We start from the raw sequence: 144,179 nt of genomic DNA on the forward strand, positions 1-144,179 counted from the left end.
TTCCCTGCTCCTCCGCATGCAGCTGCTGGGTGACCTTGAGCTAGTCACACTTCTCTGAAGTCTCTCAGCTGCATTCACCTCACAGAGTGTTTGTTGTGGGGGAGGAAGGGAAAGGAGAATGTTAGCCGCTTTGAGACTCCTTCGGGTAGTGATAAAGCAGGATATCAAATCTAAACTCTTCTTCTTCTTCTTCTTCTTCTTCTTCTTCTTCTTCTTCTTCTTCTTCTTCTTCTTCTTCCTTGCCTATGGTGTGGCCATGACTCACTACTGCATCTACTTAATAGACAGGAAGTCTCAGTTTTCATCCCAAGCATCTGCAGTTTAGGCTGAGAGAGACATCCTATGTGAAACCTTGGAAGCCACTGCCAATCAGTGTAGACATTATTGAGTTAGATGAACCAATGGGCTGACTCTGTAGAAGGCAGCTTCCTATGTTCATGGTGATGTGTCTGCCAGGATAAAAAGGAGTTAGATCATGACTCGGCAAAACATTATGCACTGTGGGAGCGGCGACAATAGAATGTGATAATTTTGTCACTATACATATTTATTACTTTGGATGAGAGTGAATAATGAATAAATGTTTCATCCAACGTGCTTAATTAGAGACAGAGCTCACAAAATCATGACAATATCTAGCTTGAAAGAAATGACAAAATGATCCATTTCACTTTTCTGGGAATTTAAATAATTATCTTTTTTAAAAACAACCCCCTGCACGCACACAGAGAGATAGCATCTTCTAAATACTCAATCTCAGTTCTTTTGAGTGAGCTCATTTGCATATTTCAGGTACTAATTGGAACAGTGGATTAACACACACATTCTTGATATTTTTGAGATCTCCTTGGCTAGCTGACTCTCTCTCACTGGAAGATGTGCAGCCTCTCAGCTCCAAGGCTAGGAGATTAGTTAAGGTGGCTTCACAAAAGGCTCAATGGTTGAGAGATCAGGTGGCTAGGAGATGAGAGGACGGAAGTGACTAGAGGGAAGTGGGCGGAATCTTAATTGGGAGCACCTGCACTCTGAGAACGGTCGCTTGTTCTTTTGCTGCATTCATTAAACATTTCTGTTACTGGTAAGAGACTGCTTTCTCTTTGTACTGCTTATCTATGGCCAAGGGGGGAGGAAGCTGAGCCCCTGAAGCTTGATAGGCTGCCCTGTCAGTCTCAGTTGTTGGTTTTCCCCATGCTGCTAAAGCATATTATCCTTCCTGCACTTCTTTGTGAACACTGAAGCATAGATAGCATCTCATTGCCAGTTTCTCTCCTCCTGCATTTAGCAGTGGGTCCCAGGGATCTCTAACCTTTATTTAGGGTCTTCTGAACCACCTCCTCAAAGTAATGGAGTCCAAGAGATTTGGGTGAAATGTAGGAAGTTGTCGTATATCAGTTCAGACTATTGGTTCATCAAGCTCAGTATCGTCTATGCCAGGCATAGGCAAACTCAGCCCTCCAGATGTTTTGGGACCACAACTCCAACCACCCCTGACCACTGGTCCTGTTAGCTAGGGATGATGGGAGTTCCAAAACATCTGGAGGGCCAAGTTTGCCTGTGCCTGGTCTACACTGACTGCCAGGAGTTTCAAGTAGGGGCCTCTCCCAGACCCACCTGGAGATGCCACATTTAACCTCAGACCTTCTGCCTGTAAAACAGGTGTTTTACCACTGAGCTAAAGCCCTCCCTCACACAAAATGAAGCACAATTTAAAAGAAAGTGCTTCCTCAGCTCCTATACATTTCAGTGAGGTTTGAGCACAGTTTCTCATGAATTGTGACCTTTGGTGTTCTGCTTAAAAAAAAAAAAAGCTGTCAGAGAATGTGAAAACCCTATTAAGCAAAAGATAGTGACAATACTTCAGAGTATGATACGGTCTGTTATGTAAAGTATTTCAAAATGATTGAATTCCACAGATTAATTTTCAATTGTGCCATCAGACTTAGACTTCAAAGAACCTTGTCACAGTCAAAATTATGATAAATGATATTTCTGGCAACTGAACCCTTTCAGGATGTTTCCTGCCTGCGCCCAATTTTGGGTCTGCTTGACAGCATCACACAACCAGTGCTTGTCAAATTAAATATTTTTTCAATCCAAAGGAGGTGGTCAAATATATAAAACACCTCTAATGTTTAGAACTAGCTTAGTTTCCTGTGCAAATAGTGCATACTTTCTTTTGCGGCAAGCAGTTAATATGCCTCAATCTGAGAAAACTATTCATGTTTTCTGTGAAATATGAGCAGCAAGTTAATGTCCAAGATCTTGTGCAATTGTCAGAAACTGAAAAAGGGGCCTCTTCTCATATCCTGTTCCAGAAGATGCAAATAATTTGCCATAAACACTTTCATTAGCAGAGATTCATCTCAGAATATATTTATTCTGTCAGTGCCAAAGTAACTTGAAATGACGGGTGGGTATTTCCCTTTTGACCTTCTATGTTCAATGAAATTAATGGCCCATTACTCTCGTTGCCTGTTCAGTGGTGACCGACAATTTGACTAAAATGCTTTTATTGACAGCCCTGTTAATGTTGTAAGTTATGTTTGCAGACTTACTAATAGCACAGGATCAGCACACGAAGAAGACACAGTGAGAAGAAATGTTTCAGTCTTGAGGCATGCACACTGTTCTGCAAGGATTGTCCATGAATGGATGATATTAGGACCTGACTATGGAGATCCTGATACCTGGAATCTGTCCACCTGCTGAGTTGTGGTTTCTTCAACTTTAAATTAGAAGTGGGGGAGAAATTCATTCTAATTCACAATTCCCCAAACAATACACAAACAGAAACACAGTTATCTTTCAAAATCTTCATTCTGTGGTCTTCATGGCCAAATAGAATGGCCTAGAGGGACACACATTCCCCTCAAGCCAGAGATTCCCCAGGGCTGATGTTCAAGGAAAGACACTGACATGGAAGCTACTGATGTGATTTTCTCCTCCCAGGTGAGTTTCTCATGTCAAATGTTTATGAGTTACAGTGGTACCTCGGGTTAAGTACTTATTTCGTTCCGGAGGTCTGTTCTTAACCTGAAACTGTTCTTAACCTGAAGCACCACTTTAGCTAATGGGGGCCTCCTGCTGCCACCGTGCCACTGGAGCACAATTTCTGTTCTCATCCTGAAGCAAAGTTCTTCACCTGAAGCACTATTTCTGGGTTAGCGCTGTCTGTAACCTGAAGCGTATGTAACCTGAAGTGTATGTAACCCGAGGTACCACTGTATTTACTTTCCTGGACTTCCACTGCATGAAAAGACAGGCTCTGGTGGATTGAGCAGACAAGACCAATTGTGGGTCCAAGGGTCAATAAGGTAGTTTCTGAATGTGCTGTAGAGGGAAGTGATGGGAAGATGAGGCTCATCAACCTGGGAAGATAGCCCATCTAGGAGAAGGAATACTCTGGTTTTAAACTGCTGCTTTGCAGGATATCTTTGGGAGAAGAAAAGGCTAAGGAGCAAACCCTACACAAATCTAGAGTGGAGACCTCTAGAGGGTAGGGTAGGGTTGCCATATTTCAAAAAGTGAAAATCTGGACAGAAAATTCGCTGAGCTTTTGATAGCCAAAGTTGTTGGGCTTTGAGGTTTTTTAAGTTTTTGTCCAAAGTGGACGTTTTCAAGCTATTTTGGAGGAAAATGCTTTCAACTACAGTATTCTGGGTCTGTCTGGGAAATTCCAGACATATAACAACCCTACCCAAGGGCAGTTGGATGGCATCTTGTCTGCCTCCTTCTGGCAACTTCTGCACCGAAGCAGAAGTTGTGGGAGTTGCTTCTCCATCTTGTGTATGTGGGAGTTGAATACTGCAGCAAGATGCAATTTATAATTATTAAATTAATTGCCATCTGAAAAAAATCAAATAACCTAAAAGCAAAATGAAGTACACTATACCACTGAGGAACACTTGTGTTCAAAGAAATCGTTTTGTGAATGAAGGACACAAAAGATGTGAAAGTTATTATATTTAAAAATGCATGTTTCCTTTGCTGAACGTTTCTGGAAAACATCAGAAATGGAAATGAGCAGGAAATTCACCTAGATTTTCTTTTTATTTTTTCCACTGTTTTTCCATTCCACACCATACCTAGAGATGTGGGGCACATTGTGATATTGACCATCATACAAGAAAAAGGACGTTTTAATTTGAAATACATCAAGAACTGTACACATAACACAGAATGTGATCCTAGACTTAAACTTAGATGCTAGAACGGGGTCCTCAAACTTTTTCAGCAGGGGGCCAGTCCACTGTCCCTCAGACCTTGTGGGGGGCCAGACTATAATTTTTTTGGGGGGGGGGAATGAACAAAATCCTACGTCCCACAAAAAACCCAGAGATGCATTTTTAATAAAAGCACACATTCTACTCATGTAACAACACGCTGATTCCTGGACCATTCATGGGCCGGATTTAGAAGGCAATTGGGCTGCATCCAGCCCCCGGGCCTTACTTTGCCTACCCATGTACTAGACAATGGGAAGGAAAATTTATCCGAAACACAAATTCTGAAAAATCCAGAAATGGACAGAAGAATACAAATCTGTTTGTCCTCATATATTACCTGTTAATGAGACACTGGCAGGGCACAGTGTAAAATAAATGAACCCTACTCTCCCTTCCTCCCTCCCTACTCCATAACTCAGTGCTGTAGGGAATGGCAGCCGGTGGTGCTGCATTGCTTTCCTGTCTTCCCAATGTCATACATCACTGCCAGTTACCCAGAGGGAGTAGGAAGGGACAAGGCAGCCAGAAGCTCAATGTGGTGTGGGTACAATTTTGGGAGCATTTTCACCACTACTCTGCCCACACAGCGCCAAACTCTCAGCCAGGGGCGTAGGAAGGTGGAACGGTGGGGGCGGACCACCCCGGGTGCCTTCACTGAGGGGGGTGACATTCACCATACCCAGAGCCGTTGGGGTAAGGGGGGAGCTGCGCCACTTTGCCGGCGGCATTCCCCCCTTCCCCTTCATTTTGACTGCTTGGGAGAGGCTTGCTCCGCCCCCGGCTGCAGGGCACGCGCACCACTCCGGGCAACCCAAGTGGTTATCCCGTGCCTGGGAGGGCACCCTCTGTGCCATGCCCCCCTTGGAAGCGTGCCTGCCCTGGGCAGCATGGGCATATGCTCCACCACTGCTCTCAGCTGCCTAGCCCCTCTCAGTGACCAGCAGCACAACACTGCATTGGGAAGATGGGAGATCAGCACAGCCTAACTCAAGAAGCCAAACCAGCCATCACTAACCTCAGTGTGTTGGTCTGTTGGTGGCAAGTGAAGTTTGCCTTGCTGTTTTAGCTATGCTTTTAGCTGCTTCTATTCATTCAGCGTTTCCCAAACTGGGTTCTCCATATGTTGTTGGACTATGATACCCATCATCCCTGGCCACTGGTCCTGCTAGGTAGGGATGATGGGAGTTGTAGTCCAAAAACAGCTAGAAATCCGAATTTGGGAAATACTCTATGAGTTCAGTAAGATGTTGTTGTTTTTTCAGTAAGATGTTGTTTTTTTAAAAAAAATGTTTTATTTTTGTGCTCACGTGATTTTATGCATTCTGTACTTTGTACCCTGTCTTGAGATCTACTGAGATGCATTGGTGTGTGTGGGGGGGGGGGAAGCATAAATAAATATTATGCAGACCTCTTGAGCTATAGGCATACATATGGACCCTCATTTATTGGCACATGTGTACATGGAAAGATGTGGGCACCCTCGGTTCATTATCTTGCCAGATCTCTTCCCATCTCATTAAGAAGCTATTTCTGAGATTAATTCACTCTGAAGCACCTGACACCAGGCTAAGCTATCTGACCTGATCACCTGATAATGATCTTTGCTTCCGACACCTGTTAGCAATGGAAGGGCAGCTCTCTTATCTCTAGAATGACCCAGAAAGGCTGCAAAAATTAAATTAGACTCAATGAACCTTGGCTGAAGGAAACTCCAGAGAGATCCAGCTGTTAGGCTTGCAATAAAATGCTTGTGTCTCCGTGTAGCTGCATTTCAGCTTACGACTTACAGTAAATGAAATGCAGTGCTAAATCCTATGTTTATTTAAAATGCTGTGAGTGTGCCAGAGCAAGTTTCAGCTCCCATCCTGGGAAAGGTATAGCTACTTGCAAATCCGTCCTTAATTGATTCTTTAAGACCAGCATAGTGGAAATACTTGTGGGCCTTTGTGTAACAAAAGAGCCTTGAAAAGCACAGCGCAATTAGTTCAGATTCACTAAAAGTGTAAAAATGATTACACAACAATCCCGGAAGATCCAATTTTAATTCTAAATGGCTTCATGCTGTAGGTGTGTTGTATTTTAGTCTCGGCACATCATATGCATCTTGATTTTTGTGTGTGTGGAGCTCTGCACATGATAATCTGCCTGCTAACTCCTTTAGGGAGAAACAGCAGCTCTGGGGAAGGAGTGGTTTTCATTGGGACAGGAATGGGGGAGCACAGCATTACTCTGCCCCCAATATCTATCTGTTGCCTGATCATATGCAATGACATTCGGCTTACAGTGGGGCCTCGCAAGACGAAATTAATCCATTCCACGAGTCTCTTCGTCTTACGGTTTTTTCGTCTTGCGAAGCACGGCTATTAGCGGCTTAGCGGCTATTAACGGCTTAGCGGCTTAGCAGCTATTAACGGCTTAGCGGCTTTAAGAAAAAGGAAACAAACTCACAAGAACTCGCAAGACGTTTTGTCTTGCAAAGCAAGCCCATAGGGAAATTCGTCTTGTGAAACGACTCAAAAAACGGAAAACTATTTCGTCTTGCACGTTTTTCGTCTTGCGAGGTATTCGTCTTGCGGGGTACCACTGTATTTCTCTTACTATGTATACAATTCTCTCTCTCCCTCCCCCCCTCTCTCTCTCTCTCTCTCTCTCACACACACACACACACACACACACACACAACACTAAATTCATGGGCACCCAGGGAAGCTGAATGTTGGAAGATTTGGGACAGATAAAAGAAAGTACTTATTTGCACAATTAAATTTTGGAACTCGCTTCCACGGGTGGCAATGCAGGTCACTATCCTGTGAATCCACTGGATGACATTGCAGAAGAACGTTGCCTCAGGAGAGTGAGGAAAATTCTCAGGGATGATTCACAGTCTGGCTGGCACTTTCTTGATCTCCTGCCCTCTGGCAGAAGATAAAAGGTAAAGGTACCCCTGCCCGTACGGGCAGTCTTGCCAGACTCTAGGGTTGTGGCGCTCATCTCACTCTATAGGCCGGGAGCCAGCGCTGTCCACAGACACTTCCAGGTCATGTGGCCAGCGTGACAAGCTGCATCTGGCAAGCCAGTGCAGCACATGGAACGCCGTTTACCTTTCCGCTGGTAAGCGGTCCCTATTTATCTCCTTGCACCCGGGGGTGCTTTCAAACTGCTAGGTTGGCAGGCGCTGGGGCCGAACGACGGGAGCACACCCCACTGCGGGGATTCGAACCGCCGACCATGTGATCGGCAGGTCCTAGGCGCTGAGGTTTTACCCACCGCGCCACCCGCGTCCCTAGCCTGGCAGAAGATATAGAAGCATGATTAGTTGCACCAACAGGGTAAAGAACAGCTTCTATCTGTGGGCTGTTAGGCTGCTGAATGAAAAGATAACAACATGGCAAGTGTCTTTCGGGTTTGGTGGGTGTGCGTCAGTAAACGAGGGGCATTAAGACCAAGAGAGCTGAGTGGGGGGTGCTTGTGTAATCTCACTGTATACAAGTTGTACAAGTGACAATAAAGTATTTCATTTCATCTACTTGGGAGGCTTTAAAAGAGGATTAGACAAATTCATTGATAAGGCTATCAGTGGCAACGAGCCCTAATGTCTATACCAGTGTTTCCCAACCGGTGTTCCGCGGCACACTAGTGTGCCGTGGAACTTTGCCTTGTGTTCCGTGGAGGCGGGCGAGTCGGGCGGTGAGAGGCGGGGCAGCGGCGGCGAGCACACGCGGGGCGGCGAGCGAGCGAGCTCCCACATCCCATCGCCGCTCGCTACTGGGCCTGCGCATCCGCTCGCTACTGGGCCTGCCCCAGGAGGTGGGGTTGCGGGCATCACGCCCTTCCCCACGTGAGCGGGGAATCCCATCCGCCCCCACGTGAGCGGGGAATCCCATCTCAGCCCCCGCGAGAGCAGGGGAATCCCATCCGGCCACGCCTCCTGGCCAGCCAATCGGCTGGCTGGAGGGGGCGTGGCTTGCCCTTTTTAGGGCCGGAGCGGAGGGGGCTCGCCCTCTCTTCTCCGGCTAGCCCCATCGCCGCTCGCTACATCCTATCGCCGCTCGCTACTGGGCCTGCGCATGCTCGGCGAGCACACGCGGGGCGGCGAGCGAGCGAGCTCCCACATCCGACGGCACCAAGCAGGGGCCCTTGGCCGTGCCGGTGCCCACCGTGCTCGCCTCCGCCCAGGAGGGCGGCAAGCAGCCACCGCCACCACCACCCCCGCCGCTGCCCGGCAACCGCGCCGTCGCCCCCGGCTCCCCGCGGCGGGTGATCGTGCAGGCTTTGACGGGCGAGCTGCGAGCTCGGCGAGCAGCGCCTCCGTCCGCAGCGCCCGCCTCGCGGCTCTCATTCCCTGCCCCTGCCAAAGCTCACTCAGCCAAGCCGCGCTCTCCTTCCTGCCTCGCTTTGCTGCCTCCTCCCCCCCCACCCCCAAAGCTTGGAGGTTCCCTGGCAAGGGGGAGGGAAAAAAATTGAAAACTTTCACTTTCGTGCGTCCCTCCCGGCGTGACGCTGCGCGCTGACATCACGGGGCTGTAATGGTGGTGTGCCGCGAGATTTTTTTCATCAAACAAGTGTGCCTTTGCCCAAAAAAGGTTGGGAAACACTGGTCTATACTCCACTTCGACTATCAAGGTCACTATACCTCTCAATACCAATTGTGGGGAACTGTATTTTGGCAGAGTGCTGTTGCGCTCACGTCCTGCTCGTGGGCTTCTCACAGGAATCTGGTTGGCAGCTGTGAGAAGAAGAAGAAGAAGAGTTTGGATTTGATATCCCACTTTATCACTACCCGAAGGAGTCTCAAAGCGGCTAACATTCTCCTTTCCCTTCCTCCCCCACAACAAACACTCTGTGAGGTGAGTGGGGCTGAGAGACTTCAGAGAAGTGGGACTGGCCCAAGGTCACCCAGCAGCTGCATGTGGAGGAGCGGGGAAGCGAACCCGGTTCCCCAGATTACGAGACTACCACTCTTAACCACTACACCACACTGGCTCTGAGAAAAGGATGCTGGAATAGTTGGGCCATTGGCCTGATGCAGGAGTCTCTTCATTATAATCGTGTGTGTGTGTGTGTGTGTGTGTGTTTTCGAAAGACAAAATATATTTCAGAGAGGGGGAGAGAGGAAAGAATGTTCAGGAGAGAAAGAAGCAAATGAAATGTGTAAGCTCATAGTTATTGTATGGTAAAATTACAATTCTACTGTGATTCATTACACTGCCTCCTAATTAATCTTCCTAAGGAGACAGCAACAAAATCCTGTGAGAAATCTCTTCAAATATGATAATGTAAAAATCTGTCAAGCTGGAAATCTGTCATGCCCAAGGAAGACAGCACCAATTTGGAATGAGGTCACATTCAAAGTAAAGTAAAACAAAAACACAAAACTAAACACTTTTAGTGATGTAAATAGATTCGGACAATATTTGAACGAAATGTTTTTAAAATGATATACACAGTGTGTCTGCAAACATTGAATTATTATTATAATTATAATAATTATAATATAAATTAAAATTATTTTCAAATGTGGGGACAAAGTGGGAGTAGTGTCTTGTTTGCATTTAAAAAACCCAAAAAAAACCTTGTGACAGCTATGTTTGAATGAATTGTTACAGCCTGGACTGGACTATGAAGAGAACTCATTTTGGTGTGGCCAAGGAGAGGTTAGTCTTGCCCCCCATGCTACTCCTGTTCTCCTGGTATGGATGGTTCCTTCCACAGAATTTGGTTTTATTGGCTTAAGTGACCCACAGTGCCTTCTGAAGTGTGGCTTGACTCAGCCTCCAATCCACATGTCTCAGATTTGTCCTGTTAAAATGGAAACATTAGCTGTGTAGTATATGGCCCCATCTGTTCTACACAATTAAAATGGTATCATATCATTTTAAAGAGTGATGACTTTCCCACAAAGAATCTTGGGAACTGCGGTTTGCTAAGGGTGCTGAAAGTTTGCAGTGCATTTCCCTCACAGTGCTACAGTTTTCAAAGTTGCCTTGGAAGAGGGACTGACTGTTCAACCACTCTAGGAGTCAAGAGTGTTTAAAGTGGCATGATACTGCTTTAAATATATAGTGCAGATTGGGCCTATCTCTTCAGCATGCTTGGGAGAAGCATACATATGTTTTACATCAGAACACCTCTCTTTGGAATGTACATTATTATACCCTCCAACATTTCTGTGATGAAAATAGGGAGTCTTATTCCATAATGATAATTTTATTATTTATACCCCACACATCTTATTGGGTTGCTCATTTACAAAGCTATTGTACTACCAAACTAACTGTATGCTTGGAAACCATGGACCACTTTATAAACACCATCTCCAACTTCCTGAAAGAGTCCATCAACTGTGTCTCCGAAAAATTTTACACATCACTTGGGAAGAGAGGCAAACTAATATCAGTGTACTGGAAGAAGCAAAGATCACCAATGTTGAAGCAATGATTCTTCAACATCAACTTCGTTGGACTAGTCATGTTGTGTGGATACCTGATAATCGTCTTCCAAAGCAGCTACTCGATTCTGAACTTAAAAATGGAAAGCGTAATGCTGGTGGTCAACAAAAGAGGTTTAAAGACTGTCTCAAGACAATTTTTTAAAAATGTAGTATAGTAAAGGTAAAGGGACCCCTGACCATTAGGTCCAGTCGTGACGGACTCTGGGGTTGTGGCGCTCATCTCGCTTTCTTGGCCGAGGCAGCCGGTGTACAGCTTCTGGGTCATGTGGCGAAGCTTCCGGGTCATGTGGCGTACAGCTTCCGGGTCATGACTAAGCTGCTTCTGGCAAACCAGAGCAGCACACAGAAATGCCGTTTAACTTCCCGCCGGAGCAGTACCTATTTATCTACTTGCACTTTGACGCGCTTTCAAACTGCTAGGTTGGCAGGAGCAGGGACCAAGCAATGGGAGCTCACCCCATCATGGGGATTCGAACCACCAACCTTCTGATCAGCAAGTCCTAGGCTCTGTGGTTTGACCCACAGCGTCACCTGCGTCCCTCAAAATGTAGTATAAACACCAACAATTGGGAAACACTTGCCTGTGAGTGCTCCAATTGGAAAACAGCCTTTACCAAAGGTGTCATGGGCTTTGAAGACACTCAAACTTAGGACACAAGGGAGAAACGTGCTAAGAGGAAGGCACGCTTGGCAAATCCACACCATGATTAACTCCCACCCGGAAACCTTTGTCCCCTCTGTGGAAGGACGTGTGGATCCAGAATTGGCCTCAACAGTCACTTACGGACTCATTGTTAAAACCGTATTTATGGAAGACAATCTTACTCAACTACATGTGATCGCAGAAGAAGAAGAAGAAGAAGAAGAAGAAGAAGAAGAAGAAGAAGAAAGAAGAAGAAGAAGAAGAAGAATGAGTTGCTCCAGCACTCTGGGTGGCTTACAACGTATATAAAAACATAATAAAACATTAAAAAAAAACCTTCTGAGGTTCAGACAGCTCGGGGGGTAGATAACTCCACACCCTCCAGCATTTCTCCAATGAAAATAGGGACGTGCAAAGGAAAAGTGGGACATTCCAGGATCAAGTCAGAAACCAGGACAGCTTCTGTAAATCAGGGACATCACTGGAAAATAGTGACACTTGGAAGGTCTGCATTTTCCACCCACCGCAAAAACACAAGAAGAGAAAAGGAGTTAAGATTAGGTATGCATTCATAGACCAGTAATGTAAAAGGAAGATCAGAGCAGTTCTGGCATCATCACTGGAGAGACTTTAATTTTGATTTATATCTGAAGTGTTTGGTCCCTTTTGCCCTGACATGACTGCCTGCTCGGCTTCCTGGTAAACAACAGTCTGAGTCCATCAATCTCTGAAAAGTGGATGATTTTTACAAGCTTGTGATGGATTCTTACAAGCTGACAAATTGGTCTGCGGTTGCTTTCCGTTGAAAGTGCACTTTAGTAAGCTAAGCAATTAGCCAATAAAAGAGTTATCAGGAGCTCTGCATGCTGAAATATGCCACCTTGGAAAGACTAAATAACCACAGAGGAAGAGAGAGACGTATAAACTTAAACTCACTAAAAATGCTCTGCGCATCCCAAGCTATTTTTTCTGGCTTTATTGAAAATTTACTAGCTTTCTTTGCTTCCCTTAAAATCCATTGGCTGTCTTTCCCAGAAATACAAATGAACCTCAAAATGCCATTTTGTGTGGAATCAGGCACCAACTCCGGTCCTAAATCTTTCAGATTTCCCCCCACTGATGGGGGGGGGTTCATTTGGTCCACATTTTTAATCAAATTGACTTAATCTGCACCTGCAGGACTAATATATGGATCAGAGTGTAATCCAGGTGTGAGGAACATTTGGTTCTCCAAATGCTGCTGAACTACAAATCCCATTGTGGCAATTTTGTTCTGTTGGGAGGGAAAATCAAAGTCAGTTTGTAGGCCCTGGTGCATTGAAGCTGTGGGTGGGTGGGTGGAGCAGGCAGTGAATATTGACAGAGTTTGAAGTATCCAACACCCTTCCATTCACCCATCCCGGAAGCTTAGGCTGCAATCCTTAACACACTTACTAGGGAGGCTGGCTGGGAAATTCTGGGTCTCCAGAATTCACAAGGCAAGACAGTCACAAGCATTTTTACCAGCCACCTTGATCAGCACAGATATTAGCAGGACAGAATCCTTATCTCCATGCTGTTTCCTGCTTGGCAGGGGGTTGGACTTGATGGCCCTTGTGGTCTCTTCCAACTCTATGATTCTATGCTGATGATCAAGCTGTTATCAAAGGGGAGGGTGGCTACTTGTGGTCAATTGGCCACTGTGTCAGTGGGTTACATTCTAACACAGCCAGAAAGAGCTGAACACATCAATTTCCCAAATCCCTTTTCCCTTCCTTGGTTTCTTTTTTCCTTTCCCTTTTAAATCTATAGCTGTTTCTCTTTTCTCACTTGCTCCATGCATGGCACCATTAAGACAGGACTCCCACCGGAAAAATGTGCAGCTTTTCACACTTCTGTAAGAGCTCTGTGCCAAACAGAAAGCTCCGCAATCCAGACGCCTGGAGATGTGTTACTGTTGAGTGGAGAGATGAAAGCACTTTGAAAGGTAGGGGTTACTTATGGAATCAAGAGGTGGCTTATTAGTCCAGATATACAATAGCTAGATTTGAAGAAGAAGAAAAGTGTCAAATACTTAGAAAGTGTTTTTTGGATTTGACTTTCAAAAAAGTTAGCTGAGAGAATATACAGCAGAGGTCAGGGGCTTTTGAGTGTTTAGAAGAAAACTGGTGTGAAAATCTCTTTCTCTGGTTACTAAGGTGGATTCAGTTTCAATAAGTCAGTTTAGTAGTATTAGGAGTACTTTAAAAGCCACTGTTCCAGTTCCGACTCATTATCTGGGGCCAAATTAGATTTGCTGAAAACAAAGCTCCTTCTCCCAGTCCCCTCACTATAATTGGGAATTTAAGAAGGACTATAATGTTTTATTTTTATTTTTCACTGAGATGGATGAAATTTGAAGATGCAACAGGCCCTCCAGAGTGGATTAAGCATGCCCAGTTGTAGACCTAAATGGTGAGATGTGAGTTTTGACTTTTTTTAATTACCGGTAGCTAGTTAATGTAGGATAATTGCATTGTGAGTTGTTGGTATCTGGTAATGGCTACACCACAAGATCTGGTGATGGCTACTAATGCAGGTGATTTTTAAAAGGAATTGGACCAATTTTCAGATGACAGGGACTGGGGCAGCCCATCCTGTTTTGCCACCTGAGGTGAAACAGGAATGTGCCACGCCCTGCCCCTGCCGTACTGCACCCACTTCCACTGGCAACAGAACACCACCCTCTGTTCCTGGAGGAAGAACTGTGAGGGGAGAAACATCGTCAAGCAAGGCCTCCTTCCATCAGCCTTGCTCCACCCTCTAGTCTCTGCGTCTCAATTTGTATTGTATCATTTTACGTACTGTGGCTTGCCATTGTTTTATTGATTATACATTTAGAAATTATTTATTGTAACTGTTAAGAGTGAATTTCTGTTTAACTTTTATATGCTGATATTATTTTATACTATTCTAATGACTGCTGAATGTTACTTTTTTGATGTAGGTTGCTTATTTTAAAGTTATGTTTTATTATCACATTTTTGTATTGCATTAGATTGTTACAAGATGTGCATTTTTTTCTTTCTTCAGCTTGTAAACCGCCTTGAGTATTGTAAGATAGAAAAACGGTACACAAATTGAAAATGATGATGAGGATGATAACACACAACCCCCTTGCTGAATTTGGTGAGGGCAAGTCATTCCCATTCATCTTCTCCATTCCAGGGGTGGGGAAGATGTGTGGCAACACCTCATGCTAGAACCCCTCCCTCTCGCTAGCAAGAGGGGGCATTGCAGTGGCCGTGGCAGTGGTGGGGTGGATGGGGCGACGCATCTTGTGATTCCTGTGCCTGAGGCAAGTGCTTCACCCTGCCTTATGGGTGGGCTGGCTCTGATAAGGACAGTGAACGGCTGTGAGGCCTGACAAGTGGGACCTGCGGTGAACTGTGGTAGCGTGGAGTGTCCTTGTTCATGATGTTGCACTCCTAGCTGGTTTTCCAGTCCCTGCCGCAACAGCAAAATGCTGTTGCCACACAGCATGTGCTGACCAAATTAGGCTGTTTTCTGGGGTGGGGATACCCTATGGGGGATTCCCTTCCCCAAAGATGTCTAGATTTTCTGCAAACCTTGGGGTTCCACTAGGGCAGGGGTCAGCAAACCTTTTCAGCAGGGGGCCAGTCCACTGTCCCTCAGATCTTGGTGGGGAGCCGGACTATATTTTGAAAAAAAATACAGAGGTATCTCAGGTTAAGTACTTAATTTGTTCCGGAGGTCCATTCTTAACCTGAAACTGTTCTTAACCTGAAGCACCACTGTAGCTAATGGGGCCTCCTGCTGCCACCGTGCTGCCGGAACACGATTTCTGTTCTCATCCTGAAGCAAAGTTCTTAACCTGAAGCACTATTTCTGGGTTAGTGGAGTCTGTAACCTGAAGCGTATGTAACCTGAAGCATATGTAACCCGAGGTACCACTATAATAATTAACAAATTCCTATGCCCTACAAATAACCCAGAGATGCATTTTAAATAAAAGCACACATTCTACTCATGTAAAAACGCGCTGATTCCCAGACAGTTGGTGGGCTGGATTTAGAAGGCGACTGGGCCGGATCCGACCGCCGGGTCTTAGTTTTCCTGCCCATGCCCTAGGACAGCCTTTCTCAACCTTGGGTCCCCAGAAGCATATGTAACCAGAAGTTTTTGGCCTACAACTCCTATGATCCCTAGCTCACAGGACCAGTGGTCAGGGATGATGGGAGTTGCTGGCCAAAAACATCTGGGACCCAAGGTTGAGAAAGGCTGCCCTAAGGGCTAGGCCTTCTGATACCTCCCTACTGCATGGGGTTGCTGCTGTTTTGATCACATAAGCAGCAGCACATGTGTCAGGGACTAGATGGATGAGGAAGAGTGGTGGATGCCACCTGCCTTAGAGCTCCGCAGGGAAGAAACAGAAGACGGTAACTTAGATCCCGTATTGTGGTGGTGGGACACTGGAGAGCAGTCTGGTGAAGGGACAGGCTGGGAGGTGCTCGAAGCAGGTGGCTTCCACAATCATGGGGGGTCAGAAGAAGGAGGTCCTTCCAGGACAGCTGGAAGCTGAGCATCACAGTGTGAGCACAGATTCAGACAGAGAGGAGTCAGACATCACCCCTGCTACACAGCAGCTGGACCAGCCCCAGCCTTGCTGGCTCTCCTCCCCTTCTGACAGGTTGATTGAGGAGAGTCCTGCACGTTGCTGAGCAATGGGCCAGGAAGGGATTAGTGGAGGAGCCCATCCCTTTGTCGCAGTCTCCATTTGCTCAGGAGGGATGCAGAGTGAGAGGCTAGAGAGGATAGTGGGAACCGGTGGTCAGTTTCAGTAACGTCTCAAGTTGAATGAGTCAAGCCAGAGTGACTCTACTGTGTTGTTACTTTCTGCAAATAAAAGCTAACCACATTTCATGTCTCACATTCTTTCTTGCCCTGCGGATGCCCTGTGCTCACCTGACAGCACCTTGACAACATGGAACACCAATATCAATACCTATGAAAGCTAAATGGAATCTCAATGCTAAGAGGATGTGTACCTCTGGGAGATGAATAATAGGGAGGTGTTTGTGAGATGCTTAGAATCATTTGGTTGGTCACTGCTGAAAACAGAATGCTGGGCTAGGTGCCCTTTCCATTTGATTCAATAAAATGCTTTTGGGGATCCTATGTAACCTTTTGCAGAGAGGTGGGGAAATGGTGAGCTCCAGATGTTGGACTCCCACCAGTCCCAGCCAGCATGGCCAATGGTCAAGTGTGATAGGGGATGCAGTCTGGCAACATCTGGAGAGCCACAAATTCCACTTATCCCTGCTGTAGAAAAGCACTCCCTCCCTTATCTAAGTGGGCGCACTGCATACACAGCTTCCCCTGTTTTTAATGAGTGAACAAATAGGTTTTGATGGAGAACAAATGTGCAAAACAGGCTTATGCACACAGTATTCAACTCACATTTCCTTATATTTATCATGTGTTGGGAAAGGGTAGAGAACATAGATTCTTAACAGGTGTGTGTGTATGTGCATATTAGACCAAAGTCTATTTTTAAACTCTAAAACAAGAAAGGGCACCATGCCAGAATGAATTTGCAGAGGAAGGAAGGAAGGAAGGAAGGAAGGAAGGAAGGAAGGAAGGAAGGAAGGAAGGAAGGAAGGAAGGAAGGAAGACCTAATTTATAATGACCCATGCTCAGGCTGTGCTACTCTCCACCAACACAGAATGTTAAATTCACCGGGAAAATATGACAACAGTTTGCCCATGTCTAGGAGGGCATGGATGGGAATATTTGTATTCAGGACATGAAACAGTTGCTACTGTGATGAAGCTCTGCTCTGCACTAGAAATGTCAAATTCAATATATCCAGGTGCATCACCTCTCACTGGAGGCGAAGACTGTTTATAGGCATGCTCCTGTTAGTGATCCATGTCACGAAGGCACTCCCCATATATTTTGATAATGATGGCATGGCAGTAGAGGACAGTGAGAGGCAGGCTTCATTTGGAAAGGAGCACCTGTGTGATGGATCCATCAGGGGAAAAAACAGAAACAGAAATAGCGGTGAAGGAATCTTAGAATGGTAGAGTTGGAAGGGACCCAGAGCCATCTAGTCTAACCCCTGCAATTCAGGAATCTCAACCAAAGCATTCATGGCAGGTGGGTGTCCAACCTCTGCTTAGAAACCTCCAAGTCAACATGACAGTAATGAGGGACTGAGGATTGGCGTGATCGTTCGGCAGTACGTCCGACACGGCTTCCGCTTGAGTGCAGGAAGCTCTTGCAACCAATCGGAAGCCGTGCCTCAGTTGTCAAACATTGCGGAAGCTGAACGGGCTCCGGAACAGATTACGTTCAACAACCAAGATTTGATTGTAATAAGAAAGAAAGAGAGAGACAGAGGGAGGGAGGGAGGGAGGGAGGGAGGGAGGAAGGAAGGAAGGAAGGAAGGAAGGAAGGAAGGAAGGAAGGAAGATCCAATGAAGAAGAGTTCACAACTTCTCGAGGGAAGGTGGGCAGAACCAAAAACAACTGAAAGTAAGACAGCTTTCAGCCAGTTGTCTACTAGACTGTTTTGGGACATAATCTTTACAGTAATTCAAAATGAAGGAGGTGTATAGTCAGGAAAACTAGCAAGAAAACCCTTCATCAACTGTGGCTACTTCCATGAAGAATTGAACATGGCATTTTGCACCTAGTACAGATGTTCAGTCCTTGAGGCTTCTCTTCTGTTTAATTTAATACATTTTCCTCCCTAACACTTCTATTTACATCAGGCCTTAAATTAATGCTGCTGCTTCTTTCTCTTTTTTTGCAACACTTAACTGTGAACAATTAAAATGTGTTATAGCATAACTGTGGCAGCCAAGACAAGAATAAAAGGTTTAAGGATGAGAAGGCCTATTCTGGGTGTAAAGCAAATACCAAAAACAAAACAAAACATTAACTTTAGAAGAAAACCTTCCAAAGGGAATGCCATCATCTGAATAAAAAAATGTAATGACACAAGGGATGGAAGTGAAACTTTGCAGGATAAAATTGCACCTGCAGTCACAATGATGTGATGGGTTCTGATCAAAAGATGTAAAAAAGAGAGGCTAGTCTTGAAAGGCGAGGAGCAAATCACAAAGCATGTGATCTGTATTCAGGAGGCAGACTAAGGTCAAGGTTTACTGGAAAGTATATTTTGCTTTGCTATTAATCTGAAATCTAACAGCAGTGGAAAGGAGAGCTGCTTCTACTTGCTTGTAAAAGAGGCCTTGTTCGTATGTCACAGTTTTAGAGATGTTGTCGAAACATCCTGCAAACTGGTTTTTGTGTGTGAGTTAAACTGAAATCCAGGTTAGGAATGCTTCCAAAACTTTTCTCATCTGCATTTCTTCCCCCAAATTTTTGGAGTTCTGATTTATCTGGCCTTGTTTTTTGTAGCCAGGAATCCTCCATTGTGGTTCTCTTCTTTTTGATTCTAAATTTTGTATGAAATCGAGCTTATTTATGGCTTGTTGCCCACCCATATATTACTGATTAAATGTACACATGGACAAAGCACTGTAGAACATAACTGTGATGTGGCTGCACATGTGGGGATGTGTCAAAATCATTGGGTCTTTTACACTAGATTTCCCTCATGTGATGCTTATAGAAACACTAAGGGTGGTATTAAACTGAATGTTATTCATGGAACGCCCTTTAAAAGTAATGGACCAAGCTCAGTAATTTTCATTAATTGCAATGGGTCTGTTCTGGGTAAAATGCAGTTGAATGCCAGCCTAAGCTGTTGCATGCAAAAGACATGCCCATATTCTGCTCTTTAATTATCAGTAGAAAAAGTGGGTCTCACAACAAAATGATGGAGTGTTTTAATTCAGTACTGTGTCTGTATTCAGTGCTGACCTTTAAAGCCCTAAAGGGCCTTGGCCCAGTATGCCTGAAGGAGCGTCTCTCCCCCCCCCACCCCATCGCTCAGCCCAGACACTGAGGTCCAGCACTAAGGGCCTTCTGGCCATTCCTTCACTGTGAGAAGTGAGGTTACAGAGAACCAGGCATAGGGCCTTCTCGGTGGTGGCGCCCACCCTGTGGAATGCCCTCCCATCAGATGTCAAGGAAATAAACAACTATCTGACTTTTAGAAGACATCTGAAGGCAGCCCTGTTTAGGGAAGTTTTTAATGTCTGTTGTTTTATTCTGTTTTTGGTCCTCTGTTGGGAGCTGCCCAGAGTGGCTGGGGAAACCCAGCCAGATGGGTGGGGTATAAATAATAAATTTTTATTATTATTATCATCATCATTATTGTCTTCCAGGACATCCAATTCCCCTCTCAGACTTGCTTTTCTGCCCTTCCTCAGTTAGTCAGCAGTCTATGGCCACTGAGTGCTAATTCAGTGCTATTTGGACATGAGTGGTGCTCTTCTGAATACATAAGCACCTAAATGAGTTAATCTGAGCTTTCTGCCTCTGCACTTTCTGTTCTACTACTCTCAATGCTCACCTAGTCCTGGGAGAGAGGGGCTCAGGAATGCTTTCCAAAGACACTGAATCTGTCAGCTGTCCCTCCCCTGGTGTGTCTTCCTCCTGCTGTTCCTCTCCCAATATTTCCCAGCTTTCCCCCTCTGCAGCCTCTCAACTATGGCCTTCTGCAAACCACTGTTCTAAATCTATACTGTCCTCCTGTTCTTGGGAAGGTTCAAGAGCAGGGAGGGCACCATTCCTCCTCAGTCCAGCCCCTGGACATAGGAACCTCCCTTATAATCAGTCAGACCACTGGTCCATCCAACCCAATAATACTTGCACTGATTGGCACCAGCATTCTAAGGTTTCAGGTAGGGAACATCCCCAATCCTAGTACCTGGGGACTGAACCTATGATCATATGCATGCAAAGCAGGTACTCTGCGACTGAGTTATGGCTCTTCCCCCAATGATGGCTGCCCTGCTCAGGGGCGTTAGGACAAGTGGCAGCTGGCACTCCATAGGAACTGCTTGAGGGAGGTGGGCACTGATGTCAATCCCAGCTCTAGTCCTGGTTGTTTCTGACAGCGATGGACTCTGCCTGCATTAGGTTGTCTGCACATGACCAACTGGCTATGGAAACTTGGTGGCCACTGACATTTTCAGCTGTCACCACAAAGCACCCAACTTGTGCAAATTGCCACCTCCTAAGCCCCATCAAGTATACAGCTTCATTTACAGTTAAAACAGTTTCCTCCACTTGCTTAATTAGCAGTCAGCGCCGGGCTTCAAATTAATCTAAACTCTGAAATTTATTGTGCTACAGCAGTTAATTCGAAGTAACACATGGGTACCTTATCTCCAGAGTCCAAGCAACATCTTGTCATTTCACAAGCTTGCTAAAAAGAAGTCACTCTTTGTTGCCAATCCAATTAACTATTTCCATTTTATTGCGTATAGTGAAGTTAGAAGCGAGCTTTCTTTTCTTTTCCTTAGAGAGGCGAAGTGAAAGAATATTCATGGGTTAGGGAAGAAGACAGATTGAGAGAGTTAATTTGAGGTGCTTTTTACATTTAGTGGTTTCCTAAAATGCTCCATAATGACAGATTGACTAACTTGAAGCATCAGTTTTGTGCAGACGCTGGTTGGAGATGTATTACTTGTGTGGCATCATGAATACAATTAGTTTATTATTTATAGCTTGTTTTTTTTATTACAAAAATAAATCAAAGCAGCATATATTACTTTTTTTAAAAAAATACAATGCAATGTGTGCAGCCTGAAATGACAATTGGGGAAGCAATTCTGGATTCAATATAATACTGCCCCCTCCTTCAAAAAAGCCCCATACAGGAATAAGACTGTCAAAGCTATCAATGAAATATAGTTGTACCTCGGAAGTCGAAGGGAATCCATTCCGGAAGTCCATTCGACTTCCAAAATGTTTTTATTGGCTGCAGGAAGCTCCTGCAGCCAATCAGAAGATGCAGAAGCCCTGTTGGACATTCGGGTTCCAAAAGATCATTCACAAACCAGGACAATCACTTCTGGGTTTGTGGCATTCAGGAGCCAAAACGTCTGAGTTCCAAGGCATTTGGGGTCCAAGGTAGGATTTAGTCTCTTAGAAATGCTCACATGAACCCAATCTGGCATAAACAGACATGGATACATTAAAACACACAAGTGCGCGTGCACACACACACACACTTTTAAAAGTTACATTTACAAATGACAATAAATATTTATAAGGTATTATTGTATGTACTTGATGCAAGGATACAGTGGTGTTTGGATTATGTGAATGAACCTAGATTTATCCCCTCCCTTTTCCTTCTCCCAAATGGTCCCAAGAAGGAGTTTAGAAACTCTGGTTTTTGCTTTTAGTTAACCAATGAACTGTGGCTAAGATTAATTGTGGTTCATTTAAAACCAGCCAACTTTAAACCATGGTTTCTAAAGCCAGATTGCTTTAAATGAACTAAGAAGCTGTAGTGAAATAAAAGTGAACAGCTTCAAAATCTTCCTCCTGGCCATAAGGGAGGAGGAAATGGGAATTGTGCAAAGTGGGAGGTGGGTGGGGCGGTTGTCACACATTGTGAAAAGAATTGTACAAAAGAGACAGTATTCTTGTACCTACTTACCTCAAGCAAGGCCAATTAGACTAAAAAAGAATAACTTCTGAGCAAACACATATAGCACTGTGCTGTCTGTCAATTTTATTTTGGTCAGTAGCATTAGCTTTCAATGTGGCAGAAGTTTCAACACTGCAGCAGCCCTGCAAAGTAGCACATTAGCAGTGCTTTATGCAGAACAGTGTTGGAGAAACAGACTGACACACAACCTTGCAAAGAACTCTAGAGGCACAAGTGTTTTTGCCTGAAAATTCTCCAAATCGAAATCACACCCCTTTGCCTTTAAATAAATAAGGATAACATGTTCTGATGCTGAGATGTGAACTAATTTAAGAACTCAGGAGATCTGACCCTTGCGAAAATGGCATATCAGCTTTCGCAGATAAATGCCCTGAATATGTGAGGTCACTATTTGCCGGCATAGAAAAAGCTGCAAAAATGAAGTGGGAAGTTTTGTATATCCTTGTGGCTTGGTTTTAATGAATTCTAAAGTGCACTGCAAAGCATGATGTCTCAAAGCAACCTCATATTGTGTGTGTGTTGCTCTTCTTGTGTGATGTGCATTGTTTTGCACTTGGATCTACAAAACCACAGGAAATGGCAATACAATTTCTAGTACTGAAAGGATCACTCATGTTATTGCATTATACAGTTTTTTCCTTCCCCTGGGGCCAAGGAGATAATGGGGACCTGTTTTCTATAGGGCAGGCACTGCAATGCATTGCTTGGCAGAGGCCAATAGCAGTCTGCCTCAAGCCAATGGTCAAGGCTACCAACTACCCGGTATATAGGGAGGTGCAAGAGAGAGAGAAAAGAAGCCTGCTTTGGCCTTTGTGACAGTCCCCAGAATTTTGCATGGGTGAAAAAGCTTGCATCCTCATTCTTGCTGCCCATTGGCCATGCTGCCTAAGGCTGGTGAGAGTTGCAGTCCAAATCATCTGGAGAGTACCAACAAGGCAACAACAAGAATCCATCAACAGCATACGAATCAATATGGCTAACCTGATTCAAAAACACCTACCCACCCCACTCACACCTGACGAAGTTCACCACGGCCAATCACAAACAAGCAACCCCATCCTAGGCCAACCCCAATTTCTCTCACCACCAAAGGAACACAAGCAAATAGCAAAGAGAACATGAACAAACGAAGCTGACACAAAACACCACACATACATTAAGCAAAATAGAAACATTGCCTCCCGACCCCAACTCACCTTTCCCCCCTCCACCTCCCCCCCTTTTCTTCCTAATGTAACCCTAATGTCTCAACAAATGAAACTGATCTATGGAAAATGTAACTCGAAAAAAGAGAAACTGCGCGTACCTTTGTAAACCAAGAAAACTTTAATAAAAAAGGAGGGGAATGCACCCCATCTTTTAAGGACATGGACCCTTGGGCAAATCAGATGGTGATGATTTGAATTTTCCACCTACCCACCATCATAAAGTTTCAGGGCAGTTTACATCTATCTCCCTATAGATCCATACATCTGACTGCCAAAGGCAAGGGTCAAAGATGCATCTTCAGCATACTGCAGAAGCGATGAAATGATAATGTTAGATGCAGCTCTGTGAGGAGGGAATTCCACTATCTAGGGACTGCCTTGGAGAAAGCTTTATCCTCAACCACCATTCCCCACATTTCTTTGTGCGGCTTAATCTGCAGATTTGTGTTCTGATCTGCACATGGGACCAAATGGGAAGAATGCATAGGTCCGCTCCAAAACACAGGGTGGAACAGAACCTTCCCCCATCTTGACTGCCAGCCTGCAGGCCATCCCTAGGGCATGGCATGCTGCCTGTGGGGGCGGGGCACCCAGTGCGGTGGGGGGGGGGTGTCCAGGGCAGCCGCCACGATGGTACTCCCCTCTCCGATGGTGCCGGGGGCAGTGCCCTCTCCCCGCCCCCCTTTCCTCCGCCAGTGCCAGCCTGTAAGCTGTCTCCTCTCTGACTTCACCCAGAAACTAGAATCTGTGGAATCTAAAGTGGGTACTCTTCTACATAACATCAGTAGAAGGGCTGGGTGATCTGTCAAACACTCCGTTTCTCTCTTTTTTCCAATCTAAAGTTCAGCTCGCCACCTTTTTCACATCAGTCTGCATTAATAAAAAGCTCCTGTGAAAATTCATTCGCATTTGGATTTCTCAGATCTAAGTGTTTGCATGCAATTTTGCCTAATATGCATGATTTCCAATGGGATTTCCCATAATTCCATGCATTTTTGCACATTTCCCCCCACAAATATATGCACTGTGGTGCACACTTTGCCCTAGAAGATGCATTTCTGGTACACATTACTTGGCTGGAGAATTGCATTGCAAAATTCAGAGAAAGGTAAATTTTAAAGGATGGCTGTTTTTTGACCCTTGTATTTTTTGGAAAGCTCCAATTAGGCAGGTTCATTTTAAATGCAATCTGAATCAAATTTCTCAGACAACTGGAAGCAGATATTTTAATAATTCATTTATAAGGAGACAGGCATCAGTTTTTCCCCACTCAATTCTTTTGTCAGCTCTAATGTGTGTCATTTACTTAAAAATAATAATCACACTGAAGGATTATACATATATCTTAAATGGGAATCCAATATGCCATTCTTTTTAAACAGACTGCTTCTCTAACACTTTCCACAATGAAGTAAGAGAGGGAGGAGGAAATAAGATAACTAATCCCAGGCATTTCTCTAAAATGCTCCAGCAATATATTTTACTAGAATAAGGCCGTGGGTTTAGTGTTCTCCATTAAATCAATAATCTCATTTACAGTAGCAAAATGAAATTCAGGGCACGCTGCTCAATTCCAGGTGTGTGTGTGTGTGTGTGTGTGTGTGTGTGTGTGTGTAGTGGGTTTGAAATGGAAGAGAAAGAGCCGATCTCTTGAAAATGTGCAAGCTCTTGAGAATACAAAAATGTAGAACCAAGCCTCCTTTCAAACAAGTATCTGCTGAACAAATGAATAAATCGGAAGAGGGTGTGTTGATAATGTTTGGCTGGGATAAGGAGTACGCTTTCCTTCTTTTAAAATTTGCAGAGAGCCTCACCTCTTCAAGAGCTGAGCTAATGGAATTCGCCTCTCTCTATGGCAAGCTTCTCACCCCACAGTGAGTGAGACCATAGCTAAGCAATGTAGGCTGGTCCATTTAGGCAAATGGGACATAGCCTTTCCTGTTTCAGTCTGCTCTTAGCCAGTCCTTTTATTTCTACCTGTGCTTGCACAATGGGACATTTCTCCTCTCCTCCCCCGCCCCCATGCCTGCACTGTCACCTAATCTTCTCTGAGAGGTTGTGGAAAACCCCAATAAAAGATTTAAGGGGTGCACAGAAGGAGAATGGGGAGGCATCTGTTTAGGGAAGTTTTTAATGACTGAGGTTCTAATGGATTTTTAATCTTTTGTTGGAAGCCACCCAGAGTGGCTGGGGTAGAAATAATAATAATAATAATAATAATAATAATAATAATAATAATTATACCACCAGGCACAATCCCCTACCTATACTGTACAGTGTAATATCTGAAGGGTCCTGTACATGCCAGTGCAAGGCTAACTCTGCCTATGTTCAAGCTGCTACCTGAGATTATGAAACTTTTGAGTCAGAGGGACTTGCCTTCATACGTGCAAGTTTGCCATTCCATTCTGCTAGCTCTGTTTGCTCCACAACAAGGATCACTAAGAAACAGCAATCCATTGTGGGCTAAGAGTGCAGCAGTGGCAGGGGTCTGCATGAAACTCATTCTCCCAACATCCCGGAAGGTACTGGTTCCGCATCAAACCTTTCCACAATAAGATGGGACTTTGGAAGAGGGGTTCCAAGAATATTCTGCTGAACATGCTCACAATTCTCACCACTGTCAGGAATCCTGCCCCCTTCCCCACTTATTGTAAACAAAGAGTGTTATGTCTATTGAAGCCTTATTGCGCCTTGGGTCCCCAGATGTTGGACTGCAGCATTCCCATCAACCCTCAACCATTGGCTAACCTGGCTGGGAATGATGGGAGCCACAACTGGGGACCCAAGGATGAAAAATTCTGGTTTATTGGATCTCACATTTCTATGGAGAAACACAGTGATCTATGAATGACCTGAAAGTGGTTGAGATCTGGCTGAAGTGGTCAGGAGCTGGTTGTTTGGGCATGTCAGGAAGAAAAGCAATAGGTCTTTGAGGAAACAAAGCTCCCAATTGCTTTTCTGTTGAAACAAAAGATGAAGGATTGATAGCACTTCTTTTTGCACTTAGGAAATATGAAATGGGATGGGGGGGAGATAAAAGACTGTGTTGGAGGTGTGTGTGTGTGTGTGTGTGTGTGTGTGAGAGAGAGAGAGAGAGAGAGAGAGAGAGATTAGAATAACAGGACACAAAAAACAGTTACTCACAAGAAGAGCTTGCTGCTGTGTGTGATGGATAAGAAAACCATAAGTTCAACACTTTAAACCAGATTTAGAGTGATACCACCCAGTAATTTCAATCAACTGGGCTTTCTGCTAGGTGAAAATGGGCTTTTACTGCATTGAATTCACAGTTCCATGGTAATACTAGGCTAAAGATAGAAACTGCTCTGCATTCCTGCAATCCCGTGAGAACTCTAATATTTTTATTTCCTTGCTTCTGGGAAGAAGGAAGGGTGATGGGCTGGAGAAACGCATCATCATTTTAGTTTATCTTGCCAGCTTGATGATAGGTTTACACCACTAAAATACGCATATAAACAACCACAACAAAATCCATAATGCCATGACATCCTTGGGAAGATTTAGCAGGGCTAAGAAGAACTGATATTTTTTACACATGTGGCTTGTGAAATAAAGCCATTAACTCAGCTTAAGTCAACTAATTTTTTTATTGGCAACAGCTCATAAGTATTGCTATCACCACTGAGACAAAATAGGTAAATGAGGATGCCATCTTTAGGATGCCTTCAAGGCAATTGAAAAGCCTCCTGAAAGCTCTCATTGTGGTGCTTGCACAAACCTGATCTAGAGACAAGAGCATGTGCTTTCCCAGTGACATGTAATGTATGGTGGAGATAAGCATGTTGCTGAAGGTATAACCATCTCTTGTGAACAGCCACAGTTACGATCTGCAGCTTTCGATATGAAGAGTGCACAAAAATAAATGCACACATGAAATAAATTCCAGAGATGTAAATGCAGTTGTGTGGTTGCAACAGATACAGGGAAGAGATCCACAAATGGGTCAATTCTAGCAGGTCAGAGCTGCAGAACCTACAGCAGGGGTCAGCAAACTTTTTCAGCAGGGGCCCGGTCCACTGTCCCTCAGACCTTGTGGGGGGCCGGACTATATTTTGGGGGGAAAGTGAACAAATTCCTATGCCCCACAAATAACCCAGAGATGCATTTTAAATAAAAGGGCATATTCTACTCATGTAAAAACACTCTGGTTCCCAGACCATGAGTAGGCCGGATTTAGAAGGCGATTGGGCCAGATCTGGCCCCCGGGCCTTAGTTTGCCTACCCATGACCTACAGCCTTCAACGTGTGACTGAGCTATAACTTCAACCAGGCTTGCCCATAGGCCATGCCACCTGGGAGATGTGTCAGGGAGGGCCACAGGAGATATACAGTACATATCCACTTTTTAATATTCACTTTGAGATCATAATATTCTGGCATGAATTATTAGATCCACAGTATCTTTGCCCAAGTTCCTTTGCGTTTGTTCAATAGATTTAGTGACCAATTATATAGTAATGGTTTGGGGAGGAACAACTGACACATACAAAAACCTGCCAGCTCACCGATTAGAGCTTTGTACTCATTGCAGAGATGCTGTGTAGAAATTCTCCCTGATGTAAGAGAAGTTGCCATGGTAGAAGTAAACATAGATTTTCACTGCCCTTCAGGGCTCCAAGAACTCGGGACTTCCCCCCATTTTTGTTTTACCACGGTTTCCTTCATGCTTTTTTATATTCTAATTTAAAGTATATTACACCTTCTGGATAGCCAGCGAGTAGTGGGATAGAGTGAAGTGGTTAGGTCAATTTCTTTTTTCAATCTTTTCCTATACTAGCTCCAGACTAGGACAGCTGAAGGGCCTAGATTATGCCCCTTTATGGGATGGGCAAATATGTCTTTTTCAGTTTCTCTCTTTTTTTTCACTTTTAAGTTCAGTTTTCCACATTTCCAAATCAGTTTGTGATTTCTTTATTTTTTAATGTCCTTATGCCAATTCACCAGCATTTTAGTGTGAATTTCTCCTAATACACCAGTTTTTTGTTTGGAATTTTGCCCAATATAATGTGTTTCCCCCTGATGTAATGCAATTTTGCAAGACATTTTCACTGATATATGCATTCTTGTGCATACTTTGCTCTTGGATTTTGTAGACATTCCAAGTTGCAAGCTCCTGGTCACGAGCTCCCAGAGATTGCAAGCAGCTAGGAGGAACTGATGCTGGCTGCTAACTCCTCCCCCAACATTGCGTGGCTGCCAAACTGTATTGCAAAATTCAAAGAAGTGTGAATTTCAAAGGATGGCTATAAATCCATTTTCATATTCCTTTGGAAAGTGTAGATTAAGTGGGTTTCTCCCCAATTCCTAGGCCATGTTCCCCAATTATGCAAGAGATCGAGGAAGAGGTTTACGGCACAAATTATGTAAGCATCTTGCATCCCGGTTTTTTTGTTTTTGTTTGTTTCTTTGCTCACTTATACATTATGCTCAAGTCAGCTGCTGACAGACCTCCCTGAACAGCAGCACATGCAAACATCTGCTCACCTATCCCATAGCACATCAGACATAATAAAACTCATTACTTATTGGCCTTTTGGCTAAGATCAAGTGTAGGCACAACACACTTCCCATGAAGCATATGCTGCAAATCAAAAGAGATTATCTGTAACTATGGAAAATAGTTATTTTCCCAAGTGTAAAATGTGCCATGTCAAAGGATGTTCTACTCAGTTTTGTTTTGAGAATTCTCAAGGACACCAAGCTTACAAGGCTCACACTATTACCTGGGCTGTCTCTATAAACAAATCGATGACAACCACAAGCCATCTTCCCAGACAATTTTAATTAGAGCACTTAGTGTGTTTTGCCAGACCAGATTGTCACTGGAATAATTTGCAAATAAACAAGTGACACCAATAATTGGATTGATTTGCCACTGACTACCAAGGCACTAGCAGCCAACCACTATGCACGGCATTAAGACAGGATGTAAAAAGAGGATGAAGAATGCATCCTGTTCATGGAACATGATGGCTGACAGTGAAATGACTGCAATGAATTAGAATTACTGTTATCATTTTCATTTGACTATCTCTCCCTACGTGTCAGCTAGCCTTCAAAGCCATCAGAGCAATCCAAACTATAGGAAGCCAGAGTAATTTGCAGCATGGTAAGTACGGTATGTAATGCTGGTGTAACATTTAATTATAAAATGAGCTTGTATGTTGCAAATAAGTGGTTCCATTTAAACTACCAAGAAAGAGGGGCCCTGCCAAATAAATGGAAGGCTACAAGAATACCACAACACCCACGTAACTGGCTGTAAAGTTGTTGGGATTCTAGCCTGCCTCCAGGAGAAACTGGCCACTCTCCAGGCACCCGGCTTGAATCTCCAGTTGACCTCCCTGTCTGCATTCCCCGGCAGGACACAGGCTAGGTCGCGATCAGCGATCCTCCTCAGCGTGAGAAGAACACACCACTCTTTCCTGCCCCCAGGCAGGGGAAAAAGAGATAGACAGAAACTTGAGAGTCCCATGGACTGCAAGAAGATCAAACCTATCCATTCTTAAGGAAATCAGCCCTGAGTGCTCACTGGAAGGACAGATCCTGAAGCTGAGGCTCCAATACTTTGGCCACCTCATGAGAAGAGAAGACTCCCTGGAAAAGACCCTGATGTTGGGAAAGATGGAGGGCACAAGGAGAAGGGGACAACAGAGGATGAGATGGTTGGACAGTGTTCTCAAAGCTATCAGCATGAGTTTGACCAAACTGTGGGGAAAGTGGAACTCAGGAGTGCCTGGCGTGCTCTGGTCCATGGGGTCACAAAGAGTCGGACACGACTAAATGACTAAACAACAACAACAATACCAAGAATTTACAAAGCACTGCTCCTGATGGCAATAACATATCACATTACTATTAACCTTCTATATGTTTTTATTGTCATAAAGTCCAAGGATAGTAAAGTCCAAAGATTGTCAAGTCCAACGATTACAACATACAGTTCCTGTTGGCAATGGCATTTCATGCTGATATCTTCCTTATGCATAGTCCTATGTCTTGAGAGTGTAACAAGCACTTAGTAATAATGAGGCAGCTGATGATAGACCAGTTCTCAGGATACACCCTTGTTTCGCCCATAGGGCTTCTTCAGTGACCAGGTTTCCAGGAGATTTTCCAGTAGGTTTTTTCAGTTGAAACAGTCCACAGGAAGGCAGAAGCTGCTAGAGATCACTCTGCTTGGTGATCTCCCTCATCCTCTGGCTTCCTATATTGCTCATGTGTCTCAAACACACTTGAAAGTTTCATTGTCATTTGGCAGAGCAAGGAAAGTCTGGCACTCTGGCAGATGGCATCATTGCTTTTGTTAACCAGACAATGGCTTTTCCACCTGTCTTGCCCCACCCTCCGGCCCTGGGAGCCTTTCCCAGACCATAACTTTGAGAATAGCAGAAGCAGCTGGGAAGAGAGAAGAGGAGTTCAAGGATATATATTTTTTCAGTTGTGTGTCCTTGTTTCTCAATTTGATCCTTTTACAGTGGAACCTCCATTTTTGAGCATCTCGGAATCCGAACGGTTCGGAAACCGAACGCCAAAAACCCAGAAGTAATTGCTTCCATTTTCGAACGTGCTTCAGAAGTCGAACGGCTTCCACTGCATGTTTTTCATTTTTTTCAATGGATTTTGCTAACCACCCACTGCTTTTTGGTTTTCAAACGTTTCTTATTATCAACAACAACAACAACAACAACAACAACAGCTGTTCTGAAAAAATGCTACTGACTAGTATGCCTCCACTTCACCACTGATGATTGCTGGGGCTACTCATGTGACCAATCAAGTAAAAAAGAAATAAGCAGCAATCAGTAAAACAACAGCAACCGCAGCAAAACATTTCCCAAGCAGCAGGTAAGGGGTGTAACTCGTGGAAAAAAATAAAGATTTTCCTAATTAAGCATGCTGACCTGAACCTCCTGCTTTAATTGTGGTTTTAATCATTCTGTTTCAACGGGCTTTTTTATTGCACATTTGAATTGTAGATGCTTATCTTCATGTTTCAATGGAATAGTTTTACTGTGTAATTACGTACCTTCATATTATTTCTGATGGGTTTTTTACTTGTAAAGCACTTGGAAGTCACTTTGGCAATTAAGTGGCAAACAAACAAACAAACAAACAAACAAAAACACCTTTCTTTCTTTCTTTCTTTCTTTCTTTCTTTCTTTCTTTCTTTCTTTCTTTCTTTCTTTCCAGGGAATATTTCTACTTTGCTTACTGTTTTAATTCTGAAAACTGAAATAAGAAAATTTGAGTATTTAGCACAGCTACTAAATTCACCACACCTCTTGGTAATTAATTTCACAGGTTAATTATACATCGTGTAAAACTTGCCTTTGGGTCAGCCAAGACCTACTGCCAAATTACTTGTAAGTGCTCAACATTCTTCCACTGTGAGAGTGAAAAATCATCGTATCTTTCGTCTCTCTTTCCACACCAATCATGGTTTTATAGACCTCTGTCTGATCCCTGTTAAGTCATTATATGTCCTGGAGGCCAAATCAACTTATCCCACATGGTGCAGAGACCTAAGTATCCACTGTAATTCTCTTTGAAGTATGCCACTTTGACAGCTGCCACATTCTATATATTTTTTAAAAATGTATATAGGAAGCAAAACTACAACATAACACTGAAAAGCATTGCAGGGTTCTCTAAAATGTAGCATTTCTGCAATAACACTGGAGTGATCTGAAGGTTTTCTAAGAACTGCAGACATCAAACTTACCCATAGCTTATACATTAAAGCTCAGGGACCAAATGCACTCCTCCATGTCTCTCTGTTTGGCCTTCAAGACTCTCTTTCCAGTCCTGTTCTGTGCCCATCCTTGAGTGCTTTTGCCTGGCTAGAATGTGTCTTTTCACTGTGATACTAGTACAGTGGAACCTTGGAAGCCGAACACCTTTAAATTTGAACGTTTTGGCTTCCAAACGATCAAAAACCGGAAGTTTTTTAACTTTCAACGATTGGCTGCAGGAAGCTCCTGCACCTTGGTTCTTGAACTGTTTCAAGAGTCAAACGAACTCCCAGAATGGATTAAATTCGAAAACCAAGGTACGACTTTAATAATAATGATAAATATTCATCAAAATTTTATGTCACACTTCATTTGAAGGTAACAGGGCAGTTTACAACATGAAAACACACAAATACACACTCCCCACCACCAGTTTTAAAGGCCATAGGTTGTTTAATTATCCAAAGGCCTGGGAGAAGAGGAATGTTTTTGCCTGGCATCTAAGTATATGTAATGAACACACGAGGCAAGTTTACCTGGGGAGAGCATTCCACAAGCAGGGAGCGAGCCACCACAGAAAAGGTCCACTCTTATGTTGCTGCCCTCTGGACCTCCAGATGGTGATCTCAGGGTCTGGGTAGGTTCATATGGAGAGAGGCATTGTGGTATTGTGGTCCTGAATGGTGTAAGACTTTATAGGTCAAACCAGCACTTTGGAACTGGGCCCATAAACAACAACTTCTTCTTCGTCCTCCTCCTCCTCCTCCTCCTCTTCTTCTTCTTCTTTGTACCCCACCCTCCCCAGCCGAAGCCAGGCTCAGAGCGGCTAACATCATACAAATAACACAGTACACATAAAAATTAGAAGCCAGCGCAGGTGTTGTATGTTCAACACATAGCAATTCCCCAGTGCATTACTGGAAAATAAATTTAAAACGTGACTACTAGGTTGAAGAACTATGCATTTGTGCCCATTCACACTGGCAATCCAGCCCACCCAAAATATGTAAACAGCTCCCTCCAGCAGCTTCCAAATGGAGCTTCCAAATGGGGAATGGAAGGGAACGATGCAAATCAATTAGAGGGCCTAAAAGCCGCCGCAAGAACTCTAATGCTCCAAAAATGGAAAACACAAGATATACCAACCATCTATGAGTGGCAGGTGAAGATGACAGATTTTGCGGAACTTGCCAAATTGACGGGGAGGATCCGGGACCAAGAGGACCAGAGAGACAAGAACAATTGGAGTAAATTCATTGGAGAATTGTAAAAACTTAAAGAAAAGACCCTAGCAGGACTGGAATGATACCTTCAATGTAAAATAGTAGAGATATAAGAATAATATACGCAATAAGAAAGTGATGAGTATACCAACTGCAGGGAGGGAAGTCAAGAGTCAAAGGGAATATATTGTGATAATAATGGATTGATGGGGAAATAATACTTTAAGAAAATAATAAAAAATTACTTGAAAAAATAATAATAAAGGGCCTGAAAGCTACTTCAAAGGGCACATGGTCTGGAATTAATTTTGGAAATTCTATTAGCATATCTGGGATGCTGGATAAATGCAAGCCAGAGAAACAGTAAAGGAATGGAATGGAGGACACAACACCATTCTTCAGTGTGTGGATGTGGAATCTGAAACAAACGATTGCAGTGTGGTGTGAATTGTTCCTTTTCAGAATTCCAGCCAGACTCGAGATCAGCATTTGTAACATAAGACAATTCTGAAGATACATTTTTTTTGTCATTCAGCCGCTAGCCTTCCAGTCTCCAGTGGTCAATTTGAAGAGAGAAACGAGTTCACTCGAAATGAATGAGATTTAATTCTTTACTTGAGAAGAGCTTGCAGGATCAGGTCAATCTAGTCCAGAGTCCTGTTCTCATAGTTGCCAACCAGATGCCTGTGGGAAGACCTGAGCGCAAGAGTACTCTCCCCTCCAGTGTGGTGTAGTGGTTAAGAGCGGTAGTCTCATAATCTGGGGAACCGGGTTCGCGTCTCCGCTCCTCCACATGCAGCTGCTGGGACCTTGGGCCAGTCACACTTCTTTGAAGTCTCTCAGCCCCACTCACCTCACAGAGTGTTTGTTGTGGGGGAGGAAGGGAAAGGAGAATGTTAGCCGCTTTGAGACTCCTGAAGGGGAGTGAAAGGCGGGATATCAAATCCAAACTCCTCCTCTTCTTCTTCTTCTTCTTCTTCTTCTTCTTCTTCTTCTTCTTCTTCCTGCGGAGAAGGAGACTGTCTCTGTCATCGGAGCATGGCCATCATGGCTTGTAGCCACTGACAACCTTTTCCTGAATGAATTCGTCTAATCCTCTTTTAAAACAATCCAAGCTGTTGGCCATCGCTGCCTCTTGGGGCAAGGAGCTCCATCGTTTAACTGTGTACTGCATGAAGAAACATTTTCTTTTATCTGTCCTGAATTTTAGAACACTCAGCTTCACTGGAAGTCCACAAGTTATGAGAGAGGGATCAAACTTATGTTCTAAGAGAAAATTACAGTGGTACCTCAGGTTACATATGCTTTAGGTTACATACGCTTCAGGTTACAGACTCCGCTAACCCAGAAATATTACCTCAGGTTAAGTACTTTGCTTCAGGATGAGAACAGAAATTGTGCTCCGGCGGCGCGGCAGCAGCAGGAGGCCCCATTAGCTAAAGTGGTGCTTCAGGTTAAGAACAGTTTCAGGTTAAGTACGGACCTCTGGAACCAATTAAGTACTTAACCTGAGGTACCACTGTATATGAAAATGATATATTGATGGTATCTAACACCGAGTCAGTTAGCAAAAAAGTATAAATCAAAATCAAATAAGTGTTGGAAAGGTAAAGAGAAAGAAGGTTCTGTTTATCATATGTGGTGGTCTTCTAGTAAGGTTAAAGCTTACTGGGAAATGAGATATAATGAATTGAAATGGATGTTTAAAATAACATTTGTAAAACAACATCAACCAGAAGCTTTTCTTTTGGGAATTATAGTGGCAGAACTTCCTAAAATGCATAGAAACTACAGCAACAAGAATGTTACCGGTACTTGCTCCAAAATTGGAAAGAAGCAGAAGTCCCAGCAAAGGAAGAATGGATACAAAATCTTATGGAATATGCAGAAATGGCAAAACATACCGGAAGAATAATAAATCAAGATAACAATATTTTTAGTAAAAGAATGGAAATGGTTTATTGAATATTTACAGATAAATTATGAACAGAAAAAAAAAAAACATTGGCAGTATTAGAGAGGGATCAAACATTTCTCTCTTTGCTTTCCCCATGCCCTGCATAATTTTATAAACCCTATACCATGTCTCCTTTTCTCTAAACAAAAAAGTTCCCCAAAGTAGATTTACCCCACAATATGAACTGAAATCACTGAGAGCATCCCCCCTCTATCCCACTGCTGAACAATTATGGACTTAAATAGAACTTATCTGGACTTATAGGCAGATCTGTTTTTCTAGTCTAATGCCTAGTTCTGTACTGTTTTATGTCCATGTTGCCTATAATGTTTTGGCAGATGGGAGGGTGTGAAATGAGCAAACAAAAGAAATGTTTGACATCTTTTCAATTTCATTCCTATTAAATCTCTAATTTATCCCAGAGCCAACTTTTTCTACATGTATTTCTCAGGCAATTTTATGGATGACAGCTAACTGCAGAAAGGCGTGTTTTGGTTTCTGACTTGAATGGGCTAAAATGCTGGCACAATCTGCTCTCTCATAAAAATAAAAAAATAAAAAAGATAGAGCAACACAGGATGCAATTAAAGATCTTTGAGAGCAGTCGAAACTCTGGGCCCAGATGGTATCTCAACAGACTACTCAAAAGAAAGAAAGTTCTGTTTTCCCACAAAAAAAGAATTTTCAGATAAAGTAAAATTGTTCTTTCCTGTAATGCTGGCCAAAGCAAATATTCAAACTATATTAAGAACTTGCTACTCAGCCAAGACATTCCAAGAACTTTGAAGGAAGGATAGAGAGCTTTGATAAGACAAAGGATTTATCCAGCAAGGAATTCACTCATCTCATGTTGTTTGCGCTGTTGTCTTGCATTTCTGATCAATGCCTGATGCTGGTTCACTTCTCATCATGAATAATATCATTGTTAGGGTGAAAAATTTCAGCACTTCTATCACCGGGCTTCTCTATGTGAACCAGGAAGTGACCTTTCCAGACAATGGAATGACTCTTCTCTTCTTATCTCTGTAGTTGCAATTTCCTGGGTGATGCAGACACCGTTCGGCATTTTAATGTGCATGCCTACTCCATTTATTTCCCTCCCTCTCACCACCACCCTCCATGTGCCCTGGGCACTGGCAATCCATGCTACACCACTGGTGGCCATTGCTAGTATATTTTGCTGTGTGCTAAGCTAAGAGGAATGAGTGGTGAAGGAAAGGTGGGACAAATGAAGGAGTAGAGACTCCATGCCTGGGGATCCTTTGGCAATCCCAGCTATGTTGTCCAAAAGAAACATGCTACAAAGGGATTATAACTGAAAGGTAGCCAAGGCCAGCCTCATTATTTTAAATGATTTTTTAAATGCCCATTCTAGCCCCCCCCCCCCGGTGAATAATTCAGATCTCCCGTTGCAATACTGGAGATAGTCCTCTCCATAAACATCATGAAACCTATTGAGGTTCCTGGTTGTAACCCACAGGGTTAATTTTTAGGGGTATAGCCCAAGTTTTAGCTTTCGGCCCCAGAATCACACCAGGCTGTTTGGACCAATCACATGAGGCAGCATGATTCCCAGGGTCTATAAAGGCAGTAGCGCGATGTAATTTGAGGCACTTGCTTCGAGCTGCCGGACACCCGCACTCCCTCCCTAATGTTAGGCGTTGCTGCTTTGGCTTTGCTTTGGATCGGGTCACCTGTTTTGGAACAGGGGCTGGGTAGGAATCTTTTCCCATTTGGCAGATTGGCTATAGCCACTTGGTTTCCGCCTACCCCCTCAGCAATCGTCACAACTTGTAAGGTTTGGTGGTTAGGCATTGGCTTATTGAAATGTGGGGGAGGGGAGGTGTGGCCATCACCTGCCTCTCCAGGAATAGGGTATCTGGGGTAAAGGAATCTGGGGGTCCTGGATCTCGTCCAAGGGCCATGCCAGGACCACAGGAACCCCAGGGTGAACTTTGGTTGGTCTTCATCGATGTTGTTCCCTCGTTTGGTCTTTACCCTTTCAGGCTACCAGCCAGAGAGGCAGGAGTCAGTTATAGTCTGTTGCCAATGCCTAAGCCAATACTGCTGACTTTGCTGTAATCAATAAAGCTGTGACCTAAAATTTGCCCAATAATTAAACTAAAATTTGTGTCCATGTGAAGTTATTTACAGGGGAGGGTCTTGGGGGCCTCAAAGCGCAATCATTTTCCCACTGATGCAGATTCCTAAGCTTGTCTCATGAATGGTTTGGTCTTAGAGGGGGGATGGGGAACTTGCTGCCTACAGCTCCCATCACCCTTGATCATTGGCCATGCTTGCTGGGACTGATGTCATCTGGATTACAACAACATATGGAGGGCCACAGGTTCCCCATGCCTGCCATAGCAGGAGAAATTTATTCCATTTGCTTTGGCTACTGTCACTACATTGCAGCATTCCACAGTGTCTGCCATCATTTTCTATACATTTTGAAAACAATCTGGTGGTCCACCATATAGTTTTCCTTCATCTTCAAGTCTTTCAAGCTTTCTGAATCTTTCCTATGGTAAGGAAAGTGTTGCTTCCCCCGCTCCCAACACATTACACAAAATGGTAATAGGGGGAAAGAATCTATTCCTATTATATCTCACAAACTCAAGATCAACGGTATAAAAGTTCCACAGTTGCATTGTTTGCACTAATAATTTTGAATAGAAGGAACGAGAAATGATGCCAGCTTCCCTTGTGTGTCATGCATTTCAATGCTTGCTTATTTTAAAATATGCATGCTGTTGAAAGGCTCTGTTGGCAGCTGCCCCAGAATCTGGAGTTTTCAAAAGCTCCCCTAAATTGATCTAGTCCATATTCTGACTTCTTCTTTTTTTTACCGTCTTGAAAGAAAGTCTGAAAGAGCCATGGGAAACATAGAAAAAGAAAATCTGCTATTTTCATTATGTGCTCTCAAAAGCATGCCCACCATATCCTATTACTCTACTCCTCAAGGACTTGATATCTGAATTCTCATTTACTTAGTTTGGATGTGAAATGGCTGTCATTTGCATGGAAGAGCTCAATAGATCCCTATGGTGGCTGGCTCCATGTGGCAGTCACGATGCAAGTAAGAGCTTGTCTCTTGTATGAGTCATGGATAGCCATACATGATCAGAAGGTCGGCAGTTTGAATCCCTGCCATGGGGTGAGCTCCTGTTCCTCAGTCTCTGCTCCTGCCAACTTAGCAGTTCGAAAGCACGCCAAAGTGCAAGTAGATAAATAGGTACTGCTCCGGCAGGAAGGTAAACGGCATTTCCGTGCACTGCTCTGGTTTGCCAGAAGTGGCTTAGTCAAGCTGGCCACATGGCCTGTAAGCTGTATTCCGGCTCCCTCGGGCAATAAAGCGAGATGAGCGCCGCAACCCCAGAATCGGCCACGACTGGGCCTAATGGTCAGGGGTCCCTTTACATTTACCTTTTATGTTCCTATGTACTCCCATGGTCTGGGCTGTCATCAAATCTCAGAACTGGATTTCTGAGTAAACATACATAGAATTGCACTGCACATATTGGAAAACTTCATGTTTTCTTCTTTCTAAGCAATTCTTTTTTCTTTACAAAAGAGCTTTGCAAAAGGCTCTGTTTCACTCAATTGCTATTGTCAATTGGAGTTCAGGAGACCCCTTTGAGATCTTCTTTTCTTCTGAGTCCGTTGTCTATAACTGCACCCCCTTTACCCCCCTTCTTTCCTTAGAAGTTAAATATGTTGTGATTCGGTAAAGAATTGGTGTTATGTATTTTTTTTGGGGGGGGGGGGTTGCCCCAGGGCCATGGTATATTGTGATGCAGATCTTTCTCTTTTTTTAGAATGGTCCTCACACATAATCTCTGATATATTCCTTGGTTGGGGGATTACCAGTTTCCACATTTTGCCCTTCTTGGTCACTGTACTGTGGACAGCAAATAATCTCTTTTTAATTTTGTGTCTGGAAATCAATAGGCAAGTGACTCTGCAATCCATTTCACAGCCAGGCGCTTTATGTTCAACAGCTGTATATCTTTCTTTACAGGAAACACTTTGCAATAAATTACAATAAGCCATAACCTGCATACCTGTATATTTAATACAACCTGAGGCTATTTTGCAGACCTGCTCACCTGGAAATGCCTGCAGCCATTCAACTGAATTGTTCGTCCTCCTGACAAAGTTTTGCATCAGCAGTAAACAACAAAGCAATTGCCCAGCACCCCATTGCTTCAACCACTCCTGTATTTCATAAGGTCTCACAATAGCTAATGAGGACCATAGAGTTGCTTTAAGTGAAAACTCTGAAGAAATTTTTGAGGCATGAAAACAGTTTGATCAAACTGAAGTTGTCTCTCCAAGGCTTTACATTGACACCAATATTCTCCAAAGTTAACAGTTGAGGGGAAAGTATAGGTTCCAGCTCTAGTGATGCAACTGTGGGATTTGGGGGGGGGGGGGAGCAAGGTTTCATCTCTAATTAAATTGATACATCCATAGACTTATTCAGGAACAGAGAGGAGAGATGTGATAAGTGCAGTCAGCCCTTTGGGTGAAATGCTAGTCTTCTACTTACAGTTACTGTTTAGTTTGTTTGTTTTTCAAATTGTGGACATTTTCATTGAAAACATAAAATATTGTTGTAAGCAGCCTCTAGTCCAGTGGTTGGGAATCTTTTGGGGCCAGTGAGCACATTTGGAATTTGAGTGCTGTGGGTGGCAGTTATGATGTTGCCAGCATATGATACAACATGGCACAATACAAAATGGTCGCCATGGGGGTTTGTAGGAGAGGCCATACAACTGCATAAGGAATTGATCAGGAAGTATAAGCAATCTTTCAAGCACTGTGGATTTTTGATGGGTGATTTATTGAGATCTTTCAAGGGTACCATAGGAGTTACTATACTCTAGTTGCTAGAGAGGCAGACCAATAATGCTGGGATGAAGTATCTGGCCACACAATTTTCATAAGTTTCAGTCAAGGATGTGTGGAAGTGCCCTCAGTATTAAATTAAACTTTCAGACAGGTGTAACCAATGTGGTGCCTCGAGATGTTTTAGACCTGACTCCAAATTCCTACCTGACTCCAAATACATCGTCCAAAAATCTTCCATAGCAGAGTCCTCCTTGCAGGGGAGGGTGGGAAATCTGAAGAGAACTGAGACTGGAGCTCAGACAACAGTGGGGATTTATCGCCAGGGAGAAGACCAGAGAGCAGAGGTTTCCTCTCTGGTCCACTTCCAAGCCACGCCACCCAACTCACCCGTGATTAACTGAAACCCTGCAGGTGCGTACAAATAGCCAGAGTCACTGGCAGAAGAGGAAGTGGCTCCCACTGCCATGCTGGAGCCAAAGGAGGATTCCCATCCCACCACAGCCATGTCAAGCTGTAACCACTGCTCCCCACTGCCCCATGAAGAAGGTAAGTGGTCCTTGACGGGCTGCCCCAGTGATTAATACAGGTATGTGCAGACTGGGGGGGGGGGGAGAGATGAGGGCTTACAGCTCTTCCCAAAACACGCAACCTATTTCTTTCCTTTCTGCAAAGCTGTCTGAATTGCTATGACAGTTTCATTTGGAACAAGTGATTCATTAGTGCTTGATATGCCTTTCCTGGGAAGGAGGGGCTTTTGCTGACTGATGGAGCTTTACATGTAGGAAGTTCCAAGCTCGATCACTGACATCGCCAGATAAAGTTATTCAATAACAGCTAACAGAACTTCCCATAACAGAACTTCTGCCTGCTTCCCTGGTGATTTGCTGAACCAGTACTCTGACCTAATGCAAGGCAGCTTCCTAAATTATTTCATAGAGTTTCCTACAAATTGCATTAATCTTTGCATCTATCTATCTATATCTATCTATCTATCAATACAGTCATTCCTCATGTTGCATCTGCTTCAGGTTGCGTTTTTTTGGGTTGCGGACTGCCAAATCCCGGAAGTACCAGAATGGGTTACTTCTGGGTTTTGGCACTCGCCCATGTGCAGAAGTGCTAAATTGCCGAATCGCAACCCACGTGTGTGCAGACATGGATTGTGAACATGTATCCTGCAGGGATCATGTTCACAACCCGAGTGTCCACTGTGTGTGTGTGTGTGTGTGTGTGTGTGTGTGTGTTGTTGTTTAGTCATTTAGTCGTACCCAACTCTTCGTGACCCCATGGACCAGAGCACACCAGGCACTCCCGTCTTTCACTGCCTCCTGCAGCTTGGTCAAACTCATGTTAGTAGCTTCTAGAACACTGTCCAACCATCTCATCCTCTGTCGTCCCCTTCTCCTTGTGCCCTCAATCTTACATATATTGCCCAGGGCACTTTTCTACAGAGAAGCAACTCATAATAGCTAACTAACTCTCATCTTGTCACATTTGGCGCAACATCTCACTGATCCCGCTCGTTTTGTCCTACCCTCCTGCTAAGATTTTGAATTGCTTTTGAATGTTTATTTCATCCTTCACAGAATCATATATTCCCATCTCTGCTAATCAAAGCGCTGCCACACAAGAAGTCTAATAAGCAACTTGTTTAACAGTCTTCTTGAATCAACAACGGCTTGCTCTTAGAAAGAAAAAGAAAAAAACCCATCCATTTGAATCCCCTGACAAAATGAGCCTTAATGAAAGTTTCCCTGCCTTTTTCATTTAATATTGCAGCCTGGCTAAACCCGAGCAGCAGTAGGAGGTGAGGAAAGAATCTTGACATAGTAAATAATCTCCCAGCAGTCATTTTCAAAATAAATATTTCCTTTTTTATTTTTAACTAAAACCTTCCCCATCTGTTCTGCTCCCTCATTACAAATGCATGAAGAGCATAATTCACAGATACATCATAAAGAGAGGCATGATTTAGATCTTTGACTGTGTATTCCTTAATCCTGCTGCAACTCAGCAGATATCTGCTTTATCCTTACCTGGAGTTTCTGTACGGAACGAAAAGTTGCCATAATCTCCGCTTTGCAATTCTACAAACTCCCAAATTCGCCTGACACCAGATTTTAGAGCTCATCCCCGAACTGTCTCAGCAGACAAATGCTGGGCAAAACCCAATTCATCAATTTTGTGAAACTCTTATTGTGCCCCCAGTAAAAGAGGCAATTATTTTTCTGCCACTTTCAGAAGGCAGGAGTCCTTCTGTTACAGTGGTACCTCAGGTTAAGTACTTAATTCGTTCCGGAGGTCTGTACTTAACCTGAAACTGTTCTTAACCTGAAGCACCACTTTAGCTAATGGGGCCTCCTGCTGCCGCCATGCCACCAGAGCACGATTTCTGTTCTCATCCTGAAGCAAAGTTCTTAACCTGAAGCACTATTTCTGGGTTAGCGGAGTCTGTAACCTGAAGCGTATGTAACCTGAAGCGTATGTAACCTGAGGTACCACTGTATTTATCTTTTTTGGGGGTGGGTGGGAGTGTACTTAACACAACAATATTACAAGTTAATATTAGGGTAATAGGTTAAGATCTGGTGAAGTACAATAACAACCTTGTAAAGTATACAGCTTTGGGTTCCCCCCTCCCCTTTATTTTCCCTTCTACACGGGTTCTGTTTCTTGATTTTTCTTCCTCTCTCTTTTATTTACGTCTCACCATGTTTACTGCACATATAATTATGTACTTTTTAAACTTTCAATAAAAATAAAATACAAGGTGGCCAGAAAGGCTTCCTATTTTTAACGGGCTAAGGAGACTGCCAGAGGAGGTGTGGTAATGCTTTGTTTTTAAATTTTATTTATTTATTATTTCCATTTATGGACTGCTTTAGTCATAGGCGCCGACTCCATGGGGCCTGAGGGGGCCCGAGCCCCCTCAAAAATTCGTTTGGGGGGCTCTGCCCCCCAATAATCTCGGGCGCCCCTCCAGCAGAGCGCCATCGCCGCCCCTCCCCCAGCCCAAAATGCACAGGGTCGGGCTGCATGCCTCCTGCCCTCCCTCCCGCCCGAGCAAAAGCTCCACCCAATTTCCTTCGGAGCTGATTAATAGGCGCAGCACGCTCTCCCCTATTCGCTCATGAGGAGGCGGCGCCACTTTATCTGCATATTCATGAGCTTATTTATTATTCATGAGCTTTCCCGGGGCCCCCCAATATTTTTTATAAGTCCGCGCCCCTGGCTTTAGTTCCCAAAGGATCCTGAAGCAATTTACATACATGGGAGGCACAATAAAACCCATATTTAATTATTTACATAACAAAAATACATTGAAATATCCATAGTCATAAACATATGAGCCCTGAGTATGTGAAGCCAAGATGCCCACCTCAGTCTGGCTGGCCAGTGTTCACCAAAATGTGCGTGTCAGGCCTAAAGGACAACCTCCAAGGACCCACCAGGCCAAAGACAATGGAAGACTGCCTTAACCCAATAATACCCCAGGACTGGAAAAAGGTTTCCCACTCCTGTCTTAGAAGGGCTATGCTGAAGGTCTACCTCTGTGTAAGGTGAGCAATGAAAACTGCACTTGGTCCAGTAGCTGTTTCCCCTGAAGCAGGGTGAAAATAATTCACTTCTCTGCATTTTTCATACTAGCTTGTTTATCTGAGAAATTGGTAGGAGCGTTTCTGCATATTTCTCTCTCTCTCCAAAAAAATAAAATAAAAATTCCATCATTATACACACAGTAAAGAAATGGATTCATTATTTGCTGGGATGATTCCTATCGGGAAACTAAATCTTGACAATGAGGCTGTTTCCTGTCTGTATTACTAGCCAGCCATGAGCGTGTGTGTGTGTGTGTGTATTACCCCTTAGTATCCTCAGGGTTGAGACTGTTGTTCTCAATATTCAGCTGCTGTGGTGGAAATGCTTATTAAAAGAGATGGAGGCTATCCCGGAGCAGGTCTGTCCTCCATGCTTTGTCATTATACAGCATGTTACAAGTCAACAACTGGAAAAGAGTCTAATGATGCCAGGAAAAATAAAATCTCAGCCTTTCGAGTCGTGCCCAAGACAGCACTTTTAACAGCTGGCACTCGCTTTCCCATATAGCACGAAGATGCTTCTGGCAACACAAATACAGAATTTATTCTGTACAGGCACACAGAGGAGGATTGGATTTGGCCTTATAACTGAGGTTCCACATGCATGATTTTGAGGGTATAGGAGACTTTGACACCAGCCTGGCATTTCCCCCCAATAGATACATCTCTCTTTTAAGTTGCAGTTTCACTCTGAGTATGAATTTAGGATTGAAAACATGCTTTGTCCTGCTTTTATGTAACGCGTTTTGATTCAGGGACCCCTTTCTCCATCCTAAGTTTTTCTGATCTCTATTTTTAGGGAACAAAGGTTTGGTTTTCCTTTTCATCCTCTAATCTGATAATGCTAGTGACTTCAATTGTGCTTCTCTCTGAGTCGAAACTGGCCATCCAGTATCCATGAAAGAAATGTTAAACAGCTTCTGCAATGGAGGGGGAAAATGAAACTCTTGAAATTATTTCCCCCTTTTTCTCCTGGTGTTGCGGGTGACAATGTTGACAGCATTCAATATTTATGCATCCTTTCTGTGGGTGCACAATAGAGTTCAAATACGTGAAACAGGAGAGGGAGGGGAAGCTTACAAGTGAGAAACTCTAAATCCTATTCAAAGCCACAACCTTCTTCAATCCATCAGAAGCCCGAAGTTTTCTTTCAAGCACTACTGCTTCTGTTTTATGGTATTGTGTTCATGGCTGGCTGAGAATTACTGCTTCTATAACCCTTCTTCTGCTCCTCCTGTAGTCAAAGAGAATCCTGCTACTTGCATGTGTCCTCCTCATTCAATGCCCCCAGCCCCTGGTATAAGCAGAAATACAGCTGTGGCATAATGATTTGGATGACATCTTTTCCTGGGTTTGTGCTGCAACTGAAATTGCTCTCTTGGAAGAGAAGTTTATTAAAGGAAGACCTGACCTTTTGCAGCTTGACCAGAAAGGCTGTTGTATGCTGCATGGAGACAGGAATAATCACACGACTCAGATTCGTTGGAGATGTTTGCCATCAAGAAGCTTGTATTTTGTGTTTTTCTATTGTGATTTTATGTTGTAACCACCCTGACCTGCAACAACAACAATAATGAAATCCTGGTAAATTTTGGGTCCCAGTTACTCTTTCGCCTAATTAGATGATAGCCATGGCCTACACGTATTACATGGGTTCACCTACCCAGGTACTGAAATCGACATAAACTAAAATATGGAAAATTCTATTCTAGTCATTGATCAATATGAAATGTGTCCAGAGAATCATTTACTCTTCCTTTCCTTCTTTCCTTGCTGCTGCCTATTCAATTCTTCTTCATGAGCTCCCTTCTAGCTCTGGCAGAGAAACTATTACCTTTCTTCTAAAACGCTAGGAAATTAGACACAAGATTTGCCCACACTGGAAGAGTGGCAGACGCAATTAATGGACTACATGGAACTGGCTGAAATGACTGGCAGAATCCGGGATTTGGGAGAAGAAACAGTGGAAGAGGACTGGAAGAAATTTAAGGACTACCTACAAAAACAATATAAGTTGTATGAATGTCAAGAAATTACACGATTCGGAAACTTTAGCTCCAGCAACTAGATTTTGTGAAACAGGAAACTAAGCTATAAGTAAGAAATGGTCGAAATTTAAAGTAATAATATATTCAATTTAAGGTATAAGTATTTGATAAAAAGTACTTTAAATCCAGAAGTAATACATTTGAAAAGTACAAATTAAGGCATGAAACAAGGTAATAATTTGCTGATATTTTTATTATAAAGAACGCAGGGTAAGGGAGATGTGAGGAAGTCCAGTTAGTTATACAAAAAGTGTTATGAACAGTTGGGTTTTTTTTTCCTTCTTTTTTTCTTTTTTATTTCTTTTTTATACTTCTTTTTCTTCTGTATACATTTCTAACTTTGTATTTGAAAATTTAATAAAATATTAAAAAAAAAAGCTAGGAAATTAAAATATTCTATGGAATAGACATTCCGTTTAACAACTAGATGGCCTGGAGGAAGCTCAGAGGCCAAATCTTCAATCTGGATAGCAAGTAACAAACTCTGATGGATGCCTTTCTCAATGCCATTTCAATGATCATCTCAGGCCATTCCTCATCCATATTATTTTAAGTAGTATTTTGCTGCCTTGCATTGCTTCGTGTTGCTATGTTTTGCTTCAAAGTTGAGAATTTAATCATCTCCCATAGGGAGATAATAATGTTTTTAAATGAAGCATTTTATATCAATCAACTCAATCGTTCGTTTTCGTTAACAATCCTGAAGCGGTTGTTGTTATCAATGTTTATCATTTACTCCAGGGATGAGGAACCTTAGGCTCAGTGGCTTAATGTGGCCCCCAAGGCCTTTGTCTCTGGCCCCTGGAACATTCCCTAAGCCACAGCCCTCACTGACCCTGCTTCACATCCCAACTGTATTTGCCTGGAATATAAGCTTGAACTCTGCTAGTGCTTTACTGGATGGAGGACAAAGAGGGCTATGTGTGAATGTACATGCACTGCTCCACTCACATTTCTCTATTTCCCCACACATCTCTGGTATGTGACCCATAGAATGTTGCCCAGAAAGGAATGAAGTTCTCAAGCCCTTCTTTACTTCTTGACCCAGCAGGCAGCAAATGTACAAATCCGAAGCATTACTGGGCCACCAAACTAACAGTAGCTGCAAGGTTTTTAAGTTAAGAAGTTGGGAGAGGAGTGGCAAGAATCCAGTACCATGCTTTACTAACCTTTTTTTACAGCTGTACTCCGTGTTAAAGGAAAGCTACACTGTAGTCCAGTTACAAGCCGTCACTCACATTCTAACTTTCTGCAAGGTGAGATTTGTTATGAGAAGACATCACGTTCTTATCTGAGAGATATTGTTTTCAGATGATGCAGCCTTGACAGTGCACTCCAGCACAAGGAAGCTCTACAGAGACACTTGAACTGTTTTGCCCAAGCCTGCATGGAGGTCAGCCTCACCACCAGCCTGAGGAAGACCAACATCCCGGGTCAAGATGTCACCAGCATGCCATGCATCATCACTGGTGACCACACAGACTTGAGGCGGTAGATGATTTTGCCTACCATAATCAGCAAACTTTCCATCGAAGCTAAGCTGGACAAGCGTCTTGGCAAGGCAGCTATGGCAATGGCTTGCCTCTCTGAAAGGGAGTATGTGATGCTAACAATCAATACCAAGATGTAGGTCTACTAAGCTTGTGTGTTGAGCATGCTGCTTTATGGAAGTGAGCCATGGGCAACTTACATCCACAAGAACCATGCTCTACAGGTCCCAGGGCCATTGGCAGACCAACTCTATATTACAAAGATGCCTGCAACCATGGCATGAAGACAGGAAACATCAGCCATGCCACGTGGGAATCCCTTGCAGATGACCAGAGGGCCTGGAGACAGACATTCAGGTGGTGTGTCCACTGAAGTGACCACAAGCAGAATGACTCCTGGGAGGAGCGCAGAGAGAAAAAATGCCATGGTGCATCTGTAGCAGCAAAAACCAGATGCCTTCATCTGCCGCACCAGCAATAAAATATGTCTCCCATATTGGTCTCTACAGCAGGCCCTCCTACTCTCCAATGGCTTGACTTTACCCCTGAAGGTACAATCTTCCATTGTCTCCTGAGACAAAAGAATGCCAACAACATCTTTTTAGAATGCTGCTGCTTTCCAAAAGAATACCTCATTGGTTCAGATTTCAAAAATTAAGGCAAAGGAAGCTGCTTTGCTTTGCCGTGACCTTCTTTCTTTCTGTCTTTTCACTCTACACTCACAAATCCATGGATGGCAAATAACCTTTTCCCACCTCTGCGATGAGTCACCCTTTTAAATGACTGATGAAGCTGTTGCTATGATACTGCTTTAGGAGTGCTTTCAGCATTTAGCTAAAGTGTTTCTTTTAAATAAGTGATGCTCAAACAAATAAAAGCTCAGGAATTCAAATGATTACTTGAAAGTCATAGCTGTTGGATCCAGCTTTTCAAAGTTGCTGCTTACTGTGAGAATGTTGGTGCATTAAGTATGAAGATCTGTTTGTTGACTTTCAACAATTAACACAGCCTAGAATATGTGTTGTATTTGGCTATAATACAAAGTACCATGCAACACAACTCTATTCATGTTTACTCAGATGTAATTCTCATTGAATTAATAGAGGTTATTGGCAAGTGTGCATAGGATTTTGACCTCAGAATCACCTTCTTTTGTGTGCCTTTAAGAAGACCTGATTCACAGAAAATAAGGGTGTAGCACTTTTTTGACATGGAGATGAGTGGGGGGAAGCTCTGCAAGGGCAAGACTATATGTTACGTATAAATGGAGATGGCACCTTTGTCTATTCATTTATTCATTCATTCTCTCCTATAAAGGATCAATAATGAATTGACCCTCCTGGCTGTTAAGGATAGTGATTTAATTAACGGAAATTGTAAATGCTTGTATGCATTGTTGTTGTTTAGTCGTTTAGTCGTGTCCGACTCTTCGTGACCCCATGGACCAGAGCACGCCAGGCACTTCTGTCTTCCACTGCCTCCCGCAGTTTGGTCAGACTCATGTTTGTAGCTTCGAGAACACTGTCCAACCATCTCGTCCTCTGTTGTCCCCTTCTCCTTGTGCCCTCCATCTTTCCCAACATCAGGGTCTTTTCCAGGGAGTCTTCTCTTCTCATGAGGTGGCCAAAGTACTGGAGTCTCAGCTTCAGGATCTGTCCTCCCAGTGAGCACTCAGGGCTGATTTCCTTAAGAATGGATAGGTTTTATCTTCTTGCAGTCCATGGGACTCTCAAGAGTCTCCTCCAGCACCATAATTCAAAAGCATCAATTCTTCCGCGATCAGCCTTCTTTATGGTCCAGCTCTCACTTCCATACATCACTACTGGGAAAACCATAGCTTTAACTACACGGACCTTTGTTGGTAAGGTGATGTCTCTGCTTTTAATGATCCTGTCTAGGTTTGCCATTGCCTTTTTCCCAAGGAGCAGGCGTCTTTTAATTTTGTGGCTGCTGTCACCATCTGCAGTGATCATGGAGCCCAAGAAAGTAAAATCTCTCACTGCCCTCATTTCTTCCCCTTCTATTTTCCAGGAGGTGATGGGACCAGTGGCCATGATCTTCCTTTTTTTGATGATGAGCTTCAGACCATATTTTGCGCTCTCCTCTTTCACCCTCGTTAAAAGGTTCTTTAATTCCTCCTCACTTTCTGCCATCAAAGTTGTGTCATCTGCATATCTGAGGTTGTTGATATTTCTTCCGGCGATCTTAATTCCAGCTTGGGATTCATCCAGCCCAGCCTTTCGCATGATGAATTCTGCATATAAGTTAAATAAGCAGGGGGACAATATACAGCCTTGCCGTACTCCTTTCCCAATTTTGAACCAATCAGTTGTTCTATATCCAGTTCTAACTGTAGCTTCTTGTCCCACATAGAGATTTCTCAGGAGACAGATGAGGTGATCAGGCACTCCCATTTCTTTAAGAACTTGCCATAGTTTGCTGTGGTCGACACAGTCAAAGGCTTTTGCATAGTCAGTGAAGCAGAAGTAGATGTCTTTCTGGAACTCTCTAGCTTTCTCCATAATCCAGCACATGTTTGCAATTTGGTCTCTGGTTCCTCTGCCTCTTCTAAATCCAGCTTGCACTTCTGGGAGTTCTCGGTCCACATACTGCTTAAGCCTGCCTTGTAGAATTTTAAGCATAATCTTGCTAGCGTGTGAAATGAGTGCAATTGTGCGGTAGTTGGAGCATTCTTTGGCACTTCCCTTCTTTGGGATTGGGATGTAGACTGATCTTCTCCAATCCTCTGGCCACTGCTGAGTTTTCCAAATTTGCTGGCATATTGAGTGTAGCACCTTAACAGTGTCATCTTTTAAAATTTTAAATAGTTCTGCTGGAATACCATCACTTCCACTGGCCTTGTTATTAGCAGTGCTTTCTAAGGCCCATTTGACTTCACTCTCCAGGATGTCTGGCTCAAGGTCAGCAACCACACTACCTGGGGTATACGATACATCCATTTCTTTCTGGTATAGTTCCTCTGTGTATTCTTGTCACCTCTTCTTGATGTCTTCTGCTTCTGTTAGGTCCTTTCCACCTTTGTCTTTTATTATGGAAATCTTTGTACAAAATGTTCCTTTCATATCTCCAATTTTCTTGAACAGATCTCTGGTTTTTCCCATTCTATTGTTTTCCTCTATTTCTTTGCATTGCTCGTTTAAGAAGGCCTTCTTGTCTCTCCTTGCTATTTTTTGGAAATCTGCATTCAATTTCCTGTATCTTTCACTATCTCCCTCGCATTTTGCTTGCCTTCTCTCCCCCGCTATTTGTAAGGCCTCGTTGGACAGCCATGCTTGTATGCATTACTATATGGTTATATTGGATTGGTTGGTAACTGAATTCTAGAGCGTTCTCTAGTAGTTCTCATGTGATTGGCTAACCTTGGTCCCATGGGTGGTATCTAGTGAAAGAGAGACTTCATTTTATGAGAAACAAGATGACTGTGTTTTAGAATCCACTGTGAACACTGCTAAGTTGAATAGAGTGTTGGAGTGCTTCTTCTCTGCTTGAAACAAAGAGAGCAAAGCTACAGGAGAAGGTAAAAGTGGAAATCTCTCATAGGAGCTGCAAGGAATGGCCTAATTGAGATACAGCTCTGGAAAGAGAGGAAAATACAGATGTTTGGAAGCTAGAAGAAGAGACTGCAAACCCATGCTTGGATAAGCATGTGACTGTAAATATTATGTTTTAATTCATCTATAACTATAAGGTTCTGCAAGTAAAGTTTTTGAATAAAATCTGGACATTGGTTTAATTTTCAAAGAAGAGTGTCAGTAATATATATGATTTGAGCTTCTTGGCTGCATTTCGCTACTCTTACGTCAACAATGCTCATGACGATTCCAAGGGGTTAGCAGGTCCATGGATGAGCTGCAGTTGCTTTAAATTAGCTCTCAACTAAGGAAATTAGTGTAGAACATCCACCTTCCCATCCAATTCAGCAAGCCTTATGATAAATGTGGGAGGGTACCACCAAGCATGCTAGCAGATGGATGGAGGCTCCAGAGCGAAAAGAGGCCTTTTGCTTGACAGCATGACAACTCTGATTAGGCTAAGCCTCTAGGAAATTAATGTATTCAGGCATGTATCCCAGTTCCTGGCTTCAGGCATGTACTCCATTCCATTACTGCATCCCTTTGAACGTCATGTAAATATTCAGATGGCATTTGCTAAGCCTCAGGGAAGTAAGTGATCATGGACAAGAATAGCTCAATTTACTTTGCCTTGTGGCACTACAGAAGTTAAAGTGTTGAATCAGAAATAATAATAATAAAATATTAGTGGGAGTTGGGAGTAAAATCAGGCTTTCCAGGATATCAATATCCCCTGTGTTTAGATAGGGATGTGTGAACTTCCTCTGATCTCAACTGGAATCATCTATCCACCAGCATTCAGAAAAGACCCTCACAGAAAGGTGATATATAATATTTGGCTAATGATCAGTCTATTTGGTTAATGGGTGTTTAGCCTGACACAGAGGAAACGATGTAAGAGTAAGATATTGGGGAACACAATGGAACTTCCTCTTCTACACAGCAAACTTGATTAACATTTACGTAAGTGTTTGGCTAGCCATAATAAAAAAAAAGGTAAAGTCCAGTCAAAGGCAATTATGGGGTTGCGGCACTCATTTCACTTTCAGGCCAAAGGAGCCTGTGTTTGTTCACAGACAGCTTTCTAGGTTATGTGGCCAACATGACTAAGGTGCTTCTGGAGCAATGAAACATCATGACGAAAGCCAGCGTGCATGGAAACACCGTTTACCTTCCCGCCACAGCGGTACCTATTTATCTACTTCCACCGGCGTGCTTTCGAGCTGCTAGGTTGGCAGGAGCTGGGACAGAGCAATGGGAGCTCACCCCATTGTGGGGATTCGAACCGCTGACCTTCTGATTGGCAATCCCAAGAGGCTCAAGGGTTTAGACCACAGCACCACCCACGTCACTAGCCATAATAATACATCACTGAGCAGTAGTGTGGTACATCAGAATCAGGAACTGAGAACTCTGTGGCTCTCCAATTGTTGTTGACCTCTCAGCAACACCAGTCAAAAGAGTGGATTCATGGCAGAGGCAAATGTTTAAACCATGGACTTCCAGTTCAGTCTCTTTGGCTGTAATCCTATACCAATTTACCTAGGAATAAGCACCACTGAACACAATGAATCTGAGTAGGATTTTCACCGTTAGCTACTTGGTAATACTGGCATAGCTCGGTAGAAGCATGTATATAATCAGCCTCACTGACCTTCCTATATTCCAGCTTAGCAAACTGGAACATAGGATGGTCACTGCTCCTGTGCAAGTAGTCCGCTTGCATGCAAGAGAAACAAGCTACTCATGAAGGAGCAGCAACCAGCACTGCACAGGATTCACAAAGGGAAGATCTCCTGCATGGTGCCAATGAATCCCTTGACCTTTTTGAATGCCAGTTTTAAATGCATGTTAAAATGGGGCTTAAACCCCCTTGAAAAACTCTTAATCCTGCTCCCCAAATTGTTTGTTTGGGGGATGAGTTTGGAGTAGACTTGCTGGCTCTTAGGATGGCACAATCTGATCCAGGGGCCGCAAACCAGGGCCTTAGGACAGATCAAGGAGTCCAGGTGCAGCTCTTTTAGAAACATCCAGCCAAAGAAAGTCCACAAGTTGTTCTGCTCCACTGTAGAACAACTTGTACCAGCTGGAAGCGTTTCCAGATGCTTGGGCCAAGTTTGTTAATTGTACAGCTAAGAAGAATATGTTAGTACAGTGAATAAATATCAATGCATTTTTGCAGTTCAGAACCAGCTTCTTCACACTGTACTAATTAGCCTTTAAATTAATCATATCTAACAATGCTAATGACATAATTATGCCAAATTGGCAGATTAATAAGAGAAAGATTATGTCCTTACTGCAGCAATGCAATTATTCCCTCTGCATCTTTAATATTTATTTATTTTCACAAATCTGTTTAAGTTTCTTGTGTTGCTAATAAAAGAGGCTAATCCCAAGACAGGTTGTGTGTTGTTTCCATTGCCCTCCCTCTGGACAGACATATCTGTGATTTTTATAATAAGTGTATTGCAGAGGGAATAATAAATGCATTTAAGTCACTTACAATCCCCATAAAGCTTGAATCCACATAAAGCTTACTGAGCGCACTGATTGAAGCAATTCACACAGGGATGTAGCGGGAAATGTCTAATTATTTAGAGCCCATTAAGTAACAAAATAATAACCACAAATGCACTTAATCGCTGAAGAAAGCAAAGCAGGCTTAAAACAACCACAACGTGTTGTAGGTATATTTCATGAGGTCTATTCCAAAACTTATTTTATAAGGAAGTATGATTGCCAAGCTTTTAATGGCCCTGATATTGTGTCATGAGTCAAAGATGGTGTTGTCATTCCCAATCACATGGAGCATCTGTGCCCCTATGCTTACGTGTATCCTTTCAGACCTTTGGCTCTGTGAATGAAGACCAGGTGGAGTGCCCAGATGTGTGCTGCCAACAGAAAATAACATACAAAGAACATTTGTGCCACCAAAAAGAATGATGCAATGTTGCATATGACCATCTATATGGATAGTTGCAGCTTTAGAAATTGTTATTACTATAATTTGGATATATATGCAATACATCTCGGCACAGTGAGGAAGCCACTGGGTGACTTCTATGCCTGCTCAGTTTGCTGACCAAGGGCTGCTACTGTGCTGCCCCCTCTTCTCCCTTTTTATGCCTTCTTGTCTTTAAACCTTGGACTGGACAGCCCTCAAATAGAGGACAGCTGCAAACAAGGGATTGTCATCTAACAGTCCTATTATGAAGTAAGGAAAAGTGAACTATCTCTCTCTCATGCTATCTATTCTAATGTTATCTATTACATGTGTACAACCTTACACATATTTACTCAGAAGTAAGTCCTGCTGTGGTTAATAGCACTTAGTCCCAGATAAAGATTAAAAAAGGTAAAGGACCCCTGGACGGTTAAGTCCAGTCAAAGGAGACTATGGGGTTGCGGCGCTCATCTTGCTTTCAGGCCGAGGAAGCCGGCGTTTGTCCACAGAGAACTTTCTGAATCATGTGGTCAGCAGGACTAAACCGCTTCTGGAGCAACAGAACACCGTGATGGAAACCAGAGCGCATGGAAACGCTGTTTACCTTCCCACCACAGCGGCACCTATTGATCTACTTGCACTGGCGTCCTTTCAACCTGCTAGGTTGGCAGGAGCTGGGACAGAGCAATGGGAGCTCACCCCATTGTGGGGATTTGAACTGCCAACCTTCTGATCAGCAAGCCCAAGAGGCTAAGTGGTTTAGACCACAGTGTCACTTGCTCCCCTAGTCCCAGATAAACCCCACTAAGAGTCCATAGGATTACTGGCTTAATGGTATTTCAGTTATTGCAAAGAGAGCCGGAGTGGAAAAAATATGAACCTTATTTATCTTCATTTTATCCTGATATGACAAGTTGCAGCAATTTAGCACCTGCCGCAGCACTTCTCTGAACTCCATGGTGTTCACCAGGCTGTTCTGTCTTTAAGGTGGGTGATACTATTTTGCTCCCTCATGCATACATTAATTTGTAATGTTACACCTGCCGGTTCAAATTGCACCTGTTAGAGTATTTGACGCTAATACCTCTTCATTACCATACTGCTGACTAGAACATCCTAAGGACCATCTGGTGGGATGTTTCCTCAGACAACCAAGCAAGAAATTCTCTTTGTAACAGGAAACAGGATTCAGGTTACAGAGTTGTAAATCAAAATTGATCCTTTCTCTCCCCCCCCCCTCCACCAAAAGGCAGCTTCTTGAGCTGGTAGTCCTGTGAGTTTTGTCCTTTTAAAAGGGTATGTTCTGGGGAGGGACCATAGCTCAGTGGTAGAACATCTGCTTTGCATGCAAAAAGTCCCACATTCATGTTGCAGATATTAATATTGTGCAGTTTAAAGTGACTGGGTGCATAGAAACTGATTCCTTTTGGAAATGAAGGATTGCCCATTGACCCATGAAAATATTATTTAAATTTTACTAGCAGAACTCTTCAAAATAGAGCAGAAGACATCAAATGATACATCCACAATACCCATAAATTGTCCTGCGCTGTCTAGCACAGGCTTGCCATCTTAGAAATAAAATATGACTCCAAAAATCCAAACTGTGTCTTTCTCCTCCATTCCAGCCTGCCCTAGCCTGCCCAAAGCTATGCAGCTCTTTGGGGAGCCATTACCACATGCTTTGTTCTCACTGTAGCATTCAGGGAAACTAAGGAGGCAACTCCCCTCAAAATGCTGAATTTGCAACTCAATACGTTTGTTACATGATCTAAAGTTACAACACTCACATGTTAGCTACGAGAGAACAACAACCAGTTAGTTAATCACTAACTCAGCAGGAGCGCAGAGTGTTCTCCTTTGCTTTAATATTGTTGCTGTTGTTTAGTCGTTTAGTCATGTCTGACTCTTCGTGACCCCATTGACCAGAGCACGCCAGGCACTCCTGTCATCCACTGCCTCCCGCAGTTTGATCAAACTCATGCTGATAGCTTCGAGAACACTATCCAACCATCTCGTCCTCTGTCGTCCCCTTCTCCTTGTGCTCTTCATCTTTCCCAACATCAGGGTCTTTTCCAGGGAGTCTTCTCTTCTCATGAGGTGGCCAAAGTATTGGAGTCTCAACTTCAGGACCTGTCCTTCCAGTGAGCACTCACTGGAAAAACCTCTTCACCAATACACATTTAGGACTTCCCATTTTAAACCTTCATTAATGCACATACATTCTTCATTTCTGTGTGAATTAAATCACTTATACTTAACAGTTGCGTAGAGCTGGGAATGTCTTTAGTCTCAAACACTGGAAAGCCTTTGCCAATGAATATAGGCAACACCGAGCAGATGGACCAATGTTTTGACTTTGTGTAAGGCAGCTTCCTATATTCCATGTCTTCAATCATGATGTAAGTTTTCATCATCCAGCAGAAGTAAGTTATGACTACTAAATCAGAATATTGCTGTGACCTAGTGGGAATTGGAGCCAACATGCAAACCAGGGATAAAACAGACCACAAGTTTATTCAGTATTTATTCTATTTATTTGTTTGTTTGAATTTTTTAGTACCTTTTGAAAGTTTGATTTCAGTGTGCTTTACAACCACATATAAACCCAGCCAAAAAGGAAATGCATACACTCAGAACAATAAAACAGCCAGATACATAGTTTAGCTACAATCAATCAAAAACTTCCATTATCACCAAAGAGGATCAAATTTAATAATGTGCTGTCTCTCAAAAACTGAAATGAAATTATCCAGGAGTAAACCTAACTTATATGTGTTAGTGGAAGGGATTTGCTTCTTCCCCATAGCCAGTATACAATTTTGGATGATTTTTCCTCTGGCTGACTTAATGTTGGCTGCGATTCAGAGTATTAGACAACTTTAGACAATTAGCTCTGCATGCCCAAATGGACTCTGGTCTCACTTTCCTTCAGTTTCATAGCAAACTGCTTTTGAAACTGGAGGGCTTTCAAAAGAAATCTGAGTTGTGGCACTGAGGACATTGGGTTGGACTAAAAGAAAAATCCCTTTAGACATGCTCAAACCCTTAGGTGTGCATAAAATCATGACCCTTGTTACTTTTAATTACCTGTTTCATTAATCATGGCTTCATACCATTGCTGTTTCACCTTCTTTATTTTGATAAATTGCATTTTGCTTTGGACACAACCTTTTTTTGTAGAAAGGTGACTAAGCAAATTTACCGATCAGCTACCTGGGGCTCTTCAGATGTCTTGGACCACAACTCCCAACAGCCCCAGCCTGAGCAGCCAATAGTCAGAGATGATAGCCAATGGTCCGAGATGATGGGAGTTGTCATTCAAAACATCTGCTGGGCATCAGCTTGGGTGAAAGGCTTTTTATAGATAATCATATAATGGATTCCACAACCTCTTCATGGGCTTAGAGCTATCATAATTGTGAGCTTTCATGGGATGAAGAAATGAGAAGAACCACACTTTTTTCTAACCTAAGGAGTCTGCAGTGAGATAAATATCAACAACAAGCTTAACTTCACATGAAGATTAAATATCCTCTACTATTTAAGGTGAGAGCTTGGGAGAGGATGATGCAATATATGAGCAGCATCTCCCTGGCTCCAGGTATTGAATCAGTCCATTAACTGATCCATGAAAAAAATTCTGGTCTCTTGCCCTCTATCATGCCTAGGAAATAGGGCACACCATTCAAATACCCCAAAGTATGGTAATTGATTCAACTCTATATGGCCAGAATATATTAAACCCTGTCTGGCAGGAGGGTGTCAAAATCCATCAGATTGCCACTTGCCAGACCTTAATATGTGGCAGCCAGCTCCCCCACCCCCCCAGCTCCTGGCCATCAGCTGAAACTCAGGTAGGAGTTTCTACCATGCCAGGCAGGTTTTACCCTCAGTACATGTCCCTTTTTACATTACAGGATAGCTAATGTATATTGTTTTAAGATACCAAGCATTATTATTTATTATTATTTATTGAATTTATATACCCCCCCCCTTAGACCATTTCAGTGCAGAGGAAGTAGAATGCAAATGGAGGGCGGGGCATAATCATTTATGGACTGAAAGCAACAATAGCGAATACGACTTGTTTTTGCTGGATTGCTTTCCGTTCCAGAGAAGGGCCGAATAAGCAAACACCAGAGATTTCTGCTCCTTATTTCAATGGAGTTCTCCAATATCTCTAGCAGGGATGTCGAAGAATTCTGATGAAATCAAAAAGAGGAGCAGAAATGGCCAATCTATCCTTATTGGCCCCATGTCCTGAATGGAAATCAATCCAGGGAATACAATGGGTATTTGCTTCTGATGTTGTTGTTCTCGATCCACAGACAATACGGGATTGACTACATCTTTCTCCCCAACCAATTTGTATTGTGTTTCTTACGCCTTGAAATGAATGGTACGTAATAACATAATGACCGTGTAACTGGTGGAAGTTATGCAATTTCCCAGGTGCCTGCACTTCCAGAAACCCCCATAGTTTATTATTGTTGCATTTATAGCTCATTTTTCATCCAAGGAGCTCAAAATCTTGTCTTTTTATGCATTCCAGACTCTGATATGATCCTATGGTTACAAAATTCATATACGCACACAAGAAGCTACCTTATGCTGAGTCACAGGGTTTTCTCTCAGCCGCAGGGGCGGAGGAAAGGGGGGTGGTCTGCCCTGGGTGTCACCACTGAGGAGGGTGACAAAATGGCGGGTGTCATTCACCATGGGGTCTGCAGCGCGCCCGAGCCACACACCTAGCAGGCTCTCTGCTGCCCCAAATGGTCTGCCCACTGCTCCCCCTCGGAGGCCCCACACAGCATCCTGCCCCAGCTCACCCCACCTCGTGGGTGGCTAATCCCGCCCCACAGGCAGCTGTCCCTGCTCCCACGGTCGGCTGGCCCCACCCCTGGGCGCAGGGCACACACGCTGCCCCAGGCGCCCGATCGGCTCGCTCCGCGGCTGCTCAGCCGTAACTGGGAATTTCACAAATCGAACCTGAGACCCTTCTGTATGGAAACAAAATGTTCTGCCTACACTTCCCCCAAATGAAATTTTAGTATGGTAATTCATCTTACCAGCTCTGGTGATGGAAAACCTGTGTAAGGCCTTCTGCTTGTGCAATGTGGCTCCCCCCAATCCTTTGTGTGTATCTCACGGTTCCTGAAATTGGCTCAAATGGGGCAATCAGGAGAACCCCTGGAACATTGCAGAGGGAGAAGAATGGGACCGTGCCATATGGGAAGCTAAAATGCTTGTGCAGACGGAATGATTGGAAGTTGAGTTCCACCCAAGGCTTCATTCAGCTGCCAATGCAGTCCTCGTTGACGAATATTTCAGCATGATCTGAAAGCTGGCTTAGTGCATTCATTGCACTAACGGCCTCACCCTGGGAGCTACAGCTGCTCTAAAAGCTCCTAGAGAACAAAAAAAGTGTTCAATTTTAGAATAACTTTCCCTCTTATACTGTTCTGATGAGGAAGCTGGTTGTATTTACCAAACAGAACAGAAAAAGGAGGGGGGGGGAGGAAACCTGTGGATTCTTACAGCTCCCCGAGGCAAATGATTTAGTCAGTAAAAAAGCTCATAAATTAGCTTAAAGGTTAGTGCTTTGAGTAAGGCTACATGCCAAAGCATTGAGATTATTAAATCTTCTGCATTTAATTTATGCTGGTATAACTGAACGAATGTGTGACTCTTGGGAATCATAAAACAACGTTGACATTTTTTTCATTTACCACTACAGGATTTAGTTAACACAGGACACAATCCACCAACTTCTTATTCTGGAGTGGGCATCAGAATAAATAAATGTGAGTGTGGAGAGAGGGAGAGAGAGAGAGAGAGAGAGAGAGAGAGAGAGAGAGAGAGAGAGAGAATGTATATTTGTTCTCCAAAAGAAATATTTGTGCCCCAAAACTACTGCCCTGGTTGTGTGGAATGTATTTTTTGATCACATAAATAGTCATGACATTCCCCAAACACCTGGATTTAATAATAATAATAATAATAATAATAATAATAATAATAATAATAATAATAATAATAATAGCACATATACCAGAAGATTGTCAAAATTGTCAGCAGCAGTCCCTGTGACAGGAGGAACTTCCCTTATTCTGATTCAGATGATTGGTCCATCTGGCTCAGTATTGTATGTGGAGGGTGGAAATGAAAGAGAATAGGTTTAACTAGGGTCACTTTGTTAAATATAATGAGTCAGATCTACATTGGGATAACTTGGCTGTGTGGGAATCTAGTTCAGAATATGCTGAGGTAAAGTTTACATAGATTTCTCTGCACATTTTTGCCTCAGGCCCTGCCCATTACATGGCCCTCAGAAAGTTATCAAGAAGAGAATGCAGTCCTCAGGCTGAAAAAGGTTCTTCATCCTTCCTTATATACTGTATTTACTGATACCAATTCACACCCAAATTTTAACCCTTTCTCAGCTGCCCAGTCCCCCATACCGGCCCCTTTCACCTTGCCTGTGCTTTTCCTTCCCTGTCTTGCTCTCTTTCTGGACCTCACTTCTGGCTGCCTCTTTCAGCCTGCAGCTCAGAGGAGCTTTTCTGGTTCTCTGTTAACGCGTTTTGTGTACAGATTGTGCCGAATGCATCTCCTCAGGCAAGCATTCTTTAGCTTCCCCTGTTGACCACTATTTGGAAGATTGATTCGGCTGGCTGAAATAGAACACCAAACAGTTTATAGCAGCATTTGCTTTGGCGGGGATTTTTTTTTAACACCACCATAAATGGTGTTCACTTCTTCCTCCCCCAGGAGCACTTCCCCCCCTTTTTTTAAAAGAAAAGCTCTTGCCGCACTTTGCCTCCTGCTGTAGCCTGACCAGATTTGGTTCATGCACAGAACCGTTCAATTAGCATGAATAAAGAGAGGCTTTCTAGGGATAAAGCAAACACTTTGAACTCCCGTCAGATTCGGATATGCCATTTCTGTGCCCTGGCTTCTTGATTGGCAGCCAAAAGCATCTAGGTTCTAGGACATTCAAGTGATAATTAAGGCTGGGTTTAGGGGGAATGGAATTGGCAGAAGGCCGGAGCATAACAATGGGTTTTGCTTTCATGTAAAAAAATTTGATTGCGTGTCCAGGACCTCTAGACACCCTCAAATATAAACACAGTTCACACAGAATTTTGTTTTTGGCATAATTTTGGCCACAACTTTATTGATTACAGCATGTGAGTGGTTTCTTAGGCATTGGTTAGCGACTATCTGTTCCTACTTAGAGGCAGGAACATAACTGACATCTGCAAGCCTGCGAAAGTCAGCAAGGGAAAACATTTTTGGGGAGAGCATAGAGCTGGGCGCCAGGCTCTCACCTCTCCCCGAATGCTCCCAGGGGCTCTTGCGTGACCCTAGCCCCTGGCCAGGGGTTTGGACAAAAGCATGGCGAGCCCCTGGATTCCTTTAATGCAATACCTTTGCAGCGGCATCATTGGAGGGGCCAGCACAGCCAACCATACCCACTCCAGAGCCAGTGTGGTGTAGTGGTTAAGAGCGGTGGACTCGTAATCTGGTGAACTGGATTTGCATCCCCGCTCCTCCACATGCAGCTGGTGGGTGGCCCTGGGCTAGTCACACTTCTTGGAAGTCTCTCAGACCCACTCACATCACAGAGTGTTTGTTGTGGGGGAGGAAGGGAAAGGAGAATGTTAGCCGCTTTGAGACTCCTTTGGGTAGTGATAAAGCGAGATATCAAATCAAAACTACTACTCCTCCTCTTCTTCTTCTTCTTCTTCTTCTTCTTCTTCTTCTTCTTCTTCTTCTTCTTCTTCTCCACCAACCAAAATTAACCAATGCCTAACCGCAACCTTACAAGTTGTGAGGATTTGCTACGCAGTAGGCAAAAACCAAATGGCACAAGCCAATCAGCCAAATGGTAAAAATTCCTACCAGGCCCCTGCCCCAAAGCAGATGACCCCGTGACAGGCATAGCAAGGTCAACGCAAACAACCCTAAATATAGGGAGGGTGGGCGGGTGATCTGATGTGTGCAGCGAAAAGAGGAAGCTCAATGCTTCGCGCAGAGAATAAATAGCAACCCAACAGTCATTCAACTTTGCAACATCAAATTCTCCCCAGCAACAATTGAAGGTGCCCTATCAGATTTGTGGCCATCCAAACTAACCCACCCAGCAACAGAGGGATGTCTTGGTTGTCCCCACCGCAACACGTGCTCTCCCTGAAGGAGAACCCGCTTTCCTGAAAAGCAAGGAATTGCAAAAACCTTCCATGAAGCCCAGTCCTCTTGTCTACCTAGAAGTGAGTCCTATTGAATTCAGTGGGACTCACTCCTTAAGATTGTGGTTTTAGGACTGCAGTCAGCAGGACTACAATACTAACACTGCTTACTAAATAATTAAGCCCCATTGAATTCAACAGGCCTTTCTTGTGATTAGGATTGCTCTGTTAGTTGCTAGCTTCGATTCTCCCTTCAGAGCACACTGCACTTTGCATACTCACCTTGACCACACACTTATGCTCTCTTGAACTTGCAGAGCGAAAAGAGTGTTTCTCGGCATCAGTGCCTCATTATCCAGGGGAGTTGCTTAGGGCTCCACCAAAGACATACCGTGGTACCTTGGTTCTCAAATGCCTTGGTTCTCAAACTCTGAAAACCCGGAAGTAAGTGTTCCAGTTTTCGAACATTTTTTCAGAAGCCAAAGATCCGATGTGGCTGTTGGCTATTGTTTCCGGGGCACCTTCACCAAACAGAAGCTGTGCCTTGGTTTTTGAACATTTCGGAAGTCAAATAGACTTCCGGAACTGATTAAGTTTGGTGATTTTGTTTTTGCTATTTATTTTGCGTTTTTGCTTTTGAGGCTTTTTCGATTAATTTGATGGATTGATTGTGTGACTGCAGAAATGGATAAAAGCCCCATATCCAAACAATGACAATCATCGGTGCAGGTAAGAGTGGTTTATTTTATAGTACAGTACATTGATTATTGCTTTCCTTTTATGGATCAATGGTCTCGTCAGATAGTAAAATTCATGTTAAACTGCTATTTTGGGGGTTATTTTTAAAAGTCTGGAACGGATTGATTCATTTTGTATTACAAGGAAAGCCTTGGTTTTGGAATGGACTTCCAGAATGAATTAAATTTGAGAACCAAGGTAACATTGTACTAGATTATTTATTTCTTTATAGTTTTGTACAAAAGCTCAACTCCTCTAAGAAGGTGTTTGAAGCATATTTGAGCTTCCTCTGCAACTACTTTTGAGACTCTGTGGCGCCTCAAGCTCCCAGGGAGCCAGCATCATGCTGTGCTTTACTGACATTGAGGAGTTATAAAGACCCAGGTGGCAGACAAAGAGCCAAATGTCCTGTTACAATGTCCACAGACTGAATCCTTGGGAACGATCGTGCCTGGGATTCCTGATTGACTTGTGAGGAGTAAAGAAATCTCCTAAACTTTGTTTTCTGTGTTCTGTGGCTTGCTCACCACAGATACGAGGGGAAACGTTGTACTCTCATAAACTCTTCTCCAATTTGGATTTTATCTGAACCAGAGAAAGATAGGAGAAAGCTGTCTGCATATCATTATGAGGTTGGGGTGGCGGTCAATCTGGGTGAACCCCCATGTCCATTTCAGACTGTCAGTCTTATATCTGTGGGGGTATAATTTATTTATTTTTAAATGCTTTTTATTAAATTTTCAAAAAATGCATACAAACAAAATAAATACTCAAATATTCCACAATCATATGTCTACTTATTTTCTAAATGATCTATCGCACATGGACTTCCCTCCCTCCCTTCAACAGGTTTTCGTATTATTCTCTTTTCCCACAGATTCTTAATTACATTCTATCCACGTCACAAAATTTATTTTAGTCCTACTACAGTCTTTAAACTTCTACAGTTACTACTTATATATTCAACAAATTTACTCCACTCCTTTTTGAACTTTGTTTCCTCTTGGTTCTGAATCCTATGTGTTAGTTTCGCTAATTCTACATATTCAATCATTTTTGTCTGCTATGCCAGTAATGTTGGTATTTACTGAGTTTTCCATTTTGGGGCTGCTAAGATTCTGGTGGCAGTCGTAGCGTACATAAGTAACCCTCTGGTCTGTTTTTCTTATTTCATCTCCTATCAATCCCAGAGAAAAGGTTTCCGGTTTTTTTGGGGAAGTATATTTAAACAATTTTTTCAGTTCGTTATAAATCATATCCCATTCCCCCCCCCCCCATTTTTTCACATGTCCACTACATGTGAAAAAACTCTCTGTCCTTCGTTTTGCATTTCCAACATGCTTTACTTCTGTGAGGGTATAATTTATAAGAGAAAGCCTGCCAAACCAGTTCCATGTATTTTTGCCTGGTTGGAACATGTTCCTGAATTCTGATAGTGCCTCCTGCTTATCTGGAATGAGGAGGGTGTGTAGTGATGTAGAAAATTTGGGATTTGGCTTTTTCTGCCCAACTATCCAAGGGTCTCTGAGTCCCCTAAGTCGATGATCAGTCAGAGAAGAATGAGTGAAGGCAGGATCCAGTGGAAAACAAGACAGGTCTTTATTTTTCTGTTGTGACTGAGTCCCCCACCCTCCTTGCAAGGTAGTGAGAGACCCAGAACAAAGAGAGACCCCTCCTTTCGAAGGTTAGCATTTTTGGCATGGAGAAGGAGAACACCCCCTTTACAAATGTCAGAAATACACCACACATAAGGTAGGATTACAGTGGCTCAGGCAGGTCAAGGCGTGACATTCCTCAGGATTAGCAAGCTTTGCATAGTTCCAGGTAGAGTTTACTCAAAGCATCAACACTGATGAGACAATCAGGATGCCCAGCAGGTGATTCCTCTATGCAGAGAGTCTGGGCAAACAATTACAGATAGGTAGCTGTATTGGTCTGCCATAGTCAAAATAAAAAAAATTCCTTCCAGTAGCACCTTAAAGACCAACTAAGTTAGTTCTTGGTATGAGCTTTCGTGTGCATGCACACTTCTTGTGTGCATGCACACGAAAGCTCATACCAAGAACTAACTTAGTTGGTCTTTAAGGTGCTACTGGAAGGAATTTTTTTATTTGGGCAAACAATGGCAATTAACATGAAGGAGGTTCACAGATTTGGGAGAAATCCCTTCAGGCGCTTCCCCTGGTGGTTATCTGCCTACTGTGGTCTCAGGCAAGGGGAATTATGGAGGATTCCCACAATGCAAAGAGGCACACGAGACCAACCAGTTCCAAAAAATAAGAATTATACATTTTTTCTATATTTGAGACCTTAGAATTTTTTCAATGGTAGGAACTAGCTTACTGTGCAGAATTAAAATTCACATCTGTTGCTCCACCCACTTTTGAGCCCTCCCATCAGTGACATATGACCTTCAGAAGGTTGTTCAGAAAGATCCCTCACTACTGACATAGAGAAAGGGCATGAATCTGGGGCGAGCCTAAACAGCCATGCCAAATCCACTCTCCCATTCACTGGTGGTGATCTGGAGGAGGATATGGGGGGGGGGGCAGCCATCCTTACCTGCCAGGAAGGAAGAACATGCATGATGTCCAGAGGTCTTCTGCTTCTGCTACACAGCCCAAGCTGGTGACAAAGCTAGCAGCTCAAAAAGGAAAAAAGTTTGTAAGAAAGGAAAAGAAGGAAGTCATAAGAAAACCTTCCTTGATGTAATTCTAATCCCTCCCCTGCCAAACCATTTCATCATTTCCTTTTGCTTTGCAGTATTTACCTTAAAATGACCCCATCAAATCCATCAATCTCTTAAAATAGCCCTAATATGAATGCATTTTTTTTTCTTGTTGTGTTTCTGCACTCCTAAGACTGCCTTATGCCAAGGACCTGTGTGCATGTTCACAATCACCGTGAAGCTCTCTTTCGTTCCACTGATTGCAACTGGAGAAATTTAAGGACTGGCTTAACTTCCCTAGCTGTGTCCATGTATTTTAAAATTGCTTAACTCCGAACTAGGCTCATTGTTTAACTTAAACATGCATATTCCACTTTTCTAGACCAAACTGCCCAAGGTGATAAACAACTCAGGAATTGTGGCTACCAAGCACCTGAGATGAATGTAGTCACTGCTTTTGTTTTTAAGGGAAGTCATTCCTTAATTATTATTTTTAAAAAACACTTTTTGCACTGATTTCTTTAAAAGTGAAAATAATTTGATTGATTGATTGGATTGGTTTGGCTTGGATTAGATTGGAGCATAGCAGCCAGCCTCCCTGCTCAGGAAATATAGAAGTGTAGAAGTGTAGAAAATATAGAAGTGTAGAAACATAAGGAGCTTCCTTATACCGAGTCAGTCCATTGGTTCACCAAACTCAGAATTTTCTACAGTGACTGACAGCAACTACTCTCCAAGGTTTCAGCCAGGGCTTTCTCCCAGCCAAGGGAGTCAGCAGATTGCTAGAGAAATGGCTTGCAGAAGGCAAGAAAGAATACTCACAGCTCACAGGTCAAAAGTAAGGTGAGCACAACAAAAGCCGAGTGCCCCACTGATGAGAATTTCACTGAATTTTCTCTCTTCTTTGATGTTTTTCAAATGCAATTTCATTTCTCATTAATTTTCAAAGAATGATAAAAAAATGCATTTTTGGAACAGCGCTAAAAAATAATTGAACCATATTGCACGTTATAAAATATGACAGCGGAGGAATTAAGTATGTGCTGCTTTTTGAGGCTCACACAATTAAAATGCGCCGCTGCAAACGGCAGTACAAAAAGGTCTTGTGTCTCGAAATGCTTCAGCAGCTCCTTTTTTATCTCTTGTCTCGAAAAAAGACCAGCACTGAATTTATCTGTAGGTAGAAGAAGGGAGCGTCTCCCAAATGCAATAATACCGAGGTGTCTGATTACATCAGGGCATCCCAAACTCTGTCTGCCAGTGTATCAATATTTGGCACAGTGGCTTGTTAGAGCCATTTTGTCCCTGAGGTTGTTAGACATGCGTAATCTTTGTCCAAAAACATGTGGCTGATGAGCCACATTTGCCCCCAGGGACATGGGAGCCATTTCTCTGTGATGCAATCTCAGCCTCTTTGAGGTATCTGTGTTTCAAGGAACCATGTTGACTGGAGCAACAGCAGACTGTTGTTTTTATTTAACTGTTTATTTGTGTGGTAGTTTATTATTCCATTTATTTGCATGCACTGGCCCATCATTAAAACATTGAGATTTGGGTGAGCAGAATTCCCCTACCTCTCCTCCCCCTGCCTGCCACCCACTCTACCCACAAATCAGTTTTGGAGGTTGGAGGAACTCCCAGTGAAGATTTAGGGGGTATGCAGGGGACATGCCTTGAGAATGTTTAGGGAGGCAGGAGAGGATATATTGTTTATTCATATCCTTCCTAACTTGCGCTAGCAAGTTCTATAACTTAGCAGAGTTTTAACATTCCCCTTTTAAACACACAGCGGATAGCTTGCTGCAAGCTTGTTTAAGCTTCTCAATATAGATTTCTAGTAAGATCCCTTATTTCCCTCTTAAAAGAATAAACACACCACAATCTTATTTAAGATATATAAAAGTAGTTTACTCACATCATCAGTTCACAGTTGGATCCCTGAAGGCAGACTTAGTTACAGATATATACATGTGGATCTAACCCATATGGGGGGTTAATCCCAGTGACTGCAGACTGGCAGTCATTGCAGTTCACACGACAAAATGAAGATGGAGAAGAAGGGGAAAGAGAGAGGTGGCTGCATGCCTTGTGCTTTTGTTACCTGCACAGGTAAGGTCACGCCCACCTCTAGTCACATGCAAGAGGAAGTATGTCCCAGCCCAGGAGGAAACAGGAAGTTTTCGACTTGTTGGTCCAAACATCCCCTTGCATGTCCACTCTAGGAAAACAAGGAATGTTGTACTTGACTGCTACTTATGTATCACATCCCACACATGCAGTAGGAAGAGAGGAAGGGGAAATTCTGTTGCATGAGCTCCTACAACCTTAATGTATCAATCCACTTCTAATAGTCTTGACTCTTGGTACAATATTACTGCCCATTTTAAGAGAGCATTTACCTGATTATATCAGAAAGCTATGTTTTGTATATTGTATAATAAGGATAATTGCCCAAGGGGTGCTTTACAAACTATCGGGGAGAGCTAAGCACTGCCTGGGATTTTTTAGAAACCCAAAAATGCTGTGGGTTTTTATAATATAGATTAGATAGATAGATAGATAGATAGATAGATAGATAGATACATAGATACATAGATAGATAGAGTAATTTCTTTGAACCCATCACACATACCCATACCCCCCCCACACTAACCAAAATGAAAAAAAACTTGGGTGATGTCACACCAAAGTTCACCATATTGATTTAAAATGGTACCTGCTGTCCAAATGTCAACAGAGACTCCCACCTTGAGAAATGTGGCGACAATATTTTGAGAGGCATCTGAAGGTATAGAGAACACACAATCGGGCAGATGGGCAAACCACTTTCAAAACTATTTAGTAGATAAATACTCTCACTCACAAAGAAAGACACAGAGTTAGTCCACTTTGTTACACAGAAGCCAAAAATCCCACATCCACGTTCTATCTTTGAAAAACATCTGCAGCTGCTCGAAGACGAATGGGGAGCTGCTGTATTAATGCCCTGAAGAAAGCCCCTATTAGGAAATGAGTGGGTTTACCGCAGGCCTCCGCTTAGCAAACAGATAACATTTTAATCTTGGCTCCTTTAGGATACTGGCTGCTTTATAATATCTTGGTCCTGATAAAACAGTATCTGAACTATAGCCTGTGCTCTGGTTTGCTGGCAGAGAGAGGCTTTAGCAGCATTTGTCAGGGGGCGGAGGAGTATCAAATGAGTTTAGATTTGGTGGCAACTTCAGTCCTGTCAGTCGGCTTAACAATACCTCCCACATAAGAGGAGACATATCTCATCTACCAAATGACAGCGCATGATGGGTTTGGGTTTGACAATTCATTCTTCCGGGCACAGCACGGATAATCTTTTTATCCCCTTTCTTTTTTTAGTAGAGTAGAGGGCTGTTTATCTGTCTTTCCCCCCCTCTCTCAGCCACCTCGACACTCATATGCTAGTCAGTTTGTTTTGAGTTCACAAACCATCCCTTTGCTCTCCTCTGCACTGAGAATGAACCACTGCTGATCTGAAAGGAGTGCATGTGCAATCCAACCTGAACTGAATTGTTTTGGCTGCCTTGGGGTGATAGGTGGTAAGTTTTATTCTATTTGATTTATATCCCGCCTTTTCCCCTGACAGGCACTACAGATTAAAAATAAGAACAGCTAACAACATGGAAAAAAACAATTAAACATTGAATTAACTTAATTAAATTGAATGAAAACATGCAATACCACTTATTAAAAAAAGGTCCATGAAACTGGGATTAGCTACCATTACATTCTTCCAGACAAGTTTTCTGCATAAAGGCTTATACAGTGGTACCTTGGTAGTCGAACGGCATGGCTCCCGAACAAATCAGCTCCCAGACAAACAAAACCCGGAAGTGAGTGTTCCAGTTTTTGAACGTTCTTTTGGAAGCTGAATGTCCAACGTGGCTTCCGTGGCTTCCGATTGAGTGCAGGAAGCTCCTGCAGCCAATCGGAAGCCGTGACTTGGTTTTCACAGCGTTTCAGGAGTCAAACAGACTCCCGGAATGGATTAAGTTTGAGAACCAAGGTACCATTGTCCATACTCTTTTACCATATGAAGGTTTCCAGCATTCATTCATTTATGGTAGGTTATAATAAAACTACACACAGGACTAAAGGGCTGGTGTGAATCAGGAGCAGCTGAAATGTGGCTAGGAGGGTGTGTGTCCTGGGGGGAGTCATCAGGACCACAAAGGCATCCATGGACTGTTCTGGAGATGCAATGCGGTCAAGGGTACATTTTTTCATATGTGGTGGACCTGCAAAAGGATAAAAGAGTATTGGGAAATAATTTATAATGAATTGGGGGGGGGGAATGTTTAAAAGTACTTTCCCCCCAAAAAACCAGAGTCCTTTTTGTTGGGGATAATTCAAATGGAAATTCCCAGGCGTCAAAAAAGGTTATTTATGTATGCCACTACTGCGGCCCATGTTTCGTTAGTCCCCTAATGGAAAATGAGTGAGGTCCCAACTAAAGAAGAATGGCAACTTAAACTGATGGAGTATGTGACGCTTGCGGACCTACCACACAGAATAAGAGAACAAGAAGAACATACGTTTAAAGAAGATTGGAAAAATGTTTATTGAATATATGGGGGGAAATTATGTACACTTAAAAATGTTGGCAACTTTAAGACAAATTCAACAGTGTAAGTAAGTTTTGATGGATGTAATAATGGAATACTGAATGGTTTAGTTTATATGAAATATGTAGGGATTTATGTTATGCAAAATGAACCATGGAAAGAGGCAAAGGGAAGTTTTTGATATTTTAAGATTGTTTAAATGAATATTCTAAATTGTAAAACAGAAAATTTAATAAAATATATATTTTTTAAAAAGACCAAAAAAGAAAAAAGAAAAGAAATCTGTGGACCTAAGGTTACCCAACTGAAAAGATTGGAATTGAAAGTAAAAAGTGATTTGCCTTCCTGTCCAGAAGGGAATCTTTTGTTTGGGAGTATTGAAAAATGGCCATTTTTATACTATTCCATATAATGAGAAAGGAGCTGTTTTGTGCTCATTATTTGGGACTGCAGATAACTAAAGCTAAGCAGATTTATTTGTTTCTAATTCAAGAAACTAAATCACCACCACCTATCCACACATTTATCTCAGAGACAAAGAAGAAAAGGGAAAGGATACTATTGATTGTTCAAGTGGCTGTTTGAAAGGATGGCATAATCCTGCATTAATGGCTGAACATTTGATTGCATCACTATTATGCAAATGGGGTATGCGAGAGATTTGATAGCACAAGGTTTAAAACATCTCTTAAAAAACCTCATTTCTACAACTGCTGAAAAAAGGAAAACAATTACAGAATTCCAAACAAAAGACTCAATGCGTTATTTAAGTCAGACATTTTCTCTCTCCATTCAGATTTTGGTGGCAGCCAGGAAAACACACAGGGTGGTATATTCAACACCTCCCTTTCCACTGACAGAAACCAGAAGAGGAAGCACAGAGGTAGGGGAGGGGAGGAAAGTTTAAGAAATTATTCCTCTTCACTGTGGCCCAACAAAACCTGCTCTATAAGGTTCGGGCACCCTCCAGATCATATTTTGGGGATTTGCAGGGAAACCTCTGGGGGAAGAAAGAAACTTACCTCCTCCCATTCTATTGAAGGATGTTTTCTTTCAATGGAGAAGTCCTGGATACCACGCACAGGAATACACACACACACACTTCCCCTCTCCTTCCATTGTTCTGGGAGTTTTCTTGACCCATCAAATAGATTTGGGGAGCATAAAGAGTGCAGTGGGAAGACAGGGGCAAAGTCTCAATGTGCCAATTGGATTCATTACACTGGCTTCTGCTAATACAACAACTTAGTTGGATCCTGTCCTCCGAGTCCCCATACTGCAGCCTCTAAACCTCCTGTACAATCAATCAATCAATCAATCAATCAAATAATTTGTATCCTGCCCTCCCCGGCCCAAGTCGGGCTCAGAGCGGCTAACATCATATAAATAAGACGATATGCACAATACAAGCGATTAATCAATTAAGATACCTCCAACAATTAATTCAAACAATTAAGATTAAAATTAAAACTGGACAAGTGGCAATCTTCAGGTTAAAACTGTAAGCGGTTAATAATCACCAAGACCAACTGTTTCCACTGATATTATAAGGACCTGTGAGCGGGTTGGGAACCTCCTTCATGCTTGTTCTTACACAAAGAGAAAATGAAACAGTTATTCCCAAAGTGGAGAGAGAGAGTGAGGTTTTTTGTTTTGTCTTTTTGGCAGTGGGAAGCATTTTCTTTTGCTCAAAGTCCAGCTATTGCATTTTCTCAGGAGGCCATATTAAGTGTAATTTGCATTGTGAGTCATCACAACCGAGACACCAGAACTAGATTCTTACGTGGAATGAAATGCTTTTCAACTGTATCTGAAGAAGTGTGCATGCACACGAAAGCTCATACCAAGAACTAACTTAGTTGGTCTTTAAGGTGCTACTGGAAGGAATTTTTTTTATTTTTGACTATGGCAGACCAACACGGCTACCTATCTGTAACTTTTCAACTGAGTTAGTTCGCTTGAGAGTCACTGTGCCGAGTGATAAAGCAACGGGACGTCAAGTGACAGACAAGCGATAGAAAAAGGTTGTCACTTGAAGCCAGTGCAGAAGCAAGCTTTTTTGGTGGTGCCCCCTGCCCCCCGGTCCTTTGAAATGCCCTCTCCTGAGCTTTTAACATCTCATAGCAACATACAGTGGACGCCCGGGTTGCAAACATGATCCGTGCAGGAGGCACGTTCGCAACCCGCAGCTTTCGCAACCCGCAGCACCATGTCTGTGCATGTCACAATTCAGCACTTCTGTGCATGTGCGAGCGCTGAAACCTGGAAGTAAACCGTTCCAGTACTTCCAGGTTCGGAGCGGTGCACAACCCGAAAACACGCAACATGAAGCGTCTGTAACCCAAGGTGTGACTGTACATGTTTGTTAAACTATCTATGCCATATACAGTGGTACCTCGGGTTAAGAACTTAATTCGTTCTGGAGGTCCGTCCTTAACCTAAAACTGTTCTTAACCTGAGACACCACTTTAGCTAATGGGGCCTCCCGCTGCCGCCATACCACCGCCACACAATTTCTGTTCTCATCCTGAGGTAAAGTTCTTAACCTGAGGTACTATTTCTGGGTTAGCAGAGTCTGTAACCCGAAGCGTCTGTAACCCGAGGTATCACTGTAGTTTTGCACTAGTTTCATCAAGCTTTTAAAGAGTTTTATTTGATTGTTGCATTTTAAATGAATTTAATATTGATTTTAAACTTTTACAATAGTTTACATAAACCACTTAAGAAATTTCTTTTTCTATAAAGCAATGATAGTACTGACTGGGGGTAGCCTTCCACCATTCCACCATTCCACCATCCCATCTATTCCTGGCTAGAATAAATAAAAGGAACCCCATGTCTGACAGCTTAAACTCTTCGGAAGAAGTGTGAGATATAAACAGGACAACTAGTTTGCTCAGCAACTTGTAGACTGCCTTCTTGCCGTATATTTCGCTGCACCAACATGAGTTGCCAGCACCAAAACACTAGCTAAAATGTAACATTGAATAAAACAACTGTGTGAAGATGGTTCTGAAAGGACTTTAGAGCCACACAGCACAGCCAGAACTCTTTGATTGGCTGTCAGAAAGATCTTCCCGTTGTGTTTAGTACCCAAAGTTAATGCGCGGGTCCAACTGTGTTCCTTATTTATGCATTGATTCCCATTTCATAACAGCAGCCAGGCCCCCCCCAGGGTTATGAATATCTGGATTATTTTTATTGCCCGTCTTGGGTGGTGAATTTATGGCCTTCAGCCTCGCATGCCTGCGTACCCCCCGAGGCTCGAGATAATCACCCAGGAGCGCATTGCCTGCCAAGCAGCATTGTTTAATTACTGTTAATTTGTTCATACTTGGTAAATACGTCACATGTATTCTCCCAGAGTAATAATATTTTTTGGTTCATTTCCTTCATTCTGCTCTATATAGACTGTGTTTGTTTGTTTGTTTGTTTGTTTGTTTCCTTACTTACTTATTAACTGTCTGTGCTTGTGCCAAAAAACAGAAAGATCAGGCCTGAGGGAATTCAAAATTAAAGGAGCAAACTTAAAATGTCAGCATCAAACGCCAATAAAATCACCAAATTAGCAGGCCATTTGCTTAGTAGTTTCCCAGAACTGCAAAAAGCTATACGTTGACTTGGATTTTATTGTTCGGTTTTTGGAGACAAAATAGAAAATTCATCTCAAAGATTCTTTCAGCCCAGACACTGAGATCTAGCTCCGAAGGCCTTCTGGCTGTTCCCTCACTGCAAGAAGTGAGGTTACAGGAGACCAGGCAGTGGAAAGGTAAGATAGTAATGTAATAATGAGCTGAAATTATTCACATCCCCCAAATATATATAGAATAACAATTCTATGAATTTTTATTTCTAACTCTGCTTTCTCCCCTGCTCTTTGAAAAAATATATTATTGATTTAAATCATTTTTTATCCTGTCATCCTCCCATTCAAAGGGACTTACAAAATCCTAAAAAAGAATTTAGCTATAGGCAAACAATATATTTTTAAGGCATTTAATGGAGCCATCGTTGCTTGTGATGTACATACTCATTTGTTTTATTGCAAGTCAAAGATGGCTCCAGGCTTATGCTTTTGCCTTTCCATTCCATCATGAGGCCCATAGGAGACTTGTAAATAGCTACCTAGTTCCCTGTGGTAGGTATGAATCTCACCCAGATGAGCAGGCAGCGAACCATTGCAAAAGCTGGTGTGTGAAGCAAGCACACTAGTAAGTATTTTTATGGGATTGTAGTTTTGTAGGCATTTCCCCTTCTAGCTGGCTTATGGGGTGTACTAAAAGATAATGGAGACCCTCACCTTGCATCTATAGCCTAACAGAGCCATAGAAGGACCTTTGGGTGGTATCCAAAAAAGTTTTTACTCAGATTAGACCCACTGAAATTAATGAACAGGACAAAGTTAGGCCCATTAATTCCAATAGGCCTACTCTGGAGTAAAACTGTGTTGAACACCACCCTTTATGCTGTGCACTTACAGTCCAGCAGAGTTCCTGTGTCACTTCAATACACCCAGGACCAGCCCAGGAGACTTTTTCAGGGAGTGGAATGGGCTGCAATGTCTAAGCAACAGATAAGGTGAATGCATTAAGTTGGAGTGGCAAGCAGTGAGGTCAGTTTTTCAACAAGGAATACGTAAGAAGAGGCAATGACAGGGTTGAGGAATCAGGGCAAACACCTGCATATATTGCTGACTAAGGGAATGTGGAAAGAGGTGGGGAGAATGCTGTTGCCCTCAGGTCCTGCTTTGGGACTTTTTATTGGCCACCGTGAGAACAGGATGCTGGACAAGATGGGACATTGTGTTGAGATTTCTATTCCACCTTAAGGAGAAGACGAGTGGAACTGTTGCGTGTCACATGTCTGTTTACATTCCAGCACAGCTTGCTGGGAACTTCCGTTGTGTATAGCTTTCCCTTTTCCTTTTCTCTCTGAGATGACGAGAGAGACAACATGCTTCTTTGTCCTGATTTATGATTAATAAATCTGTAGTTACAGTATGCTTCCACAAGCCTCACGCCTATTCTGTGTGCGCAGTTCGATCTGCTGATAGTGTGCCCTGGCGTTGAAGCCCAGGTCACTGATTTACATCGGAGCAGAGGCGATGGTCTTCACAGCAGGACGGCTGGAAGGAGACAGCTCAGCTGGGGATAGCCAGCTGGCCTCCCAGCCCTCTGCATGTCGACACATTGGTCTACTCCAGCAGGGTTCATATTTTGTTCTTATCCTAGGGCAAAGCAGAGAACCGGCTGCACATGTGAGGTGGTTTGTTGCTCAAAGTCTGTTAACAGGAAGAGGAGGTTATAGAGGAGGTTAAGAACAGCAAGAGGGAATGGAGAAAGGGAAAAAAAGCATGGTATGTTGAACTTGGGTGGTATTATGGTTTTCCAAAGAGCTACATGACATGAGTTCCACCCCTAGCTCTCTGAAAGTCTGTAGTTTGAGTCCATTTCTTGTTGGTGACAATGTCCTGTGCACTCGCAGCCAATGAAGACAAAGGGCCAAAAGTTATTTCATTATTGATAAGAGCATGCAATTTCAGCAGTTCCTAAGGTGCATCAGATACACATGCACACATGCTTCTAGCTAGCGTCTACGTAGCTGGTTCGTGCCTGGAAGAGCAGCTGAAGCAACAGTGGGACCACATCTCCTGGGCTTATGTACACTTCTCCTGCATGGAAGTCTACGCTGTGATTCCTTCTTCAAGCCCCTCCGAGTTATATGAGACAGTAGGGCAGGGGACAGTGGAGATTCCACCGCCCTATGTCCTGTGTCCCCTACTCCATCTCTGACTGCTCCGACTTCCTCCCACCCTGGCTTCTGCCTCATGGGTGACACCAAATCCCATAAATTGCTGACTCCCCTCCTGGGTCAGCTTCTGGCCACTGCCTCCATCACACACTCACCAGAGCCCTGCCAGCCCCTTTCAGACAACTGCACTCTAAGTTTCAGTGGTTGCTTCACCACAACAACTTCACCAAGACATACTCATCCCTGTGGTAGGAAATTGAATTGGTTCCATTCATGATAACCCCATTGGTGATACACACACACACACCCTGCCAAAGCTGCTGCCTGGAATGTTCTCTTTCAGTCTGCCTAATTGTGGAGTTCACTTGTGTAAGGTAAAAAAAGTAAAGGACGAATGGATAAAGGTGATTATTGGGTTGTGGCGCTCATCTCGCTTTCAGGCCAAGGGAGCCGGCGTTTGTCCACAGCCAGCTTTCTGGGTCATGTGGCCAGCAGGACTAAACTCAAAGTGAATACTTCTGGCCTGCCCTTACTGCATGCATTAATAACCTTAATGGGACCTAAACAAACATAGCCGTGGACACGGTCTTGACAGCACATGATATAGCCCTTTGCTAAAGCTAAGCAGGTGTAGGTCTGGATATTGCCAGAATGGGTGACCTACTGGGACCCCCATTCTGACTTGGGTTCCATGAAGGAAAGAATCAGGATATAAATGCATTTTAATAAATATTTGATGTTTGATTATGTTTTTATGTGTGTTAGCCACCCAGAGTGGCTGGGGCAACCCAGACGTGGGTGGTGGTGGTGGTGGTGGTAGTTGTTGTGTGTTGAATGTGCATGTAAATTAGAGTCATGCATGTATCTGGAGCTTTCCTTGCTTTTAATTTTTTCACTGCAGCACTCATCACTGCCAGCTTTCTTCTTTAGTGCTGCAGTAGGAGCAGTAAGGAGTGGGAGCGATAAGAAAGATAAAACTCTAATGATCTGCGAAGTTGTGTCTTACAAATGCTCAATCTCACTCTCAATCCCAGCCGTACAGCTGATAATAAACCAACATGATTTGGTTACAGGACACAATGACAACTTCAGAAAATCTGTAATGAAATCAGCAGCCATATTTGCATAACCACACAAAGCATAGTGGTATCCAATCCTCCTTTCCATACACATATCCATTAAGTATATCCAATTATAAGGGATGATGAGGTTTGCATTTCAAAACATCTGGAAGGCACCAGTTTGGGGAAAATTGGTTTAGGGCATGATTCATTGATTTTAAAAAAAGAGATTTAAGTGCATGCATTTCTGCACCATCTTTCACCATAATGAATGGAATGGAAAAGTCAAGTGCTTAGCTCTGGCTAGGTTGTGTCCATAGTAATATGACACTTTTATATTAAAAGGTCTGTGGTTGGAGAGAAAGAGCTCTTGCAAATTAATTTATGCTACAAAAAGTATGGGAATTGAATTTTGAGGCTCCTGCATTTACTACTGAGCAAGACAAGCAATAAGATATTATATAATCTCAATAATATCATAAAGAAGTCCCTCATTTATGTTCAGAACAGTAGTCCATGAAGGCAGACCAAGAGTCCCACCAACCTCAGCCTGCCTTCAGCCAGCTCCCAGCCGCCTGCCTCACCTACAACATGTCCAAGGTGTGGCCCTGACTGTCAACTTCCTCCCTGCCCCATGATGCCTTCATAGTATTCGGTAGGGAGAAGACTGATGGCAAAACTGCTTCTCACTGCCTCTGGCTGCACTTAGTGTTCCTGCCTTTCGCCCTACCAGTCTCAATGGGTGCTAACCTGTTCCAGCCAGCCCCAAATACAATCTTAGCAATATGATAGGAGGACACTCATTCATCCACTTACTGGACAAGTGACATCTGAATAACTCAGTCGGTGGAGCATGAGACTCTTAATCTCAGGGTTATGGGTTCAAGCCCTATGCTGAGTGAAAGACTCCTGCATTGCAGGCCACTGGACTTTCCAACCACACAATTATATAAAAGGGAACTTTTATTTTAACCTGTAAACTTTTCCACCCTTGGAAACAATTAGACCAATATAATGCTGTGTACCCATCAAATTCCTGGAGAATCACAAGCCAAGGACTTAACGCTTAGCAGTCACATACTGTTGAGTAATGCCGCTGCCTGGCAGCATTAAATTCACACCCCTGTTGCCTAGCGTATTAGCTCAGACTTGGATCTGGCAAAGGCTGATTTGTTTTTCTTGGGCAGAACCCAGAACTTAGCAAAAACTGACTCGGCAGGATTTGAAGACGTCGAAATACCTTGGATCCAAAAGAGTGTTGGGATGAGCTCAATTTACAGCTGTCGGAAGGAAACACCAGCAGCGAGGGCACCATTTCCTCTGGGTTCTGTGGAACTAATTTGCAGCTGGAAAGATTCCACAGAGGTCACTGGAGAGAAAATGGCCTTGCGTCACAAGAAGGCAACGGAAGCTGAAAGTGCTGCACTGTCCCCCTGCACGGAAAAGAAACTCACAAAGGTCACACCATTTTCTTTGAAAGCTTGCCTCGTGGGTTTTTTTAACAGCACACTGGCAAATTCTGGTCCTGAACACAGTGGCGTAGCTGGGTGCCCGGGGCAGTGCCAGGGGGCATAGTGAGTAGCCCATGGGGGCGGAGTGAACCAGGGCAGGGCACACTGCATTGAGCCTCTCTGCCACCTCCCCCTCACCTGTAGAGCGGCTGAGGGAGAGGCCGTGGGCAGACACAAGTCCCACACTGCCATTTCAAGCAGCATGGAGCCTGCAGGCACCCAGTGCCACCACGTCACGCCCAGGAGAGACGCATGGCTCAGGCATGCTGCAGGCCCCGCGGTAAGTGTCAGCCCCTGTGGTGTGGCGCCCAGTGCCAGCCACGTTTCATTGTGTTTGTTGACTGAACTAAAAAGTTTCATGAGGCCAAGTTTTTTATTTTAAAAATTCACATTTTTGCCATTTTGTCACCCCCTGAGTGATGACACCCAGGATGCATCACACCCACTGCACTCCCCTTCCTACACCATTGCCTGAACATAATACCAGCCCAGAATGCTTTGCTGCCTGAATGAGAGCAACAGGTGTCCCTCCTGCCCCCATATTGGAGTCAACAAGTCTTGTTGCACCAGCTCCTACCATCACCTGTTCCTCTAAATTAGGTGTGGGCAGCCTTTTGAGAGCCACATGCCAGTGGTGGGTGGTGTCAGAGAAAAAAGTGGGCACAGCAATGAATGCAGAATTTACCTTTCTACAGCAAGCTAGCTTCTACACACACACTGAGCTCTATCCTCCTGTGTCTGGGTGTGAAAATCAAGGCTGTTGAGGGCTGTTGCCTGGGGAGATGCTGTGTGACCTGGGGAGAGTTCTGCCTGCACTCATTCTTTTGAAATTTCGACCTCACAGCTCAGGAAAGAGGAAGAAAACATTAGGATTCATTCTAACACTCCCAACCAAAACATACTCATCATGACCCCAGGCTTCACAGTTTGCACACTGAGACCAATACTTTCAACTGGGGATGCCAGTTCCAAATTAAATTCATATTTTGCTAAAAGGAGACAAAGAGAGGGGTTTTTTTGGTGGGGTGGACTGGGCAAGATTTGCAAAATGACAAAGATTTGTTCTGAGATATATACAAGTTTGATGTTGTTTGTTTATTATTTATTTATTATTTATTATTTACATTGCATAGGAGGCTTTTCTGGTAAAAAAAATCAATTTAGAAATATATGCTAAATAAATCATTAACCTATGAAGATTGCATGCAAGTCGCTTCACTTAAATCTCTGCGACAACGTTGTAATTAATGTATGTTGGCATCAGTGTGTTAAGACTGCCTGACATGCATCTGTTCATGACTATTCTTCATGGATCCTTATTCTTCTACTTCTTCATAGTGTTCTTATCTTGCCCTCTACACTTACCCATTCTCAATTTTGATTCCTAGACCATTTCATACTTTTGAAGCATCAGCTCACTTAGAAACTTAGGTGGCCTGCCTGAAGCGAAAGAATATGAAGGGAAGGAAAAGTTTAAAATAAGAGTGGCCCCAGGCTCTTTGAGATGGACACTTCCCAGGTTGCCCAAGGCTAGAAAGACCTTACAGCTATTGCTGTTCTCTCTTGGCACAGGATTCACCCTATAGCTTCAGAGCAAAGCAAGGCCAGCATAATCCAGGCATAGCGCTCTATTAATTCCCCATTTCTTGGTGTTCAGAAGATCAACTTTGAAAGCAAAACGTTTCCCCCCTCTGAAATCCATCTGTCACCACGAGCAAAGAGAAGACTTGTCTGTAGTACCTGGCTGGCTTACGGGTGACCTTGTGAAGAATTTAACAGAGTGTGAGGTGCATGTCTTTTCCAAACCAAGTTGTTTATTTGGCTGCTCTGCATGGAATTTCTGTTCATGAGTTGGGGGTGGGATTGGATTGGACAAAGTTACCCCTTCACCAAGACCTGCTGGGCTTTACCAGCCTCCACCTCCACAGTGACCCTAGTCTTGATCCAGCTCCCGCATTCAATCTGCCAAACATATGGGAGGGCAAAGTGTCTCCAGCACATCTTGCTAAATCTCAAGCCTGCTCACAGGGCAGCATCAGCCCCAGTCCAGGTCTGATAGCTGTGCTGGGTCCAGACAGGCACAACAATTTGCCTCACCCACCCCATCTTCCACCCTAACTGGCAGGGTGTGGCAGGATTGCAGTCAAGGATAGGTATGTGTCCTTAGTTCATTATGTGTTCAGATCATTGACAAGACCGCCATTGGTACCATAACTTGCACACAATGGATGGGCACACCAGTAATTTTCTGTGTGCATGGGAAGCTCACTCATCATATGGGAAGCTCACTCATCATGACAAATTCATGGAAGAGAGGACTATCAGTGACTACTAGACATGATGGCTATGCTTTCCTTCCATTAAACCTAAGCTACTACTTTCAAAGTATAAAGGGCCTCTAACTGCAAGCAACCTGTGGTATTGCATGTTGCCTATTCTGTTCTAAAAGAAGTAACTTCAACCTTTTACAAAGAAAGCCAGCGTGGTGTAGAGGTTAAGAGCGGTGGACTCGTAATCTGGTGAACCGGGTTTGATTCCCTGCTCCTCCACATACAGCTGCTGGGTGACCTTGGGCTAGTCACACTTCTCTGAAGTCTCTCAGCCCCACTCACCTCACAGAGTGTTTGTTGTGGGGGTGGAGGTAGGGAAAGGAGATTGTTAGCCGCTTTGAGACTAATTTGATAAAGCGGGATATCAAATCCAAACTCTTCTTCTTCATACCTTCTTGTCATGGGCAAATCCAGGCATTTCTAGGTAGGTGTAGAAAAGACTCCTGTCTGCAACCATTACCAATCTGTGTAAGATAAAAGGTAATAATAATAATAATAATAATAATAATAATAATAATAATAATAATAATAATAATAATTTATTATTTATACCCCGCCCATCTGGCTGAGTTTCCCCAGCCACTCTGGGCGGCTCCCAATCAGTGTTAAAAACAGTACAGCGTTACATATTAAAAACTTCCCTGAACAGGGCTGCCTTAAGATGTCTTCTGAATGTCCCCTGGATAGTCAAAGGTGACTATGGGGTTGCAACACTCATTTCGCTTCAGGCTGAGGGAGCCAATGTTTGTCCACAAGCAGATTTCTGAGTCAAGCGGCCAGCATGACTAAACCACTTCTGGCACAACAGAACACTGTTACGGGAACTAGAGCACACGGAAATGCCATTTACCTTCCTGCTGCAGCGGTACCTATTTATCTACTTGCACTGGCCTTCTTTCGAACTGCTAGGTTGCGGGTATTCGAACCACTGACCTTCTGATTGGCAAGCCCAAGAGGCTCAGTGGTTTAGACCACAGCTCCGCCCACATCCCACCAATCTGTGTAGGTAGTACTCAGCTAGATTTTGCAGATAATTTACATCTTCCCTTTGGAGTGATGCCTTTCCTCACAGCTCCCACACCTCACAGGTATTCAGAGTCAGGGCACAGAATCTATTCTTTTCCATTTTTTCATCCCCAGCCTGAATGCTTGTTTGCATTAGTATGTTTTTAAATTTGATTGGTTGGTAACTGAATTCCAGTAGTTCTCATGTGATTGGGAGGTATCCAGTGAAGGAGAGACTCCCTTTTATGTGAAGCAATATGTGTTTTAGAAGCCACTGTGAACACTGCTAAGTTGAATAAAGTGTTGGAGTGCTGCTGGAGAGCAAAGCTGCGGGAGAAGGTAATAGTGGAAATAGAGATACAGAAGGCTGCGTGCTGAGCTCTAGAAAGAGAGGAAACTGCAGTTGTTTGGAAGTTAGAAGAATAGACTGTAAGCTCATGCTTGGGAAAGGATGTGGCTGTAAATATTCTGTTTTAATTCATTTATAACTATACGTTTCTGCAAATAAAGCTTTTTAATGTTAAAGTTAGAAGACACTGGTTTAATTTCCAAAGAAGAGTGCCAGTCATATATATGATTTGGGATTCTTAGCTGTGTTTTTGCTACCCTTACTCAGCAATTTCCACATCGGTCTAGATTTTTCTTTAAGTCCTCACAAATATGACCTCTGTCATAGCACCATCAACCCCTGGAGCGGGTAGGGGACAATGGCTGTCTCCAGCTTTGGATTCTCACACAGCCTGATCTACAGCAAGCTGTGATAGACTTGGCAAGTCACTGAGCATGGCACAGTGAGAATTTTAAGGTTCAGTTCCACTGTGCTCACAAATACGCTCATAATTCACCCCCCCCCCCCGAAATTAAAATCTCAAGGGCTTTCTTTAGCATTCAGATAAATGGTTCATAGAGAAAAGGTTGTGATGATATGATACTTGCCTCTCACCCCTCACTCATAGCATTGCCACTAAATGAGCAAAATAAACTATTTCAAGTTGCAAGTGTTTTTATTTTGATATAAAATATAATGGAAAGGCACATATTCCAATGAAAGAAAACACACACACTGCTCCCTAAAGAAAAATTCATCATGGGAACATTCTTATGCTTGCCAAGTGAGTAATTTGGAAAGAGGAACATAAAATATATATATCTTTGCCAGAACTTTGCAATGATAACTGGTAGCTGTTCAAGCTGACAGTTTCCTGTTATAGAGTAGAAAATGTCTGTCCCTTTTCATATTAATTTGACAAGGTGCAATATAATAATGGAAGTAGGGGTGATATCCAAGTATGTTAGCAAGGGAAATGACTTGTCCAACACCCATGCTTATTTTTGAGAAAAAAATTCTTATTTTTGACACAGTGAACATTCAAACTACAGGATATATATGTCTGATATCAATCTGATTTTTTTCAGCCCACAAATATTTGCATTAACAGACACTGGTGCAGTGCCAAGTTGTTCAATTGACTAACTCATTCTATGGAAAATTTTGCCCTTCCCCCATGTTAATATTTAAAATAGTTTCTTATATGAGTATATTGTATATGTGAAAGCTTTGCGAATGTGGCATTTCCAATGTTTCAGTATTAATAAACCTGGCAAGCAGTTTTGTGAGGTTTAACCTCAGAGTTTGTCAAATCCAAAATAAGACATTCAAACATGTTCATTTAATATTGACTCCGGGATCTCTGAACTCCTATGCAATGTGGGAGCTGTGGGGACAATTGTGGATTTCAAAGGTACTAAATGGATGGAACATAAACAGTTGTCTTATAATTATTGATTCAGATCATCTAGTTCAGGATTGTCTACACCAGGAATCGGAGATCTGTGTCCTTCCTCATGTTAATGGACTACAACTCCCATCGTCCCTGACAAGTGGGCCATAAGAGTACTTAAAATGGAACCTGTGGGTCGCACACTTCCTCGTTGTGTGTGTGTGTGTGTGGCAGGGCCATATTTAGGTTTGATGAGGCCCTAAGCTGCTGAAGGTAATGGGGCCCTTTATATGTCCAGCTGTCCTTTGTCAACAACAAACTGTCACTGTTTTTTGTGTTGAATATATGCTATATGGTAATTTATGGACCTAATAGGTATCTAAAACCATTTGCACATAACAAAATATGTATTTTATCAAAGTAATTGTTGAACTTATCTTATATTTTGGAAATGTACATCCAGTTGTTTTTCCCTTTAAATTTTTTTGGCGGCCCCAAGAAAGTGGGGCCCTAAGCTATAGCTTGTTTAGCTTATACGTAAATCTGGCATTGGTGGTGGTGGGGGGGAGAGCGAGGCCAAAATCTGACACACACCCCCCAGCCCTTGCACTGCCTTCCCAAAATAACTCAGTGATGCACTGGACTTTGGGAAGGAGGGGCGAAGCTCTGGAAAGATCCTAGAGCCCTCACACCTCCTTTCCAAAGCCGGGAAAGTGCTAACTTGGCTTTCGGAATGAGGTGGGTGTCAGGAGTTCAGCCTACACTCGAGTAGGACCCTGGCAGAGACACATGCCCGACTGGCATGTTCTCTCCCTCCTGGTCTTTCATTCGGGAGCTTCATAAGCTTTCTTCCCACTCTGTGGAGTCAAAACATATACCATCATGTGAAAGACAACAGTCCTATGACTGCAATCATGGAGCAGGAATTCTAACATTGGGATGACTCTAGGACCCTGTCCGAGCCCTCAGACATCTTTCCCAAATCCCAGTGCCTCACCCTGCAGGCAGGGAAGCCCCCAAATGTTGCCAAAGGCTGCCAAAATACGCCTCAAGGCCCGCATGCGTGCATTGAAACACTCTGTCATAAACTATACTAGGCCAATGGTCTGGTTCAATATACGATAGCTTTCTATGAGTTCTGTTCTTATGAGTCTTTCCCACCCCTGCCTGGAGATGCCAGACTGTATCTCAGTTTGTAATAACTTGAAAGTATTATTTGTTCTTACAAATCAAACTGTGGGAAACATTTTAACAGTTTGTGGTAGGGCCACCAAGAGTCAGAAAATGGTTTTCGTGGACTATTTCCAGCCTGTGAGCCACCAGTTCACCATTCCTGGGGGAAATCAATAGCCTGGAGTGATCTCTGCACACATAACAGCATTCTTGGCAGACACAATCAAGTTCCAGTATTCACATTTGAATGCTAAAACAGTTCATTTTTCTTGACAAGCCTTTCCCCCAAAAAACAATTGGAAGTCATTCAGAATCTCTGAACTGATTAATGAGGCTATATTCACAGCCTTTGATAGGGCCAGTCATCTTCAACCGCTGTTACAAACAGCAATCATCTTGTTTCATCATGGAGTATCATAAAACTATAATACAAGTCATCAAATAAAAAAATCAGACAGGCTGATTATGAAAAAGCAAGCTGAGTGTGGTCTGTGTTTCTGAAGAAATAAGCAATACTGAGGTAGCAACTACTGATCTGACAAATGAGGGGGGGGAGACACAGCACGAGGGTTAAGTCCTGCAGGAAAGTCGGCTCAGAAGAGCATCTTTTCTTTGACAGAGAATGAGACCTATGACATTGAGTAGATGAGAAAATTGACAAGAAGATGCCGATGCCTCTGGCATATGAAAACATGAGATGGTATGTTTGGGTGATGGAATAGCAATTAGGCACTTGAACGTCAGGTTTGGCTTTCAAACATCCTTCTAGCACCAATTTCATCTCCGTTTGTCTCTGGGTGCTCAATTTAAACAGTGTTCAAGGCTTCTAAGGTTATGAAACACAACTTCAGTGGAGAAGGCAAAGGCTGGAAGTAGTTCAGTTTGATCCTATGCGTTTTTTCACAGATGGAATGAGTTTGATGCAGTGCCAGCCAGCGGCAGAGGAAGCTGTTTGGGCACCTGGGGGGCGCGCCCAGGGGTGGGGCGAGCCGCCATAGGGGCAGAGCAAGGGTGGGGTGCACTGTGGGGCCCCATTTACATGCCTTTGACTGCTGTCCAGCTCATCTGTATCTGTAGATAAGCCTCTTTTGTTTACCATACTTCCATTTTCCTTTACTGGTGCAAGGAAGTGCTGCTTCAACAAATGTAACAACTTGTCTGCCTTAAGGTTGGCCTTCAGTCCTGCGCTCTTGGCCAGGCCCCTCAGCTCGCTGTACTTGAGCACCTCCAGCTGCTGCACGGAAGGAACCTCCATGCTCACCTCCTCCAACCAACTGTTCCAACCACAGCACTTCAAACTCTTCTGTGGATAAGCGGTACTATTAGGCATTACAGTAAACACATACAAAACACCATCACAACTCTGTATATTTTTTCTTCTTTGTTCCCCTTCCCATTCATGATGCCTCTTCTATTGACAGTATTCTAAACTATTTTGTCTGTTGCACAACAGATTCTGTTTCATATATTGCTTCTGGCTGTGACTGTAAACTGAATAGTGGTAATAAGTGGATGTTTTCCCCTCATGCTGGCACCAATTTTTTTATTGTTGAGCCATCGGATTGGTTTGCTCCATTATTTTCCCATGTCGCCAACTCTACAGCTCTTGCCTGGAGTCTTACATGTTGAAAGGGTGTCCTGCAGTTCTTAAATAAACAGTCTGCTGGACCATGAAAACCCCAAAGAAGCAGGAGCCCTGGCTGCTGACCCTGAAATCCCACATGCATCCATGTACTCGGCAACTGCCGTATGAAATTCATACCAGTGCTATGGAAGTGAAATGCAAGTCAATGGGCATAATGTTAGTTTTTTATGTTTTTACATAGCTTAGGAAGCCAGAAGTCATTGCAAAAATTTCAGTTTAACATTGTAATCCTTATCTTTCCACGTACAAATAACGAAAAAACAAAAGGTATACGTCAGGCATGTCCAGCTCCCTAGAGGCTGTGATCTACTCCCAGCATAAAACAACAACTGGTAGTGATCTACCCATTGTCATTGGGGGGGGGGAGCAAAGTTGCTGAGCTTTTTTTTTGGGGGGGGAGGACATAAAATGCACAAAAATAACTGTGACGCAAAGAACAGGAGGAAGTGAAAAAGACTAGCTTCTTATCAGTAATGACCACCCATTTCGTGGACAGAATGAGGACAGCTGGGGGCGGAAACTTCCAACACATTTTTTTCTCCAGCCGGCAATCGAAAGAGAGCCCGCGATTGACCTGTTGTCCATCGCTGGTATACGTCAACGAAAGGTTCTGGTGGTGGGAAATGATTTAATGTGGTTGCTTGAACATTATCAACATGAAAAAACAGACTCAAGCAGCCTATTTATTATTATTTTTACTACTGCTACTACTACTACTACTACTACTACTACTACTACAACTATTACCTATCTGTCAGAGGCTGACACAGTTGAACCTCATTACCATGGAACCTCACATATGTTTGGTAAGCAACTTCCATCCTAGGCATACTATAAAGAGGGAGATAAGTTGGGGGGGGGAGGAGGAGCCAGAGGAACAGCATCAATTAGTAATGGAAGGTCCTATGAAATTTAAGAATTGCCTCAGCAGGGGAGGCACAACAGAAAACAACCAGCAGCTCATTTGGGGCTAAACCCCAGTAGCCAGCCAGGAACACCATCCAAGAACAGCATTGAGGAAAGCAGGGAGGAAATTTACCCAATTACTCCAGGAGGAGCTCAATGTTGGGAAGAGACTTGACTTTTATATACTGAGAGCCTAGGTCTTGCCAAGATCTTTCTTCAAGAACAGCAAGATTTCAGGGCTCTGAGAGCACTCATAAGTGGGCTGCGGTGATACAGGAGAAGATTGCAAAACCCTGCCCTTTGCCAAAAGGTTCCAGGCAGTGCTTTTTTTCACCATACCACTCAAAGGGGTGCCCTTCTTGCTTCCAAAAGAAATGCTCCCAGTAGCCAGCTGAGATGAAGTTCTGTAAGCACACCAAACAGCAGCCGCAGTGTCTCCATTGCGACAAGGCTACACTAGGAGATAGGTGGCGAGGCAGGACGAGGAGGGGGGAAACTTTCCCTTTGTGGTGGGATGAGGCACCAAGAGTACCTTCCATCTGTGGCTTCTTGCTCTCACCCCCCTCCTTTCCATTCTCAAAGCTCATTGGCTGCTGGCACCTCCCGCCTTTGCATATCATGCCTACAATACTTGCAGAGTTGCTGGTCTCTGCTTCCAACCTGCTCACCAACCAACCAACCAACCAACCAACCAACCAACCAAGAAATCAGTCGTCAGTCACCTTTCATATAACAATACGTTCCATAGGTGTGGCTTCTGCAGCTTTGAAATAAAGCCTACCTCTTTATTTAGACAAAGCCCAAAGGTGGTAAATTTTATCCTTTATGACTCAACACATGACATGCACTAGTTAATCTGCTATGGATTTTTCCTGCTTATTGCAAATTATTGAAATTATTGAAAATACTAGATTTCAAACAGGTAGCCTAGCTTACCCTTTTGTCACATTTAAAAACTCAATTCTTTCTCCCTCTCAAAAGCAAGAGAGCATGCAAAAGAGCAAAAGTACAACAAAGGAGTGAAGTGGCTCCATCTTTTATTTTTCTTTATGGATCATTCTTCCAATAGATCACATAGTTTAATTAAACTGATGGATTGGGAATTTTAGAATTTACATTTTAAACTGTAAAATATGGGGATATATTGGAAGTTGATTGCATGCTAATTAAGCAATAAGTACTTCTAATTAAATTACTGGATTTAATTCTAGAACTGCAGTTAAAATGAAATTGGTTACTCCTCAAATTTCCATTTGAAAGGATTGAAACATGGGAGAAAATGAAACTATCTAGGGGAAATTGTGATAACTATAGTTCTGATGTATCAGTTATCACACAGATGCAATAAATAATGAGACAAGAGAGACATAAAAGGGCTGAACCAGATTTATTTATTTATATTTACACAACCTTATCTACAGAGGTGACCATCATTTGGGAGCTTCCTGCAGCCAATCAGAAGCCGTGATTTGGTTTTCAAACATTTTGGAAGTTGCATGGTCTTCCGGAACGGATTCCATTTGACTTCCAAGGTACGACTGTACAGGAGTTCTCAAACTCCCCACAACCAAGGACCACTTGAAAATGACTGAAGGCATTGGAAGACCCATGTAATGATTTTTCTGTCGGATGTAGCAATTGTAATGCCCTGTGCTAGATATTGTATGGGTTTTTACTCTAATGTTATTGCTTCTTTTATTTCTTATACATTGTATGCAATTGCGCTGCCATTTGAATTCTATAGAATTCACATTGCGATTCCACAAAATACAATATAAGAAATGAAAGGAGCAATAAAAACCACAATAAAAAACCAATTGGACTATTAAATGTGAAGGATATGTCTTCAGCCACAATTCCACAGACTTGCTGCAGACCTGGATGAAGCTAGCGGGCTACTGGTGGCCCACAAACCACAGTTTGGAACCCTTGACCTAAATGACACCTTTTCAGATGAGTATCACAACTCTGAGTGGGTAAGAAAAATTATCCCCAATGATAAATGATCAAAATCATTTAAACGAGAGGTCAGCAAAGTAGCTTAAAAGATAATGAATGAATATGATCTACTGAAGCATATTAGGGGTAGAGTTTGAAAAAGAACATATCTGACTAAGGAACAATTTAAAAGTGAAAACAATCCTATCCATGCCTACTCAGAAGTAAGTCCCATTTTATTATTTGAAGCTTACTCCCAGTTAAGTGGGGCCACGTTTGCAGCCTAATATATCAAAGGCCCAGGTAGGCCTGAGTTTTTATTAGCTGACAAATTTCAGGACCATTGGCACTTGCCCAGATACCCAGATATGTACTGGTGTTATTATTCCTTTATATTTCTGCCTATTTTGTCAGTAAGTTAGTAAGTAATAAGCTATCAGGGGTGTCAACTTGAATGAAATATTGGTGGTGCAGGTAAGCCCCACCCCACATAAGTGATCACATGACATGGCACACACACCCTATTTGAATGGCAACACCCATCAACTGGGAGGGGGGGAGCTTAGTGGGGCGTGAAGGGACCTCAGCCCCTAGATAGATAGATAGATAATACTTTATTCGGCTATAAGCCCACCAGGTAAAACCAATCAGTAAATAAAATAGCATTTTACATTCTAAAATATCAACTAAAATATTTCAACGCATAATCTTCACCTTACATACAGTCTCTAGATGTACCATATTGTGGCCTTGAATATAAAGATGGTGGATAGAGTTTACTAGATTTTAATAATCATGCAGCATTCCATGAAGTCTTTTATATGAAAGAACAGAATTCAGGAATCTTGCAACCTGTAATGTTCTATAAGAGTCAATGTCCTGGAGTAGATAGGCTAGATGTAATTCAGGTGGTTTAGCAACAGTTTCCAAAATGATTGAACTCCTATGCCAGCTATAGAAACTTAACTTAAACAAGCACCTTTTAGCATGTCTGGGGTAGTCCTAGATTTCTCACAATAACTTATGAGGATAGAGGGATGGGAGAGGAACAGGGACCCTTTTTTTAGTGATTTTAACATCACACAGCACAATCTTACACATGTTTACTCAGAAGTAGGTGCCATTGAGTTCAGTAGCGCTTACTTCTAGGTAAGGATGGGTGAATGTGTCCATTTCGATTTCTCATCGTTTCTCATTTTTCTAATCTTAATTTTGGTTCTCCACATTTCAACATCAGTTTGCAAGTTTGCTTTGGTTTGAAGTCGTCACCAGCATTCCAGCGTGAATTTCTCCTAATCCCAAATACACATTGCTGTATGCAATTTTGCCTAATATACCCTTTTTCGCAAAGCAAACTTCCCTATTATAATTTATTTCTGTATGCTATTTCTACCAATATATTTATTTGTATGCATACCTTTCCCTCCTGTATGCCTCTGCTGAAGAAGTGCATTGCAAAATTCAGAGCAGTTTCAATTTTAAAGGATGGTTGGTTTCACATCCTGTACTGTTTTGGAAAATATGAATTAGATATGTTTGTCTTTAAATGTCATTTGAATAAGTTCTGCCCCCACCCTGTCATATTCTTGGGTAAGTGCATATAGGATTAGGAACACTTCCTTTGTTCATTGACACAGTCAGAGTTTCTCCACACTTAAAAGCCTGTTGTTTCTTGATCTGACAATGAGGGCAAGAGGGCAAGGATAAAGCAATGACAAGGCCATGTGTTGAATAAAATCAAAGGTGACAAGCATTCAGTGATGTGCAGGCTGTTCTGGCTGCGTCAGGGTGATCAATAATGAAGTAGTAGACAAGAGAGAGACCTTCTTCAAGTGGGCACGTCAGCCTTGCCACTAACAAATTTAAGGACATAGGAAGCATTTGCTGGAGCAGACCAAAGGCCCACAGAATCATTGGAAGGGACTCCAAGGGTCATCAAGTCCAACCCTCTGCATTGCAGGAAACTCAGCTAAAGCACCCACGACAGATGGCCATCCAACCTCTGCTTAAAAACCTCCAAGGAAGGAGAGTCCACAACCTTTCCATTGTCTAACAGATCTTACTGTCAGAAAGTTCTTCCCGATGTTCAGCCAGAATCTCCTTTCTTGTAACTTGAAGCCATTGGTTCGATTCCTACCCTCCAGAGCAGGAGAAAACAATCTTGCTCCCTATTGCATGTGAGATGTTTGAAGATGGCTACCATATCTCCTCTCACTCTCCTCTTTTCCAGGCTATCCTGGAGCCAGTGTGGTGTAGTGGTTAAGAGCAGTAGACTCGTAATCTGGTGAACCGGGTTTGCGTCTCTGCTCCTCCACATGCAGCTGCTGGGTAACCTTGGGTTAGTCACACTTCTTTGAAGTCTCTCAGCCCCCCTCACCTCACAGAGTGTTTGTTGTGGGGGAGGAAGGGAAAGGAGAATGTTAGCTGCTTTGAGACTCCTTTGGGTAGTGATAAAGCGAGATATCAAATCCAAACTCTTCTTCTTCTTCTTCTTCTTCCCTAAGGCTCTCAGCAATTTTCAAGTGGACCCAGCATCTTATAGAAAGCTTATTTCTTTATGGCAGAAAACCAAAGTAGACTTGGGCATCCTGGGAGCCAGTATGGTGTAGTGGTTAAGAGTGGTGGACTTGTAATCTGGGGAACCGGGTTTGCGTCCCCACTCCTCCACATGCAGCTGCTGGGTGACCTTGGGCTAGTCACACTTCTTTGAAGTCTCTCAGCCCCACTCATCTCACAGAGTGTTTGTTGGGAGGGAGGAAGGGAAAGGAGAATGTTAGCTACTTTGAGACTCCTTCAGGTAGTGATAAAGCGGGATATCAAATCCAAGCTCTTCTTCTTCTTCTTGTTCTCACAGTGGCCAACCATATGACTACGTGAAGACTGCAAGCAGGACCTGAGTACAATAGCCAGAGTGCACCTGGTATTCAGAGGCCTGCTGTCTTGTAAAAAAAGGGGGGGTTGGTAAAACTTCACCCCAAGTGTGCTGATTGCCTCCAAGTCCAAAAACTACCCTGAGAACAAGCCCTGATAATTTGTCTTAATTTTGTCTTAGATATTAGTAACCAATGAAGACTAAATGTCAAGACATGTCTGGCTAGCAGCATTTATTTTTAATTGGCAGCAGGCTATAAGTGAGGTGAAGAAGTGCTTTCCTCATATATATTTTCCATTTTTACTGTTTATTTAATCTTATGGGATATTAAAAACCTATGTTTATACAGTTTACAGTTTATTTTCTTCCGTTTTTTAAACTATAACTCTGTTCTTCTTAGGTTGCATTTTTGTAAAGGGTAAGTGCAACTCTTGTGGCTTTTGCAGAAGAGGAAAAGTTGCAAAAATGTTGCTGTTCAAACATGTCAAAAAATAAAAACCCACCCCATCGTAAGTACAGCAGCAATGAATTAATGCAGCCTTGTAAATGTTTCCGTAACGGAAAGGTTGGCAAATCTATCATCTCTCGAGGTGCTGAGAAAGGAAAATATTTTCCCCAACACCATTTATCATTGCCTGTCTACCTCCTCACTCTTAAGTGACTCCTGAAACAGTCCTAATTTCACAGAGCAAAGGAAAATAAGCTTTATGACAAGCTGCAGCCGAGAAAGTACTACAAGCAAATAGAAGATTATTTGCATTGCCACTTGCAAAATCTGCAGCATTTAATATAATGGTTATGTTCAGCAGTATAGACTTTTGAAGGGAGATGAGTAACTGCCCTATTCCTGTGGTACCCTGTGCTTCATCAAAACCATTGCATGCATGTGCAAACTCCATAGCATCTCATTAGAGTCAACCAGGCCGTTGGAGTTTCTTCATAGAGATTTAGCTGGTCCATTCCCTCAAGTTTGGAGCTCCGTCTAGTGAGTGGCCCAAGTCGTTGCTCAAGGAGGGTTGAGGTTCTGCACAACCACCAGTGGGGGACTGTGCGAGATGCTGCTTGGGATTTGTATGATGCTCACATTGTGTGCAGGTAACAGGGCTGTGGACTGGAAATTCTTCAAGAGGATTCAATGGAATCCTCTGGTCCCATCTGGTTGGAGAGAGTTAACTGTACTGGAGAAAAAACTTCCCTGAGTGAATATGATCTATTCCAGGGCTGTCCAACTGGTCGACCGTGATCAACAGGTCAAACCATGGGTGATAGCGGTTGATAGTGGTCGATTGCTGGCTCATTTTCCTCCGCAGTGGAAAAAGAGCATCCATGCATGTGCAGTCCTGACCTGGCGAGAGTCATTCCTCGCTCGGAAGCGAGCATTTCGGAAGACCCTGGTGGCAGGCTGCAGTAAGTTTACTTCGGCAGGAGGCTTCGCATATCCCTGGCTGTGGCGGTCTATCCTTGTGATCGTGCAGTGGTAGACCGTTCCTCGCACTCGCCCTCTGCTTCCCTGCAACGGCCCGAGAGTAGGGGAGCACGTAGCGTGAGCGTTGCTGGGGACGAAGGCCCACCTAAGCGCCATGTCGGAGGCAAGTGTTTATTGTTTTGTTAGTGATTCGTGACATCCCCCCCCAAAAAGCATAAGAACTATGCTCCCCCCAAAACCCAAAATGGGTAGTTCACTGCCAGTTTCTTATTCTGGGAGTAGATCGCAGTCTCTTGGAAGTTGGATGTCCCTGATCTATTCAACAAACCTGCTGCATTTGCATCTGGTTTTGGAGAGAACAGCTAAATGGGACACAGCTGGGGGCAGCCAGAGGAAGGACCAACCGCCTTGGGCCTGCCCATAAAAAGCAAGTCTAGAGTGAGAGACTAAGATGATGTCCACTGTTTCCTAGAATTCTTCTCATTGTGAGATTTTTGTGGGTGAAGCTAGAGTTTGTTTGGCTCATGGGTCCAGAAGCTGAGAGGTAGGGTGTGTCAGAAGGAAACTGAATTGATATTGATTTTTATATATTAGTACAGACATACCTCGGGCTGAAGTAGCTTCAGGTTGAGCATCTTCAGGTTGCGCTCCAGTGCGACCCAGAAGTACCGGAATGCGTTACTTCTGGGTTTCGCCACTCGCACATGTGCAGAAGCTCAAAATGATGTCACACGCATGCATGGAAGTGGCAAATCGCAAACCGCACACATGCAGACGTGGGTTGCATTCGCTTCAGGATGCGAACGGGGCTCCGGAACGGATCCCGTTCACATCCAGAGGTTTTTCTATGTAACTGTGCATTTTTGTAATATTTTAAGTTTTCTGTTGTTGCTTCAGTTTTCCCTGCACCACTTAGATATATTTAAAATATATTAAGCAGTATAGAATATGAAGTGATGTAGAAATTAAATAGGCAACATTCAATCAATCATCATGAAATATTCAACACCAATCGGCAAAAGTAGCCAATTCAGTAGGAACACGTGACATTCCTATTATGCTAAGACCATGGATCCATTTCACCCACAACCTCTTGACACAGATGGAGCACCTGACCACTAGGAATGCCATCAAAATCTGGCCTAAAGTTTTTTTGTGAGAATGTTGAAGAATTTCAAGGCATGAAAGAATTTGAGAAGATCAGTAAAATACCTTGGAGAGCATATGCACACAATGACATTCGGTGGAAAGAGATCACATGGAGCTAATGGGCACCAAAAATGTGTAGAGAGCAAAAAAGAGTTAAGCAACATTTATTAGGTTCATTTTGCACATACTTACTGCAGCCTGAAGTCTTAGGCTTATTCTTAAATCTCTCTCTCTCCCCCCCGCCACCTCATTCCTTGTCCCATTTCCCCCATCCTTCCTTCCTGCAACGAAACTGCAGGACTATAAATGCCTTACTCCCTCACCCCTTTTGTAACATTTATATGTAAATGTTCCATTATGTATGCATGTTATGTCATTTGTTGCATACTCTTATTAGCCACCACAAAGCGCACTGTCTAAGTGGTTGTTTAAATCAAATGCAATTCCCAATAGGCCATTAATAAATGGGATGGGATGGGGAGGGGGAGAAAGCATTGCTTTCAAAGATATACATGCTAATTACAATATATAAATAGCTGTTTTCATAAAGAAATCTTGTCATATAATTAAATGCTTGTAGGGGAAAATATACCCCAAGTGGCTATATAAATAGGCACGGCGTAAATCTGGATTGCTCTAAATACATATATATTATACAGGGAATGCATTTTCCTAAGGCAATGTGATCAGCAGTGCTCTATGAACATCTGTCATTTTTTGCTTGTGTGATAAAAACTGGGCACTTGTGAGTGAAAAGCTGATGCATCAACATGTGCGAAAGAATGGAGCAAAATACTAATGGAATGACTATATCCTACTTGTGCACCTGTTCCATATTGTGAATGTGTGAGGAGATATGTGTTAATCTGAATTTATGATATGGTTTATTTCTGTAGATCGTGGCATAAGTATAAGATTGACATAACTCTCATATGACATGAGAACCACCCCTGCTGAGCTTTGTGACCCTGGAACAAGCCTAATGTCTAAAGCAGCATTTTTCCTATTTCCTATAATAAACCAAGCTTTCATTCTTTATTTGTGCGAAAGCTTCTTGTGGGCTTAAGGGTTAACACACATCCATAGCAAGCGCACAACATAACTCTAGCAAGAGTTCCTAAGCCTCTCTGCAGTGTGTATATGAACATACCTGAGTGCTGGCTGTGCACATTTGAATTCAGGCCCACACTCAGGAAAAAATGGGTTCTTGTGGGTGAACGGCTTACATGATACCTGAGATAACTTGAATAATCTCAAAATGTTTTACAAGAAATGAGAGCCAAAGTAGAGGGGAGACAGAATTAGTTTGATGTACAGTTGTACCTCGAGTTACAGATGCTTCAGGTTACAGACGCTTCAGGTTACAGACTCCACTAACCCAGAAATAGTACCTCGTGTTAATAACTTTGCTTCAGGATGAGAACAGAAATCGCGCGAAGGCGGCGGGAGGCCCCATTAGCTAAAGTGGTACCTCAGGTTAAGAACAGTTTCAGGTTAAGAACGGACCTCCAGAACGAATTAAGTTCATAACCTGAGATACTACTGTATATGGCAAGTATTCATCTTGTATTTGAAGTAATTTGGGGGGCTCATCTCCCCATGAAGATGAAAGAGCTGCGGTACTTACAAGGGAAGTAAAAAGTGTTTTGATGCTAGCAAAAATTCTGAGGGGAGCCCCACATAGTCTAGTATTGAAGGAGTGGGCAAATTTTCTAGGGCTGTGTGCTTGTGGTGGGTGAGGCCAAAGGCCAAAGTGGGAATAATAATAATAATAATAATAATAATAATAATAATAATAATAATATAATTCATTACTTATAGCTCACCCATCTGGCCGGGCCTCCCCAGCCACTCAGGGCAGCTCCCAACAGAATATTAAAAACATGATAAAACATCAAACATTAAAAACTTCCCTAAACTTCAGATGTCTTCAAAGCAATGAATTGCCTTCAAAGCAATGAATGAATATTTTACCTTTGTATAGCAGGCAAGATTCTACACACCCACCTCTCTAGCTTTCAGCCTGACAAGCAAGAAGCCTTATCAGAGTTCAGGAACACATTGCAGCTAGGCAAAAATACTCAAGGAGGGTGAACTACAAATCCTGTAAGGGATGTAGCCTGGGGAGAGTCCAGTGGCCAAATGGAGCTACTTGGAAGACCACAGCTTGTATCAAGGTCCTGAGATTCTCCATCTCTGGTCTAGTGAACTGTCATCAATTTCACCAAAAATGAAATTCAAAGGGAATGTGAGGGTTCCTTTTCTTAATATGAAATGTGCTGTTCCATCTTCCCATTCTTTATCACTGCTAGAAGAAGGTCATTGTAGGATGTGGCAGGAGTTAGGAGTATGTTAGGTAAAAAAGTTGCAGTGGTCAACGTTGGGTTTCCTGCAGATATGTGGGCAGCAGTAGATTCCTGGTGATGCATTAGCCCAGGCTTCCTCAACCTCGGCCCTCCAGATGTTTTTGGCCTACAACTCCCATGATCCCTAGCTAGCAGGGCCAGTGGTCAGGGATGATGGGAATTGTAGTCTCAAAATATCTGGAGGGCCAAGGCTGAGGAAGCCTGCATTAGCCACTATCAAACTACATTCTGTTTGCAGTGTGAAACTTACCTGCAATAGAATTACTCCCAGCCCAGACCGATCTCATAAATAACCCAGTGTTGGGGCCTTTGTTGTTGTTCTTGTTAAATATTGTTAAATCTGCCATGCTTTTAAGTCAAACATCACACAAAAGGCACTCAATAGCTTCTTACAAAAGTATAAACCGTGAAGATAAAATGATATGCTTATGGGCAAGCAAGCTGTAATCCTGAATTTCCACAAGAGACTTTTCAAAGTTTTGTTCAAGTTTCTTTATTATTGGGGGAGGGGGACCATCAGCAAAACCACAACTTGGCATTTGGCTCCTCATGAAAATCAGCCCAGAACAAATCCAAAAACCTTTTTTGCATCAGCGTCTGTTTTCATCTCCTTTGAAAGCAGACCTTCTGTAGCACAAAGCTAAGCTTTTGTAGTTTTTCATCTGTCTGACAAATCCGCCTCACGATGCTGTCCCCATTGCCTTCCAGTTCACAACGCACTGACCCCTAGTGGCCTCCAACCTTTTTGTTCCGCAACCCCCCTCCCAATGTCAACAGAAGCTGCTAGCAGAGAACACAAGAACAAAGTGGTTCTTCCACTTCAGTAACCCTCCCCTATGGACATTGTATTTCTATTACTGTCAGCAAACAAGGATGGACTTGAGGATAACACACACCAAAGCAAGTTGTAGCAGCACAGCAGTGGTCTCAGCAGGGATACTTGTTTAGGCAAAGCTGAGTCAGTTTCATTGAATCAATAGCCTTTCCCAAGTGGAATACTTCTGGGGAATAGTTTAGAGAGAGAGAGAGAGAGAGAGAGAGATCACTCTGCATAGAAGCAGCAGAGTTGTTCACACGATATGCTGTAGATAGGACTACCCACTGACCATAACATAATTAAGAACATAAAGAAAGCTTTGCTGGATCAGACCAGAGGTTAATCTAGACCAGCAGCCTATTCTCACTATATGTCTATGGGAAGCCCACACTCAGAACTTTATTGCAGCTGTACTCTCCCTACTTGAAATGACCAGCAACTGCATGAATACTTGCATGCGTACTGCCTCTGATTGTATAGGTAAAGGGACCCCTGACCATTAGGTCCAGTCGTGACCGACTCTGGGGTTGTGGTGCTCATCTCGCTTTATTGGCCGAGGGAGCCGGCGTACAGCTTCCGGGTCATGTGGCGAGCATGACAAAGCCGCTTCTGGCGGACCAGAGCAGCACACGGAAACGCCGTTTACCTTCCCAGCGGAGCGGTACCTATTTATCTACTTGTACTCTGACATGCTTTCGAACTGCTAGGTTGGCAGGAGCTGGGACCGAGCAACAGGAGCTCACCACTTTGCGGGGATTCGAACCGCCGACCTTCTGATCGGCAAGTCCTAGGCTCTGTGGTTTAACCCACAGCACCACCCGCGTCCCCGAATGTATAGGTAGAACATAGCAATCATGGCTGGTAGCTACTTCAATTCATTTCAAAATCCAATTCATAGCTTCACAAAAAAGGGCCTGATTTGGTCCAAAGTGCTTTCATTTAAAGTTTGATTCAAAATACTAATTTGAATAAACAAAGCTATGCAATTCCCTATTCACTATTATAGACATTATTTTTATTTTTTTAAAAAGGCTATAACCCCACTTAACAGAAATAGGTGAGATTTACAGGCATTGTAGTCCCTCCTATGTGCTCAAAGCCAAATTACATACAAATATGGTCAGGGCTGTCTGTGCCAGACACCTTTAAAGTTTATTTTAAAAATTAAAAAAGGAACATTGTTTGTTTGTTTGTTTGACAGAATTGGATGAAATTTATCAGCCTATTAGTCACTTCTGAATCCTGTCTAATTTCAAAAAGATAACTGCAGTAATTTCCCTGCAGGTGAAGCCATTACAGTTTTTGATTGGTTCAAAGGTGGAGTTGCTTCTCTTGTTCCTTTGTGGATAATTTGCATGAAAATAGCATACAAGGAAAAGGTTACCCTAGGTAAGAAAGCTGCCAATAATGACAGATAAATTAATCCATTTGACGGATGGGGGTGGGTTCTGCTATGTGCTTTTAAAGTTGATTAGGCTGGGAGAGAACTAAAAAGAGATTTGCTTGCCTTCCTGTGGTTTCCTCAGCAATGATTTTTGGTTTTTTACTATGAAATATTTTTTATGATGAAAATGGAATACATCATAGAGCTGTCCTTAGGAAAGTTGCCTATACAATTTTAAAATGTTAATTGCAGGGAGAAAGAAAGAAAGAAAGAAAGAAAGAAAGAAAGAAAGAAAGAAAGAAAGAAAGAAAAGCTACAGCCTTGTGTTCTGCTCCAATGGCACCCAAAGTTACAGAAACTATTGGCACCCGAAGTTACAGAACCTAAGCTAATTTGACAGGAGTAGAAGTGTGGCGATGTGGCAAAGGGAGAAAATGAATGTCCAGCATTTTCCAAGTGAGCACTGCTAGGAGAACCAGCAAAGAACACACAACAGACTAGAATAAGGTGATACATAAGGTGAGTAGGAAGTAAACCTGTCAGTCACAAAACAGTTCACCCTCCCCTCTCTCACCACTCTTGTGTTTTCCTTCTATAGCAAGCATGGGGATAAATGTTTCGATTTCTGCAGCCATAATGCCCCTACAGCTTTTTTTTTAAAAGAACACCCAATCTCTGAAGCATTGTGGGGCACATCAGAGATCTTGAGTTCAGGACACTTTGGAAAAATTCTGGTTCAGTTCAGACATACCTTGAATCTGTCCATAGCAACGAATATGCCATCTTTTTATTCCTCCAAATTTAAATTCCAGATATGTGTTACCTCCCCACCGATAGCATTTAATGAGGCACAGACAACTACCGGTATGTCACCAATAAGGCATTGACCCAAAAACCCAGCAAAATATTAGTACTCAATGTGGACAATTTCAACATTTTCTACCGTTATGTAATTATCCTTACCTACAGACAAATATGAGGAGGAAGTAGGTAGTTGGTTTAAAGCATATAAGGGAGAACTTTTTCAACCCAAGGGCCACAATCTTTCAAGAACAACCTTTTGAGGGCCGCATGGTAGTAGTGGGAAAGGCCAGAGGCCAACATGGGCAAAGCAGCTACTTGTGAACTTTACTTTTGGACAGTAGGCTAGTTTCCACCCTCTCTATCTTTCATCTGCGCACGTAAGAAATATTATCAGAATGCAATGACACATTCCAGCCAGGCAAAAACACCAAGGAAGAGTGCAAGGCCAAGTCGGAGAAGGTGTGACCTAGGGAGGATATAGGGGGCCAGTTAGCAAGGCCTGGAGGCTGCATTTGGCACCAGTCTGAGGTTCTTCATCTCTGGTTTACAGCAATTTGTTTTTGTTAACTTTGTGTATATGATCAGTTTTGAAGCCTTAGCAACATTGTGGATTTATCTTCAAAACACAGCACCCTAGAATGACTCTGTACTACTATTACTTCAGAGCTCACTTTTCACGTCTATAGGCCTGAATTGCTGGAAAGTGAAATAATTCCTTTAGACTTTAAAGGTGAGATATCCAGACATTCAACCAGTGCTGTTTAAGGCATAGAAAAATCCCCCCTTCTTTGCACTGCTTCACTGCACAGACTAAGTGTCTGAATGATCAGGAAGCTTTAATGCATCACTGTGCCCTGATATTTAACCTCTGCCTTCTAAATGCATGCTGAGATTATACAGAACAAAGACCTGTCTGTATCTCTTATCTGATAAGTGCCTATGCATTCCTGCTCCAGAATGATATTTCAAACACTTATTCCCAGCTCCAGGATGCCACCTCAACCATCTGATTTTGCAGTGAGTTTATGTTAAAATGTGACCGGCTCAATGGATACATAACACATTTCCACGAGGGCAGCTAAACTGGAAAATATCGCGCTGCAAACACTAGTAATCTTCTGCACTAGTAATCTACATGAGAGCCAATCTTAGACCCTCCAAGTGTCCCTGTTTTCCAGTGACAGTCCCAAATTTACAGAAGCCTTCTCAGTTTCTGATTTGATCTTGGAATGTCCCATTTTTCCTTAGGATGTCCTTATTTTCATAAGAGGAAAGGTGGAGGGTATGGAGTTATGCGACCCCCGAACCAAGGATATAAGTAACTGTGAAACCTTTAGAAGACATCTGAAGGCAGCTCTGTATAGGGAAGGTTTTTTTAAAATGTTTAATGTTTTATTGTGTCATTATTATGTTGGAAGCCACCCAGAGTGGTTGGGGCAATCCAGTCAGATGGGTTCTGTGTAGATAATATAATAATTATTATTAATATTATGTAATAGGACATCCCTATTTTTACAGGGGGACGCGGGTGGCACTGTGGTGTAAACCCCTGAGACTAGGGCTTGCTGATCAGAAGGTTGGCGGTTCGAATCCCCGTGACGGAGTGAGCTCCCATTGTTTGGTCTCAGCTCCTGCCAACCTAGCAGTTTGAAAGCACAGTTTGAAAGTGCAAGTAGATAAATAAGTAGCGCTCCGGCGGGAAGGTAAACAGCGTTTCCATGTGCTGCTCTGGTACGCCAAAAGCGGCTCAGTCATGCTGGCCACATGACCCGGAAGCTATATGCCAGCTCCCTCGGCCTATAGAGTGAGATGAGTGCCACAACCCCAGAGTCGTCTGTGACTGGACCTAATGGTCAGGGGTACCTTTACCTATTTTTACAGGAGAAATGTTGGAGGGTATGCAATCCTCATGCTTCCTTACATAAGAAACCCACTGGATCAGCCCAAGTAATCCAGCATCCTGTTCTCACAGAGGCCAGAAAAGATGCCTGCAGGGAGCCTGCAAGCAGGACCTGGCTGCAACAGCACTCTCCCTACTTCGGATGCCCAGCAAGCTGCATTCAGATGCATTACTGCCTACAATAGTGGAGGCACAGTTATCGTGGCTGATAGCCCTTGGTAGGAACAGTGGTTTAGAACCACCGCCACTTGACACACACAGAGAACTGAGAAAGAGCTATCAACCTGTCAATCATTTCCATGCCTGGGCAGGGTGAGGTTTCCCATGCAAACAATATAAACTTGTAAGCAATGGGGTGGGAGTTATGTAATGCACATTGACTTGAGCTTCTGCTATAGGTTCCATCCCTTTCTCTAGCTACCTCACACTGGCCAACTGTGCCCCCGCTTCCCTAGATTTAACTGCTTCCTCCTGTTTTTCACCACTAGACTGTATTGCTGACCTCTTACAGTCTGAACCTAAGAAGACCTAAGAACTGTAAGTGGGATCTATTATTATTATTATTATTATTATTATTACAGTGGTACCTCGTGTTACATACGCTTCAGGTTACAGACTCCGCTAACCCAGAAATATTACCTCGGGTTAAGAACTTTGCTTCAGGATGAGAACAGAAATCGTGCAGCGGGTGCACAGCAGCAGCAGGAGGCCCCAATAGCTAAAGTGGTGCTTCAGGTTAAGAACAGTTTCAGGTTAAGAACAGACCTCCGGAACGAATTAAGTACTTAACCTGAGGTACAATTGTATTGTTGTTGTTGTTGTTGTTGTTGTTGTTGTTGTTGTTGTTATTATTATTATTATTATTATTATTATTATTATTATATCCTGAGAAATCGTTCTAATGCTCTGCCTTCCCAAGCATTCAAGATACTGTTGTTTGCCTGAATATGTGATCCTTTGCCTTGTGCAACACATTTATTTAGCCTAAGAACCTTTGCTTTGCCCTTCAGTTTTCAATTCATTGTTGCAGCAATAAATTTTAGATAATTTAATGTAATGGTGATCTGTGTTTTCTGGACGTATGCTTCCTGACAATTTTTTCTTTTCTTTTGGCAGGATGAAGATCAGTGATTACATACAATGAGTACGTCTGAAGTGACTCCAAATCATTCTATCTGAAAGCTTGTAACCTTTCAAGTGAAATTGGGTTTCTCCTCTTGCTATTCTGCTCAGTGTGTAAATCTTCTCTTTATTGCCAAGGTCGTTGTGCATATAAATCAAGGGGGATGTGAAAACAAACAAAGGTGATTAAGCGCTGCGGCTTCTTGTCACAACAAGCAAAAGTAAATTGGTGAAGGTAAAGGACCCCTGGACGGTTCAGTCCAGTCAAAGGCGACTATGGGGTTGCAGCACTCATTTCACTTTTCAGGCCGAGGGAGGAAACCAGAGTGCCTAGAAATGCCATTTACCTTCCCACTGCAGTGGTTCCTATTTATCTACTTGCACTGGTGTGCCTTTGAACTGCTAGGTTGGCAGAAGCTGGGAAAGAGCTCACCTCATCATGGGGATTAGAACTGCCAACCTTCTGATCGGCAAGCCCAAGAGGCTCAGTGGTTTAGACCACAGCACCACTCACATTCAAAATAGCCCAGTATATATGGCATTAGACTTGAATCTAGGAGACTTGAGCACAAGGCTTGGTAGTAGAGCATCAGTTCTGCTTGTGGCAGTTCCCAGGCTTGATCCCAGGCATCTTCAGGCAGGGCTAGGAGAGACTCCTGCCTGAAATTGTAGAGAGCCATTGCTAGTCAGTGTAGAGAATACAAAGCTAGATGGATGTATTGCCTTACTCCAGAAGATGATTATTATCTCAAGGAGATTAGGGTGTTGCCCAGCAATTGCCCCTCTCCCATGGGCCTGAGTCTTTTAACAGGTTAATTATGCTCATTTAATAAAGTGTGTTGAGACGGCACAGTGTGGGGTTTTTTAATCTTTGAAATAAACCTTCAGTGATGGGCGGGGTATAAATAAATTGTTGTTGTTGTTGATGATGATGATGATCGCTGCTATTGAGTCTTAATGGACATATTATAGTGCAAATAGGTAACTACTGCATTACTGTATTTTAATATTTTGTTGGAAGCTGCCCAGAGTGGCTGGGGAAACCCAGCCAGATGGGCGGGGTATAAATAATAAATTATTATTATTATTATTATTATTATTATTATTATTATTATTATTACTACTACTACTACAGTGCAAACTTTTGATTTGAATTTTTAGCAATGGCTGTGCTTTTCTTCTCACATTGCCTTAGAAAGTGTGAATTTGATAGATTTGCCTTTAAATGCAAAATGAATCAAATTTCTTCCGCATCCCTCAACATAAAACACTGAAGCCATCCACGAAGAGATGGGTATTCATTTACCTCATAAGAACAGAACAATTCAATAAGTTGTAGTGTGGCAGCAGCAACCACAGAATACTACAGAGGCAACCATAGTTGTCTGTGTTGTTGTATGCCAGCACACTATTAAGAAATGATCCGATTTACCAGCATTCATAATTTAGGAAGCTGGTGGGCTGTATACACCTTATGATTTGTGCAAACCACAGTTTATTGCATTCTGATGAAATGGCAAACTATTGTTTGCTACAAATTGGAAGCAAGCACACCCACACTCTCTCAGTGTGGGTGTGCTGTGTGTTATATTTAGACACAGAACAGATCCAATCTCCGTTTTATTCGCATTAGTATTTGATATGAGTGAGGGGCTGTGCTAAGTTATCACTCCAAATTGCAGAGAGAACAGGTTAGAATTAATTAATGCAATATGACATTAATCAAGTATTCTCAAGGAGCTTTAATTTAACAAGAAGCATCTAATAGATTTTTGTTGTAGCTTTCAAATTAGGGCAATTAATATCAGATATCTCAGCAAGACAAGAATATTGCACATAGTAAAATTAGTTCTTGAATCATCTTTTACTCTTGAGACACACTTAATGCCAAAGAGAATGAATATTAAAATTGATTGTGGAATATCCAGTCATTTTGTTTCTGGATCTGACAGCAAAAACCAGTTTTAGCAAAGTATATCCATTTAAAATTTAGCATTTGCACAAAGCTAAGAATGTGCTTAATAGAAAAGAGAATTATTTAAAAGTCTCCTTGGGTGGCTTGTGGTATGGGGGCCAAAGAATATATGATACAAATTTCCTCCAGAAGTTTTTTTACTACAGTTCCCACCAGTTCCACCCAGCATGGTCAATGGTCAGTAATAATGGTACTAATTTTACTATTGGAGGGGCATCAGGTTGGGAAGGCTTTCTTTCACAAAGCAATTATTTCAATGGCAAATGAAATTCCTTCCCAATATCACTATGGGGAATGAGATAGAAAGGAAGCATTATTTTGTTAGCAATACCAAATGGCCCCAGTGACATTCCAGAATCCCTGTACAATATTATCTTAACTCTTGGTAGACGGTATATACCGTATTTTTCGCTCTATAACACGCACCCGACCATAACACGCACATAGTTTTTAGAGGAGGAAAACAAGAAAAAAATATTCTAAACGAAACAGTGGATGTATGATTTTTGTGCTTCATTCTGTGGCCACAGACATGTGATCTGACGGTGAGTTTGGGGTAGCCCAATGCAAAAATCCTGAAGATCCATGTGGATCCATGCTTTGTAACCACGTTTTTGCACCACTGCGGCCCCAGGCAACAGTGGGTGCGTGATTTTTTTGGTGCAAGCTGTAGCCATGGACATGCTATGTGATCTGCTGGTGAATTTGGGGTGACCCGTGTAAGCGGCTCCTCTCCTCTCCCGCTTTGCTCCTTTAAAGCAAGCAGGCTCTCTGTCCCTCTCTCCTCCCCACTCAGCGGCTCTTCTCCTGCTCTGCTGTTTCAAAGCGAGCCACGGAGGAGGGAAGGAAGGTGAACCATGGATCCTCTGCTCACGACTGCAGCAGATCCCCTCGCCATCCTTAGGCATTCGCTCCATAACACGCACAGACATTTACCCTTTCTTTCTAGGAGGAAAAAAGTGAGTGTTATGGTGCGCAAAAAAAAAAAAAAAACCGGTACACACACACACACACATTATATATATATATATATATATATATATATATATATATATATATGGAGTTTTATTGCTCTCGTTGCTTGCATGAGGAGCCCAACGTTAGTACTGAGCACGTGAGAAACTGGAAAGAGCCACGCAGCAATGGTGTCAGGGTAAAAAGCACACCCTCATACATACATTGCCCATTCATCAGAGTAATGAAGAAGAAGAAGAGGAGGAGTTTGGATTTGATATCCCGCTTTATCACTACCCGAAGGAGTCTCAAAGTGGCTAACATTCTCCTTTCCCTTCCTCCCCCACAACAAACACTCTGAGGTGAGTGGGGCTGAGAGACTTCAGAGAAGTGTGGCTAGCCCAAGGTCACCCAGCAGCTGCATGTGGAGGAGCGGGGAAGCAAACCCGGTTCAGCAGATTATGAGTATACCGCTCTTAACCACTACACCACACTGGCTTAGGGTAGAAACAACTAGGAGGACCAAACATACTTCCTAAAGCCCTTATTTGTCTCTGCAATGCCCACAGTTTTACAAGAACCATATCTTGCATTCAAAGGCATCAATGCCAAAAGGAACTGGAGGACAATGATATCTATTCCGATCCACTTCTGTGTTATTCCGAGCACAGATACTAATCCTGCTGTTCTTCTACATTTGGTTTGCTCTTCTTTTCTTTTTCATGGCCTGTTATTAATAGCGGAACACTAAACACCCCTGAGAGTTTGTTAAGTTAAAGATAGAGAGCATTATTATTTTGTTCATTTTCCAGAAAAGAATCTGCAGTACCGATTAAATTCATTTACGTAATGACTTTCTCATTAAGCGATTTTGTGCGTTGTGATTGCCTTTAAATGTCTTCAGCTGAAAAAGAAATTGTTCTGCTCATTACGACAGAATATAAAAAAATAAATACATGTAAATAGCATTTAGAGGGATCTCAGACAAAAGGATCAACAACTCTGGCAAATCGTGCATGGGATACATAAGTGAGTCTTGTTGTTGTTCATGGAAGAAGCCATAAGGAGCACCCTTGCTCTCCCCACAGCGAAACCAGACAAAGCCTTGTGCTACAGTGTGATGTAATGTATAGAACAATAGAGATGACACCCCAAACATGCCTTGGCCATCTTGAAAGTAGGGTAAGTGGTGTTAGAATAGGCAACAGACTTTAATTAATACCCTCTGTGTTGAAAGTAACAAAAACCACTCAGGGGTTATTGTACCCGAGAGTAGAGGCTGGGTGACCTTTTCTGACTTAATTGTCTGTCTTCCTTGGCATAAGACATGTGCAAAAACCCTGCACCCCACATCTCACTGAAATGCTCTCTTTTCTTCCTTACATCTCAAATGCATTTCATTAATGGATGGATTGTTGTTATGGGGGGAGGGTGCAACATTAGTTTAATGAAAAAAGAAACTTAAGAAAGTAGAACAGGGGCATTGAAATTGACCATCAACACAGTTAGTGTTGGATTTTCAGAGCAAGCAGGCTCACAAATCACCTGGTCACAGTCCAAATCTGACACACACACAACCAAAGCTCTTGGTGGTTTTCCACCAGGGAACAGTTTAAAAGCTATAAGAAATATATTTTGAAGTGGAGGGACTCCTAGCATTTATGCCAACCTACTTTGGTTCCTCCCAGCTGCATTGCAATTGCCTTGGGCTCTTTCAATTTGCACTATAGAACACGCAAGCAATTTTTCATTATTGACAAACTTATACAGAGCTGGTATTATGTCTTCACTTCAGACAGTCACAGCATGTGAATCAACTTCAAACTGCACAGCTCATATACAGTTAGGTAGTTAAGTTCTTCCCGTAAAATCGTGGCTCTTTCTCTTTTAGGAGTCCCAGCAGTTTTCCGTTTGGTGAATGAACGAAACCTACTCTCATAAAACTCCGGTAATTTGCAGGCAACACAAAGAGGAAGGTATCTATGCTGCTCTCTGGCTATGATTAAGAAAGGCTTATTTGTATGTGTGATTGGTCAATTTTTCCTTCTAGCAGCAGTTCCTTGAATCTAAGGAGATCCTAATTCTCCAAGTGACAGTAAGGCCTCTACTGGGATAGAGGTGGCCAAAAAGCCCCTCATACACTAGTGACAGACTGCATGCGTCCCATTGGATCCTGGCTGCAGGATGAATAAACAAAAAAAGGACACGCATACAAAATGGGACACATACAACAGCTGAACAGGTGGAATTCAACTTTGTATCATCATCATCATCATCATTTATTATTTATACGCCGCCCATCTGGCTGGGCTTCCCCAGCCATTCTGGGTGGCTTCCAAAAAAATATTAAAATACTATAATACATCAAACATTAAAAGCTTCCCTAAACAGGGCTGCCTTCAGATGTCTTCTAAAAGCCTGGTAGTTGTTGTTCTCTTTGACATCTGGTGGGAGGGCGTTCCATAGGGAAGGTGCCACTACCGAGAAGGCCCTCTGCCTGGTTCCCTGTAACTTGGCTTCTCGCAGTGAGGGAACCGCCAGAAGGCCCTCGGTGCTGGACCTCAGTGACCATCGTTCCATCTGCACAAGCACTGCAGTTTGCCAGATGAGATGATCCCTCATCTCCTCCCTCACATGCTGTTCTGGGGTTTTTCTTGACACACACAGCCCAGGCCAATTGAGTGGGGCGTGGGGCAGGATGGGGGAAAGCCCCGTTGCGGAAGCAGAAATCGTTGCACAGGACTTCCACTGACACGGCTCATTAGGAGAACCCAACCCAAGGTCCCTAAACTCATGTTTGCCTTGTAGCACAAATCAGGAATGGGGATAAGTTTTTGTAGAGTTCCCTATGTGGGATGTAATCCATTGGTGCAGTCAAATGCAACAATCCTTATTCTCCCTGCATGCGACCTGGGAGATGGGCATTGCCCTGGTTGACTCCATAAAAGAGCCAAGTCATGCAGCCATTTTTTCTTACTTGCAGTTCAGTCTAGTTCATCTTGATACTGCTATTTTCTTGCTTGTTGTACTTTTGCTGCCATGCTGCTCTCCAGCAGCACATGAGTTTAGTCGCCTTATGAGACAAACTCACAGCCTCTTTCTTTATGTAACCACTAAGTAAAGCTTGCCTTTCAGAGATCAAATCGTGAACTGAAATGTGCATAAATATTTTGTTACTTTACTTAGAAAGATTCTTGTGTCTTTATTCTTTTTAAAGGGGACATCAGAAAATAATCTTAACTAAGAGATTCAAATGAATCTGCAAACTAGCTTCCAGATATATTGAGGGGAATTTGCTCTGCTATATCTCTTCACTAGCGAGCCTTCCTTGCTACCTTTAACATTCCCACACCCTAACCTCTGGATCAGCTCCTGTAAACATGCTTTCACATATGTTTGGACATATGTTGTGTTGTGTTTGTACTTTTGTAGTGTTTTATTGTTGTTAGCCGCCCTGAGCCTGGCTTCGGCTGGGGAGGGTGGGATATAAATAAATTATTATTATTATTATTATTATTATTATTATTATTATTATTATTATTATTATTTTCATTATGAGTATTTTTGCCTTTTATACCCCAGATGTTAAATTTGCCATTTTACCCCTTCAGCTCCTTGGATGGAATTGTAATGTTTTCCTCACAATTTCCCATAGCAAAGGGTGACTTAGATAACTGTTCTTTGGTTGGGGTGTGGGGAGAGGACAGAGAGAGGGATGGAGACTAACTACCCCCAGTCAAAAAAACCACCCCTCCCTTTATTGTTTTTGGTGTGTTTTTTATATTTTAGTCAAGCTTTCTGCCTGCTCATAATTGCTTCTCTTATCTGACAGTTGGCATTTGGTTGAAATACTATGAATATTCTCTCTTGTATTCAGCAGGTGTGAATAGTATTTCCATTTGTACAAAGCCTACCAGGGATTGAACTGGACAATACTTATATTCAGCCTCAAGCCAAAATGAAATATTTTGTGTACAGATTGCACCCGTGAGGCGAAATAATTCTCTTCTTCATCTTAATCATCCCCCAAACAAACCAATTTCTACGTTATGAGCACATTCCATAAGATCAAAGGAAGAGCCAGTTTTTCTTCATTTTGCTCTTGTACACATTGACAAAAATGTTAGTTTTTCTGTTAGTTGATAAATTAATAGGCTGATAACTTGCGAAGGGCTTGCCTGCCCTGATAGCGCAGGCATACATTATTAATATTGAACACTTGTAATTTCTTTGCCCTTCTGGTTTATTCCCAAATTAATCTATAATTCATGTTTTCAATTTATGTAAAACCATTAAAAAGTTTAACTCTTCCTGTTTTTAAAACCAAGTTCCTTTTTGTTAAAATCAAATTTCCATTTTAAGCCTTGATCCATACCCAAATAAGCATAGGGCGCCTTTGCCTGACAACAGTGGGGCCCATAGATTGCAGCAAAATACTGGGCAAGGTTTTGCCCAGTATCTTGCCTGTGTGATAGACTCATGGGAAAATCAGTCCCATGAACCCTTGCAAAGGGGAGGGGAAAGCCTATATAAAGCTGCTTCCTGCTTGTAAAAAATGTCCAAGCAGGAATACACACCACTCAGCCATCTCTTAATTATTTTGATGTAAGAAAATATGAAACTTATGGATTTGGGAGTTTTACTTGACCTAATAAAGATATTGGCCTAACATGGATTATGGAGCCAAGTTAAACCAGTTTATGTTCCCCACAAATCCCCCAGAACCTGTCTGCCTACAATTTGGCAGGCCCAATCCATTCTGGAAGGATTCCTGAGCCTGTAAATTTCATCCATTTTGGTCCAAGAAAAAAAAAATTGCAGCCATTTTTGGATTCCCCATGAGTGTTGGAGCTTTGTTTTTACACAAAATGGCTTGGAAGCAGCACAAAGCAACACAGAAACATGCCATACTATGCACAGCTACAAGGTTAATCTCGGAACTGGTGCAATACCCTATTTATTAGGCATGTGTATCAGCCACAAGATTCACCTCACATCTTGTTGTGGTTTGCATAAGCTCTGTGGTATTCCAATTCAGTTCATTATTTGGGACAAGGTCTTATCTGTTAAATCTGTGTACAGACAACAACCGATTAACACGTGTCCGAATGAAGCATGATCACATGTGCAAGCCACGGAAGTGACTGAAAACATCACTAAACTCATTAGTAAAAGGGGGCGGGGTATAATGGAACAGGCACACTTATGTGTGCTTCACTGATGCGCATGGGGGCCAGGAATGGAACCCCCACATGAAATGGTTGTTGACTGTACTCTGTTTCACCCCCTTTAACTTTAACAGCAAATATATATATATTAATAACTATAAATTTATTTTAATTTTCACACAAGTGGATGAAATGTGTTTTCTTACTGCTCGCCCATCCTTTCTGTAAGTACCAACTTTGAAGAAAAAAGAGAAAGAGAGCACCTTGGTTTTCAATTGTTTGCTAGGAAAAAGAACAATTGGGAAAGAAGCCGACAACACCTATTGTCAAATCTCATCACTCAGAACCTGCTCTCAGAGTTAAACCTCAGACAACCCCATTACAACTCGCATGAAGAACAACAACTATGTTTGTTTGCTTCAACATCCCTCCCTCAAATCACTGTTTTTGCTGTGGCCTCAGAAAATGATGCCCTGTGATTAAAGGCTAGACCTGTCTGACAAAATGAAACCTCCCCTCCCACTTCTCCACCCACTGGGTGTTTCCCCAGACAGCAGGATTTCGTTTTTCAGAAAAGACAAGTATGGAGAGGCCATTAATTTAATGCCATGGGGGAAAACTGAGGACACAGAACAACTTGGAAGCTTAGGATGTCCGCGATCTGCCCTATGATGTCTTGTTAATGGCACATTAATGGATCATGAAGCAAATAGTCCTGATTTGCCTTGTTATTCCTGGAGCACACAATGCTGACGAGCACCTTTATTATTTGCAAATGCAAGACATCACAAAATGTTGCAAATATGAAGTGATGAAGATACTTGCCTGGACTACCTCTGCAAAACATTTAAGCAATTGTATGCAATTCCATCAACCAGTGGGAGCTAAAGCAATTATTAATTTTGTTTTGTTCATGGTGAATTGTTGCCATCTGAGAAATAACCATTCATACCCCAGCACAATGTGTCTCTCCCCCATTGAAGGTTTTTATGCACTAAAATGAAATGTGACTCATATTTTATGAAATGTGACCAAATCAGTTTATTGCAGGTATAATTGTCTACAAATATTCTAATAAACTAAAGCAGTACACAACAAATTGTCTTGGGGGTTAGAGTCTGCTTTGAATTAGTAAATCATTGAAGCTCTAATTAAGATACAGGTATTTTCTCATATTGCAGTCTATCACACGGAATTGTTTTATGCAAAGCAAGATCCTGGGGCCATAACCATTTATTGCATTTTCACTGTTTGTGTGAACCCTGATATATGATTTCTTTCTGCAATGGATTTCTCACAATTTCTCCTTCTCATTAATTCTCCTTCTGTTCACAGTATTAAGTCAGGGTATTATATTATACTCCACTTACAGCAAATGTATCACTGTTTGTTTTGGCCTGTCCTTTTTCAAATTCCCCTAATGTTATTTCTTATTTCCTCCTAAGCATGGACTGAAGGTGCTTTAATTTATTCATTTCAATGTGTCCCTCATAGCAGAGTTAGGATTTGACGTTTCTGCTGGGAAAGGACTGATAGCCAACGTCTAATATTAAATTTTGCAGGAGAAAGAAAATGGCATAATTAAAAATCGGCAGATCCTCATTTCTTTTAAACTAGAATGTTTATGGACCACGCCCCAGACACACACTCTTCATGGTTGGCTTTCCAATTCATGATCATACAGTCAAGCCTGTAATGGTTGGTTAAAGTTACTGAACACCAATCCATCTCACTTGTTCTGCATTTCATTGCACTCTATATAAATATATGACTGTACAAATATAACCGTATTATGGCGGAAAGGCGTGTTCAGAGAACTCCCCTAGAAACAGCAGAATAGAATGATTGTCTGTGCCACTACCAGCTTCCAAAAGGTGGATTAGAGTACAAAGGAGGCCTCTGGAGGCTACCTTTGCTACAGGGCTCACTTAATAGTTTCAGCACTGGAACAAGCAATGGTTTGATGCTGAGAGTACCTGACACAGTGCCCTTGAGGGAGTCTGGGTAGGGATCACTAGCATTTTCTTGGTGCTAAGTTCATATATCACACCCGCAGAATTCTCCCCCGAGCTAGGCCTAGTGATAATGTCACTGCTCTGTCTCATGTCTCATGTAACACTGGTTGCCTCACAGAGTAAGCCTTCCTACCTGGGGAGACCTTTAGGTGTGACCTTTACATACACAGGGATTACAAGCTTCCAAGTTGCTACAGTTTATCCAGTCTCCTTGAATAGCTCAAATGAAGGAAACAAAAGAGTAAGGCTATAATGAATACTTGCCCATTTGTATTTTTGAAAATGGAGAGAGAGAGAGAGAGAGAGAGATTTCCATAATAAAAAAGACCAACACTGTGCAATCTTTCTTTTGACCATATTTGCTGTCATTCATGATGCTTTGAAACTGTTTTATCTTACAACGATTTTAAGATACTTTCCCTCATGGGAATAGTTGCATGGCTGATCCCAGCCAATAAGGGATCACACAATGAGATGACATTGTAGTGTGCTGTAGTCAATCAGATTTGGCTTTGTGTTGTTGTAACTAATGGCAGACGATGCCAATTCGGAGTAAAGGCAATGCTTTCTGAACTGAGAAACACTTTTGTTTGGTGATAGTACTTCTGTTGTGACCCATCTTAGGTCAGGCTGCATTGAGTTCTGCCCCACCCATTGAACACTCATGCTTTGATCCTGAATGAGGGACTAATGACAGACTGCTTAAGAGTCATAGAATAGACATGACTTCTTTTTCTACAGAATAATCCAAGGGTTAACTCTGAACCAAAGATAGCTCTTATGTTTTAATAGGTATCGGGGAAAAGTTGTTCAGCAAATGCCATTTCTCCTATTATTGAAACATGGTGCCAGAAGATGTTACATCTGCTGTCTGCTGGACTCATCCATATTATCGGCCTTGCTGCTGGCCACCAATCCTTGCTGCTGGCCACAATCCTATTATCCCTGTATATACTGAGAAATTACAGTGGTACCTTGGTTTATGAACTTAATCCGTTCTGGAATTCCGTTCTTAAACCAAGGCATGCTTTCCCATAGCAGTGGGGGGACTCAATTTACAAATGGAACACACTCAACTTCCCAAGGCAAAGTTCACAAACCAAAACACCTACTTCCGGGTTTGCAGTGTTCTTAATCCAAGTTGTTCATAAACTAAGCTGTTCTTAAACCAAGATACCACTGTACCTCAAATCTGGGAGGAGCAGGCTATTGCAGGAGTGGGCACCAAACTTGCAGTACATTCCGCTATAGCTCCAAAAGTGGTTTTCATATAATATAATGTCAGATATAATCTGCGGAGCCAGCTGTCTGACCTATCTGCATCTTAACCAGGATTCTGCAAAAATAATGTGGAACTTAATCCTAACTTAATCATGGGTAAGTATATTCTAGTCAGCTTTGTGGGGCTTTCTTCTGAGTAAACATGATGGCTAACTTCTACCTCCACTGTTAAGTGGGAAAAGGCTTGTTGTGTCCAGGTCTTGCTGTTGGGCTTCCCATAAAACATCTTGTTGGGCACCGTAAGAACATGATGCTAGACTCAGTGGTCCTTTGGCCTCATCAGGGTCTGCTCATGTTCTGAAACATGTGTAAGATTGTGGGATAAAAGAGCCCTTTGGACCCTGGCCAGTGTACTTGTTTTGCATAGGATAATGGGAAGAGCATGAGAAAAACAGGGCAGTTATATTTTTTAAAAAATGTTTTAATTAGATACCTCAGTGTTGTTTTTCTCCATCACAAATTCATAGCCTGCAGAACTATTGATCTTCAGGGTTTAAATTGTACCGATAAAATAAATAATTGGAAAATTAAAAAAATGCATTGTGTTTGCTGCGAGGAGGGGGTATATTAAATGTTATTACAAAGTTTATCTTCGGGTTTCAGCCATTAATACAAAGTTTGCAATATTTCATTGCCCACATGGTAAGTAACACAAGTCTTTCTAATTATCAGCTGCCTTGTACCCTTTTCAAGCTGTTTTCAGAGAGTAAGTTTAATAGAGGGAGAGCTTCTCAGGCATAGTACAAAAACAATAAAGTTAATTATTTTCTGGTTAATTGGAAAGTTGATGAAGACTTTTATTTCACTAATTATGCACTTTTATGGAATGCAGTAAAGGGTTTCCTTCTAAGGCCTTAAGGTAGGCATCATCCCTCATCTTTTATTGGTCACAGAGAGCCTCAGACTAAATGGAAAACTTTTACTGGAGTTGTAAAGTATGTTTGCAGAGACCTTTCTCTTTTTCATTAGAGATGCTATTGAACTTCATCTTAAAAATGACATATATCCACGGCATCCAAAAATTTCTGGAATCAAGCAAATAGCTGGTTGCATTTTTGCAATCAACATTTGCAAAGTGGTTATTGCATATTTTCATGTGGGTGGAGGAAAATACTACTACTACTACTAATTTATTATTTATACCCCACCCATCTGGCTAGGTTTCCCCAGCCACTCTGGGTGGCTCCCAACAGGATATTCAAAGCACGATAAAACATCAAACATTAAAAACTTCCCTAAATAGGGCTGCTTCAGGTGTCCTCTAAAAGTCAGATAGTTGTTTATTTCCTTGACATCTGATGGGAGGGTGTTGCACAGGGCAGACACCACTACTGAGGTTAAGTAGGATAGGCATTAGAAATTATGTTGGGGCCCATTGTAATTTCCCCTTCTACCCTGTTCATTTTCCATGCGTGTGTGTATGTATATGTTTTCATGCTCAGTCCCCCCATGGCATTTTAAAGTGGCAGAAAATCCTCACAAGTGGGACTTTGAGAGCTCTCTTGCAGGAGTGTTTTATTCACACCTCACACAATGGGCATCAAGAACTCCATCAGAATTTTGTTTGGAGTGAGGTGTATATTAAAAAAATAAAAATGAAGAAGGTGGAAAAAAGCAAGATGCACAAACACAATACAGCAGTCCCTGTTGGACTGCTTTTATGGCATCGTTGCCCTTCTATACAATTTCACATGACTCACCAGGAAAGGGGCTCACATGTTTTAGAATGATTTCCTACACGGGGGTATATTTTGGTAGAACCTACATCCAGTGGGCATGGACTGTTGTGCAAGACATTGCACAATTCTCAAAAAATTGCACTATTAAGTTAACTAGGACAACACCACCTATCACAGCCGGTCAGTAAATAATGCTTATCTTCTGCTCACTCTGCCAAATGTGAATAATAATGTAGGACTACCTTAAAAGGTTGTTGTAAGACATTACCTGTCTATCCCCTGCTCAATTTTCAGACTTGAGGAACAGTACTTGAGTGTGTTAAAAGATTGTCCCAGCCTCGACCTTGTTCGCTTAGTCACATGTGAAATATCTGGATAATACACTCAAAGTAAGCTTCTCCTCCCCTTCATTAATTTTTTAATGCATTTGAACATTCAGATAATATTTCTTGTTCTATTATAGGACTTAAGAGCAACGTGCAATTGTACCGAAAGAGAAAAAGTTTATTACAGCCTTTTTATCTTTGCAGTGTCTGAATTTCCAGCTATTGATGCAAGGCAGATAATGTTATAAAGGTGGCTATATGGACAGCTTTGAATCTACAGAAATATCCAGGTAATGAATTAGCAGCAGGAACCTTTCCCCATTGTCACCCAGTTTAATTAAAATCACATTGCAGCTCAAGAGGGAAACAGATCAAATGACTTAATTTGCATGCTGTGAAATAATTAAATAAAACACCTGCATGGAGCGAATTCACATACAAAGTTGGCATTCATTCCAGCAACTGAGGGCCACTATCAAACAACCTTTCAGAAACAAAAATGAGCCTTATAAGTTCACCACCTCTTGAAGTAAGCTAGTATTTTTTTAAAAAATGTCCTACTAGAAAAGATTGGGACGCTGGTGGCACTGGGGGTTAAACCACAGAGCCTAGGACTTGCCGATCAGAAGGTCGTTGGTTCGAATCCCCGCGACGGGGTGAGCTCCCGTTGCTCAGTCCCTGCTCCTGCCAACCTAGCAGTTCGAAAGCACGTCAATGTGTAAGTAGATAAATAGGTACCGCTCCGGCGGGAAGGAAAGGGACGCGGGTGGCGCTGTAGGTAAAACCTCAGTGCCTAGGACTTGCCGATCATATGGTCGGCGATTCGAATCCCCGCGGCAGGGTGAGCTCCCGTCGTTCGGTCCCAGCTCCTGCCCACCTAGCAGTTCGAAAGCACTCTTAAGTGCGAGTAGATAAATAGGGACCGCTTTATAGTGGGAAGGTAAATGATGTTTCCGTGTGCTGCGCTGGTGCTGGCTCGCCAGCTGCAGCTTCGTCACACTGGCCACGTGACCCGGAAGTGTCTTCGGACGGTGCCGGCTCATGGCCTCTAGAGCGAGATGAGCACGCAACCCTAGAGTCAGACACGACTGGCCCGTACGGGCAGGGTACCTTTACCTTTACCGTCGGGAAGGTAAACAGCGTTTCTGTGTGCTGCTCTGATTTGCCAGAAGCGGCTTAGTCATCCTGGCCACATGACCCAGAAGCTGTATGCCAGCTCCCTCTGCCAATAAAGCGAGATGAGCACCGCAACCCCAGAGTCGTCCGCAACTGGACCTAATGGTCAGGAGTCCCTTTACCTTTACCTTAGAAAAGATTAGTGGAAGGACTTCTCCATTCACTTCATTGTGGCAAAGGGGCTTTCTTGTGCATGCAAAAGAGAATTTTTTTTGGGGGGGGGGGGACAGCCCATTGTTCTACAATGAATGAAGACCAGAACCTCCAAGTGTCCCTATTTTGCAGTGTCAGTCCTGGATTTACAGATGCTGTCCGGGTATCTGATTTAATCCCAGAAAGTCCTGCTTTTTCTCCCTTTTTTAATTGGAGAAATGTTGGCGTTATGTGACCCCCTGAGACAAAGAAATAAGTAACTATGCAACCTTTAGGAGTTATGTGACCCCCCTGAGACAAGGAGATAAGAAGAAGAAGAGAAGAAGAGTTTCGATTTGATATCCCACTTTATCACTACCCGAAGGAGTCTCAAAGTGGCTAACATTCAAGAGTTTTTTGGGGACCCCCAAGAGAGTAGGGCCCTAAGCTATAGCTTGTTTAGCTTATACGCAAATCTGGCACTGGAGATGGGAGAAGGACAAATAGAAAAATCTGAATGATCGCATTTGGCTCCCCGCAACTTCCCTACCCCACAGGAAAAAATTGGTTCAGGATGTAAAAATATATAACCAAAAGCAGTTTTGAGAGCATGTGCCTAGCTCCCTTCACATCAACAGAACACAAAAGAACATAACTTTGACTAAAGTGTGCTCTCAATCATATTTATGTGCACATCCAAATGCAGATTACTACCATGTTGTCTCAGGAAACCCAGTATTGTGTGTGACGCAGCTGCAGAATGAGTTTCTAAAATCCACATATATTTTAAAGCATCCAAATCCTGCATTTTCTGTCCCTGTTCCTTTGTTCTGATGTAAATCATCTCTGCTATTATCCAAGAAAAGAAAAGAAAACAGCCTTTAGGCATTTGTTATTGCATGTCTGCTCTTAAAGTGTCATGAAGTGTCAGGAATATGCAGCTTCTATGGTGTCCCTCTCCCTTAGGATTATTCCAATAGGGAGAGTGGGGTGGGTATCATCATGTAGATGATAGATTGTAAAACAAATAAAAGCTTTTCATTTCAGCTAACAATCTGGTAGACAGGCATAGTAAACGAACGATCATGAGGATAAAGAGAGGCGTCTGGGGCTGAACTGTCATATTTGCTGGTTCTCCTTGTCAGACAGTTTAGAAGATCCCTGCCATTGTTTTCTGGTTGCTATCGCTCTGAGGAGGGAATTTGAATGATTTGCAGCAAACAGGTCAAAAGAGCAGCACTCTTCATAAATTCTTCATAAATACATTTGCTTATTTCTGTCCCGTTCCAAAGGTCTGGTGAGGGTAGACAAAGTTAAATCAGGCTAACATTTCATCATTGAGTGCTCACAGGAAGGACAGATCCTGAAGCTGAGGCTCCAATACTTTGGCCACCTCATGAGAAGAGAAGACTCCCTGGAAAAGACCCTGATGTTGGGAAAGATTGAGGGCAAAAAGAGAAGGGGACAACAGAGGACGAGATGGTTGGACAATGTTCTCAAAGCTACTAACATGAGTTTGACCAAGCTGCGGCAGGCAGTGGAAGACAGGAGTGCCTGGCATGCTCTGGTCCATGGGGTTACAAAGAGTTGGACATGACTAAATGACTAAACGTCAGCAACAACATTTCATCAAATGCACTGGAATTTCCCTGCATTTCTTTTCCTGGTGTAATCCTGATCTAGAAACCCCAAAAGGCAGATTTTACAAGGTTCCTGGTATCCATTTTTATCATGAATTCTCATTTACATTTCAAAATTGCTTAAGTAGCTCAGCCAGAGAGCTTGGTTAGATAAGAGGTACACCCAGAGGGTGGGTGGGGAGAGAGATTAATTGAAATTAGGACAATGCTGACAAATGACTCCAAAGGCAGACTTGTTGAAGCTCATCTCAAAGACAAGGCACATTTGTAAAGACCCCAAAGTCTTCTGCAACTTCATTCAAAGCTGGAGAAGAATTGCCAGCTTTCTTGATTTATTTTATTATATTTTATTATTTTATTTATTTCACTGAATTTATTAATCACCTCCCATAAATCACCCCTCAATGATATAATGATTAAAAAACCAACAGAAGAACATACACAAAAGCACTAACACAGATATAGACTGGGATTAAAAAAAATCTCCAGTTGTTGAAGATGGACGGTTTGCAGGATGACAAGTCCACAGCCTGAGCAATATCTTTGTCCAAAGGAGATTTGTCAGCCTAAGACAATGTTGTTTCAGCTACCAGAGCCCTCACAAGCCCTTTAACATGGACTCCATCGCTTTGTAAAGGGCGGATTTAAGAAAGCACAGGAACAAAAATGTATGTGGAATGGGTCCCTCATGGTCCTCATATGAGACAGTAACAGATAATTGTAACACTAACTGCAAGATTTAACTATTGAGGAGCTACTCTGAATCTTCAGCTTATCCCCTCAAAAACACTGTAATTGAAGTGATCTGGGATTGTTTTTCCACTAAGATCAAGACCTGTCAGTAAAAAAAAAGTCTGATGCTTAGCCTAGCCAAACCTACTCTTTCCTGTAATCAATAATGTTGTGGCCTAATTCAACCCAATGCCAGTCTCCTGTGTCATTATTGTGGCCCTCCCTTCACCTGCCACAGCCAAAATATACCTATGTCAGCAATATGAGAACCCATCTACAGAGAGCAAGGAAGATGCCCCATGCTTCAATGTGAACATTTTTAATCGCTTCTTTGGCAACCTTGATCCCATAGCACTGAATATGCTGTAATACAGGCATCCCCAATCTAGGCCCTCCAGCTGTTTTGGGACTACATTTCCCATCATCCTTGACCACTGGTCCTGTTAGCTAGGGATGATGGGAGTTGTAGTCCCAAAACAGCTGAAGGGCTGAGTTTGGGGACGCCTGCTGTAATATAACTTCCTACTTCTAACAGTGAGGACCAGTCTAAGCATTACTGCTTGATCCATTGGCATCAACAGATTAGATGCATAAGTCTCACTAAAGGGAAGTTTTACAAAATGTTGTATTTCCTTTCCTTTCCCATGTAGGAGGGTTTTCGTTTCAATTCATGTGGGGCAAGGTTTTTCTTTGCTAAAGGCTTGTTTTATCCAACATATGCTGTTAACCCAGAAAACAGCTTGCTTCACACTTTGATGCCAGCAGCAAAAGAGATCCGTACGATTTCTTCTCTTGCTCCTGAAGCCTGCTGTCGCCATTTGGATATTTATTTTATAGTACTTAAGGTGCTGGTGGTGAGCTGTGGGTGTCTTTGTAATAAATGTGGAAACAGCTGCAGAATATACCAGGGAGCAGCTACAACTTGTTCCATAGTGAGAAAATAATTACCCAAAGATAAGATCAAAATCTTGGCCAATAACCATTACTGACTGAATGAATGTGACTCCTAGCATGTGCGGTTTGTCTTGGGGTTGGAATGAGAATTGATAATGTTTGAAAGAATAAAGTATCTTAAGGGAGTGATCTGACAGTCATATTCTCCCTACATCTGATCATGAGGCCTGGTTTATATGGGATATGGACTTGGGATCAAGGTTTTACCTATCTAAGAGTTCCATAAAATTAATAAGAAATTTTAATAAAAGTTAGAAAAATTAGGGGGGGGGAACCTATCACCATTAATGTGTCTCTTTATGTCTCTTTATTAATAAGAAATTTTAATAAAAGTTGGAAAAATTAGGGGGGGGGACCTATCACCATTAATGTGGTGCAGAATGTTTTCATGTTATTTTCAAAAATATATTTACGTACACTTTACCCTAGCATTTTAGAGAACTGTACTTCAAAACTTGGACAACTGTGAATTTCAAACGATTGCTGTTCTCGATTACCATGCTGTTTTGGAAACTGTGAATTAGGTAGGTTTGCCTCTCTGTGTGAATCAAATCAAATTTCTCCCCCATCCCTTTGTGCAACATTGATTGACTTGAAATCTTTCCAGGTGTATGCACAAACTCACACATGCATGCAGGACCATACCCCACACAGATGCTCCATAATTCACAGCCCTTTCTTAATTATCCATTGAGCTGTTGACAGCAGAATAAGTACAATTCCCAAAATTCATATTCACATCAGAGTACAGTAGATCAGGGAGGACGCGCCTTCATTGTCCTTCTGTGCTATGCAGGAACTTTTCATTTCCACTAAATCAATAAGCATCAGATTTCTCTGTGTGCTCAGTCAATGCTCCTTCCTGAAAATGTTCAGCGCTGGAAGCATTAACTGGAACGTTTTCACTTTTAGCTTTTGAAGAGAAGGAGAAAGGAGAGCATGAATCAGAATGTTAAATGCTCCTCACACAGTCTATTAACAGAACACTAATTCTTCCCATCTTGACGACCAATAAATAAAGATGTAAGCAAAATGAATATAACAGATCTTTCTGCCATATATTTTTTTATTAATTAGCAAATATGTCTCTCATATTCTCCTTTTGCTGCCACCCCACCCCACAAAAAATTGAAGAGGTCAGCAGTCTTGGTTAATTTTTAAAGGATGTTTTATAGATTTTAACTCAGCATTCACATTATCATCGACAGCAATAAATACCGAGTAAGACACCGAAAATGTTCCATCCTCAGACATGTTTTAAATTTTGTCTCTGTTTGTCTTGCTAATTAGAGACTACATTGTGCCATGTAGACATGCCTTTACAGTAACTTACATCTGCAAACTGTGGGTGTTGATACCAAAATGTGCTTTGAGGGAAGACAGATATTGAAACACAAGCTCCTCCTCCTCCTCCTCCTCCTCCTACAGGAAGCCAGAGTCACCATCAGCCCCTCTCTCAGTTCAGGAGGGAATCAAAAGATACCTAGAGATTTGAAGGTCCAGCGAGGAGAGGAATGCTGTTTTGCTTTCTCCTGTTGGCTTGGAATAATAGGAGGAGGAAGGGCAGAGTAATGCAAAGTCAGGATGTGCAGGATGAAAGAAAGGAGCAGAATGGCTCAGTCGCTGGAGCATGAGACTCTTAATCTCAGCTTCATGGGTTCATGCCCCATGTTGGGCAAAATATTCCTGCATTACAGGGGGTTGGACTACATGATACTTGTGATCCCTTCTGTGATTGGAAGGCAGTGGGTGCCTTTTGGATAAAATGGGATCTGCATGCATGCTTGGCTGCTAAGTATTCTCGGTGTGCTGCTTTTCTTTGACCTTAGGCACAGAGAAAGCTGCCTTATCCGCAATCAGACCATTGGTCTCTATCTAGCTCAGTATTGTTGACACTCACTGACCTTCAGGATTTTGCACAGAGATCTCTCCCAGCCCTACCTGCAGCTGCCTGGGATTGAACCCAATACATTCCATATGTAAAGTAAATGCTCTACTACTGAGTTATGGTCCTTCCTTAGACTGGTTCCAGAATTCTCTAAGTTCATCGTCTCTACACTTTTAGTGTCAGGCTCCACTGTGCCAAGGATCTTGGAAGTGAGTCCTATGCTTGGTGTTCCAAGTGGTGCTCCACCTCTTGATCCATTGAAGATGACACCTGGCATGTAGCCACCATGCTATGCGTTTCTCCACTTGAAAAGAGAGGAAGTAGAGCAGGAGCAGAGAAACTTACAAAGTAATAACCCCACATCAGATTATCCTGAAACAAGGGGTTTTAACACACAGAGAGATCTATCTATCTATCATCTATCTATCTCCACTTTTGGTTTGCTACCAAGGACAGTAAAACAGCTGGAGGAGGAGAGGACAAAGGGTGAAGAACAAGATATGAGTGGAGCGGGGGACCTTTCCCATCCTTTGGACACCCTAGGAAACTCAACAAACCTGTTAACCTGCTGCACCTGGAACTGGGTGTGGAGAGTACAGTGAATGGGACACCACTGTGGACAGCCTGAAGATGTACCATGTACTTTGGACCTGCCCATAAAAAGCAAGCCTACAATGATATTCTGCTGTTTCCAGGAACTCTTCTCATTGTAATATGTTGCTTCAGTTTTCTGTTCACGGCTTAGAGTTACTTTTGATATATTAAGTGGTGTAGAAATTAAATAATCAGTCAATCAATATTCTGGACTGCAAGGTGTTAGACAGTCTCATTGTTTTATCCATCCCAGACATACAGGGCAGGGGTGACAGACAGTGTCTTGCAGTAAATAAAAAACCACGCACAAGCAAAGGTCCAAAAGGAAAAACTTTTACTAAAAGACAAAGGCTTGTTACAAAACTTCAGAAAAAAACTTCAGACACATGAGGTACAAACGAAAGTAAGAGAGAAACAGAGAGCGGCTCACTGAGCACAGGAATTTATCTCTCCTGGCTCAGTGTGACCTTGAGATAGCCAAAACAATATTTGCATCAGAAATCAACCTTCTAGAATCTTCCAGAATCTTCTAGCACTTTCCAGTTTCTGCCCTCAAAGACTTTAGTCATGACAAGGGGAAACCCAGGAGGTTTAGTGAGCCTTTGGTGGGTTGCCATCAAGTGAGGCTGTGTTTGCCCTGGTGGTCACTGTCTTGGCCTGCTCACCACTGTATTGAACTGGAAACCTAGATGCTGACCATAATGTTCACTTACCTTTACAGTTCATCGCCAGTGCTGACCCTGACAGCACTTTCATAAACAACTGGTGCATACTTCTCATTTACCATAATTTTCTGTTCATGAGAAATTTTGGTTTTTGGTTGGGGGGGGGGAAGCTCCCATAAAATCATATTGCTCTGCGTGAGCCAAAACATCTTCAGGAGAGTGAGATTGCAAATGGAAATTTGGCTGTGGTCAGTGCATTCCTATTTGATGCTCTGATTAATGGCCTTTAACTCTGATTAATAGCATTTAACGTTGTTTGGAAGGTTGATGTCACAATCAGTATAATAATTACTAGAGGGCAATTTGTCAGAATTTGAAGCTCACTGAAGCTTGATTAAGGAATATGTTCACTGGCTTGGAAGTCTGCCAAGCTTCATATTGCATCGTTATGCTTATCAAGAAAATGGACACATATTGCCCATAAGTGTGAATCAGTTGAGGGAAACACATTCATCAACAGAGCATTTAATTGTTTTATTTTCCATTATAGTGTGTATGAACAACTCATATTTACTCCCCTAGAAAGGATGCTAAAATAATGTGTAATGCAACACAGATTTATTGTTGATGTGTCTCATATCACAGGCTTGACATCCCGTTCTTGGTTGATGGAAAGAAGAAACTGCCAGACTTTAATCGCAGAGATCTTCTCCCTTCAAATTTATAGGTACACTAGATGATGCTACTACCTTGGTAAATCTTTTAGACAAACACATAAAACAGAGGAAAGCTTTTCTATGGAAAAGTTTGTTAGTGAGTTTTTTTCACACACCCCAAAGTTTGAACCTTAAGCATTATTATGCTTCATTAGAGATGTTACTAGTGAAAATTGCATTTTCCACAATGAAGAGTGAAAGATAAGTAAACAAATGAGACTTTTTAGTCTAAGGCAGTGCTTTTCAAATGTTCTACTTTCAGGGAACACTTTTAAATACTCATTTCAGGGTGTGTCCCAATATTTCAAAACAAAACAAAACAAAACACTGATCTAGGACCATCCAAGGCACCTTCTAGGATTCCTCCGTTTGGTAATTACTGGTCTAGAGACATGATCCTTGTCCGAGACATCCTACATTCATAATCGGACACCCCAACTTGTCTGGATGAGCACAGGGAAGAAACACCTTAGGCTTAAAGCAGCTTGCTATCCTCCATAAACTTTGGGCTACAAGGGGAAGATCTTGAAACCTCTTCAAGTTAAACTCCAGTGATAGCCAAAGTCTGTATTCTACAGTGATTTGGAACACTGAGATGCCCCAGGTAAGCTTATTAATGTTCTTCTTGCTTGTAAATGATGGAGATGTTCTTAATGGTTTTTTTAATGTTTTGCTTTATTTTTTATTGCATCGTTTTACTGCTTTGTCCATTGTTTCTCTGGGCTCCTTTGGGTGGAAACATGGGAAAGATAAATAATTTGAGCATTTTCAGTTTAACCCTTTTCACAAGATTACCGCACAGATGAAGTCAATGACAACTTTTGGGCCTTTTGCATTGATAATGAAAATGAATTAGATGTCTCATCCGACCCAGACACAGTGCATCCAAAAACCTGACAGATTAACAGTGTAATCCTAGGCATGCCAGTGGCTGCTCCCAGACTTTGAAACTCCCTAGAGAAACTAGACTGGCTCCCTCCTTGTTGCTTTTCCAATGGCAGGCAAAGGCTTCCTTGTTCCAACAGTCTTTTGGGAACTGAGCACTTTTAATGAATGGGCTGGTGCTATGCTGTTTTTATTGTGATGGTTTTAATAAAATATTTATCTGTGGTTAGCTATTTTTAAATTATTGCTTTTCCCTTATGTTTTAGTTGTTCCTGTCTTTATCTGTAAGTCAGGGAAAAAGGTGGGTATAAATTATTATTATTATTATTATTATTATTATTATTATTATGAATCCTGCCCATCTGGTCCAGCATTCTGTTCTCACAGTTGCCAACAAGACACCTGTAGAAAGCCCATAACCAGGACCTGACCACAACAGCCCTCTCCCCATTTGTGATTCCCAGCAACTAGCATCTGGAGCCAAACTGTCTAACATAGCTATTGTGACTAGCAGCCATTGATAGTCTCATTTTCCATGTCTCTATTCAGCAGGAAGTTCCAGTGGGGCATGCTCTTACGGAAGTGGATATAAATCAGAGAATCAAAATAGAGCAATTCTCTTTCCAGAATGATAGATTAAAAAACAACACCACAACTTTGCACAGCTTGTCCTCTCTTTCCCTGCACTTTTTGTTTAGCAGTAAATCACACAGCCAGACACATTCTGCCCTCTGAATCCACCCTTTAGGAATATCACAAACCAAGTCCTTAAACAGATTCCATTGAAATCTATCAACTGACAACAGCTGAAAAGGTTTGAATCAATGTCATATCATTGGGCTGGCAAGCGTTTTAGTAGTTTTTCACTCCTGAAACAGAAATTGTACATGTAAAGAATGAGCATCACCTTTGAAAACAGATGTTGAGTGTCCATGGGAAAGATAAAGGCAAAGAGCAACATGATGTGCAATGTGATTCTTCCTGTTGGAGAACAACATTCAGTCTAAAAGGAAATCAGCTGAAATGAAACCAGAGCCACATTTTTTTCAGGTAGAATAATGGAGCGTAATGAATAAGTGTTGATTGTTTTCTGTTACTCTAAACTGTTGTAACCTTAAATCAGGTGACAAAGGTATTGAGTTGCAAATTTGCCATCTTGAAAGGGTGGTGGCTGTTAGTCTTTCTCTGAACACAACAGAGAACAAGAAGGGTGTAAATGACGCTCTCAAGGAAAACAGTTCCAGGGAAATGGATTCTGCTAAAGAGAGAGAGAGAGAGAGAGACACCTTTTTGCTTATAGGTCTGTTGGAGTTATCTTTTATTTCTAAGATACTGAGCTTGCGCTGGACAACACAATACATTGTCTGGATGTTTTGGGTGTATCATTTACCATTTTTGAAGAGTTCTGCTAGTAAAAATTGAATAATATTTTATGGGCCTTGACAGTGATTTCTTCCAAAAGTAATCAGTTCTTATGTATCCAGTCTCTTCAAACTGCACAGTATTAATATCTCCAAGAGTATATGAATATGAAATCTATGTTTTTGAATGGGGAACAATGTGCCATTTAACTTTAACTCCATTGCATTGCATAGGACAATGAGAAAGTCTAATGACTGAGTACCAGATCTCATAAGAATGCAAAAACTGTGTGTCTGGTTTTGAGAATCGGTGTCCTGAGCATGCAATCACAGTGTTTAGGGCATGGGTGGACAATTTATTTTCCTCTTGAGGTCCATATTCTCTCAGATGTGAGTGACCCCAGAGCCAAAAGTAGGGGAGGGAGTGGGCATGCCTTTTCTCTTCTTATTTCACCCCCCTCCCAACACTCATTGTATGTGGGGGGGGGGGGAGTTTTGCCAAAGCTCTGAACTCATAAAGGGCTTTTGAAATTAAGTTTTCAGCTAATAAAATTAGGTTGAGGGCCACATGCAGTAAACCCCCTAATTTAGGGAGATGGTAAGATCCACAAAAATAAGCAGGAAGGTTTTATGCATCCCTGTGTGTTACAAAACACAATAAACTACAATATATATTCAAAATGTTCTGGTTTTAAAACAATGACATTTCAGAGATTGATATTTTGGCCTGGTGCCCCTTTGGTTTTCAGATTTTTGCAAGCTTTCCTTATGAGCACATTGTAAACCTTTTATAGCACATCCGATGCAAACATTCCAAGTTTATGGGAGCTTGTCATTTTCAACAGTATCCTTCATGAATCAAGCTGATTTTAAAATAGATTTTAAACATTGAGGGTTGCCTGAAAATGGCATCCATCCCATTCAGCATTATCTCCTGGGATCAAGCGATTGCAAAATATTACATAATGTATGGGGGCAGAAAAATCAATGCAAAACCATAAAGTTCATCCTGTAGTTTTGATTGTGTACATCCTACCATAAATTAACAAGCGTCAGTTTCCAAGCTGCGAAAAAGGAAAAGATTATAAAATGTATCAAACCCTTCTGCGGTTTCCCTGCCAGAAATGTGTGATTCCCTGATAAAACCAGATGTTGGATAAAAATGAAATAAAGCAAAATATTAAGATGCTAGTCTTCTTGACTTTGCCATGTGTGCGTGGGTGTGTGGGTGTTCTCTCTCAGAAATATATTGGGGAGTATTAAATGCATCTATCCAGAAACTATTTACTTGCTTAATAATAATAATAATAATAATAATAATAATAATAATAATAATTTATTTATACCCCGCTCATCTGGCTGGGTTTCCCCAGCCACTCTAGGCGGCTTCCAACACAATATTAAAATACAGTAATGCATCAAACATTAAAAGCTTCCCTAAACAGGGCTGCCTTCAGATGTCATCTAAAAGTCTGGTAGTTGTTGTTCTCTTTGACATCTGGTGGGAGAGCGTTCCACAGGGCGGGTGCCACTACCGAGAAGGCCCTCTGCCTGGTTCCCTGTAACTTGGCTTCTCGCAGCGAGGGAACCGCCAGAAGGCCCTCAGCGCTGGACCTCAGTGTCCGGGCAGAACGATGGGGGTGGAGACGCTCTTTCAGGTATACTAGACCAAGGCCGTTTAGGGCTTTAAAGGTCAGCACCGACACTTTGAATTGTGCTCGGAAATGTACTGGGAGCCAGTGTAGGTCTTTCAAGACCGTGTTATATGGTTTCAGCGGCCCCTCCCACTCACCAGTCTACCTGCCACATTCTGGATTACTTGTAGTTTCTGGGTCACCTTCACCTTCAAAGGTAGCCGCACACAGAGCGCATTGCAGTAGTCCAAGCGAGAGATAACCAGAGCATGCAACACTCTGGTGAGACAGTCCGCGGACAGGTAGGGTCTCAGCCTGGGTACCAGATGGAGCTGGTAGACAGCTGCCCTGGACACAGAATTGACCTGTGCCTCCATGGACAGCTGTGAGTCCAGAATGACTCCCAGGCTGCACACCTGGTCCTTCAGGGGCACAGTTACCCCATTCAGGACCAGGGAGTCCTCCATTGTTTTTTATCAGTTGATACAAAATATGATGCCTGTCTTCTCCATCCTAGGGCTTACTAAGATTCCATGGCAATCTTATTGCCACCAGGAAGTAGGAGGGAAGGCAGCCAGTGGGACCAGCAAAGGATCAGGGGGACAAAAGCTGCAGGACTTGCAAGGCAGTCCTTGACCACCAAAGCCTAGTGAGCCATCACATTTTGCTGTCACTCCTGCTCCTGCTTCCTCTAACCGACTATGGGACTCAGATGTGGTGTGTATTTGCACAAGTCGTGTCCACCCTGATTTTCCAGCTCTGTAGCTTGGATTGGCTGTGTGTCAAAGGGCCAAATAATACCAAATCAATGGAAAACACTCTAAAGCATGAAGTAGGCAAAAACAGGGAGTCCCAGTGCCAGGCAAGAGCTCCTCCAAAATTGCTACTCAGCCCCATAAAAGGCAACTAGTTGAAGCCCACACTATTGAAGGAGGGTGCCACAAAAGGCAACTAAAGACAGAAGAGGGGCAGAACAACCTTAAATAACAGGCTTGCCCCCCCCCTGCATTAGACACTGTTTCCTACGGGGCACCAGGCCCTATCTCAGATAAAGAGACCATCTTGGCAGGGATTTTGAGACAAATGTGCCCCATCAAAGGCAGGAACACAAGTCTTCCATCTCAGCTTTAAAATTAGAACTATTACTTTCTGAATTACATTCCTCAGTCTGTTTATATATTAACGCTGCTAAGAATATTTTCTCCCTGAGAGACTAGCATTCCTTTTGCTCGCTGAATTTTTTAACAAGCTATAATATTATTTGTCCAATCTATAATATCCTGAACAAATAGTACTCTGGCCTAGTGTTTACTGGAAATGCAAATTGATGAACGATTGCAATAGCTTTGTATGGGACCTAATGCCAACCAGACCTCACTAAGCCATCAGTACAGCAAATGATATAAAGAGGAGAAGAAAATGTCATGTGAACCTATCTTCAGTCATCGTTCTAAGTGGGAAGTTTGACAGGCACAATTTTAAGAATTTAAAAGATGCATCGTTTTCATAAGTACAAAGCTTAAGTAGAAATGTTAGTATCTTTTTCTTTCTTTCTTTCTTTCTTTCTTTCTTTCTTTCTTTCTTTCTTTCTTTCTTTCTTTCGACTGGAACCTTGTATTAATTGATGGTATTTGTGTGGGAGTTAAACTCTAGTCCCCGTTTAGCAGAATATGCAGAAGTCAGTCCTGGGTCGTTTGACCCTTTAATTAGTTGTCTGTTCCCCTCCTATAAAAATTACATAAGACACTCTCTTTTAATGTTTAAAAATAACAGACATATTTTACTTAGTGTACTTGCAGTTGCAGATTAAATATATAATGCAGGTGGATGTTTCTAAAGTTACTAATATGTCTTACACAGATTAAACTGTTAAACACTAACTAACTCTGAGGCAGACAACAGCACAACACAACATACCTGCTGCTCTCACTGCTAAGACGGTTTTCTAACTGCCATAACCGAACCGACAGAAAATAATTGCCTCAGTCATATGGCATCCCAGAGTTCTACAGCTCTTGCAATTAACCCATTACATGTGCATTTTGGATGCTGACATTCCATAAATTGAATCCCACAGAAGTCAAATGCTACAACGCAGGGGAACATTAAGCATATAAAGCATGGCAGGGCTGGTCTGCGTCAGTTTCTGGAACTAACCAATAACACTATGGGATTTTGGCATTTCCTGAGCATTCACTAATTTTATCCACAGGTAATAATAAAAAGAAGAAATTAATCTCCTTCTGATATACAAGAAAAGAGCAACAAACAACAACAAACAAAAAACAGCAGGTATATTTAAAAATGAAACCAATACAGAAAAGACAACAGCGGCAGAAGCCCATTCATCCAGCTGGGAAAGCCCACTGGACCAAAAAGTGTCGTTGTTGTTGTTAAGATGTCTCTCTACAATTGCTTCAGGACAGTGCACACTACCTTTGCAGGATATGCTCTCCTGCAGACCGCAGTGACCTACTGGGTGTATTATGAACAAGGCAGTCTCCCAAGTAATCATATACAATTCCATTTATTTCTTCATCTATAAATTAGGGCTGGAAGCAAAGAATAGTAGAAATCTTCCTTTTTTAAAAAGCACCTGTTTGATGCTAACCCTTGCTTTGTGTCATGTACTATGTGCATATGGATGTGTGTGTGTGTGTAGCAAAAAATACCTAAAGCAAAGTGGTCAACTATTTCTAAAGTACCGGGATCTATCCTCTATAAATCATCTTTCTTCTTCTTCCGGACATCTATCTGACATTGCTCAATTACACGTGCATTTTGCTCAAATGGGTGTTTCATAAATAAATTGATCTCCGGAAATGGGCTAGTCTAAAGAAGCAGAAATGCATGATACATCACAGGGGTTCTTGTGTGCCCTTCCTGAGATGATTAACTGTGGTACATTCCCCAAAATGAATCTGTAGCCAAATAAAAAAAGGGCATATGATAGCTGTCTAAAACTCAGCCCTGCACCAAATACCGCGTGTGTGTTTCCATTTAAAGTCTGTGGAAGGCAGCTGCTGTCCAGGGTGCTGCTCTGTGAAAATGTAAAATTCATGGGTGGACCTCTGGACCAACGTTCTGTTAAGGCCAGCATCTGATTATGTGTCTGTGTCTGTGTGTTTTATAGAGGTGGCAATGCGCTCTCAACTGCATCTTTAGTGCCTTATTACTTTGCCTTTATTTCAAATCCAATTGATTAGAACATTCAGAAATTTTACAGCTAGACTTGGTGCCATAGAGATAATCTAGCAAGAAGCCTGTCGGTAGAATAGATCACCCCATCACGAAAGTTTGGGTAAGGGCTATAGATCAGGGATGTCTGATCCGGCATATCCATGGGTACTGTAGCAGCTTCCTGGTGGCTATTTGAGCATCTGGAGAGGGGGTCATTGCCTCCTCCCTGATTAACAATAATTCCTAGCTGTTTGTTCATCCCTCCCCCCCCCCAGTAAGTTTCTTTCACTTAATAGAATCTAAGATATGACCCAAAACATGAAGGCAGGGACAAAACTAGGGTTTCTTTCACATGGGTCAAGAAACCACACAGGCTGGGAGCTCCTCTGGAGCAAAAAAACCTGGTTAGTCCCTGGTAGCTATAGCACTGAATGAAGGAGCTATTGTCCTCATTTGTTCATATGAAACAAGACGGTTCCTGTCGTTCGGAGCTTTTCAGTGAAATCACAGAAATGAGTGACATTTAGGTAAGCCTCTCTAGCCAATTAAATAACCTATTGTCTAGACTAGGGTTGGAGAATCTCTGTCCCTTATGCCAGTTTAGGCTCACTAGGCTGCCCAGTTTGGCCCTCACAGCCATTTTGATATTACCACACTCACTTGTTGCTCACCTGATGGAATACCATCTCAGGTGTGGGACAGGTAAAGCCTAGTCTGCAAAGGGACATTCGGAAGCACTCAAGTAGATCTGATCTCTGTGGAAATCTAATGAAAGCCTCACTGCTTTCAGGCTGGGTTAGTTCTACACAGGTGCGCTTTCTGCTTCTTCCTTTGCAATGGGGCTTACATTTGATCCTGTTCAGATTCCTCACTGGATGCTTTCTGGTGGGAATCAGATCCACCTGGCATGGTATGATGACAGGTGATTGACACATGAAGAGACCCACACCCCTGTCAAATACAGCCTACAGAGAAGTAGGGACTTTTTGATCCAGCCTGCCAATCAAAAGCCGTTCCCTGCCCATGCTCCAGATAATAGACAACAAACTTCTTGGTCCATTTTAAAGTCTTTTCTGATGGTTCTCTGATGGAGAAGTAATTGCTGCCCCATAGAAAAAAACTGAGATTATCTGAGAATTTAGTGTAACTAGGGTAGTAGGACCTCAACCCAAAAAGAAATGGTGGTAGCAAAGACAGGCATTCATGATGTTTTAAATTCATGTCTTGTTCCATACAAATGTATCCCCCCCCTCACATTTGTAAACATTTTAAAAATCACTCTGCCAATGCCATGCAGATAAAATACACCACAATTATACCCATCCTGCAAGGAGTTAGGCTGTGTGCACACAGTGTGGCTTGTTGTTGTTAATAGTTAATCACATTTTATGTCTCAAGGCATTGTACATTTTAAAAACAACAACAACAGAAAACAGTTTTAAAATACCTACTCAGCTACATTAATTTTAGTTTTGTTTTTAAAATGATTTGAATGTGTTATAAACATACAGCACAAAACCTTTCTATAGTGTTTTACATAGGGTTTTTCTTTTCTTTTGTTGTAATGATTTAATTTTTGACTTTTTAATAGCGTTTTTTCCCCCTGTGTGTAGATCCACCCCTTGTATCATTATCATGGTTGTTTTTTGTTGTTTTTTTAAGAAATGCAGTGGGGACAGAAGTTGCAAATTTGACTGCAGCAGCAGTGTCGTGAAGTAGAGGATGAAGGGAGCTGGGGAGATAACTTAAATTTTTAGTGGTGAGTGGAGAGAAACCCTGTCAGGTCTACCTATTGATAGACAACAGGTTTACCTATTGAGGAACAGACCTCAAATGCAAGTTTCTCAGAGACTAAACCTCACAACTGTTGTAATTAGATCTTCCTAATAAGTCTAGCACACTCTTAGTGGGTGGTTCGCTAGACCAGATGGGTGGGAAGTTCCCTGCTCTTGATAGGGTAACACTCACACTGAAGGAGCGAGTATGCAGCTTGGGCTACTGCTGGAGCCATCACTGTCATTTGAGGCTCAGGTGGCCACAGTGGTGCTGAATGCCTCCCATCAGCTTGGGCTGGTGGCTTAGCTGTTCCCCTTTCAGGACAGGGATAACCTAACTTCTGTTGTCTATGCTCTGGTAACCTCTAGGATAGATTACTGTGACACATTGTACAGTGGAACCTTGGTTTTCCGAATGTCTCGGAAGCCAAACAATTTGGAACCCAGACCCCGAAAACCCAGAAGTAATTGATTCCATTTTCAAATGCGCCTCAAATGGGAGCCAGCGTGGTGTAGTGGTTAAGAGTGGTGGACTCGTAATCTGGTGAACCGGGTTCGCTTCCCTGCTCCTCCACATGCAGCTGCTGGGTGACCTTGGGTTAGTCACATTTTTCTGAAGTCTCTCAGCCTCACTCACATCACAGAGTGTTTGTTGTGGGGGAGGAAGGGAAAGGAGATTGTTGGCTGCTTTGAGACTCCTTAAGGGGAGTGAAAGGCAGGATAGCAAACTCTACAAGAAAACACATCCAATCACTTCAGACTCCTTCAAGCAAGTCACAAAGACTTCCTTTACAAACGCAACAGGAAGGTCTCATATTACACACAGGACACAGACTTCCAAAGCCTGTGAACTTCCGGGAAGATTCTTTCCCACAGCTAGCCACATCATGTGATGTAAACATCGAGCTGGCAGTTTGCAGCTGCATTGCTCTCATATCATAACAGTTTTGACCTACAGATCCTTAAGCAACTCAGGACCACAATACCTCAGGGGACTCATATGAACTGACCCAGACCCTGTGATCATCATCTGAAGCCCTTCTTCATGTTCTTCCTTTGCAAGAGGTAGAGTAGGTGGCAATGCAAGAGCAGGCCTTTTCTGTGGTGGCTCCTCACTTGTGGAATGTTCTCCTCAGGGAACCTCATTGTATATCTTTTGGTGCCTTCAAAAATCATTCCTTTTCTCCCAGGCTTTTGACTAATTAAACTATCATCATTGTCGTTGTCGTCGTCCCTATTTATATACTGCCCTATACCCACATTCCATGGCCTTTTAAACTGTCTGTGTGTGTTTGTTTGTTACTATGGTATGTATTTTTGTGCTTTTATATTGCAAACTGCCCTGCGATCCTCAGATGAAGGATGGTATAGAACTTAAATAAATAACAACAACAGGACCCCCAAACCAGTTCTATACAGACTTGGACCCTGCTCTGTACCCCAGTTCTGAGATTACTTCTATCTCCAGTGAAAGCATGTCATTACCAGAATCCAGTGGTACCAGTGAGCACTGGAAATAATGGAACATAGGTAGCTGCCTTAGAATAATGTCAGCTCATTGGTTCAGCACTTTCTGCATTGCCCACAGTGATTGGAAGTGGCTTGTCAAGGTTTCAGACAGAATTATTTTCCAGTCCTTCCTAGAGATGCTATAGACCAAACTTGGGACCTTCTGTGTGCAAAGCATTGTCTATTGTGAAGCCCACACTCTGATTTCAACCATTGCATGGGACTATTATTGTATGTATTCACCTTCTGTAAACACGACATAAACCTCAAAACCTACACTCCTCTCCTTCCCACCCCACTCTTCATAATCCTTTGTGGAAAGCCAGATTTACATTATACCGCTGCCAAGAGGTTCATAAAAACAATTGATTTCTCCCTGCATTAATCCCTAAAGAATTACAACAGCAATTACTTTGAATAGAATTAATTAAATGAGCTCCTGTTTAATTAGGTCTGTGTATCATAGCGTTCATGGGAGAGTCGTCATTAAAGAAGTTTTCACTCTTTTGAGGCTTGTTTCTCTTGTCTCTTAAAAATGCCTCTCCTTCTCATTAGTAGTCACAGCTCAAAATTCAAATCGATTAAGCAAGTAATTGGTTAGCTGGGAACTGTAGAAGCATTAGGTTCAAGGAGGTGACTTTCTAAAAAATTCATCTTCCGGATGTTAAACTAAATATAGATACTGAACTAAAAGAAGGAAATGGGTGTTCCAAACTGTAAACATGTACACATCTACTAAAACCTTTTGTTTAGGCAAATCTGCCCAGTCCTGTGATTTGATTATGTATACCTGTTTTTTAAACTGCTGATTTTATCTATATTTTGATGATTTTATTATGCCTACATTTTAATGACAGCTTTATTAATTTTAATTTGTAATTTTAGGTAAAGTGCTTACAGGTTGTTGTTGTTTTTAACTAAGTGGTAAAATATATCAGGCAATGTTCTGGCGGCTGCATTGTCCACTCTCTGCAATGCTACTTTCTGAAAATGGCCCCACAGTTAGGACCAGAACAATCAGATCACCTTGGCTGCAATTGCCAAGCTGTTCCAGGAGGATTATCATGGCGAATGGTATCAAACGCTGCTGAGAGATTGTACTCCCCATGTCCTTCTCCTGATACATATCAGGGTGTCCAAAGCTGCCTCAATGCCCAAATCCAGGTTGAAATGGATCAAGATCAGTGCTTTTTTCGGGAGGTGGGGTGGGGAGCATGGGTACGCATACCCCTAAGCATTTTGTAAATCTAATGGGAGAAGAAACTCTCTCTCTCTCTCTCTCTCTCTCTCTATATATATATATCATTAGTTTCTTCTATAGCACGGTGAATCGTCAGTTCCGTTGCTACTCCCAGTGGCAGCCTCATTTCCTATAACAGTGTGTCCTGAGTCTGACGGTGGACACCAACAGCAAGCAGAGGAATGGGGAAGATGTTAGTACACACAACCTCATGCCAGTGTGGAAGTTACTGTGAGCTGTCAGCTGCATAATATGAGGTAATGCCTGTTCTTTGTACTTTTGTTCATTTACTGTATTTATTTTTCCCGATTTGAACTATAAAATGGTGATTTTCTTGAGTCAAAATGAGAGCGCACATAAACATATTTTTTTTTTAGAAAAAAGCACTGATTGAGATGAATAGATGCATCCAAAGATGCCTGAATTTGCACAGCCAAAACTCTCTCACACGCCTTGCTTGAAAAGGGGATATAAGAAAATGGATGGCAGTTAGTCCAGGAATAACATATTGAAGAGAGGGCAAACCATTGCCTCTTTTGCAGTTGCAGAAGCTTCCTCATCCCACACTGACACATTAACAAGTGTATGTACTATTTTTTTAAAAAAAGCTTTTGACAGCACAGCTTTGGCAACAAAAAACTCTAGGTAGGGAGCTTTTTCTTCCTGCTGTCTGTCTACTCAGTGATACTCCAGACCATTTTCTGAGCTTAAGCACCTCTCATTCCACAATCCCCAGCTTGAATGATACTTACTTTTCATTTTAAATAGAAGCGATCTTTTTTGTGTTAGTCCATAGAACATAGCAAAAGAGAGGCGGCTGAGTTAAATAAACATATAACTGTGTGTCATATACATGTTGGCTGTGAGCGCTGAACCTCCCTGTATCTTTGTTTCAGACACAGATCCCACATGGTGCTGGAACAATGGTAGATATGCTTCCCAGTTCATGTCCTAAACCTTATAGCCAACCCCTGTCCATGGTCCTGATTAATTTTACAGTCTTCCCAGATTTCTGACATAAACTGAAATCCTAGCCCCACTTACCTGGGAGTCAGCCCCATTTAATTCAATGGTACTGGGTAGACATGGTTAGGATTCCCAATTTACTGCCCAATCCTAACCATGTCTGATCAGTAGTCCTATCAAATTCAACAGGGCTTACTCCAGGTAAGTGAGGTCAGTTCTGCTTTTAAAAGTTTTCTTCAGTTATGCCTGCAACTATCTGCATTCCCTGAAGGTCTTACTCGACTGCAAGGCAGTGGCTTCAAGTCTCAAATATGATGGAAGGAAAATTTTTATTTTCATGCATCATTCTGTCCCTGAAAAGCTTCTGTGCCTCTTGAAACTCCCCCAGTTTGGGTAGTTCCTGCTAAGTTAGGCTGCTTTAGTCCTATTAAAGTTCACTCACCGTCACATCACTTGGTGCCTGAAGGTCTACATGTGAACTACCTTTGCTGAAAAGTGTCGTATTTGAGGTGATGAAAGTCCTGCTTGGGGTCTTTGTTCGTGGATGGCTGTTCAACACATCCAAGTAATTTAGGCTGTCATCAGAACTCCCCCAACACCATTTACATCCAGATGAGAGACATTTTCTCACAACTGAACTGAGTTCCACCCTCACGGGCTTTGTTTCACAGCCCAATCCCCATATCTAAAAGCCCATGTCTATGGCAATGAACAAGGAGGCAAGGGAAGCAATAACATGAGCAGAGTGTTAAAAAGGCATTCTCTTCATCCCCTTCCTCAGGCATCACTACTGAGCAATATCTCTTTTAAAGCATACCCTTTATTAAACTGACAAATCCTCTTTTTGCCTTTGAGTTGGGAGATGGGCAGAGATTAGCAGAGGAGTTTCTAGTGCTGCCTTCTGTGTAGGCATGAATATTGCCCATGCTCTCGACTCCCAAGCTGACAAATGCTACCTTTTTTTTCATCCGTTTCCCTCCTAGCTTGTAGTGTTGAAGAAAGGTAATTCATCAGTCCTGCTCTCCTGATTGAGAAAAGGCCCACTGCTGATACAATAAAATGTTTTGCACTCGCTCATCATGTTAACCTGTTAAGCTAAAATTTCTTTTTTGTGTGCTGATAGAACAAATCATCCTATTCTGTGCTCAAATGTGTCATCAGTATTACAGGAGGCAGGGAGAGAGACTCACAGTCTTTCACTCTCTCCACTACATTCCAGCCGTGTGAGAAAGTACTAACCGCAAGGAGGCTAGAAGATTCATAGAAACCTAAAGTTAAGCATCTGCTTAACCCAGTGATGGGGAATCTTTGGCTATCTGGGTGTTATTGGGCTCCAGTACTCCTAGCCAGTATGACCCAAATAGTCAGGAATTATGGGAGTTTTATCTCAGAAACATTCGAAGGTTCACAATTTCCCCAGCTTTGGTTTATCCCTTTCCTCCTCTATTCCTCCTCTATTTTGTTGCCTGTTTGCCTACCAAAATAGGAATTTGCTCCAGTGAATTTGCTAACCCAGAAGGCAAATAATGCCAAAACTATCTCATAAATAGATGGTTCAGTTTTATTTCTCACTGTGGGAGGAGGAGGTGGATATAAAATATAAATAATAATAAATAATATTATTTAAATATATATCCCACCTATCTTGCTGGGTTGCGCTAGCCGCTCAGGGCGGCTTACAACATATATAAAACACAACAAAGCATCAAACATTTAAAAAACAAAGTATCCTATACAGTGGTACCTTGGGTTAAGAACTTAATTCGTTCTGGAGGTCCGTTCTTAACCTGAAACTGTTCTTAACCTGAAGCACCACTTTAGCTAATGGGGCCTCCTGCTGCTGCTGCGCTACCGGAGCATGGTTTCTGTTCTCACCCTGAAGCAAAGTTCTTAACCCGAGGTACTATTTCTGGGTTAGCAGAGTCTGTAACCTGAAGCGTCTGTAATCTGAAGCATCTGTAACCCAAGGTACCACTGTACAAGCAACAAACAAACCAATAAATCAATAGAAATCATCATCAACAACAATAAAAATAATAAACAGTTTACAGTTATACCCAAATTAAAATAAACGCCAACCCCAACTAAACATTTAACCAATGTTAACCCGACAAAAACAAAACAGAGAAACCAAGATTAGAACAGTTTAAATATTGTAAAACATTTTAGCCAGTTGCCCCTGGACGGCATTGGGAGAAGGAAAGACATCACTCTCCTGCCAACTTTGGTAATCTTCAAGCAACATTTGTATAGGGTTTGCATCTTGACAAATCCCCATTGGCAGTCTGGCTCCTTTGTTCTGAAACTAGACCTAAAGAGAAGAACTGAGCGCCTGAACCACTTCCATCATCATTGAACATTTGTACAGGATTTGCAGCTGGATAATTCGCCATTGCATGACTGTTCCCCATTGCACACCAGGGAGTATTACTGCTTGATGCAATGCAGAAGTTAGCAGCCAATGGAAGGAGGCTGTCTCACCATCTCTCCACCATAATATGAAACTGGGAAGTTGCTTGCCTGGGAAGTCTCACAAAACCCAGTTCCACCAACAACAGCTTGCTGGTAATGAACCAGGTTCAATTCCTGGGAGTGATAAAACAGATTTTAAAGAAGTACACATAATAAAATTATCAAAAAATAGATAAAATCAATCGTGTCCACCACCACAAAATAAAATAAATGGTGGTGAGTACTTTGAGAAAATGGCCTTCTTTTCATAACTGTGTGGCTTCTAAAATGCTTATTCACATTTCTCCCTTGCCTGCTGTATATTCCAAATTTGCAATATGTTCAGTAAGTGGGAGGTCCTTATTAGAGACCATGATGGGAGAAGCCAATGGCTGCATTTCTTCCCATTTCCACAGCACACTGAAAAAGTCAATGCTTGTTTCACAGGCTGCAGCTGGTTGACAGCAGGGGTGGGGAGAAATTCAGTTGGCATTTAATGGTGAACTGATCAAATTCACACTTTCTGAAAGCATGTGCCAAGAAAAACAGGCTTCCTTCAAAAACTTTTCCAAATTTTGCCAGTCAATTCCTATGCCAAGCAATGTATACAAAAAAATAAAAATAAAAAAGATTATACTAAAGTGTCACATAAATGCATATATTACCAAAAATAACATTCAGAAATGCATTACGTATTGGGAAATGGCTTTGCAAAAATGTGCATATTTGGCAAAACTGCAGCCAGAAATGTCTTACTAGGAGAAATTTGCACTTAAATGCTGAAGAATTTTCAAAAGGATTTTGACCAAGGAGAAGAAGAAGAAGGAGAGCTGCGGAAATGTAGAGAACTAAATTTAAGAATGGAGAAAATAAACTTACAGAACCAAAAATTGGCAGATTCCACCATCCCTGAACAGGTACCAGTAAGGTTGCTCCCCTACACAGGCTTACCTCTGAGTAAAGTCCATTGAATCCAGTAGGACTTAGCACTGGGTAAACATGCATGGAATTGTGTTTCATCCTTCCTCATGCAAAATATATATTCCCATGCATAGACCTGTCACCCTTTGAACTGATAGTGGATTTCCCTAACTGGTCTTTCAATTAGAAGTTTTAAATGGATTTTTTTGCCCCTCATTTCACACCTAAGAGAAAAACAAACAGACCATTCACTTCTAAAGGACTGCTGCCGCTATCTATTAAAAGTTGTCCAAGATACGGGAGTTCCATGTATTTTACTTTTTCCAACAGGTGAAAAACAGTGAGAAGTCAGAGTTAGTTGAAGGAAGTAACTGCCAGACATTTCTTTCCATTGATTGTTCTTTTTTCATCAAGACTATTAAGACAATCATTTTGGAGAGTCCTATCTGCAGTTGCTAATTGATGAGATCTGAAGTGTGCAAAGGAGGATAATTTAAATGCAAAGGTTTGGGTCTTTGCATCAAATGTAATGAGGGACATAAATCATCCTATACCTTTCAGATGGGAAGCACTGATTTTCCTCATTAGCCCTTTCAAGTATTTCTCATGTAATTAATGCTTAGGAAGAAATGGAGGGAGTGGGGGGGGGAGGATTCTCACATGGTGTAATTCTCTCCAAGACGGAACTAAATGAGACTCTGAACAAATTGATGGAGACTGACACTCACACTATCCTTACCCCCAGTCAGTGTAAATGACTCAGGAATGGAAAAGGAGAGCAGCTGTGATTAGAAATCTCATCAGGGTCACAAGTAGGATAAAATGAATGTCTCAGAGCAAAGGCTGATCTAGAGCCCAGCCTAAACAATTCACAGGGCTGTGAGTTTTTCTGCTTTTTTATTTGCTTGGAAAAAACACCTCACAAATCCCCCCAGAATTTTAATGTAACTTAACATAACCTACATGCTCAATTTTAATAAGGATTCACACTCGCCCTAGATACTCAGTTCATAATTCTAACATTATACCGATCATGTTTAAGTAAGCTAACATTCCACTCTGTCACAGCAACTAGATTCATGCAGATTATGTCAATAATGTATGCAGATTGAGTGCAACTTGCACCTTGTTATTCCAATATAAAATAAACTCCATCTCTGCACAACCCTATCACCCTGTTTCATTCCTCCTCTTAGCCTTATTACATTTGTCAGTTTAATCTTATAAAGACTGTCCTCCTGCAAGAGAGGGGAGTGGTTGTGGGCGGGAGCCGGTCTCCGCCTCAAGCAGGGGGGGCATTTGCCCCCTGCCTCCCACTCACCTGTCTGGCACCCACGCCCACGGCCAGGCACCCAACCAGGTGCCTTCAAGGGGGCATGTACAGCAGCCTAAATTGCTGCGGCGCCAGCCTCCCGGCCTCACTTTTCGTTGTTCCGTCGCGAGTCACCCACCCTCCACTCCCTTAGAGCTCAGGGTCTCAGTTTTCTTTTGGCCTTGCTATGGACCTTAGGTTGGTCACCCTGGTTGTCCAGGGGGCCTGGTAGGAATTTTTCCATTTGGCATTAGGCTTTTTGGTTTTTTCGCCTACCTCGTAGCAATCGTCACAACCTTCGTGGTATTGGTGGGTAGGTTAGGCATTGGAATAATGTGTCGTGGTGTCGAAGGGCTAGGTGTGGCCATCACCTACGCCTTCAATTTTTGGGTATTCCGTTAAAGGAATCCGGCGGTCGTGTATTCTGTCCGATGCCTGCGTGGCGGGAGGCCATGGCAAGACCCTCGGTGACATCAGGGGAGAGCTTATAGTTGGATTAGCATCAACAGGCTGCACCTACTGGTGAATAAACCCCCCTGTTTTAGACTCACCCCTCTCCGAGTGGGTGGAGTCAGCTGACGTAATCCAATGCCTAAGCCAATACCTTTTCACTTGCTGTAATCAATAAAGTTGTGGCCCTTTCTTGCCCATTAACCTTATATCACGTGTCCTTGTGTTTTCATTCCACTATGCGGGGATCGGGTCCTCGAACCACAAGCTATGTCACATGTTTCTGTTAAGCAAACATCTGTTGAGGTGGGGTCTGGCCTTTTTCTTTTTTAGCAGTTCAAAGCTGTTAGCAGCTACAGTGATTCCTCAGGTTACACACGCTTCAGGTTACATACGCTTCAGGTTAATGATGCTTCAGGTTACAGACTCTTCTAACCCAGAAATAGTGCTTCAGGTTAAGAACTTTGCTTCAGGATGAGAACAGAAATCGTGCTCCGGTGGCATGGCAGCAGCAGGAGGCCCCATTAGCTAAAGTGGTGCTTCAGGTTAAGAACAGTTTCAGGTTAAGAACAGACCTCTGGAACGAATTAAGTACTTAACCCGAGGTACCACTGTATATTTGAAAGTGTGTGGCTGCTGTGCAGAGCAAAAATTCTTCTTAAAAGGCTTTGGAAAATGACTGCCTATGGCATGGCATCATTTCTAAGAAATTGTAAGGGGGGGGGATGATGGCTATCCCCGTGTACACATCCCCCCTGCCCCTCAGTGTCCCTGGTAGCTTCTGAAACAGCTTAAATTTGGCAAGGAGGTTGCTTCTTGTGCCTTGGGAAATTTGAATTCCAGAACACACCTTTTCTATATAGAGAATATAGCATGCACTAGAATGCCTAGGGTACTTTTGTTTATTTCTTTAGGGTTGCCATATTTCAAAAAGTAAAAACCAGAGCTTTTTTTTTAGGAAGACCTCAAAATTGTTGAGCACCAGGACAAAGTGCTGCATTTCAGAAATTTTCCCCAGACATCAATTCTGCCTTTGAGATCCCACCAAGGCAGCCCTACTTTAAATGGTTTATATATTACCCTTTGAACAAGCCACAGCGTGGTTCACAACAAAATCATGTGTGAGAGAAAGAATCCATAAAATGACACTATCTTTAAAAATAGCAACACAAACGAGTAGTCACAAATCACTACATAACAATTACTAAAACAGCTGCAGCAACTAAGATTGGCTTTGTCTAATCAGGTCTTTCCTCCTCTGAACACCTGCTGAAAAAGGTGCACCAAGACTATAAAGAGATGGGTCCAAACACACCTTGGGAGGAAGGAAGTTCCATATTCAAGGAGCCCCCACTGAAGAAGCCATTTCCCAGGCCCTAACATCACGTGTTATGCATTTTGTTTAGGGACCATCAAGAGGGTGTCATCTGATGATCTTCAAGCACAGGTAGGTCAATACAGAAGAATGCATTCTTGCAGATAATTTAGGCCAGGGGTCAGCAAATGTTTTCAACAGGGGGCTGGTCCACTGTCCCTCAGACCTTGTGGGGGGCCGGACTATATTTTGAAAAGGAAAAAAAAATGAATGAATTCCTATGCCCCACAAATAACCCAGAGATGCATTTTAAATAAAAGCACATATTCTACTCATGTAAGAACACGCCGATCCAGGACCATCAATGGCTGGATTTAGAAGACGATTGGGCCTGATCCAGCCCCCCGGTCCTTAGTTTGTCTACCCATGATTTGGGCATTCTATTAATGCTCTTATTGTTGTCGTTTAGTCGTTTAGTCATGTCCGACTCTTCGTGACCCCATGGACCAGAGCACACCAGTCACTTCTGTCTTCCACTGTCTCCCGCAGTTTGGTCAAACTCATGCTGGTGGCTTCGAGAACACTTTCCAACCATCTCGTCCTCTGTCGTCCCCTTCTTCTTGTGCC

This window comes from Podarcis liolepis (genome assembly GCF_965112155.1).
Source record: "Podarcis liolepis genome assembly, chromosome: 17".
NCBI lineage: Eukaryota > Metazoa > Chordata > Lepidosauria > Squamata > Lacertidae > Podarcis > Podarcis liolepis.